Source organism: Wyeomyia smithii, chromosome 2 (assembly GCF_029784165.1).
Source record: "Wyeomyia smithii strain HCP4-BCI-WySm-NY-G18 chromosome 2, ASM2978416v1, whole genome shotgun sequence".
NCBI lineage: Eukaryota > Metazoa > Arthropoda > Insecta > Diptera > Culicidae > Wyeomyia > Wyeomyia smithii.
The window spans coordinates 98,286,789-98,408,684 of NC_073695.1; the positions used below are offsets into that span (position 1 = coordinate 98,286,789).

The 121,896-nt window shown below is 37.4% G+C and overlaps 5 protein-coding genes and 1 long non-coding RNA gene across 13 annotated transcripts in view; 3 read left to right on the top strand and 3 right to left on the bottom strand.

Moving 5' to 3' along the window:
• The window catches only part of LOC129724677 (uncharacterized), a 1,636-nt gene extending 1,600 nt beyond the window's left edge, over positions 1 to 36 (top strand). Inside the window, exon 2 of the mRNA XM_055679761.1 lies at positions 1 to 36. This exon is cut by the window's left edge and continues 819 nt beyond it. The gene's annotated coding sequence lies outside the window, so the exon portion shown is untranslated.
• Positions 37 to 44: 8 nt separating this feature from the next.
• LOC129724678 (NADH dehydrogenase [ubiquinone] iron-sulfur protein 3, mitochondrial) lies at positions 45 to 1,158 on the bottom strand. Its single transcript, XM_055679762.1, has 3 exons — positions 980 to 1,158; positions 819 to 884; positions 45 to 767 (listed from the first exon to the last, which is right to left on the bottom strand). Exons 1-3 carry the CDS (start codon positions 1,020 to 1,022, stop codon positions 109 to 111), a joined length of 768 nt encoding a protein of 255 aa, XP_055535737.1. The 5' UTR covers positions 1,023 to 1,158; the 3' UTR covers positions 45 to 108.
• Positions 1,159 to 3,693: 2,535 nt separating this feature from the next.
• Positions 3,694 to 6,141, top strand: LOC129722234 (zinc finger protein 708-like). Its single transcript, XM_055675530.1, has 2 exons — positions 3,694 to 4,051; positions 4,107 to 6,141. The coding sequence occupies exons 1-2, from the start codon at positions 3,816 to 3,818 to the stop codon at positions 5,995 to 5,997; spliced, it is 2,127 nt and encodes a 708-aa protein (XP_055531505.1). The 5' UTR covers positions 3,694 to 3,815; the 3' UTR covers positions 5,998 to 6,141.
• A 24,089-nt stretch (positions 6,142 to 30,230) lies between these two features.
• Positions 30,231 to 113,254, top strand: LOC129725810 (longitudinals lacking protein, isoforms J/P/Q/S/Z). Of its 6 annotated transcripts, XR_008728178.1 has the most exons (7): positions 30,231 to 31,189; positions 47,155 to 47,392; positions 47,547 to 48,338; positions 48,427 to 48,550; positions 105,026 to 105,924; positions 105,983 to 106,616; positions 107,715 to 113,254. XR_008728178.1 is itself a non-coding variant. In XM_055682053.1 (6 exons), exons 2-6 carry the CDS (start codon positions 47,222 to 47,224, stop codon positions 106,301 to 106,303), a joined length of 2,307 nt encoding a protein of 768 aa, XP_055538028.1. In that variant the 5' UTR covers positions 30,231 to 31,189; positions 47,155 to 47,221; the 3' UTR covers positions 106,304 to 113,254. The 6 variants fall into 6 exon arrangements, 5 of the variants coding, with proteins under 5 accessions (XP_055538028.1, XP_055538030.1, XP_055538026.1 ...); XM_055682053.1 differs by having other exon boundaries at positions 105,983 to 113,254; XM_055682055.1 differs by having other exon boundaries at positions 48,442 to 48,550; positions 105,983 to 113,254.
• LOC129725811 (uncharacterized) lies at positions 61,533 to 62,325 on the bottom strand. The gene is made up of 3 exons (XR_008728179.1): positions 62,154 to 62,325; positions 61,794 to 61,901; positions 61,533 to 61,731 (listed from the first exon to the last, which is right to left on the bottom strand). It is a non-coding gene; the product is annotated as an uncharacterized LOC129725811 (long non-coding RNA).
• A 130-nt stretch (positions 113,255 to 113,384) lies between the features above and the next one.
• Positions 113,385 to 121,348, bottom strand: LOC129725809 (protein phtf). 3 transcript variants are annotated; one of them, XM_055682048.1, is made up of 9 exons: positions 121,066 to 121,348; positions 117,530 to 117,752; positions 116,479 to 117,464; positions 115,728 to 116,422; positions 115,318 to 115,446; positions 114,631 to 115,256; positions 114,407 to 114,568; positions 114,265 to 114,342; positions 113,385 to 113,965 (listed from the first exon to the last, which is right to left on the bottom strand). In XM_055682048.1, exons 3-9 carry the CDS (start codon positions 117,438 to 117,440, stop codon positions 113,816 to 113,818), a joined length of 2,802 nt encoding a protein of 933 aa, XP_055538023.1. In that variant the 5' UTR covers positions 117,441 to 117,464; positions 117,530 to 117,752; positions 121,066 to 121,348; the 3' UTR covers positions 113,385 to 113,815. The 3 variants fall into 3 exon arrangements, with proteins under 3 accessions (XP_055538023.1, XP_055538024.1, XP_055538022.1); XM_055682049.1 differs by lacking the exon at positions 117,530 to 117,752 and having other exon boundaries at positions 115,770 to 116,422; XM_055682047.1 differs by lacking the exon at positions 117,530 to 117,752.
• Positions 121,349 to 121,896: the final 548 nt, after the last annotated feature.

The window sequence follows — 121,896 nt, forward strand, 5'->3', positions numbered from 1 at the left end:
ATAGAAAATATATCGTTAATAAGATATTGGTTAAAACGCACTGGTTTAATTACATTTTAACAACCTTTATTCGGCCTTTCAAAATTGTAGCAGATGCCGCAACTATGCCTACTTCTTTTCTCCTGTGTCTGTTGGAACGTCTTCGGTAGCCGGATTGGTATCGCGGAAATTCGGAAACTGTTCCCATGGTGCAGAAAGATCAAACTTACGGAATTCTTGGGCTAATTCCAGCGGTTCACAAACAACTCGTTTCTTCTCGTCATCGTAGCGCAGCTCGACATATCCGGTCAGCGGAAAGTCACGACGTTGAGGATGCCCTTCAAACCCATAATCGGTTAAGATTCGACGCAAATCGGGATGATTAGCAAAGAATACTCCATACATGTCCCAAACTTCGCGTTCATACCAGTTGGCTGCCTTGAATACCTCGTTGCATGAATCAATTGGAGTTAACTCATCCGTGTAGGTTTTGACGCGAACACGAGAATTATAACGTAGCGACAAAATGTTATAGATGACTTCGAAACGATATTGCCGACTCGGAACGTCCATTCCGGCGATATCGACAAGATTGGCAAATTGCGCTAGATGATTGTCTTTCAGAAACTGGAGCACCGGTACAACACCCTCCGGTGCAATCAATATCTCAAGCTCATCACCGGCCGTCAGTTGTACCTTTTGAACGTATTTCGGCAAGCATTCGGCAACGTATTTTCCGAAGTCAGTCAGTTCGGAACGTGCCACCAAATCCGGTTTGCGAACCGTCGCTGTAAATAGCTGAAATTATTCACATATACAGAGTGGAACGTCACACTTACGCCTTGTTTCGACAACTGTTTCTGATTTGTAGCGAACCGTTGGAAGTACTGTCGGACGAATGAATCCTGCAAGTAATTTTACAAAAAGCACCAGTGTGTCTAAGTTTACACTTCATCACAACGATTCTAAAGTAACTTTTCTACATCAGGAGAATACTTACCATTCCGTGCAATTGATGACAGCGACCGCAGTAACGATGCCATACTGCTACCGATAGCAACAAAATGAGAAAATCTGGATTTTACAGATATCAATTATTTTTCTAAACTATCATACATTTATGTAATCCGAAATTTGACAGCTGTACAAAAATATGATGATAGTGATGCCAGAAGTTTTGACATAGAGGTTGAGTTTTTTTAAAATTATCCAACCTACACTCAAAAAAAATATTACCTAGCGAACACGTGAAAACGACGTGAATTTATGTAAATCTGCATTGATCTGCAATTGGGTCCCAAAATTTTTAACGGTTTCCTGATTTTTATATATCAGCTGAAAGAATGAAATTTTCTGAGCGAAACGTGATTTTTAAAAAATGTTTATCGTTTTTCTTCGACTTTTAAATGAAGACTAAAAAACTGCTCGAAATGCCTTAAACGACAGTTCTCTCATATACCGTACATGGGCGAAACGTCATATAAGACCTTTCGAGCAGTTTTTTTTATTCTTCATTTAAAAATCGAAGGAAAACGATAAACATTTTTTTAGAATCACGTTTTGCTCAGAAAAAGCTGCTGTTTCAAATGATATATAATTTTAGGTAAACACTTGTTTGGAGTTCGCCCATGCACGGTATATGGGAGAACTGTCATTCAAGGCATTTCGAGCAGTATTTATTTTTCATTTAGAAATCGAAGGACAACGATGAACATTTTTTTTTAAATCACGTTTTGCTCAGCTGATAAATAATCAGAAAACCGTGTAAAACTTTAGGACCAAGTTCGTGATTTGAAAACCGCAAGACAACGATATAAAATTATTAAAAATCAAGTTTTACTTAGAAAACAGCACTTTCAAATGGTATGTAAAAACTGGTATATACTTAGAAAATGCAGATCTTTCAGATGATATAAAAACTGATATAGCTAAACAACTATGGTGAAAGTATACAAAATTAAACAAACCTAAAATTTAACACTATCGCGGTTTTGTGATGCGCTGTATTGTTCCCCAGGGCTTCCACCGTCACCGCAAGTTATATGCGAATCGAATGAAAAAGTTAGTTAACATTGAGCTTTGAGAAGAGATCTGGCAGCTCTGACATGCGAAACCTAATTGCCAAATTGGCGGTTTTTTATCGCTTCATATTGGTAACTTCGGGTGATGCAGTCTAAAGCCCTAGAGTTAAAGTTTGGACGACTGTCACTGAAAAGCTCCGATCGAACTGTCAAAACTGTTACTCGGGTTGATATCTTCAAAACGCCAAACTTACGCCACAGACAAACAGACGTACCACGAGATTTATTTCCGTCGATCACACTTAAAATTTTTGCCGGGTCTCGGTAATTTATTGCCGAGAACGGCACCACTGAGGGCTCGGTTAAGCAAAAAATGACAGGTGGTGCCGTTCTCGGCAATAAATTACCGAGACCCGGCAGAAAATTTTAAGTGTGATCAAAATAACGGTCATTTCAAATGAGTTTTAGTTATGCGGAATATTCCCGCCGCAACGGTGGTGGCGCTAATGTGCCTTTTCCTTTGAACTCAGTTGACAGTATTTGAGCACCGTGCTGCCAAAATTAGCAGAAAAGCTGAAAGTTTATCTTTTGCGGAATATGTCCAGTATGTGTCGCACAAGTTAGTCGGAACCACAATTTCCTTAGAATTTTGTATGCAGTGGTACGTCTGTTTGTCTGTGCTTACGCTGCAAAGACGTGTCGTTTCTGTTATTAAAAAAATTCTCCGGTAATTCACAAAACTCAAGCCATTTTCGGCGATGATTTTTATTAGTGTGGAATCGAAAATAGCTAATGTTTTCAAAATTTTGTGATGTTAGATTTGAACAAAATAAAAAACAGCACTTCATTTTTCCACTACTATATGTAGCAAAACAAACTGAAACAAAAAACTATGAAACTGAAAATACGAGTAGTCATGTAATGACTTTAATTTTTTGCAATGTTGCTAGTTCTTTGAAATTTTAGAATGGCTGCCAGATCGACGGAAATTCAGTTGGCCAAACTTTAACTCTAGGCCTTTAATGCAGTCTTGTTCTTAATTAAATATAATTAGAACGATTAGAAACGAAGTTGAAAGCAGGGATACCAGATGTGCAGTTTTGTCTGCAAAACGCAGATTTTTAGAATCCACGTTCAGATTTATATTTATTCGCATTTGCAGATTTTTATCAAAGTCTGCTTATATTTGTGCAGACTTTCTTGAAATGTACGCAGATATTTGCAAACTTTTGACTGCGCGAGTAAATTTTTTTCGAATCATGGATAGATATTTTTTCAGATTTAAAGCAGATTTTTTCGGTTTTTCGCACAGAGATGGCAGCGCTGTCAGCTACCACACATTTGACGCGTTACCAACATCACTGGCACTGGCACCCGAAAAATGGTCAGTTTACCCTTATCTTATGTTGCTTCGGGCAAACTGACCAAATGTTGACTATAGTTGTTGACAGCATATCGAATAATTTTGAAATATTTCGCAAGATTTTTGTATGTAATGTGATATTCTAAGTGATATTTTGCACAATAGTTGTGCCCCAAAACATATAGAAGCAAATTGTGACGGCATAAAAAGAAGGTTTGTGATGGGCGGTACAGAAATAGATGTTCGTAATGCTTGAAGGCTACCATACCAATCCCTTGGTTTTTCGAGCAGTTACAACGTTTTTTTTTACATCTGGCATCTCTGGTTGATAGTGTCTAACAAAATATAAACAAGGGAAAAGATAGAAGACTTCGTGTAATTTTTAAAGTGAATTTCGAAATTTAACTGCTATAATAAATAAATATAATTACATCCGACAGAAAGAAGAGATTATGTTGTGTGTTGTGCCTGGTTGCGGTGCATCGAATCAAGAGTATTTAGTGGAGTTTCCGCGTAACAAAAGATTATCGAAGCGATGGAAAGAGGCTATCGAACTCGGTACCGGGTGTCAGTTACCGACGAGCGATGTTTTCGTTCATCAAAATCAACAGCTTTGTTTGTCCCATTTCTCCGGGGATGACCATCCTGGCTCGATTAACTACCAGGAACCAAGCAACTTCAAAAATTCGTGAGTAATGTTTGGCATTGGGTTGTAATTCTTTTTATAGCTGCATCTATTTTAGAAATGGAGATTTGGTGCAAGTGTCGAGTTGTCGACTATGTTTAAAATTTGATTTTCGATCAAAAATGTACCCAAAGGTTGGCAAAATGGAACACGTTTCCTTGAGCAGCACGATACGGGCAGTAATGAAAATTTCCCTAGCTCCAGATGATTTTCTTACCGAAATCTGCGAATGCTGTTTGATTAAAGTAGATGTCCTGAAATCATGGGCAAAAGAAACATTACAGCAAGAGATGGATTTTCGTGAATTGATGAATCTAGCGCGCAGCGAGCTGTCACACGCTGATGTGTCAATAAAAGTTGAAACCGTTTTACTGGAAGCAAAGGAAGAACCAGTTGAAGATGAATCAATAACCGCGGAGGATCCGCCGATTTCAGTTTGTCCTCCAGATGTTCAATTTGATAAAAACCCGAAGAAGGTTGAAAGTACTGACACGATTACAGTAGATGAGATAAAAGTATCTTCCGATGAAGATGATCAACCTCTGGCAAGATTGGCTAGAAAACGAAAAGATGTTTCGACTAGAAGACGAAAACAAGTTTTTCCATCTGAACGAAAAAAACGTGGAAGGAAACCTAAATCTAAGTCAGAAACTATGACTAAAAGAAAGGAGACGCGCCCTCGTGAGGCTGCTTCTCCAAAGCCACCTCGACAGGAGTATCTTCGCCATATTCTAGCCAAGAAGTGTTATATTTGTAATGTTTCGTTGGAAGACACGGATGAGTTGATTGCTCATCTCACCGCTATGCATGCTGGAAAAATAGATTACAAGTGCGACGATTGCAATAAGACGTTCGGCAAAGTAACAATCTACAATCGTCATCTTAGCTGTCATGACATTACCATACGACCTAGAAAGTGTCAATTTTGTTCCTTGTGTTTTAGCGCTAAAGAAAGCCTAAAAATTCATGAAAATCGAGAACATGGAGCCAACCATACACTTCCGAAGCGCTACAATCGACGACACAAAATCTTTCAATGTGAATCCTGTGGAAAAATTTTTCTTACCGATTCTCTGTTAAAGCAGCATGATCTATTTGTACACAAAAAAATGCCAGCTGCCAGTTGCAAGCTGTGCGGTAAAACTTTCGTTACTAAAGCAAATCTTGAAAAGCATTACATCGTGCATTCAAATGAGCGTCCGTACAAATGCGATAAATGTGAGGCTTCTTTCAAAACTTCAACGGCTCTGACAAAACACTCTCTACTACATGAAAATGTTCTGCCTTACGAATGTCGGCACTGTGAGGAACGTTTCCTTACGCAAGCCTTGTATGCGAAACACCGTCAGTTGAATCATAAGAATCAGCCGAAAGTTCCTCGTTCTATTCCTTGTGGTATCTGTCAAGAGGTTTTTTCTCGTTCGGCTGATTTGAAAAATCACATAGCTGAAGCTCATCCGGGTCAGGAGTATCCGTACTACAGTTGCCCAGAATGCCCGCAGAGGTTTCTAGAACGCGACCAGTTGGAACTTCATGCTAACATACACACCGATCGATTCGTATGCGAAGTATGTGACAAGCCGCATTGTTCTGTAGCTCAATTAAAAGATCACATGGAATCACACAACCCGTCACAACCCTGGCAGTGCACCATATGTTTGAGGAGATTTAGTCTGCAGTCGAACTACTCGCGTCATCGGTTGATCCATCAGGATGAGAAGCGCTTCAAATGCGACTTTTGCGACAAGGGATTCTCTCAAAAGGGACAATTAATGAACCATCGAAGGACACACACCGGCGAACGCCCGTTTACATGCCCTGCATGTGGAAAAAGTTTCGGAGATCGACCGACATTTTACAAGCACCGGAAAAGATGCATGGAAAAAGAATCGCAGCCAAACAAACGTTCCATATCGGCTACCATTGATGGCGAGGACTGCGAGTTTTAAGTGATGACTGAAGTACAGATATTTAATTATTGCTAGATACCAGCAATGTTTAATAAGTATAAATGTAATATAATAATTGCAAAGCTGTCGTTTCATTTCTTTCAAGCGAGCAAAATAATAGACCCGTTTTCCTGGCGTTTAAAATTTTCATGTTTAATATGTAGGAATCAGCCTAAACAGTTCTGTTGTGAAATTATGTTTAAGTATACTTTATTGTAAGTCATATCCCTTAAGTTAATCTGTTGCCATATATCAAGTCTAGAAACGTTAGTAATACATAATGATAGTTTCAACTCGAATTTTCGTTCCACTTGAATTGTAGACCGCATTCGTTACCAATTCGTTTACTACATTTATTTGCTATTCCATGCATAATATACGAGATGTCGTAAAATGATTGTGGATAGTTCCCTTTAAAAAAAATAGTAGGAGGGTGGTATTCAAGACACGACCGCATGACGTTGACTAACGTATTCTTATATTCCATTAACACAAATAGTAGAGGGAAAGCTTCTATTACAAAACTTCGAGGCACCAAAAGGTACCAGTTGCTGGTTATTCTTGTTTACTGGTTAGTACATCCAGAAATCCAGACATTTTAGTATTTTGCAGTAGCCATGTACTACTAACAGCCACCAGCATTACGAGTGAAACCGGCACGAGATGACCGGTACTATTTTGTCTTTCCTCCTTTCAGCTGTTAACACCTAGCGTCCGTATGTAACCGGTACGGTTTAGTAATGAAACTGATGGGGTTGATCGATTGATTTCTTTTGAAGGGACTCTAACCCCAAACGGTCATTCGTCCCTCTGCTTTGCTTGAGAAGAAACAGTCGCTTGTATAGCCCAAAGACATACGCTGGATGATGGTTAGGGTGCCAATGAAAATGGTCATTTTGAGAAACCCTATACAAAATGTTCACCTACCCGAAAAAACACCCTGTGCAAAATTTAAGCTCAATCCAACTTTAAATGGGGTGGCGCAAAGCGATTGAATTTTGGTCTTTAAAAATCCAAAAATTAACCCAACGGAGTGGGGTGCATGAAATTTCGGTTTTCGAGATTTTTTCTGGTCCCAGATGGCTCCAAAATGCATGAAACGTCCAGATCTGGTATCATCTAAAGAAAAAATCTCGATTTTGGTGATTTTTAGAATTTTTCAAGGTCAAACTTCGATCGTTTTGCGCCACCCCGTGTTTAGTCCGATCGAGCTAAAATTTTGCATGGGGTGTTTTTTCGGGTGGATAAACATTTTTTGTAGGGTTTTTCTTTAAATTTTATAGTTTCTTTTTTCTTCATATAAGTGATTGGCACCCTAATGATGGTGGCTTCTCAAACCACCTGGCGGTGCCGGTGGCAGTGCCACACGCGCTATAAACATGCACACACGCGCTACAGACATGCATACACGCCATAAACATACACACACGCTATATAGCAAGCCACACACCTTATATATTAGGGACACACGCTACAGATATTCACACACGTTATGTGCACACACCCTATATATACATACGCTGGATGATGGTGGCATCTCAAATCACCTGGTGGTGCGAGTCTCTTTCAGTTTCGGATTGTATTCACCCAACGATATCTGAATCGGATTACCGCTGGTGGGGTCCAACTCAGATCGATGGGAAGCCGAACTGAAAGAGGCAGGAACTGCAGCTAACCACTACCACCGCCGCTGTTGCCCGCTGCTGATCCACTTCGCCTACTGCCATCGGTGTTGATGTCCGCTGCTGCTGCCTGCTGCTAGTAAACTGTTTTGCTTGGGGATAAACAGTCTCTTATATAGCCCAAAGACATACGCTGGATGATGGTGGCTTCTAAAACCACCTGGCGGCAGCCATAGAGCTTTCTACGCCAGATCTCACCAATACAGGCTTAGCATGTATCCAAATAAAATCGATTTGTTTTCAACCAAAAAATCAGCTGATATTCAATTTCGAAAAATATTGCACTTATGAATCCTAGTTCATTAGTGTTACCTGTTTTGACAAACTTTGTTTTAGTGGAAAACCAGATGGAATAAAACTAAAAATCGGCTTACAACTTGAATAAAAGCTCGGGGCAGGAGGAAATTTTTTGTTACTACCAGCGTGTTGATTATTTGCAACCAAAATTAAACTTGTATTAGTGACATCGACCACTAAGACTAGCGCAGATAGGAAGGTCTATGGTCGAAACACCGAACTGTGCTGCCCGGTTGCCACTTTTGCATCGAAACACGACACGGCGTGTATTGCAACTGCCACCGAGTGTTAGGCCGTTGACATACTGACCAGGGTTGCCACATTTATATCTGTATTTTTCTTTGAAAATATCTGTATATCTGTATCTCGGGCCAAAAAATCTGTATTAAAAATCTGTTTTGAGCAAACTCAGAAGGTTGGATGGAAAAAATGTTAATTGCAGATCATACCTATTTAAACAAATTCATTCTTCTCTACTTGATTTTGATACATAATTTATTTTCTAAAGTTTTCGTTAATTTAATATTAGCATCTCCTCCTTGGTATACAACGTAGCTTTCAGCTTTTAAAATTGAGATCATTAGCTTAGGGGCCATGCAATTTCTGGTTTCAACTATATACTCAAAGTATGCGTTTTCAGCAAGCAGAAGAGTGTGGATTTATTTAAAAAATTCTCACAAATGATCTGTAATGGAAACTTGACCATTCCGCCTAATTGGCGTTGACGGTGTTGCTGATATTTGTTTGGTTTCTGTGTGCGAAAAAGAAAGAAGGAAATATTTTTGCTTTTGTCATCACGCACATTTTGACAATTACATACGAGAGTTCACGTAGGTGCGAACAGCCTTCGAAATCTCTTTCAACGCGAATAAACCGAATGGTGGTCAACAGCTCACACTAAGTCGAGTCATTTGTTTCAATAAATCTTCCGGTCAAACAGTTTTTTTCAAGCGTGCGAAATTCGTTAGACAGCCCTTGTCAGTCAGTTACTGTTACGAACTTGAGGAATTGTCGCATCAAATCGTTTAAATTCTTCATTTTCACGAACGATTTAAGATTACTTAAAGCCATTTTAACAACAGGATCTGGGAAAATGCACCTCTTTGCGATTTGTTTTACGAATTTTGAATAGGAATCCTGACAAATATTTCGAAACGTTCGTTTTCGCGCTTCGTTCAAGTCACATTCCACTACCTACTTCTTCATCGATACCTACATAATCCTGATGTTGTTTACTTTACAAAACTTTGAAAATCGTATAATCGAATTCTACCTTTGAAATTGATTTCAGTTCGTCGGTATAACAAAAAAAAATCTGTAAAGTCTGTATTTTTGGCATTATTCTGTAATTCTGTAATACAGATTCTGTATTGCTTTTTCAGTTCAAAAATCTGTAAAATACAGAAAAATCTGTATATGTGGCATCCCTGATACTGACGCGTTCTGCGTTGCGGAGACGGTTCGCCTTGCCGTGGGTTAATGTACAGCTCTACTTAGCGCTGTACATTAACCCACGGCGAGGCGAACCGTCTCCGCAACGCAGAACGCGCCAGTATGTAAACGGCCTACACGGTAAGAGTCGAAAACCCATTAATGGGTATTGTTGTACCCATTTTTTTCTGTCATAGGCGGCTGTCAAAAAAATGGGTAAATTTAAAAATGTGAAATGGGTAAAATTGTACGCATTAGAAAGACATGTTCTTAGAAAAAAAATGGGTCATTTGTTTACCCATTAATGGGTGAAAAAATACTTCACGCATCGTTTTAGTTTGCTCTGTCTATTTGTTCGCACGCGTTACTTCTACGATCTGTTTTGTTTATTATTTGCCAACAATTGCCATGGAAGGACTTTAAAAGAGATTCGATACTGCGTCGTTCAAGAAGTTGCAAGGTAAACAGTATGTTATAACAAGTATTGAATTTTACAATGTGCGATTTTTTATATTACACACTTAATCCAAAAAAAGTCCTTCGGTAATTTTTTTTACAATAATCCATCGGTAAGGTGTAATAATACCGGTATTTCTGCAAAATAGCATCAAATTAACGACTGTTCTGTGAGATCTGTAAGTTTTACCAAAATTCTGTTAACTGTTACCGAAATATTTGCTTAATTTTACATTCACCGAAATTTGTATAACTTTTCACCGAACAACCTGTAAAAATGCCAAATTGTGAATGTGGTGGCCATTTTTCTCAAGACGCAATATTTTCTACTGGTGCTGCTGATTTGTTTTAATTGTTGTTGTGTGTAAATATAGGATATTTATTATTTGGAAAGTGTTAATGGATGTACGAGTCGCCAACATTTTTCGTAAGTAATCTGGTTAATTTAGTTTGATTCAGGAGCCACTTCGGGTGCTGAAAAAAAACGCCTGCAAAAGAGATTGAAACTGCTTAAAATTAAATTAAATTGGTAACTTTAACTGATTATTGTTAAAATTTGCGAACTTAGTTTTACATTCTGAAAACAAGTTCTGACAGAGAAAATGATAGAGAACAGAATGATATACTTCTGTTTGAATTTCACCCAACTCATTTCGAGTATTTTGTCTCAATACACAATCGGTTCCTAAAGCTGCTTGGAATATGTTCCCTACCCTATATTTTGATTGTTCCTGCAGCCTTGTTTCACTGCTGACTACCGACTGGCAATGAACATCCATCGCGAGAGGGATAGATCTATAAGACCTAAGAGAATTACACACGATTTCACCTTGCTGCTCAGTTTGATTCGTTTAGGGTGAAGTCCCGGTTAGTAAAAGTTGGCACTCGAGGTGCACCAACAGAACTATCTTGCGACTATTTGCATGTCGCATCACCAGCAGCGACTAAAGCCTCGTTGGTAATGGGCGCAAGCGAAATGAAGAATGCCCTATGCTTGGGATTGGAATACCATGAATAACTACTTATAGTTCTCAGTAAGGAAAAATATTATTAACTATTAGTAAAGTTTTTCTTTTGCTGATATTGCACTTTTTTTGTAGGAGAGATACTCTACAGTCATATAGGGTAACGGGGGTATTTTGGCCCACATGCATATTTTGGCCCACCCGGTAACATTTTACGCATTTTATCTGATAAATTCAATGAATATTAGGAAGCTATGCACGCAACATTAAATAACACACCTAAGAATCATACTACACTATAATTTTCGTCAAAAAACTGGCTCTAGGTAGTGTTATTTTGGAATTAGTTCATACATATTCAAAGTCATGACTGAGTCAAAGTCAAGAGGAAGTGGTAATATACAAGTCAATGTCCGGAACCTATTTTAACAAATATATATGCTAATGAAACAATTCGTTGCCGTAGTAACATCAATAAAATGTCATAGAAACAGTTTGTATACTTTAACATGTTGGAAAAAGTTGAAAAAGTGGTTAAACGCATGGCCGAAATATGTTTGCCTGTTTCTGAAGCAAACATATTTTGGCCATGTCAAGTTTTGACATCTCTTTGATTACCGTTCGGTCGTTGCACGTGAACAAAGAAGTAGCTTGTGACAATTTGCAGGTAATTACTTCCTAATTTATCACATTTAACGATATGATATTAGATGAGAATACCTGTCAAACCGCTATAAGCCAAATCATTTCATTTTTAGATGCCTAAAATTTACAAAAATTCACAGCAGAAGGATGTTCTCCTCAAACCCACTGTTTTTGGTCTAAAAATACCGATGATGATCTTAAATATAATTAGTCCGAACTATTTCCATACACGTCTGTAGATATAAAGGTGGGCCAAAGTAAAAATTTGGTGGACCAAAATATGTTTCCAGTACTTTGTAGAAAATTTGATATTTCTAGGATATTTTTCAATATATTGCATTGTTGTTGTATAATAAAATAGATACTTAGCTTTTAACAATGGTTTAATAAAGTAGGTTTTTATGTTGAAAAATTGTGTTTGTTTTTAATGAACTGTGCGAACGCTTCCCAAAGCTGGCCAAAATACCCCCGTTACCCTAATTTTCACATAGGCGCAATTAAGAAAAATCTTAGGGGGGCTGTATTCTTCTTAATTTTTTATTGGAAAAGTATCCAAAGCGATTAACGCTTATTTTTTTTTAATTTTGTATAGTATAGTATCGTAACAAAACAAAAACAAATACAACTAAAACGATCACTTCAAGCGAGATTGACTCTCCGAACTAATGAGTTGAAAATCTTAACTACAGCCTCAACGCAAACCTCTTTCAGTAAAGCCTTCCCAGAATTTTCCACAGAATGCTTGTATTCAATATACCGTACTGCATCAAGTTTTAAACAAAGAAGGGGCCGTTTAATAATTACGTAAGCATATTTTTCCCCTTTTTCAACGTAACGTAACGTTTTAACGTAAGAACATTGCAACCCCCCCTAGGCCCCTAAGCTATGATGTAACTGCTTGCACTAAACAATCAACGACAAATGAATTTTCTCATCGATGTTTATATTGTTGGTTAGTTTATTTTTGTTGCAGTAAAGTGTTATTTATATAGATTTAAACATGTTTTGTATATGAAAATAACGAGAGTTCAGAAAACGGCTTTGATTCAAATTCTGAACACTAATCACTAAGAAATAGAAAGGCAAACCGTCTCAATACTGACCGTCACATTTTTCAACGCCTGTTGATTTCCTGGAAGTGGTCCTACAGTAAAAAGCTACACACATGGGCGCCGACTTCAAAGAATTATTGAGGAAGGCGAGAGTTTCTAAAAAATCCGATTTATCTAATTTTAGAAAAAAAAATGCGTGCGATACGTCTTGACGTTCAGTGATTGGAATGGCAGTTTTGATAGTAACTATCATAGACCACAATTTTGCAAATTGGCGTGAGGGTTGTAAATCCCAAGAAACAATTTGGAAGCTGTTAGAGAGCATATGTGGAACAAAAGCAGTGTTGAAGCAATCGATGCTGAATAAACAACACGTTGAACTATTTGTTGAACAAACGTTGCAGCATTCTATGTTCATGTACTTATTCAACAGTGGAACTCTAGTTTAACAGAAGTTGTTCAAACGTTTGCAAGTGATTACCAGCAGCACTAATAAATATGTGCTGCGTTGAAGCGCTTTAAAGGTCTCCATTTATCAGTGGTGTTCTCGCCCAATAAAAGCTATTTGAACGTTTCAAACGGCAACTCCGCAACTATTATTCTGCAGGTGTTGTTCAAAAGCTGCATGCGTTTGAAGTCTTTCAAAGAGCAATTCTTTAGCTCTTATAGACGTGAACGCTAGATCACCGGTTTTATAAAACATCCTTCTGAACGCGTCGTATAGTGATTTATTGCAGTATAAATATTTTTTTTAAATCACTAAAAGATTTAGCAACTTGTGTACTTTCAAATGAACGTCAGTGATGCCCCGAAAGATTTTTTTATTCTCGGAAACTGAGAAACTCTATGGAAATTTGAACAGCATTTTACAATTATTGAATAACTTTGATTGGACAACAGTCGAACAACAACCGAAATGGAAAATGGTTGAAATTTTCCGGCACACAGTTGTCTAGAAACGGCGAAGAGGGTTTTAAACAACAACATCAGAATATTTATTTCAACACTTGTTTAACCAGCGTTGAATAGATGCACCGCAAAAAAAATATTAGGCTACTATTCTGTATGTGTTCGACCTTTCGAATAAAATATCAATGAAACATTTGCTAAGCCGTTGCTCGACTGTTGAAATGCTCTTGTTAAATGCTTGTTTAACCTTGTTTAATAATAGTGTTTACAAACCTTTATTTCGCGCATTAGAACATACTTATGCAGCTCACGCTGAATAGTAGCGTAAAAAAAGGTTTAATCGACATTAATTCAGCTCTTTTAGCACAAAAATCACAAGAAGGTTGTATGCAAAGCCACGACCGCAAGGTTGAAGTAGAATACGTTTACAAGGAAGATAACCAGGCTGCTTGCGTGTCAGTCATTTTTTCTAGTAAATAAACGTTGACCGTTCATTGGCAGTATTGTAATTTCTTTTTGTCTGATATTTTGAATGAAGTTCATTGAATATTTTTAAATTTTATGCAAATGAGAAGTTGAGGTGCTGCCGAATTGTAATATGCACATTTAATACGACATCATTTAACGGGAACGGAACAAAGGCTACGGTTATGCAGAACGCGAATGCCGGCGCGATGCGATTCGCCTTACCGTGGTGAAATGTACAGCTCTTTTTAAGGCGAAGTAGAGCTATACATTTCAACAGATTTCGTCTTGCCGAAACGCATCGCGCCGTTATTTGCGTTCTGCATGACCGTAGCCAAACACTAAGCGACGCAAACACGTAATAATAATCAGAGTATGCATGTAGATGAAGATAATTAACTTTGGATTATAGCGTAAAACGAGAAAATATTAACTCTTCAAATAATCATTTGTGTTCTTCAAATTTCAGTTGTTCAATTTAATATCCGATGAAATGTTTGTTTATTATCTGATGAAGCTCTTATATAGGCCAAATGATGCATTCCCAATTTACTAGGTCCATAACTCTGCGGACCGTGCTTTGGAAAGCGCGGTATAACGATCAATCAGAGGTCGAATTTTGTGTTTTGACAAGGCTTAAGAGTTTTCAATAGTACAATAGTTCGAATGATAAAATTGCAATTTCATGCATTTGGTAGGAATCTTAGAAGGTTTTCTAATCGATTGCTGCAAAAGCGAAGGAAATCCATCGAAAACTAACCGATTTATTAGCATTTGAAATTTTTCTCACTTTTTTCAGTTTTAGATTTTCATTTCACATCCCTATGTAGCCGAACTTCCTGAGAGAAGTATTCTAATTCAAAGTTAAATCTTCATTAATTCATTTTGTTGTCCTTATAAGGACAATTGTTCAATTTATTATAGGATGTAGTGTTTATCTTACATCTCTGTGTTACCTTAATAGTGAGGACTAAGGCGCACGGTCAACACAATGAGAAAGGTGTTTTCACATTGAAAACTAGACACGGTTTTACTGGAGGAAGTGTTGGCAAATGCATCTACCGCTGATACCACCGCTATCATACGAAAGCGCGTCGTTTCATGTGGGGAATATCAGCAACGAAAAATGATGCGCGTCTAAGCATAACCCGAACTGTTTCGCCGTGCTGCTCCCATTTACCTTTACATCGGCCTCAGGGAAGTACCGGCTGCATCTGCATCTACCGCTGAGGCTGTCACTATACTGCTATTGGTACCAAAAGCTATTAACTCTTCAAATAAGTGTTTTATTTGTTCTCAAAAGAACAATTGTTCAATTCAAAATCGGATTTACGCAATCGCATCTCTGTAATATTACCGACAATAATATTCTTCTGAACAAAATGATACAACTTTCCCATTAGGCCTCTGCCATAATAGACGCGAAAAGCGACGCGAACCGATTCGCTCGGCTGTAGGTTAATGAACAGCCATCAGTAAAGCTGTACATTAACCTACGGCCGAGCGAATCGGTTCGCGCCGCTTTTCGCGTCTACTATGGCAGAGGCCTTAGAGAAAGTTGCTGGATGATGTATTGCATGAAGCCTGCTGCTTGATGCTTCCCGCTACCACACTGAAACAGCATTTTAGTGAAGGAAGTGTCGTTGCATCAGCTGACCCTGCTACTATCGATGCTGATATACCCGCTGCAACAGCTACGCCATGCATAGCCATGCCACAGTTGTGGCCGCTATACGCTGGCCCAACTGCTGAGCAACTGCAACGCTATCCGTAGCCATGCCACAGTTGTGGCCGCCATTGGTATCCGCTGTACCTGCATCTGCTGGCCCTGCTGCTATCGATGGTGAGATCCGCTGAAACTGCTACGCTTATCCGCAGCCATGCCACAGTTTTTTTTTTTTTATTCTCGCTTATTTTCTGTCGGTCTAGTTCCGCCACTGTTGTGGCCAATCACCGACGCCCAGGGAGGTGACTCCACACCCAGGACCCTAACTCACGACCCGTTTATTAACGGACCGGCGCCAACGGCTTTTCTTCCTCATGCGATGGAAGGCGTGATCCCAGAGATTTTTCGCCTCAGAAAATCTCCCAGTGTCGGCTAGGATTGAATCTAGACCAGTTGGGTTGGTTGTGAGCGGATCACGCCACCTCACAACCATCGACACCTATGTCGGCGGTGGGATTCGAACCCAGGCGTCGAGCGTGGTTGGCGGAGACGTTACCAACCACACTAGACCCCCGCTCTAGCCATGCCACAGTTGTGGCCGCTATCCGCTATCGATGGTACCCACTGCTCGCTCCCGCTGCTGCTAACGGGGGACTGCTGTCGTCGCTGTTCAGAACTATTATGAGCGGCTTCGACTAAAACAGGCTCTTATATAGGGATGAAAATAGGAATGAATTATTTTTCGTACGTGGTGGAATGATATAACTTGAAAAATATGTGTGACTTCTTTCCGGCTCAGAGCGATCATTCGATAAGCTCCACCTCTTTTTTCAGTTTCTAAAGTTTTTCCTCAGTTTCGTAGCACGGATGCACAAAAATGATTTCTTGTCGAGCCGGACCGATAGCACTCTCATTGAAGCAACAAAATAACATGTTTTGTGTCGTGTTGTGCAGCTTGGTTGAAGAAAATGTTCCCGTCCCCGTGTCGCATGTAAGCAGATTATTGCGTTCAGTAGACAGTAGATAGTGCTCTCACACACGCAACGATTTTCACCCGTATCTTATTGCGGTTTGTAACATCAAGCGATTTCGTTTGCTCGCTGTTGCGTGTTGCATCATGTTGCAACTTGGCAGCTGGGAGACGACGAAATTCTGTTTATACTGATTGATTGAATCGACTTCATATTAGCTCTGCATAGTCGAACTAACTGCTTTTGTGAATGCGTACTAACAGGGCAGTTTATTATTCAATGTCGGTTATGCTGATCGCGCCTTTGCGCTGCCCCTACAGTGGGGGGTTCACTAATTAAAGTGAAAATTAGACAACTACAACAGAATTTGATTGCATCCCGCACAGAATGTCTGCTTGTGTTGATGCCAAAAAATTATTAACCTTCAATTATTTTTTTATTTGCCTTGAAAAAAGCATGTTGCGGTTCAAAATCGGTTGCTAATTACAACCTTTGAGCTGGCCTAACGTTGGTGGAATTAAGATACACGGACAACATGCACTGTGGAAGCTATTTCACATCAGTAAATTAGACGGGTGCGACAAATTAGAATTGCTAGGATGCAACACAGAATGCTTGCTTGCGTTGACAAAAATTATTAACTTTCAATGACTTGTTTGTATGTGAAGAAAAAAAAAATGACTTGTTTGTTTGTTTTTTTTTTTTTTTTAAATAGTTTATTTGACACGGCACGATACAATATATGTTTAACTGAGCCAAGTACATTTTTTTTTTAAATTCTAAATTAGCAGGGAAAAGAGGGAGGCCTTTTCTTTATTCTCGCGGCCGACTACGAGCTAGTGGGGATTTAAGGTGAGAGGAGGGGAGTTACAATTTTGATTTTAACTATATTGAGTTATACGATTTATTTATTTGTACATGGCTAAGCAGTGATGTTCTATTTGAGCAGTTTGGACTGAGGTGTCTGCGTGAACATAAAGATGCCGAGTCTTCGTTTGAGTGTCTCCAGCTTAGTGTATCATCTTCTTTCAGCGTGTAGCGGGAATGGTATTCTAACAAATAGATAGAAGAGTTTCATATTTTAATACCAGCGTGTTTTATGAACACGTATAGCTGTGTCATGTACTGGAGATCACCGCTTCCCAGAATGTCTCTAACGGGTACGTTCGGTTGTTTTCCTCGGGCCCGAAGGGAATCTATAAGCTCAGACCTAACACCACAGTATTCGGTACACGACCAAACAACATGCTCGATGTCATGGTAGCCATCGCCACAAACGCAGTGATTACTGTCTACAAGCCCTATACGAAAGAGATGCGTGTTTAACGTATAGTGATTGGACATAAGTCTGGACATCACGCGAATGAAGTCCCGACCTACATCCAACCCCTTGAACCATGCTTTCGTCGATACCTTAGGAAAAATGGAATGTAGCCACCGTCCCAGTTCATCTGAGTTCCATGATGATTGCCAACTGTTGAGTGTTCTTTGACACAAAATGCTATAAAATTCATCATAAGCAATTGGTCTTTCATAAATATCGCCGTCAATAGCACCCACCTTAGCTAAAGAGTCAGCCTTTTCGTTACCCGGAATCGAACAATGAGAAGGGACCCACGCTAAGGTAACCCGGTAATTTTTATCTGTTAAAGCACTTAAAAACCGCCGTATTTTCCCCAGGAAATACGGGGTGTGCTTCACAGGCTTCATTGATCGCAGAGCCTCAATGGCACTGAGACTATCTGTGAAGATGAAGTAGTGGTCTATGGGTAGGGTTTCGATGATTCCAAGAGAGTACTGAATAGCAGCAAGTTCTGCGACGTACACGGAAGCAGGAGCATCGAGTTTGTAGGAGGCGGTAAAATTTTCGTGGAAAACACCGAAGCCAGTGGACTCATCTAGATTAGATCCGTCAGTGTAAAACCTTTTATCATAACTAACATGTTTAAACTTATTGGAAAAAATCTTAGGGATCTCTTGGGGTCGCAATTGATCCGGGATACCAGAAATGTCTTGTTTCATGGTGGTGTCGAAGAATATAGCATTATTAGAAGTAGCTAAAAGTGCGACATTGGAGGAATCGTATGAAGAAGGATTAATATCTTGAGCCATATAGTCAAAATATAAAGTCATAAATCTGAATTGAGATTGAAGGTCGACCAGCATCTCGAAATTTTCAATTACTAATGGGTTCATAACTGTGCATCGAATTAGCAACCGGTAAGAGAGATTCCAAAAACGATGTTTCAACGGAAGAATACCCGCTAACACTTCAAGACTCATCGTATGGGTCGACTGCATGCAACCCAAGGCAATACGCAAACAACGATATTGTATTCTCTCTAATTTTATAATGTGCGTGTTCGCGGCGGAGCGAAAGCAGAACCAGCCGTACTCAAGAACTGACAATATCGTTGTTTGGTATAACCTTAGAAGGTCTCCTGGGTGAGCACCCCACCAAGTTCCGGTAATCGTACGAAGAAAATTAATCCTCTGTTGGCATTTTTGTGTCAGATACCTAATATGACAAGCCCAGGTGCATTTAGAGTCGAACCAGACCCCGAGATATTTAGCGACTAAAACCTGAGAGATCGTTTTACCCGTTAGTAGGAGCTGCAACTGAGCTGGGTTATGCTTCCTAGAAAAAACGACCAGCTCAGTTTTCTCCGGAGAGAATTCGATACCCAGCTTAAGAGCCCATTCAGACAAATTGTCTAAGGTATCTTGCAATGGTCCTTGCAGATCGCTAGCCTTGCCACCAGTAATGGATACAACGCTATCGTCTGCAAGTTGCCTTAGCGTGCATGAATTTGCAAGACATTCATCGATGTCATTGACGTAAAAATTATATAAGAGAGGACTCAAACATGAGCCCTGGGGGAGGCCCATGTAACTAATTCGGGAAGTTGTCGAATCGCCATGTGAGAAATACATATGCTTTTCTGACAACAAATTGAGCAAAAAGTTATTCAAATTTGGTGAAAGTCCCTGCGAATGGAGTTTCGCGCTTAAAACTTCTACAGAGACAGAGTCAAAAGCCCCCTTAATATCCATGAACGCAGAAGCCATTTGCTCTTTTCGAGCAAAGGCTAGTTGAATTTCAGTAGAAAGCAACGCTAGGCAATCGTTCGTCCCTTTGCCCCGGCGAAAGCCAAATTGAGTATCTGAAAGTAACCCGTTTGTTTCGACCCATTTGTCTAACCGTAAGAGGATCACAATATTCATTGGTTTGTGCCAACGTAAGAACCCCGATAACACTCACGGAACGCGACGAGAGACAGGACACAACACTTATTGTTCTTACAAAACATAAAAAAGGAATTTGATTTACCTTTTTAGTCGACCGGTTTCGGGCAGCGATCTTGCCCATCAGCTGGACGATGTCCGACTCTCGGAGTCGGACATCGTCCAGCTGATGGGCAAGATCGCTGCCCGAAACCGGTCGACTAAAAAGGTAAATCAAATTCCTTTTTTATGTTTTGTAAGAACAATAAGTGTTGTGTCCTGTCTCTCGTCGCGTTCCGTGAGTGTAAGAGGATCATTTTCTCCATTAATTTCCGGAGGCAAGAGAGCATCGCAATCGGCCTATATGAATTGTGATCAGAGGCAGGTTTCCCGGGTTTCCGAATAGCAATGACTTTTACCTCCCTCCAGTCATGCGGAACAATATTTAGCTCAAGAAACTTGTTGAACAAATTCAACAAGCGTCTTTTTGCAGAGTCGGGTAGATTCTTCAACAGGTTGAATTTTATTCTATCTAACCCTGGAGCCTTATTGTTGCACGACAGGAGAGCCATTGAAAATTCCAACATCGAAAATGGAGGCTCTTCCGTAGTTACTAATAACGCGTCGCGAAAGGTTTTCTGTTCCGGTACAGAGTCCGGACAGACCTTTTTGGCAAAATCGAGTATCCAGCGATCTGAATACTCCTCGCTTTCATTCGAAACGTCACGGTTCCGCATGCGCCTGGCGGTATCCCAAAGAGTGCTCATCGCTGTTTCCCTGGACAACGTGTTTACGAACCGCCGCCAGTACCCGCGTTTTTTCGCCTTTACAAAGCTCTTCATCTGCCTGCCCAGTGCCTCGTACTTTCGAAGCAGGTTGACAGTGCCGTACTCCCGGTAGTCCTTATACGCCGCGGACCTTCGCGCGTACAGCTCAGAGCACTCTTTGTCCCACCATTTGTTGGGAGGGCGCTGTCTAATCGTTACCCCGGGTATCGGTTTCGTCTGAGCTTGAGTCGCGACGTCGATTATCAAGCCAGCTAAGAACGCGTATTCTTCCTCCGGAGGAAGTTCCTCGTGAGTCTCGATAGATTGCGCTATAATAGACTCATAACACTTCCAATCAATATTACGTGTAAGGTCGTAGGAAATATTGATTGGGTTCGGGGGAGTTGAACCATTAGCAATTGATATAACGATTGGAAGATGATCACTACCGTGGGGATCGTTGATTACTTTCCACCGGCAATCTAACGCTAGTGATGTCGAGCAAAGGGATAGGTCAAGCACGCTTTCACGTGCTGGAGGATTAGGTACACGTGTCGCTTCCCCAGTATTCAAAACTGTCATATTGAAGTCGTCGATCAAGTTACAGATTAAAGAAGATCGGTTGTCGTCGTACAGCGACCCCCATAGCGAACAGTGAGAATTGAAATCTCCCAATATCAAAAAAGGCGCGGGAAGCAACTCTGCTATATCAGTGAGATGCTTCTGTTCAATCCGCGCGGATGGAGGCATATATAACGAAACAAGGCATAGGTCTTTTCCATTCATATTCGTTTGAATGGCAACGACTTCAATATTCGAGATCGAGGGGAGGTCGATTCGGAAGTAGGAATAGCACTTTTTAATCCCTAAAAGTACCCCTCCACCGTGTGAGTCTCGATCTCGACGAATAATGTTAAAATCGTGGAAATTGAGTTGATCGTTTGAATTGAGAAAGGTTTCACAGAGCGCAAATGCGTCACAATTGTATGTATTTATTAAATGAGAAAATAGATCGAATTTGGGGATGATACTTCTGCAATTCCACTGTAATACAGTGATAAAATTCCTAACCTCTTTCGCCGTATTAGTCATCGAAAGATATGATAGCTGAAATGAGGGGCCAAGTTGCTGCTAGTTGCATCAAAAAGGTTTTCACTGTAGGAAGAAGGGCAAGAAGAATATTTTGTAGGGGATCTGGTATGTTGAATGTTTTAAATATCCAGTCCACAATATCAGAAAATTTTATGAACCCTGTTTCTTTTTTATCTTCTGATCGAGAAATGGGTGCACGAGGGGTTTTTGGTGCCCCAGGAAGCGGTGGGTACTCCTGGTTTGATTTAAAATTAAAACCGGGAGGTACTTGCTTCGGTTTTTCTTCACCGCTTCCTTTTTGTGTTGGCTTATTGGTCATTCCGCTAGGGGTTATCTTGCGACCTTTGCGAGAAAGATTAGGAGAGTTGATCATTCTCCTCTTCCTAGATCCTTCTGGCATGGCATAAGAACACCCTTCGACGGGATCGTCAGATGTACCCTCATCGGTTGGCAAAAAGGTAAAGATGTTTCCTGTCGAGGGTGGCTCAGCACTCTTCAGCATTTCTGCGAAAGAGCGCTTTGATCGTTCCTTGAGGGAACGCTTTATTTTTTCCTCGCGCTGTTTGTACGCGGGACACGCCGAAAGGTCATGCCGAGTTCCCTCGCAGTAAAGACACTTTTCAGTATCCTCACTGCAAGCGGTCTCAGCATGATTGCCTCCGCACTTGCTGCAGCGTGCCTTGTTGCAGCAGTAGGTGGCTGTATGACCTAACTGCTTGCAGTTTTGGCAATGCATGACCCGTGGTACGAACAGGCGTACAGGCAGACGAACCCTGTCCAAAGAGATGTAGTTCGGCAGTGCGGATCCGGCGAATGTTACACGGAAGGAATCCGAAGGGAAGAATTTCTTCTTCCCTTCTTCGATGGATACTGAATGCAATTGCTTGACATCCAGTATCTTTACATCTTGAATCAGGGGGTTCTTGAAGCAGCCAACCCCGGGACGCAAAATGTCATCGACCGTGAGGCTTCCTTCGGTAACCACACCGTCGATCTCCACGTCCTTGGCAGGGATGTACACGCGGTACTCTCTCGTGAAGAGCTCGTAGCTAGCAATTGCGTTTGTTTGCTTCAAGCTACTCACAACAACTCGCAGTTTGTTCGGTCTAACCTTTGTAATTTCGGTTACGTCCGAAAACTGTTTTGCCAGGTCCTTGCCGATTTGAATTATATTTAAAGGCTTCTTTATGGGCCTGAAGTAAACTACGAACGGACCTTTCGAAGCATCTGGGTAAGCTTTCACCCGTGTTGCCGGTACCCTTGGTACGGGGCTAGGTAGCGGGGAAGGTAGATGGGAATTGATGGGGGAGATCTCAATCTCTTCCCCATTTGTTTCCACATCCAGGAATAGTTGCACCTGCATGTCGTCCATTTTGCGGGAGCGTTACGCTCTACCGCACACAAACGATAAATATTCGAATGTGGGGGGGGGGTCAAGTAGTTGCTATTAAATTTTAAAAACAATTTTTCAAACTACAATGGATCAAAATAAAAAAAGGCAGTAATACTAATACTAATAAAAATAGTAATAATAATAATAATAATAATAATAATAATAATAATAATAATAATAATAATAATAATAATAATAATAATAATAATAATAATAATAATAATAATAATAATAATAATAATAATAATAATAATAATAATAATAATAATAATAATAATAATAATAATAATAATAATAATAATAATAATAATAATAATAATAATAATAATAATAATAATAATAATAATAATAATAATAATAATAATAATAATAATAATAATAATAATAATAATAATAATAATAATAATAATAATAATAATAATAATAATAATAATAATAATAATAATAATAATAATAATAATAATAATAATAATAATAATAATAATAATAATAATAATAATAATAATAATAATAATAATAATAATAATAATAATAATAATAATAATAATAATAATAATAATAATAATAATAATAATAATAATAATAATAATAATAATAATAATAATAATAATAATAATAATAATAATAATAATAATAATAATAATAATAATGATAATAATAATAATAATAATAATAATAATAATAATAATAATAATAATAATAATAATAATAATAATAATAATAATAATAATAAAAATAATAATAATAATAATAATAATAATAATAATAATAATAATAATAATAATAATAGTAATAATAATAATAATAATAATAATAATAATAATAATAATAATAATAATAATAATAATAATAATAATAATAATAATAATAATAATAAAAATAATAATAATAATAATAATAATAATAATAATAATAATAATAATAATAATAATAATAATAATAATAATAATAATAATAATAATAATAATAATAATAATAATAATAATAATGATAATAATAATAATAATAATAATAATAATAATAATAATAATAATAATAATAATAATAATAATAATAATAATAATAATAATAATAATAACAATAATAATAATAGTAATAATAATTATAATAATAACAATAATAATAATACTTTTAATAATAATGATAAAAATTCTAAAGTGAATACTTCACCGAACGTCTAAGTCACGACCTCACGGCTGATAGTAGGATTAATCGAGCGTCTCCGCAGAACAAACAATGACGATCCAGCTTCGTGTTGTGACACAGTGGCCGTATCCTACACGCGACCTTGTAGTTGACTTCCACTCGCTCGATCGTATGGTGGTCCGTGCTGCTAGCGGGGTAGCAGCGGTGCGGGAGAATTATTCTTGCTGATATATCAGCTGCGTATCGGATCACTGGCGGGGTAGCCTGCCCCTACCAGTGTGCAGAAGATGTTTCTGCCGATAAACTGCCGGCTATTGTTATCGCGCAGCACAAGAACTAATCGACAAAAAAAACACCCGTACGATAACTCGTGTATTGTTATTTTGCGAACTCAAACGGAGATGAACAATTTGCGTCTAATCGAGACGAAAGCAAAACAACGAAAACGAATGAATGACTTGTTTTTTTGCCTTAAAAAAAGGCATTTTGATTTCCGAAATTGGATTTCCTGATGGCAATCATCATGCTGCCCCAACACGGGGGGAATAATGGCTGTCTGGCGACACACGCTGAGAAAAACCGCGCTGCTCCTGAGACGTGGTGACCAACCACAGGGCTAGTGCTGCTGCTAAGGAAGGACGACTGCTGTTGTCGCTGTCTAGAACTATTATGAGCGACTTCGACTGAAACAGGCTCTTATATAGGCCAAATAGCGTGTTTTCAATTGCAAGGTATATGATTCTGTCGACCGTGCTTGAGAAGCAAGCATATAACGACCAATCAGAGGTCGAATTTTTCGTTTTGACAAGGCTTGAGTATTTTCAATAGTACAATAGTGTGAATAATAAAATTACAATTATCTTATTTTGGGAAGAATCTTAGAAGATTTTCCAATCTATTGCTGCAAGAACGAAGGAAATCCAATCAGACGTCGAATTTTTCGTTTTGACAAGGCTTGAGTATTTTCAATAGTACAATAGTGTGAATAATAAAATTACAATTATCTTATTTTGGGAAGAATCTTAGAAGATTTTCCAATCTATTGCTGCAAGAACGAAGGAAATCCATCGAATACTAACCGATTTATTAGCATTTGAAATTGGACATATTTTTCACTTTTTTCGGTTTTAGATTTTCATTTCACATCCCTATGTAGCCGAACTTCCTGAGAGAATTTTCTACTTAAAAAAAAATCAAAAATGGAGCTCGATTTTTTGTTAAAATTATTTTCATTAGCTTTATTAGTTTTTTACTTGTGGAAATGATATGGGTGATTTTTTAATTTGTGTTAAAAGGCAACAAAAAATATCTTTTGCTGGGCTTCTGTTGAGATTCGAACTTGCGATCCATTGCTTGGCTGCCATCGATGAATGCATGTGAGCTAATCTGTAATATGACGTGTGCTGTGTTAAAAGTGAATATGCTTTTAAACGTTCTGATCTAATAAATGTTGAACAGCCATCATATAACTACTGGAATATAAGCTTCTTGCACGCTGCAGTTGCTGCTTGCAAACAATGGTTATGTCAAATCAACCGGAACGCTTTGTTTGGTACATGCAAGAAGCTTATATTCCAGCAGTTATACAATGCCTGTTCAACATTTATTAGATCAGAACGTTTAGAAGCATATTCACTTTTAACACAGCACACGTCATATTACAGATTAGCTCACATGCATTCATCGATGGCAGCCAAGCAATGGATCGGAAGTTCGAATCTCTCATCAGGGACCCAACAAAAAAAAGGTTTAAAAAAAAGGGTGGCGTGTGACGATGTTGCCTTCCGATATAAATTTAAATTAACCCGTAGTATGTCCAAGTAAAAGAAGCAATGAAGTTAATAATGAGAATTTTAATAAAAAATATTACCACAAAATAAATATGGTTCAACTAATTTCTTCAAACTTTATTTTTACGTTTTGTTTGTGCTAAAATAGCTGAATAAATATCGACTAAACGTTTTTTCCACGCTACTATTCAGCGTGAGCTGCATAAGTATATTCTAATACGCGAAACAAACGTTTTCAAACATTATTATTAAACAAGCATTTAACAAGAGCATTTCAACAGTCGAGCAAAGGTTTAACAAATGTTTAATGAATATTTCATTCGAACACAGGTTGAACACATACAGAACAGTAGGCTAATAAATGTTTTCTGGTGCATCTATTCAACGCTGGTTTAACAAGTGGTAAATACAATATTCTGCTGTTGTTGCTCAAACCCCTCTTCGCCGTTCCTAAACAACTGTGTGTCGGATAATTTCTCCAAATTCAACTGAACAACCATTTAACAGAAGTTTTTTATTTTCCATTTTGGTTATTGTTCAACTGTAGCCTAATAAAAGTGATCGAGTAAATGTTTAGGCAACAATAATCGTTGCTTGGGAAGCCTCAAAATAACAAATAAGGGAAACGAAAACAAAATAACAAATAAGGAAAACGTAAAGAGAGACGACAACATTCTAGAATTACTGAGAGGGCAAAATGATACGTTGCCCCTCGGAAAAAATATTGGAGGGGCAAAAACTACCTTGCCCCCCCAAAGTTGGCGCCTATGGTTACACATCATTGGGTACAGAACAGTAAAGGAACAAAATGGTATATAATAATCATACTTTTGATTACACTAACTATAATAATTCGATTTTTATTCTGAAGTGTTCGATATTTGAATCAAAACGGTATGTCCATTCCAAACTTCTTCCCAAGGTGCGGAGAGAAGCGTTTCAGCATTTTTTTTAAATTTTTTCTAATAAATTATTTAACAGAAAAAAATTATACAAGCAAACAATATTGAGGAGAGCTAGACATGAGAATTGATCCTGCGTGCTGACCTTACTGAGCTCCGTTTTCAATCGCCGTATTACTGAGAAGCCTCTCTCCGCCCCTTGAGAAGATGTTTAAAATGGATACATATTGCGGTAACCTGTAGCATCTCAGCGGAAGTCAAACCTTTTCCGGTTTGTCGTTAATACGTTCACATTCCGAAATCTCAGACCATGAGAAAAATTGCTCATAATTTAAAGTGACCAGACGTCCCTCGTTTCGCGGAACAGTCCCGCCGTTTGAACAAATTGTCCCGCTTAGAAATACGTCCCGCGAAATGTCCTACGTTCATCAAAAGTGTCCTGCACGCTTTTGAAATATCCCGCGGATTCAACAAAATAAAACTGCTACATTCTTTTCACTTGGCTAACGTTCCTCTCTGACAAGCATCATTTTACTCACCATTGTGTCTCTTTACGTATACAACCACCAAATAAAAGGTGTGTAGGTACGGTAACCAGCAGTATTCGGCAGCTCCGAATGTTTTTATTGTACAGTCAGGTTTTTACGCGGTTGCTTTCTTCAAAAACTCAAAAATGGTATAGGATATCGACTTCGTTCCATTGACGTTTTCCGTTTTCGGACAAAGATTTCAAAGATAAATCACAATTTTTGGTTTAAATACTGAAAATTTGTAACATTACATTTTGGTCTTTAGAATGACCATATTCAATCAAAGTTCGCACGTTTTGGGACGGTTTCATACGTTATTTTTTTAACACAATTTAGTATTTTTTTAACCGGGTCCATATGAATTTGGAACGTATCCCCGCGTAAGTAAACCTGACTGTGTTTACTATACTTTTAATATTAAATACAATATTGATGCGCTTGAAATGGAACAACATTATAATGTTACTATTAATTTAGATAAATGACTGTGTTTACTATACTTTTAATATCAAATACAATATTGATGCGCTTGAAATGGAACAACATTACAATGTTACTATTAATTTAGATAAATGTTACGTTACATTTTGATAACCTTGAAATGTGCATAATTATTAACAATCACAACGTAACAATTACATTACCAAAAGGATATATCATTACATTACAAGTAAAGCATTTTTGTTACATTGCACGTACGTTAAATACTGTTTCATAACAATGTTACCATTTTTTTAGTAACAGTTATGTTGTAATTAGATAACTTTGTAACGTAACAAAGTTACTTCTGTGTTACAGAACAGCAACATTGTGTTACATTCAATGTTGACCGGGTCTCGAGCTCCGTAATGCAACACTACCGATATTTCGGATATTTTGTGCTTAAGTTTCAGTTAGGTTGAACCGAGGTTTACGAAATCATGTAACGAGATTTCACAGTAAATTCTAAGTGTGTGGATTGCAAGATCGCATTCATTGTATCGTTGCAGAGTCTGTTAAAAAGTATTGTCTAATTTTTTCAACCATTTAAAAAATCTGTACTTATCTGTAATTTTTCTCGAAAATCTGTAATCTGTACGGTACAGAATCTGTACCGAGAAATCCGAGAAAATCTGTACATTTCCAGATAAATCTGTACAGTTGGCAACAGTGGTTTCAAGTTTCTCCCTTCGTACCGTCTGTCTAGCACTAACACTGAGTGGTGGTAGCAAGACACGTCGTATCGTGTTGCTATGCAAAAACCGCACCAGTGCAGCACGGTTCAGTGTTTATACCATGGCTGATTTCGGGTTTATGTTTCGGAGAACATTGGACTTTGCTCGCGTGGGTCTTATTTGACAATGTTCAATTGCTATATAAAGGCCCATATACACACACGGTGTGACAACGCCTTCCTGATGAAAATTGTCAGTACCTTCTTGAAACCCTCTAATGTGCCTTCTAGCATCTACCACCTTCCACTCGTCTACACGGAAGACGCAATCACGCCGTCTCGAACCTCGCCGTGTGCCAACCTTCTAGTCGTCATGCCATCCAATTCATGTTTGTTTATGTTTGTTAAAAGAAAAAATGAGGCAACACACTTCTAGAATTACCAGCAGGCGGAAAATGATACAACACGGCGTTGCCAGCGCCTTCGCCAAAAGAAGGCGACACAAGACCGTGTGGAAGGCACAATGCGTCTACACGGAAGGCAGTCAAGTACGCCTTGCCGGAGGCGGCGAACGACTACCTTCTTCACTAGAAGGCACAGCTAGAAGGTTCTGGATGAAAGGCGTCCCAACGGAAGACGCGATTACGCCTTTTAATTTGTATGGAGAAGGCGTCATTACGCCGTGTGTGTATTCGGGCCTTAAATAATCTAAAAATTCAACTGATAAAATACAAATTAAACTAAGAAGTCGGTACATCACAATAGCTTCAACTCTTCGTAGCTCTCAAAATCCATACTTATAATATAATCAATTATCGACCCGTAACATCTAACAGATGTATCCCAGGGTCTCCCTTTCCTACTAAAATTTCCCATCTCACGTAACATTTATGAGGGTACGTAGAGTTCTCTGCGGTTCTCTTAAGTAGTTGGACTAACATTCCTTTTCCGTTCCTCAACAGTTGCAAGGACGTGGCCAGGGCGGTAACAATTCTCTGGAGACATCTAACCTTTGTTAAGCAACATTTGATTAGATCCCAAATTTCATGTTGCTGCTCACAAACGAGGATAATTTGTTCTCGTAAACAGAGTATTGTTGCTGACACCTCCTACGAAGTTGTGCAGCTGTTTATGCTATGCTACGCTATATCAAGATTTCTCAAACGCTCGGGAACAGTTCAGATGAGTTATCAATTGTCTCCCGAACATTTGAAGTAATATGATTTTACAAAAGTGTTCAGAAAGTATCAGGTGGTGTATTTATTGCCAGTATCGGATTGAACGCAAATATGAAATGGTTATGTTGCATGACGATTATTTTAAATTTTAAATTACATCATTGCTTTTTTATTTATGTGTTATCTCAAATATTCTTTGTAAACATAAGAGAGATAAAACTCATCAAATTACTTTGCCGTGTTTTCTATCAGTGTTCATGATTTCGCAGCTGCGGTTGTCATTTTAATTTTCCGCTGTATTCTAGATTTCAACTTTACCAGCAATACAATTTTTCGCTGAAAAGACACCACTTTAATTTCGGTGTGGCTTTTTCAGAGTGTTACCAGATGAATGCCTCTACTGTGGGAATGCGAACTTGCGAACAGTATTGACAGTTGCATATTTTTTCGCCCGATTTTTAGCAGGGCGAAAAAGGAAAATTTTCGTTTCGCCATCGTCGCGGTGCGCGTTTCCAAAAATTTCTGCTGTGTCGCGGTAGATCGTCGAGGAAGTGTGAACATACATCAGTTAGTACTCGCTCGTTAAGATTGATTTTTCGTGCAAAAACATAATCCATAGCAGCCGAAAAGTATTACCCGTGATAGCCGGAAGTGCACTCGTTTTGTTTGTGGTATTTTTTCCGTACGGGTTACCAGATACAGTGAATAAAATTAAATTTTTCCCTGATCAGCCTCCATTGGCGAAGGAGTTTTCTTGCTGACATTTTTTCATTTACCCTCCCTCTTGCGTTCACATTGCTGCAAGTGGAGAGTGTGTTGGTGTGCGCAGTGTAGTGTTTGTGTGGTTTGGATTACTTTTTGCGGCATTTCGTGGTAGTTGTTGCGTCAATCCTGCACCGCATCCAGCAGCGGAACGGCCTCCGCGGCTCTCCCCAGCCTATTTCATCGCTGATTGATTTCGGTTGATGCCAGGTGTGTGTGAGTGATCCGTTCCGTTTATACTTTACCTCTAGTGTTGCGTATCGCGATCGCGCGTTTCATTCAAAACTGCATACATCGTGTTATTACTGGTGCGTTACAGTGTTGGTGTACATTGTGTTTCTCTTTCTCGCAATCCGGACTACGGAGAAAAAAAAGAACAAATCCATCGCTCATCAATCGAAAAGTGCGGTGCCCCGTTTTGCTTTCATCCTTCCGCCTGCTCACCGTTTCTTGTGCAATTATTTTTCTTGGCAAGTCATTGCAACCATTGACGTTATTCCTTGAGCCTGGAGCACCCTGTGAAACAGAGAAATTAATTGACATTTGAGAGCACCGAGCTGCAGCTAGAATTGTGGCTGGAAACACTGAGAAGGGGTAAAGTCGCATTGATAACGGCGTGGTTTTGAGCAGCAGCAAACAAAAAACCAAGAGGATTTTATTTCTTTTTTGGGCGCTGATGTCGTGCGCTACAATTGCATTTTTAAAAGCTCCGTAGGTAAGTTATGGTCATGAAATTTCAGGGGGTTGGGACGAATGACGCTGTAACTTATTGTCTATTTATATATGTTGATGCATTTGAAATGCATCCTTGTGAATATAAAACTACAGATAGAGCTTCAAGAAGTTCTCTCACAAACCACACGAATGGACACAAAATCATCTTTTAATGTACAAGACAAAGTCACGGGTACTCAATTTCTGGGATTTACTTCTGGTGATTATGTCACCAGTTGTTTTTGTTGTGGTGTTCTTGGAGAAACCTCTTATCGTTTGAAGCACACAAGAAGTTTCACAGTCTTATTGGGAAGTCAAAGATTTCTAATTCAATTTTAAATTAATAATTCAATTTCAAATAGAAAAAAAAAATCATTGTATACTCAATCCGTGAAGAATTGCTAACACACAAAAATCGCTTTTTACGCGGAGGATACCTAGCGCGTAATACAAATCGCGTAAGTTCCAAAATCCGCGTAAAAACTTAATTTGTAAACTTTTTGATCATGCCTATTAGATACTATTGAAAAAGACTTCAGAGTAGTGTTATTTAAACATGCGAATTGAGACAGAAATCAGGGAAGAAATGAAGAGGTCAGATGCAATCAGTAAATACCCGACATGCCCTTTAAACTGGGAACTAGAGGAGAACAAACTTAGTGCTTATTCGATGCTCATTGAATGTCATAGTTATGATTCCAATGCTCCGTCATTTCTGTGAAAAATGCTGTTTCACTGGTTTAACAAAAATATGTAGTATCAAAATTATATACAAACCAGAATAAAAAATTAATGCTCATTAAATGCTCTCAAAAATATAACACATGCTCTGCTAGCTTGAAAAAAAATCTAACGGACTCCAAATTTTCATAAAACAAACTATTTCTAGAGAAACATTTCAAAAGGTCCTATCTGCTTTAATCGATTTTTTGATCGATCACTTTCATTCAATCACCACAACTTATTGAACACCTTTTATGAGCACCAGTTGAGCTTGGGAGAGTTACTAAAGTTGAACCATTACCAAAATAAAAAAAAGAAAGCTCCGGAAAAACGATAAAAGCAGATAGAACCTTTTGAAATGTTTATCTAGATTTGTTCTTCCTGCTTCGGCTTTTAGTCATTGGTAGATTTAATTTTTCCGATAAGCTCAGAGGCAAAGTTGCGGTTTTTTCGATGACTCAACCATAAATGTCTGTGACAAACTCGACGGCGTGATAATGAAAAGGACAGACCCAATTTTGAACAAAATCTGGATCTTAACAGCTTGAAAACAGCAATCATTTTTCCATCAAAAAAGAAATGAAAAAAAAAAATATAAATAGCTGATAAAAAACTCGCTTAACAAAATTTTGCTCAAGTGCCAATTGTTTAGTATTGTTAGTCAAAAAAGTGCAATAGCAATCATTTACTTCACCTGCCTGATGTCTGTGTTAGGAAAATGACCAATCGCATGTAGTGAATGCAACGCAAATTAATTTTTCAGTACAAGGAAAGAAAACAAATTTTGCAATGAAGGTTCAACAAACATTTGTGTATGCGGCAGCAAAAAGACGGTATCTACCATCGACCGACGTGAAAATGTTGCTCAAATAGAATGCCATCTGGTTTGCATTGCTAGCCAATGAAGCACATTTGCAATAATATAGCCTACCTTTCTGACGTCTGCGTTAGAAAAATAACTCTTAAGTACAAAGAAAACCGAACAAAACTTGCTATGAAGGTTCCACAAACCGCGAGCTGACAAAGAATCCACATAACGAAATTTTGCCCAAATGTTATGCCATTTGGTTGGTATTGTTGGTCAAAAAAGTACAATTGCAATCATCATTTACTCTACCATTTGGATGTCTGTGTTAGGAAATAAACCTATCGCATGTCGTGAAGGCAACGCAAATTGACTTTTCAGTAAAAGGGTAAGTTAACTAAATTTGCTATGAAGGTTGAAGGTTGCACAAACAGCTGAGTACAGGCCATTAGAAAGCGGCGAGCTTATGGAAGTTCTACAGAACGGAGACGGTATAGAAAATTGACTGATGTGAAAATGTTGCTCCAATAGAATGCTATCTGGGGTGGCATCATGCAGCTCGATTTGAACGATTTTCGCTATTTTCGAGCACGTCACATATTGCCAGTTTTGCTTTAAGCTCAAAAGGAGCTGTCATTGTCATTTGTCCTTCGGCTCATCTAACCCGGAAAGTTTAAAAAAGACGAAAAACGAAACATTACCAGCGATCATTCAGTTTTGTTCAAGTTACTCGAAACGAAATGCGCAATGTCACCCCTGGTTAGCATTGCTAGTCAATGAAAGTATACTTGCAATGATTTAGTCTACCTTTTTGATGTCTGTGTTAGAGGAATAAGTTTCCAGTACAACAGAAAGCGAACGAAACTTGCTATAAAGCTTATACTAACAGTTATGTAGAGGTCAGCAGTAGAAAAAAATTCCTCGCCAAGGGCAGTGTGCAATTTGCTTTTTTATCGGGAAAACATCTCCAGTTAACTCTAGAGACCAGAGTTGCCAATGTTCCAGTTTCAACTGGATTCTTCTAGTTTTTTTAAGTGATCCAGTGAAACAGTTTAATCTTAAAATTTTCCAGTTTTTTTTGTATATTTACTAGTTTTATCCAGATTTTTTATGTATTCAAGCTCTGATTGGTTTTCGGAAATATTTTTAGAACGTAAATGTTGTAAAGTGATAAATCATTGTAACAATTCTTACCAACATTTCCAGCCAATTCTATTTTCGCACGAAACTAAATTAAAAGAAGAGGAAACCCGAAACATGTGATTGAAATGAGTGATTTTTACTGTATTTAAAACTTACATTGGGGTCAGTAACCATCACGGAGAAGCTCTCTTGCATTTATTTGCTATTTCTTAATTTTTTTTTGAAATCCAGTTTTTTCCTGTTTTTTTCTTTAGCAATTTTATTGGTAACTCAGCTTGAGACGGCAAATGAAAATAATCGTACTGCGATCGGGTCACTACAACCGAATGCAATGGTGGTCCGTAAGTTCTTCGTTACGCGACTGATATTTTCGCAAAAAGTTTTCTTTGGGGGCCGTTCCTTAACCACGTGGTCATATTTTGATTACTTTTTATGCCCCCCGAACTTCCTCGTGGTCTTTCGTGATCTTTTGATCCACCCCTCCCCCCATTCAACTTCAACCACGTGGACTTTTTATTTGTCAAGTGCCAAAAATGCACTTTTCTCCATAATGGATAAATTTTTACATTTTTGTTATTTACCTTCCAGTATATTCTATATTTCAGAGAAAAAATGCTGAAGCTTCATTCTTGACTTGATGGCAACCATAAATTATAAGTCAGCAAAAAGACCACGTGGTCATTTCGTTAATCCCCCACCCCGTGCGTGGTCTTTTGACACAACCCCCCAGACCTCCCTTTTTGATCACGTGGTTTAGGAATGGCCCTTCGAATGTGATGCCAACTTGCTGGCATGGACCCATGTTGAAACAAATGGCCTGATTTTACTTCGGTTACAATCCATGACCACTTACTTGCCAAAGCGAACTCTGTAAACCGCTAATCCAGTGCAGTCAAGAAGGTATTTGTATCGTATAGTATCTGCTGATAAAAAGTTGATGCGGTAGGACAATCCTTAGCGCAGAAAATCGTGGTTCGACATCAACGCCCAAGCATACGGTGAGATCAGCTAGGCGCGTATTCTATTATCAAAGATAACTAGAACAAGATACCTAACTTCCATATTTTTCATACATTTTGAACACGGCCGATATCCGACGGTTAGTGTTGCCATCTGATGACTTGAATTCTCATAAAATTGTCACTATTAGCAAAACCGATTTATCGTGCATAGTCCGTCATCGATCGTTGAGCTGATCAAGATTGTATATGAAAAAGGTATAACATTTTGGTCAGCTCGACGCTTAAAGATAACATGCAGATTAATGATATTGTCATTTTTTGCACTTAATTCTATTGCCATATTTTTTGCACTTCAAAGTACGAAAGAAAAGTGTGAGATTGACTGTCAGAGTGGGGGTTTATATTGAGGGGTTATATTTATTTTCAGGTCCCATGCTACCAAAACTTAATGTTTGATATGTCGCAAGCCAGGTTTCAGAACCATTTTGCATATGGTCAGGTTCACCGGGGCACCCGATTTTTGCTCTATTAACCCCGGCAAGAGTGGGAAACTTGGCTGTAGAGCGTGCTCATAGCGGTTATCAGGAAGTTCTGATGGTACGCTTTACTTCAAATGATGCGCCGATAATTCTTGATTTTTTCGGAAAGTTTCATGTTTGAGTACTAAACATTCGTACACATTATTAAATATCATTTTTCGGATGGCAGCACGGTACAGTCGTCCACATGGACACTGAAAAAATTGTTTCACCTTTCAGCAGTCGTCAGTCGTCTTGGCGTTGTCGTCAGTTGATTTTGACGTTAAGTATACATTATATTAACAGTGTAAAAATTAGTTCAACTTTTGCTCACGCGCAGCGACAATCATTTCCGATGAATTCTACAAGAGTCAGGTATCTTGTCCAGTCATCTTTGCTATTATTCACGGCTTTAACCAGATGAAACTATTACTGGAATCATATTAATATGGAGCGGATATTGGAAGGAACACGTGCATAACTTAAGTATCGCCACGCAGACTTGCCAGATCTACGAATTTATCCGCAGATCTACGGATTTGTTCATTTCTACGGATTAACATTTAAATGGGAAAACCGTAGAAAAAAGGGGAAAATCAGAGGAAATCTGTAGAATCTACGGTTTTTAACGGAATAGTTCTGGCATCTCTGGCACGATAGTGATTCTGCTCAACGATAATGTTGTAAAAGTCTTGAACACTATTTAGAAATGCTGAAATGGGATATTCTCTCCCACCCGTAGTTACTAGACATCACACCAGATGATTTTCATTTGTTCCGGATCATCAAGCATAGCTTATAAGAGCGATACTCGATCGCAACTACGAAAATAACAAAAATTTGATTGATTCACTCATCAAATCTCATAAATCAAACCATCGGAATTCGAATCGGAAAACTTGTAAAAAGTAATCGACAACGATGGACAATAGTTTGAGTAATTCCAGTGTTACAACATCTTCATAATAAATTATTGAACACCTTTGAAAAAAAGGAAACAATTCCAGTCCCAAAAATAGCAAATAAATAATAGAGCCTTTCTGGCTTTTATAATTTTTGAAAATGTGAAAGACTTTACATGAACCTTGAGCCCTATTCTCTCAGTCACCTCATTTACCAGAGCGATCCATATAATCACTTAACCCTGGAAATATGTTGGCGTTAAATTGATGCACGAATTCAAAATCATTTAAAATGCAACATTTGTTTAAAATTAAATAATACGTGATCATTACGGTGTTAACACATCGATACATAACAAGTACCAGAATTCAGATTTTTGAAAAACGTGGACGAATTTGCACTATTTGAAAAACTAATGGCTAGGAGTTTTACTGACACAGACTATCTTTCTACGGTTAACTTGCTTCTTACTAGGGGAGAAAACTGTGAGAACACGGTTCAAAATACCGAAAGGCATTAACAATCGTATCAATTGTGGCTGATTCCTAACAGCTCATCATATCCAGCATCAATAACTGAGATAGTCGCACACCATTTAAATAAGCTATACTTCTGGACATCTCCTAGGTTTGGGAATTTGGGTTATAATTTTGTGTAAAAGGTCGATTTGGACCCGCAATTTCCTATAGTGCACAACACGAAAAGTTGGAGAATATCGATATCTTCAGCTCAATTTGACCAACCATCGTCGCTCAATCAATAGTGTTGATTCTTTCATTCTACTTACTGAATTAGGAATTCATGTCCACTTCCAATACGTCTCGGTATACAAAACTAAATTTTTTATGTTTGCGATGAATATCGATCAGGCGGTAGCCGTTCTCAGACTTAGCTAAATAGAGATAAGAAGCACTAACAAACGAAATTATCGTTGGCAAAACGGAATTTGTACAGCGAAACTCGCAACCCGAAGGAAACCCAGCATGTCGAAGGGTAGCGCAGTAAAATGCAACGCACGGTGGCCAGGGATGGGATAGAAGGTAAACGTCAACACCACCGCAGCACGTCATTCCACTCCGTTTCACACTCTCTATTGAATGCTAATATAGGTACACCCTTGATGTGCAGAAGTGCGAAGTAACAAAGAAAAGCAAATGGAAAATTCACATCCTCAAAGCACAGGGGTTTTGACGAAACGAAGAAACGAGAATTGCTGGTATGAGTAAATTTCGATGCAATAATACAAGACGCGCGTTTCGGCGTGGTTTAATAAAGGAGATGGAATTCATTTCTCTACGCCAGCGCTAGATACTGGCGGAAGCAGGAAGCGGAGAGGACAACAGGAACAACGAAAAGGTGCGAAGGAAAGCTCTTTCACGTCATCGCTCTGTCCTCGTTGTCGAACTTTGTAGTTTTCTCTCTTTCTCTAGTTCGTGACTGGACTGGACGGTCAGATCCGACCCGGATTGATATGGATACAAGACGGGGTGAAAAGGGTTACGCGATAGATACTATCAAGAGAGGGTGTGGATGATTCGCAAGGGTAGAGTCATTTTTTCGCTTCTCCGTCGATGAGCTTGGAAACGAAACGGTTCTCCGTTCGCGAGAGACAGACAGGTTTTCTTTGGAAGCTGTCGTCATCACGAGCGCAGTAAGGTTACGTCGGTTGGTTGGAAATAAAAACTGCGACGAGTGACCGTCGATTGAACGACGCATTATTCGACAGAAATGACGACCAACGGCTTGAATGGTGTGCGTGTAAGAGAGAAAGAGAGACGGATTGTAACTAAAAACGCGAGTTCTGCGGTTGTTCGCGTTTGTGGTTGTTATGTTAGACCTCTGCCATCCTGAATGCCAACGCGAGCGATCGGGCGAGATTCTTACCGTAGGTAAATAAACAGCCGTAAGTAGGGCTGTTCATTAACCTACGGCAAAAATCTCGCCCGATCGCTCGCGTTGGCGTTCAGTCTGGCAGAGGCCTTAGTGATAATAATGGCTGCTTGATTGTTGTAGCGGTAGAGCTGATAGAAACAGGCTACTCATATTGGGTGTGTGAGAATTCTATCAAGAAGTACTGGATATAGGACCTTTCTTTCGACTGTAAACATTTAAAAATACAGTGCAAACGATATTTGTATAAGTAATCTAACAGAAGTTGACGGCAGTGATGAGCTTACAGCGAAACATTGAAACCCAAGAATAAAAAACGCACGTAAAGTAAAATTTGATAAAACTGAAACGATGCGTAAATGTAGAAGTTGGATATATTGTAAACACACCAGAAAAATAAAGAAATGTTATGTTTACAAACATGCAAACGGCTCTGTGAGGTCATTTATCTGATTATTATGTTTTAAAAAATAATATAGTTTATTTTTTGCAAGAGGGGGATTAATCTGGTTATGAATTCTTAACAAAGTATGTTTTATGGTAAAAATAGTCGAGTTATTTATAACGACATCGGAACTTTGTTAGAGAGAATTCATAAAATACTCATGAAGAGTGAGACATATAAAACACTACCAAATCACATTAAAAACCCGTTTGTTAATTTGAAGATTTCAACAAATTGTGCTTTTTACTGAACTCAATAAATACCGTGCTGGATCGAAACCCGTACAGTATCGAAATCCGTACACCTTGATGTTTTTCTTCAGTTTTAAGCATTACAAAAATGAAAACTCATATAAAAGTTACATGTACATGTCCGTTGAACTATTGGCCTTCTGTTAAATTGAACTATGCGCCAGTAGGCCATGAAATAAAAATAGCAAAAATAAAAGTTCAATCGTGTATCGGTTTCAGTTGTCATTTCGTCGCATCGTTAGAGATTTCACTAAGGAAACGTTTTTCAGATAAAAACGTTTTTCAAGTGGGATATAAGTGTTTTACTCTGTGAATCTTTTTGAAATCGATTGAAAAGGTTAGTCTTTGTCATTTTCGAGCTGTGTATTGTCTGGTAAATAGTGCAAATTGTATTTATTCATCAAAAACTGTGCCGTACGGATTTTGATCCTTGTTAATCGCTTGAATCTAAATCCGTACAGCGTGTGTATCATGCATATTTTGTTGAACTTTCATCCTTGTTTTCAGCATTTTATGGAAGAAAAGAAGCATAAATATACGGCAAACAACCCCGAAAGAGCTGTGACAGAAGTGCGCGAGGGAAAGTCGTACCGGGAAGCTTCGAGAGGTTCCGGCGTTCTAGTGACTACGATAAAAGAGCCGTAACTTATGGCTACGAATCTCAATCAAAAGGAGTTCCACCAACCTTCACTGCTGGAGAGGAAGATTTGGATCATGAAGTGGGGTATAGCAATCGGGGGGCCCATGGCATTTGCCCCCTCCTTAAATCTGGGCCTGGAAGAAGGCGTCTCGCAGCTGGTAGTTGAGAAAAAATTTATGTTTTTTATGTCGAATCATTCAATTGGGACCTAAAGCTATTCCAGTTCTTAAATATCATTAAAAAAAGCCGCATTTTCTGAGCAAAACTTCAAAAAAAAGTTTATCGTTTTCCTTCGATTTTAAGACGAAAAATAAAAAATTGCTCGAAATTTAGGGCATTCCGAGCAGTTTTTTATTCTTCATTCAAAATTTGAAGGACAACGATAAACATTTTTTAAAAACAAGTTTTGCACAGAGAGCTGCACTATTTCAGCTGATAAAAAAATTAGAAAATCGTGTAAAACTTTAGGAACCAATTGACCGCCACAATTTTTTTTTTGCTTAGTGTAGAATTTTATAAGAAGTAATTCTTACTCTACATGCTCAAATAAACAAATAATAAATAAATATAATATATTTATTCGTAAATTTAAAGATAAGTTGAAAAATAAAATTCATTTACGTACCTCTATATCTATACGGATTTTGATTCACTCCTGTACGGTCTTTAATCCAGTCTATATCGCGTGCGTGCGGATTTCGATTCAAAAGTGTACGGATTTCGATTCAGACGAAAAACTGCGTACGGATTTCGATTCAAAACATGCTCTATTCAAACATGATTTTTTCGAGTTTCAGAGTAGTTTAAATCATTTCGCTTGAAAATAGTGATAAAATATAAGTAGACCTATAAGTTAACATGTCAGTTTAAAGCAATATGTAATTTCTTGATTTTATATTGACCGTTGAAGATTATCATGTGCTAAAGTGTACGGATTTCGATCCAGCACGGTACTTGTCGAAAAAACTATTCGAAAACCACAAATTTAATGAAAGAAACTAAGCACGTCAAAACTGGATTGAAGTTAACAATGGTCGACAAAAGTGAAAAAAAATGCCGTGAAGCTTAGAACATTTGCTCTAAAAAGATTATGATTTTCAACCATTCCTGTAAATTTTGATGCCCCTTTTTTGAATAAAAGTGCGTCATAAGGTAACAGATTAGAGGGGAACTGTACAAAACACCAGTTGAACATTTCACGCAATTTACAGTCCTTCTAATAAGTTCTAAGCGACCAAAACGTGTAGGGTAATTGTAGGATCTACACACCTAAAACTGGATCTCGAGCTCGGCTGAAAAAAAAATACGAGTTCACTCGGCAACTTGGGTTTCAACCGATACTTCAGAAAAAAAGCCGGTTACCGAAAGTCGTCAGATTATTTTGCCGAGACTTCGCCAAAAAAACTAAGCTTGATGAATCTCGTCTGAGCTTTTTGCCGAATTTATCGTTAAACACTGTTGATACCGAGGTCAGCAAAAACATTACTGATATCTCAGCACGAATTTTTTTTTTTGTTGCCGAGTTTCGGCAACACAGCTGTCATTCTCAAGAACGAGTTGGCCGCCATTTCTCTGTGTTCAAATTAGTGCAATTGTGTTAAGTACGAGCACACAGGAAGCAGATAATAGTTTTGCTAAAATTTGTGCAAACAATAGATGTTCACAAACTGGAAGTCGAAAGAGTGTAGGACAGATTCGTGCGAACTGGCAGGAGTGTAACTGTAAAACTCGTGCAACGCTTCAGGTGCAAATGAGTACCAAGCGAAAGAAAGCACGTCATAATAGAATTAACGCAGTTCAACAGTGACTGTAAGAAGAGAACGTGAATATTCCGTAAATATTTAGTCCTCAAATTGAATAAATTTGCTCACTTACCAAAACTCATCTTATAATTTATCTTTTGAAAGAAAACTACTGAATTCTCTCGAAATTATTCTCTGCGGTTGGATTCCGCTGGAAAATCGCCTCTATACTGTGCCGAAACATTCAGCTCATATAACCGAAAGGTCGTTAGACCTTTCCCGAAATTCTCGGCAAAACTGATTCAGCCGAGATGGTTGCCGAACACTCGGCTGTCCAAATCTCGGCACAAATAATGCCGAGAATCGGCGATTTTTTTTAAGTGTGTATACAATGTACGTTTATGACGAAGTTTATTCTCAAATACTCGATTTCAATGTTTTTTTTGATAAAAATTACCAATGCTACCAAACAAACTCGTGGCCAATACGCACCACAACAAAGGCCATTATGATCCAAAGTAGAAAAAAAATTGCCATAAAGCTCAGAACATTTGCTCTAAAAAGGTTATAGCTTTTCAACCATTCCTGTAAATTTTGATGCCCCTTGTTTGGATAAAAGTGCGTCAAAAGGTCACAGAGTAGAGGGGAACTGTACAAAACTCACCAGTCGAACATTTACGCAATTTACAGTCCTTCTAATAAGTTCTAAGCGACAAAAACGTGTAGGGTGATGGTAGGATCTATATAATGTACGTTTATGACGAAGCTTATTCTCAAATACTCGATTTCAATGTTATTTTTGATAAAAATTACCAATGCTACTAAACAAACTCGTGGCCAAGACGCACCACAACAAAGGCCAATATGATCCAAAGTAATACTAATATGCCCCTAGCAAAAATCAGCACGCGGAGTGAGAAGCGCTTAAAGTCCCGGAAGTAAAATCAAATACAATGAAACATATTCTAAGTTGTCAAGCAATCTTCTGCAAGCGCTTGAGAGTGAAATTGATATATTCATAGTAGTATAAATTCCAAAAGTGTGAAAGTTAAAGGAACCACATTTTTTGTATTATTGGCAAGTCAGTTAACCATAAAAGCCTATATAAATTTCATGATTTCGCATTCGCATCCGGATCATACCATGCGGATATTGAAAAAATATTTCGCTTCATAAAATTTTGTAGAAAAATTTTGCTTGGTGTATTTACTGCTTGCTTAAATAACTTTTGCACTGGGGAGGGACATGGTCATGTGAAATAAGCAAAATAAAGCATAAGGAATGCTATGGATATCCGCATCCGCATCCGCATGAAAACTAACATCCGCATCTACATTTGCATCCGTAATCACATATCCGCATCACATCATAATCACATCCGTAACATCCCTGTTTTGCACTATATAAGCACTACTAATGTCGTTTTCGTTTTCGCGGTGCAGCTACACTTTTTCCGAACTATACTTTGCAGCTTCAAATAAAACATTTTCAGTGTCGTTGCATTGGTATGCGTCTTGGGGTAAAACACTATTGATATATCGCGAAATATTTCCTCGTTTCTTTTCATTTCATATGTCCATCCCACAAATGTGCTGAAAAAAATATCATCTGACACTTTACCACGTGGAACGAGAACCAAAACAAACCAGTTTTGACACATACGTGTGAATGTGTTGGTAACTTCCTACAGTACACTCTGCTTTTTTCGGGTGTCGTCAGGGACAGAAAAAGGGTAGTCCGAAAAGTCAAATAACACTACCTGTGTTTTATATAGTACAAAAAGTCACGTGCTATGATTATGCTCAAACTGTTAGTGATATAGAACTTGAAAATTTAAACATAATCTCGTTTTACACACTAAATCTCAAATAATGTTAATTTGTAATGTGTTTCAACTGGAGATTTATTCGCCAATCAAAACATCGAATATAAAACGAGAAATTACCAAAAATGTCCCAAACTCCGTAAGTTACACAAAAATGAAGCATATCTTCTAAGAGCTGTAATTTATACTTGGATCGGGTCCGCCTTTTGTTAACGTGAGGGAAAGTTCAACTTGGGGGTGGGAGGGATTCTGAGAATAAACTCATGCGTGAAAGTTCCTCTAACATCGGAGGTCTGACTCTATTAAGATTCGAAGTCATGACCAATCGCTTGTCATTTCTTCATTGCTTAGTAGCAAAAAATGATAAAAAGTTTCATGGTCGAATTTCCGTGAACAACGAACCAATGAGGCCGTTCAATAATTACGTAAGCATATTTTTTCATTCTTCAAAACTACTGAAATTAAGGGGTAATATCTACCAGAAAATTTTTTTTCTTTTCATTTTTTTTTTGGCTTAAATCATGCTAAAACTATCCTATAATCAAAATCTACATCGCCCAAGTACTGATTTTAACTCAAAATTCGTTCAAATCAATTTTTACCGAACAACTTTCATGCCCCAAAAAACATTTTTCGTTTATTTTAGCGATGCTCGTTTTTGTTTTTAATTTCGAGGCTTTGTAAACTAGTAGAAGTTACCTATGATCGATATCGTGTTTCAAATTTGTAGTATAGAGGTCGCTGCATCAAGTTTCGACCATTACAGCGTCTCTACAGCACGTGTTCACTCACAAATCCCATTTGTTTACTCTATCAGCCGTTCTCGTTGTGTACGTTCTTTGTTTGAGTTTTTTGATACTTTTTAACTATGAGTTATACTCAAAAGTACTTATATATGAGTGACAAGTTTGAGTTTTGCGTGGGATCGGACGCCAACCGCGTCAAAGTCACAGAGCGTCGCATGTCTGATACCGCGAAAGAGGGTAGGCGCAGCCTTAGATCAGATAAAAAAAGGAAGAAATCAAAATCGGCGAGTAGTAGAACTGAAAAAGTTTACATCCGAGTGACTTGAAATTTTAACTGTAGCTTCTTCATTAGATTATCTAGTGAAGTACACACGATTTTAGCGATTGATTAACAACAACTAAAGTTAGAATTTGTATAATTTGTATAATTTATTGAAATTTCATCTGACAAGGTATTTGTCTTAATGAATAACTTAATACTAACACTTAGTCAATAAATAATCACAAAATCAATTTACGAGCACGAAGTCTGTTTTTAAAAACTGTTCCAGTAACATTGAAGTCAAACGAATCTGCAACCGTATTGAAGCTGGCCGACATAAAGCGTATTGGGTCAAACTGACCATATTGCACATTACCAATCAAAGTCGTTTTTTTTTTTGTCGAAACAGAACTTTTTTTTCATACCGTTGCCATTTTGCGAAGAAAAATTCTAAAAATATAATCATGTGTACTTCACTAGCGACATAGATAGTGAAAAAAATTTTGTTTTTTTGTTATAGGTGGACTTGGGCACGACTTCTGCAAGAGTTGCTCAATGCAATGACTTATTATTTATATACCTTACCTTACATCTCAAATGTCCTGTAAAAAAATTCATGAAAAAAGCCTTGTTTTTTGAGCATTTGGTAGATATTATCCCTTAATCTTCTTACACTCAGATTTAATGCTCGAACACGTCAAAAGCCAAAACACGTTAAAATACCGTGGTTATCCAATAAAAATTGACATGGGTCGACATTATAGAATGATTAGGTTCGTTTATTGGTATTCATATGTAAAGAGCGTGCGATTTATTTTCAGTGTACAGTTGCATATTATCTCAAAAGTAGAAAATATGCTGCTTAGCAAAATATTTTTTCAACTATAGTGATCTCCTGCTTACTTAAGTGATTAAACAAAGCATTATCAACAGTGATTCTAGTATATTAGGGTAAGGTGGGGCAGGATGGGACAGTACCGTGTTTAAGTGTGAAATCACTTTTTTGTGATGACACTAATTTTGCATGATGCGTAACGTATTTTTGACTAAGTATCACGTGTTTATAGTTCGTATTTGCATATTGCTTGTTTTTAAAAAATGAAATATTTTTTCGCTAAGTTTCTTAAGCGATTCACACTTTTGAAAAAACGTGTAATCTCGTCGTACGCTATATAATTTGAAGTGAACCTTTATTGCAGAAGCAGTTTTGCTCATGATGTACTAAATAATATGGTTTTCAGCATAAATGCTGCAGAAAGTAATCGTCGAGAAAAATTTTACCCCTTCGGCGGTATAACATGGACAAGATGACCCTTTTTTTTGTTATCTTTGAAGAGAAGACATTTTTCTTGCCATCCGTAAAAAGTTTATTGAGATTTAATCATAATTTTGTGCTGTTTGACAGGGTGACACATTTTACCCCTTCAAATGACCCCACTTTTTCTAAAAATTCTGTAAAAGCGAACCAAGACTTGACTTTTGTTATTTTTAGCGTATTTTAATGAAATATAACTTCAATATAATCATCTGTAAAATGGACCGAAACTAACATCAGTTAGGAGATATAGAAAATTTGGCTATGTGACCCATCTTGCCTCATATCACCTCAAGTGCTCATTCATGGAGAGCTGCAATAAAATCGCGTTGGTTTAAAAAATCTGCAGGCATATACCTAGGTATTTTTAAGTCGATTAGTATATTTTTTTCGTCAGTTCCCAATTTAAAAGTTTCGAGAGCAATGGTCGCCCTCTCCTAAGTGAAGTGATTAAAACTTGTTTATCTATGAGTTGATGATCTTTACTCCTGGCAACCTAATTTTAAGTTACTTGAAATATTAATGCTGGAAAGATAGTCTGCATAAACTTTCGATAAACGTTCGATATGACTCTTTCCTCTAAAATTACGTAACGTTGAACGACCGGACCCCCCAAACTTCAAATTTTGAGCAAAATTACAGTTACGTAACTATGTATCTCAATTACCCCCTCCCTCTATGTAACAATAAGTAAAGGCCCAAACACAACGGATGCGTTTGCGTTGCGTTGACGTTGATTTGACAGGAAATGTATGGGCTAACTGTCAAATTGCCGCAAACGCAGCCGCAACATACCTATTGTGTGCCTTCACGCAGACGCGCTTGGCAATGCTCGGTAATAATTAATTGTGCGTTCAAGAATAACCAATGCCTCAACCAAGAGAGGATATGCTAGCTCAATCGTAAACTGAGATTCAGCCGACCATTGCAGAATGAAAAGATAATCTAACAAATGAAAATCTTTTCTCTGATGTGTGCAACCGTCGCTAAGCTGTTACCTAGTGCATAGAATACTGCACTACAATGCCATTGGACGCCGAGTGTGAATGCGAAAGGAAAAATCAAAACGGTCGATAACAAAAACATTGTCTCATTTACTGTCTCCTATCTGTTATTTTTTGCTGCCGCGTTTTTATATGATAGTAGACACACTTTTCTTGCTAGCATGTGTGTCTATGCTCTCTCACACGTGAAATGTGTGAAAAATAGTAGCATGTAATAACACACCAACCAAGCCGAACTGTTATTGTGTATGATAGGTATGTAATATGAAATAAGCATGAAAAAACCGACAAGCGTCTATGCGGTTGTGAAAACATCATCGAAGCAATCGCCGGTATTTAATCACGATTCAAGCATAACTAATGATGGAACCGAATGACGGTAATTGTGACCTTGCATTGAACCTCTCCTCTGGTGTCTCAGTCATCCATATATAGTTTGTTTTCAAGGGCGCCACACTGCACCGGTTTTAAATGTTGTGGTTGTGATACAAATTATGAAATTCCTCTTCCATACTCTACATTGCTGCGTTAATCCACAAACCTTATTCAAAGTTTTCTTTAATTTTGTAAATTTGCATTCTTTTCGATGTTTTTCGTATATCCTGTATACGCCACTGGACGTTTGGGTGCTCTGTATATGGCAGACACTTCAGCGCTGTTAAGTGCTGGTGATTGCACTAATAAGCGTGTCAGGAATGCCCAGCATCGCGTGTTCAACTAGTGAAAGCTTTTTTTTTTAATGTACACTCATACTATGTTTCTTGTTGTTTTCTCTACGTTTTCTTCTAGCAGTGTTGGGCGGGTGCAGTTAATATTGGCCACGGAAACGAAGTTGCGCTGGTGGAACCTGGCAGCCACGATGGCGGTGCAGCAGTACTGTCTGCGTTGGAACAATCACCAGCCGAACTTTATCTCCGTTTTCTCGACCTTGCTGCACAATGAGAGCCTGGTGGACGTCACCCTGGCCGCCGAGGGTCGACAGCTGCAGGCTCACAAGGTGGTACTCTCGGCATGCAGTTCTTATTTTCAGGTGAGTTTGAGAGTTGCGATATGAGAGGAAGGTCATTTCAAGTGTTAAGTGATTATAAACGGTGGGATCAGATCTTCTGAACATTGTTAATAATTGTATTAATTGTAAAGATACGTGTATCAATTTTATCTTTTCTAACCTCTTTTTATTCCAGTCCCTTTTCACTGCTAATCCCTGCCAACACCCGATCGTGATTCTGAAAGATGTACAGTACAACGATCTTAAAACGATGGTGGACTTTATGTATTACGGAGAAGTAAACGTGTCCACCGAACAGCTGCCACAGGTGCTAAAAACAGCTGAGATGCTGAAAATAAAAGGGCTAGCTGAAATGCCAGATGCTGCGGCGGTGTGTAAAGCCGATACTAGTAAACTAGACCATCCCGATCTGGTGGGTGCCGGCCTTGGGCCAGGTGGAACTGGCGGACCAGAGTCGTTATGGGGCAGTGCGGAATCTCAGCAGCAGCAAGCTGCTGCCCAGCAGCAGCAACAACAGCAGCAAGTGCAGCAACAGCAATACCATCAACAGCTACAGGCCCAACAAACCCAACTGCGAAGGACGCCCTCGCCCACCACTAATATGTCCCCGGCAGCGCGGCGAAAGCGGCTGAGAAAAACGTCCACTGGTTCGGGATCGCTCTCTACTGAACGGATGCAGCAGCAACAGCAGCACCACCAGCAGCAACAACAGCAGCAGGAAGAACACGGTACCAATAATGATGGAACGATAAACCTCGTACCTCATCTGCACATACAGCAACAGGTTGATAACATATCGTACAGTACTAGCCATAGTGCTTTGGCATCGTTGGCAGGAGCTGCCGGTGGATCCGGTAACAATATCCGAATAATCAAGGAAAGTCCTAGTTCCGACGTCGAACAGCAGCAGCATGAATCATCACAAGAGAGTGTGGACGATACAGGACATCATATTCCGAGCATAATTGTGAGTATAATGATACAAATTTATGTCAATGACATCTTTCGTTGGCGACTAATTGGTTGTCCTCTTTTTATGTTTTTTTCACTGTGAGGCATGCTGCGTACAGAAAACGGAAGACTTAGGAGGTGTGGCGCAAACAATACCGATGGATATTTCCGCAACGTCGGGCAATGTTGCATCGGTGAATATTCCCCAATCGCAATCTCAGCATAGTGGTGAGTGTTTAAATTTTCCTATGCTTGTTTATATAAACCTCCTTCCTCTACGGAGAACCCCTATGCAGAATTTATTGTCGAAATTAAACACAGCTCGACAATGATATTTAGTGCTTCCCGGTTTAGCTGTTAGATTAAACTCTGTATATATATCTAGCTCATTCTTTGAATATGACGCCATATGGCATCAGCTAACCTTGGTTGTACTGCGAAATTTGAATCATTTCTGAATTATAACGATTTTCAGCTAACGAATAGTACGATCTTCCCCATTAAGCTTTGACACAGAGTTCGAGTGAAGAACAATAACAGGGCAGTTATTACCATAATTTTGCAAATTGTCGTGATTTTAAATAAACATATTCATAGCACTTAAAGACGGGTCTACTACGAAAGGCTGAAACACGAAAGGCTGAAATCCGAAAGGCTGAAATCACGAAAGGCTGAAAGCTACATAAGGCTGAAAATACGAAAGGCTGAATCACGAAAAGCTGAAAAATCATAAGGCTGAAATTCACAAAGTGCATTTCTAAAAAAACACTCGCAGCCTACGGCCGATTCGATTGTCCGAGATGTATGCTGTCCTTACTCGCTATCGCTCGTTCGGACTAAACTAGGGGATCACCCCTACGAGTCAGTAGACCTAGGAAAACGAACGTACCTATACAGAGGTGATTTCTGCGGGGGGGCTGCCCCCCCCGCAGTGGCCGGCGCTTCCGACGGCGGGTCGCCGGCGCACACTCGCGGCCTTCGGCCGTCTCGCCCTGAATCATCTAGGAAACGTGTACAAGAGTCAAGTGTGTATAGATTCAAATGTTGCCGAAAATTGATTTTCCATTGCACAAACCAATTAATACTCAAACATTGAACTCTGTCACCTTATAAAGGTTTGTTATCCATGTGTCCGAATTTTTCAACGATTATGATTCAAGTTATAAAAGTTTCAGCCTTTCATGTTTCAGCCTTTCGTTCATTCAGCCTTTTGTGGTTTCAGCCTTTTGTGCATTCAGCCTTTCGTTATGAAACATACTTTTCAGCCTTTCGAGTTTCAGCCTTTCGGGTTTCAGCCTTTCGGGTTTCAGCCTTTTGAGTTTCAGCCTTTCGTTACTAACCCCTTAAAGACCTAGGCATTTTCGATTCGGAACTTGATCGGTAGCTCTCTGACATACGCTTCGCAGTCTTATTGACTCTAAAGTCTTTTCCCAGCTGAGATTCAAACATACGGTTGGTTGATTTGTTAGACCGGCAGAGCGTACCTCGAGGCTAACTAGGGAATTAACATAGAACACATATTTTACGAGATTGGCCACATTTAATATCACATAAGCAAAAAAATCACACTGTCAAAAACTTACACCTAGCTAAAATGCTGTTCAAAAAGCTGCCGCATGGAACTGGTAAAAAAATTATTCACTTAAGGGGAAAGTCCATGCTCGAATTTGTCAATTACTTGTGAGTTTGCACCGCTAGCGCATGCATAGAGCAGCAATTCGAGCACCATTCATTAGGAAGCTGAGATTTTTATGTTCAAAATCGTCAAGTGAAAAGATTCCTAACCTCAAAATTGTATGGAAAAAGCCACCGATCAGTTCCACCCTAATCTAAACCGACTTTCGAACTTCCCGCAAGTGTATCATGTGTTGCTTATGCTTTCTTTCCACGTGGTTCACCTTGACTCAACCTTATGTATTATAGCTATGACATCTAACAAAACATTATTAAAACCTTCATTAAAAAATACGTTGGTGGGTTGTTCTTGACCCGTATATATTTTGTAACCCATGGGGAAATTGATGAAATATGGAAAATACATTTTATTCGAATCGTCTTCTTCGTGAAATTAAACAGATTCTTTATTTTCTATTGCGAATTCGGAAACATATTCGTTATCACTACCAGCTCTTCATCACTCGACTTTTCTAAAAACGCATAATTTCTTCATTCGGTATTTTTTCTGATCGACTCGAAATAGAAAGAAAACTCCGTTTGAAATAGTGTTAGAAAAAGCTCTATGAGTGTAAACAACAAAATTGTAATGAACTACGGAATGCCATATTCATGAAAACCATACTACCGTTACTAACACGCAAAGATTCATGAGTAAGAATCCCCAGGATATCGATTACAACGGTGACGGAATCGTGAAAGGAATCGCAAACACGATCCGGAGGATTCCCACTCACGATTCTTATTCAAGAATCCTGGAGCCATATACAGGGCATTCCTGAGGATTCTTTTTTCAGGAATCCTTTTCGTGGACGCTCACGAATTCAATGTGAGGAATCCTAGAGAATCTACCCCGTCACATTGTCGAAACGACCCAGTCTAACGAAAAGTTCCAAAATCAAATATCACTACTGCTGTCCAGCAGAAAACATGTGAAGGTAGTTTTTTTTCGATACCTCAACTGCCAAATATCATTTACTGCCTATTTAGAAAAAAAATGTATCTGAAACGACCTCAACGTAGGTCTACGGTTAAAAAAAAAACGAATAAAATAAACTTTATAGTTTTGTGTCAGTTCAGATTTTGTAGTAGGAGTTAGGTATTACGTATCTCATATTAATTTTCTCTTGTGAGCAATACAGAGAGGCATCATCATTCGTAGTTTGTGAAAAAGAGAATAGCTTATATTTGTGCGTTTCAATGAATGAATTTGGTTGTTTTTTTCGGGCGATATTTTTCTATTATGCATCCTATTGAAAATCTTAAAAGTTCATAAAATCTCGTAACACAAATTTGGTACTTTTTACGTGTACTAACGAAGTTCACACGGGTTTCCTGGAAACGTTTGCAGGAAATTACAAATTATATACAAATTATTATATCGTACTGTATTCCAGTGGCTTGCTAAACCAGGAAAATCCAGACATGTTAGGAAATTAATTTTTCTCTTAGAGAAATCAGGGAATATTTACCCTTTAGTGCCCAGTGCGGCCTTTGGACGGTTTTCAGTTCAACCACTAAAAAGCTCCAATAAATACTTAAAAAATGTTTATTAGGATTCATAGTGATTTTTCCGAAGTCCGTTTAAAAACTAATTTGGGCACTAGAGGGTTAAGAAAAATGGATAATATAATCAGACAAAAATTGAACGAGCTGTTGCATCAATGTCTCGAGAGACAGCGTCAAATCAGTAACGAATATTAGAACTATCCTTTACAATAAATATGACCTAAATATCAGGGAATTCAATTTTTATTTCAGAAAATGTCAGGGAAAAACAAGAATTTCAATTTTGAAAAACTTTTCGCCATTCTGTAAACATTCCATATATTAGAAGTTATGTTGTTACATTGAATCATAATTTCAAATAAGTGCATCGTAACTATTTATTTTTTCTTTTCAGTCATCATTATCTTTCATTAACTTTATTATGTAACATAGTTCGGGCGTCTAATGCTGGACGCATTAACCTAATTAAAACAGATTAGGTGAACATTGAATTTCAAACTTTTGACTCGAAATGAGTAATTGAAAATAATCCTTTTTAACTCTAATTAAACTCTAATTAAACTCTAATTATCTAGCTGTCTTAAGAATATATAAAATATTGCTAACCGCAGAGAATTATCAATAAAAAAAATAAAATGAATCTGAATTGTCGCCATTCGGACGCCATTAGGGTGATAGATCCCCTGCAAAACAGATGCTAACTGCTTAAAATGACGGGTGACAACTAAAAATTTGGAATTTTTTTGAGGCTCTTTTACTCCACAACGAACACGCTCAGAGAGGAATAAAAGTATGTATATGTAAGCTCTCTCCTTTTTATCAAATATCTTAGAATAACAATATAGTTCACTCTGGAATTTCCCATATATTTCCGTGAAGACAGACAGGGAACACCCCCTCTTGTGGTGGAAAAGGTAACTAAACTCATTGCACAGTGGTACAGTAAGGCAATTTAGCGGACATAAGCTTTTCGTTGCGATTTTGGTTTGTGGTTTAAAGCCATAGTTTTTGTAAAAAGTTGTTTCTTATACATAGTCCTCTTTTTATGTGCGAATGAAAATTAGGGTGGTCCTAAAATCAACGAAATAAAAACTAACTTGTTTTTTTTCGCATAAATAGTTGTAAACATTCTTTGGCAAACTTGTAGACCAACTAATTCTAAGTAACTTTGTAAAAAAGCTTTTTTGGAGACATTAACTTTGGTTTCCAAAAACAGTCTTTTCGCTCTATTTTTTCAATTCAAATTTAAAAGCAAAGTTTTCTTCGGTAACTTTAATCAAAAATACGCCAATTTTGACGAAAAAACATTGTCGATATATTGTACAGATGAAGAGTTTTCACTTTTTCTATTTTAAAAATAGGACCTTTTGATATATTGATGTCTCCGTTTAGGGCAAACATAAATAATATTTTTTGGAATCATTTGAAAGAACAAATATTGTATAAATATTGAGAAGAAATACCACAATTTGCTTAAAATTAGTTGATCTACAAATGTGCCGATGAATGTATACATTTATTTCTGCAAATAAAATAGTTAGTTTTTTTATTTAGTCGATTTCAGGACCACCCTAATTTTCATTTGCACATAAAAAATAGACTAAATATAAGAAACAAGTTCTTAGAAAAAAAATTACTCTAAAACCACAAAATCGCATCGAAAAACTCATGTCCGCCTACATTGCCTTACTGTACCACTGTGCATTGTTGTTGAATTTCTGTGAGCGTGTGACATTCTCACACACGAAACTGAATTTACTCAATTTCAGATTTAGTTGACTCAATTTCATAATTTCACAGAAAAAAATATGTTGCAGATTTCGTGCGTATATTGTATAATAAAATAGATGTAGCTTATCGAGGCACGAAGAAGAAATATTGAAATAATCAGGCCACGACGTGTAAATGGTAAACTAATCCCAAGTTGATATATACGTGGTTCCCTCTGTAACTTCACTAGCTCAGATCCATCACGGGAAGCAACTACGAAATGTGCGGCCGTCAAGCTCATGCTCAATAATCAGGCCACGAAGTGTACAATTAAATGAATATTTCAATTGCCTCGTGGAAAAGATAGAAGGAGAAACCGCACAATGGTTGTCAATAGTCGTATATGGTTGTTGTGCAACTTTTAGCTTAGATAACACTTGAATGTTCTATTAATTTAACAGTATGGATGCAAATAATGTTGCAATTGGTTTAAAAGCTATTATATTATATATAAAAGATATTCAAAAAAACAAACAGAATTAGTGATAACAACTGTTATGAAAAAACTATTATTTAATGTTTAGTTTTCTTCGTTTTGAAAGTATTTTTTTGTTTTTTTTTATCCCTCCGAATTTTTTGCTCTCGAGTTCTAATCTTCGTATTCATCACTTGCAGCTTTGCTTTAACCAGCATATTTATGTATTTACTATCTGACCCGGCAAACTTCGTCCCGCCTATTTTTATGTTTAATTCAATAATTTTCAACATTCCAAATTCATTGATTTTTTGCGATTTGCTTATATCGTTTGAAATTATTGGTTTTATCGGAATGACAACATCCTCGACTTTTGCCTTTAGTACATAACCTCTATTCCGAAAACACTCATATTCAGTTATTTTCGTGGTTTTCCAGAAACTGAAAGTGATCATCTTCGAATTCAAGATGGTGTCCAGGGTCAATGCTTGGCTTCTATACATCATTTCGATTACGGAAATATTCATATGCAGTAGTATTCGGCTGTTTCCCAGAAGTTGCCATCTTACAATTCAAAATGGTGTCTGAGGTCAATTTTTAGCTCCATGCATAATTCTGGTTAAGGAAACACCCATATTTGGTTGTTTTTGGGTCATTTTCGGCTGTTTTCCAGTCACCAAAAGTACCCATATTGGGTGGTATTTGGTCATATCTCGCTGTTTCTCAGAAACCGGAAGTCGCCATCTTGGATTTCAAAATGGTATTCAGAGACAACTCTGGCCTCTGAGCGTCATTATAGTTCAAGAAACATCCATATTAGGTGGTATTTGGTCCTTTTTTCGTCTCTTTTCCAATCACTGGAAGTCGCCATCTTACAATTGAAATGGTGTCTGAGGTCGATTTGTGGCATTAGTGCATTATAACAATCGCGGAAATACCCATATTTGGTCATTTGCCGCTGTTTTTCAGAAACCGGAAGTCGCCATCTTGGATTTCAAACTGGCATTTGGAGACGATTTCTGGTTAAAAAAAAACACCCATATTTGGTGGTATTTGGTCATTTTCGGCGGTTTTACAGTCACCGGAAGTCGCCATTTTACAACTCAAAATATTGTCGGAGGTCGAAAAACGTACAAACCGTGGAACACCACCCATGGATTGCCTCATACATAGGCGAATAATTATAAAATATTCGGCCGAGTCCACTTCACAATAAAATGTACATATTTTTCAGTGTACCCATTAGGGTGATATTATTGTCAAAAGTTACTCTTATTCGCATGTCGTGTAGAACAAAATCAGAAGTGACGCACCTAGCGGTCGAAAAGGTGACTAACGCTTCTGTCATTTTCAATTTGTCTTCATAATTTCACGTAAGTGAACTATATTGGTATTTAAGATATTTGTTTTTATGCAAGTTTTTTATGCACGCCCAGCTCTGAGCAAAATGGTGTTGGAACAAGGAGCATTCCGCAAACACGTTGTACGGTTGCTATGAATGCACAACAATTTTGGCAAAAAGTTCATAGTAAACCATTTCGAAAGCGAAAATCTTAAGGTTTCGACTATGTATAATTTCCTGCAAAACTCAACAATAGCCCGCCAGGAAGGTAGTAGAAGACCGGCCATAGTAGGGGACAGACAAGGACCTTTTTTTCTAGATCGTGGTTCAAGCTTGGTGGCTAGGCTATCAATCAAAATGTAATACAGAAGGAATATTTGAACAAAATCATGATTCCATTTTTTCCAAAACACCATACCGATAAAAAATATGTATTTTGGCCAGATAAAGTATCATCATATTACGTCAAAAAACACAAACGATTCTGAACAACCACTGGACTCCATTTGTACCCCTAAATACGCCAAAAACCCAATGAACCAACCTTAGTGTCGTCCAATCAAAGATTTCTTCGGGAAATGGAGTCCCTTCGGTGCAAAAATAACTGGAGAACAACGAACTGCAAACAGTTGATTGGTAGAATCAAGAGATGCACATTTCGAGTATTTCGTCTCAATATACAGGAGGCTGCATAAGCTGTTCAAAATAGATTCCCTACTTACCTTACTTTTATGGCGACAGATCGTTGAGATCCTTTGCCGAATCCAGAATACGCCTCCACAAAACTCGGTCTTGGGCTGCTCCTCTTTATTCTCCCCTTACACCCGCTGCTCTGGCATCCTCGTCGACAGCACACATTCAGCGCGTGCGAGGTCTGCCTCGAAGCCGTCGGCCTGTATTCGGTTCTCTGCTTAATATTATTTTTGCCAGTCGCTCATCAGCCATCCGTGCTACGTGGCCAGCCCACTGTAACCCGCCATGTTTCATCAGCGTGACAATATCAGCGTATTTGTATACTTCATACAGCTCGTGATTCATGCGTCAGCGGCACACCCCATTTTCTAGTTTGCCTCCGAGTATTGATCGCAGGATTCTATGCTCGAAGACCCCAAGCGCTCGTCGATCGGCTTCCTTTCACGACCACGGTTCATGTCCATAGAGCACCACCGGGAGGATCAGAGTTCTAAAGACCGCAAATTTTGTATGGATCTGTGGGCTACGGGACCTAAGCTGGTTACACAACCCGGAATAAGCCCTATTCGCTGCTGCAATACGCCTCGTCACCTCGCGGCTTACCTCGTTGTTCATTTTACGAGAGTACCAAGATAAACAAAGTCGTCGACCACTTCGACAGTATCCCCATCCATCTCCACCCCAGCACCAACACCCGCAGAACTACCACGCTCTCTGCCAGCCACTATGTACTTCGTTTTGGTACCTTAACTGCTTTGGTTTCCTTAACTGCTCCATGGTTAACACCAATGATATCGATGTCGTCCGCGAAGCCCAGAAGCATGTGATACTTCGTGATGATGGTGCCGCTTTTCTGCACACCTGCCCTTCGCTTTGCATCCTTATAAAGCTATGTTGAACGAGAGCCTTGCTTCAGACCATTTAACGTCACAAACGTGCCGGCAATCCGCCCGCTGTCCTGACGCTTGATGTGAAACCGTCAAGCGTCGCACGTGACAGTTTAATTAGTTTTGTTGTAAAATCATGTTCAAGCATTTTTTCCCCCAGCTCGTTGCGTTTAACTGTATCGTACGTCGCCTTAAAGTCTATAAACAGATGGTGTGTCTGCAAGTTGTGTTCTCGAAACTGCCGAGATCTGCCTCAGGGTGAACATCTGGTTCGTTGTAGATCGTCCTGCTTGAAAACCGCATTGATATTCTCCAACAAAGGCTTCCTGCAATGGCTTCAGTCGCTGGAGCAGGATACGGGAGAGAATTTTATAAGCGGATTTAAGGAGGATTATGCCTCGATAATCACAACAGTCGAGTCTATGTCCCTTTTTGTAGATAGGGCATATGAGTCCTTTCAACTAGTCCGTAGGTGGTTGTTTCTTAAAAATTTTCAAGTACAAGTAATTTTAATATTGTAAATTGTTGGAGTTAGGATATCAACCTCATTTTAATGCTCTTACCAAATATGGGCTGGATTCATGATAAATATGACTAAAACACATTATTAAGTGGCTTTGCAATGTTGCTGCACAAAATGTTTCCTTTAACTTCTTGCTGTGTCTCAATCTCAAGTCGCAAAATTGTCCTCTCAGACACTTCTGTTGGTACTTATCATAGAAAGCTCTCCAGTACAAAAATCGACCAGACGGTAGGTGACCCGATCGAACTATGGTCTATTATTTACACACACATTTTTCAACTTTTTCATCCTTTTTGTTTCATGCGTTGTGTACTGCGGTAAGCTGTCGATTTCTCATCCCGGTATGCTGCACTCTGTTCGGATTCAGACCGCTTCCCCAGCCACACGCTTTTTTGTTGAATTCGTGGATTTTTAATAATAAATATTTTTATTTTTCGTTTGCCTTGCTCATGCATAAATAACGAGCTGATTTCGTCATATCTGACTCATCCTTTTCGTGTCTCACCCTTCGTTTCGGTTGGTCGGTCAGTCATCCGTTCTTGATGATGGTGTGTCGAAATTAAACATTTTCGCGTCTCCCCCACTCCGTATGCAAATACACTTGCTCACAAATGCGACTCAACGGACACCTGCGCCACTGGGAGCTAAAATTTGTCGACAATTGTGCCTTCCCGGGAGCTCTTACCCGTTACCAGGTATTAACTTCAGCCGATTTGGTCACGTGTCACACATGGATTCAAGTTTGCCAATTATACGTAGTTTTGTCTTTTTCGGACATAGAATGGTGCTATGATAAATTGGAAACCAAATTGTTCGCCGTGGTTCCAAGATGGCCGTGTTCACAACCGGAAAACTATTTGTCTGTTAAAAACATGATCTCCGACAAAGTTGTTGATTATTCAATGCTCTTTACAGAAAAAAAGGTTGAAGTAATGCAGCTCATAAGAAATACACAATATTTTATAACTGGGCATGTTCTATGAGGTCATATTACTTGTTATAATAAGTATATTGTAGCATAAACAGTTGCACGAATTCATAGTTGGTGCCAGCAACGTTCGTGACCAGTGATATAAAACTTGGGGTCTAGTTACATTTTACTGAACAGAAAACCAAACACTTTGATTAATTTTTGTTCATATCAACCAACACAATTAAAGTCAATTTTTACTCAGCATCTGAAATTCTCACCTCACAACAAAGTAGAGCATAAATGATAATTGAAATTGATTTTTGGATTCGTCTGAGAATACAATAGCTGTAATAAAATGATCTTCCAAGTCATCTTAGATCAAAATAAAGGAAACCGTTTTAGAAAATCTTTAACAGTACATATCGCAATGAAAAAAAATCTCAAAAGAGTAGCCACAGACAAACAGACGTGTCACTCGATGGCGATTTCATCGACCTGAAAAATAACGATAATTTTGAAATTTTGCTTAGTGGGCAATAATGCCGCTAGGGTCGCTATAAGCAAGCGTACACATTCATTATCAAATACAAAAACCATCAGTAATGCCGCTTGTGTTGATTTGAGCCAAGGGGTTTCCAACAAGCGTTTTACTGACAAGTAACTAGTGATTACTCTCAATTTATCAGATAATCAAGTAATCATAGGTAATCCAAAGTAATCTGGAGTAATCATGAATAATCAATAATAATTAACAGTAATTCGTCTCTAATTATACTCAAATTATAATCAATGATTAAAGTTCAACGTTTTTTCATTGAGAAATAATTATTTTTATTCTTCTCATTCACGTTTTCATTTCTGATACTATATTCTCCTCAATGTCACGCATCATGCAAATCGTTTCTTTATCCAGTTTCAGTTGTTTTAGTTTCGATTTTGGAGGACGATTGATGTGACCCTCGTAACATTCAATACGTAACGGTTGCATTTGATTCAGGCTTACCAAAATTGCATTCGAGTCAACTTTAAACCAACTGGAGATCACTACTAATTCTTTTTGATTTTCTGTTGCTTCGATAGGAGCTGTTTCAAATCGGAATGGTTTGTAACGCTGTCTCGAAACGTTGTACTGAAAGCACAAAACTTGACCAACGATTACTTGTGCACTCAATCTGAAAAAGCACCAATCTCCGATAGTGATTGTGTTGTAAATTCCCAATCCTCTGTGAACATCTGTTAGTTCGTTATTGGTTCTTATGTATCGTCTCAATCGATCCGGGCTTATCCTGGCTGGCTGCTTCCTAAACATCCATAACAAAGTCGATATTTTTACCACTGCAATTTGTCCATTTAACTTTTTTATTTTGACAAACTTTTCTTTGTTCTTTAAAATCTCTGGAAACCGACAAATCAATTCAATCAAAACACACAAAAATAGTAATCTTACCATATTGATCAGAATAATCTTTTAAATCTATATCGTAATCAAGATTTTTGAAAAGGTCGTTGATATCAATTATTTCCTCAAAGCGTTCTGCACAATCCCTATTAGAGTCAGCAGTGTCCTCTTCATTACATCTTTCGAGTTCCTTTTCCTGATCACCTATCTGATCAGAATTTACTTCTTCTGTTAGTATTACGGGTTGAATATTACACGTGGCGGAAAGATCACATTGATTCAGGTAACATTGAAGTAGAAAATCTACCCTTTTGATGCGCTGCAACGCCTGCATAATTGAAAAATTGACAATAGTCGAAAACGTAGCACTCATTGATCTTAGTTTTCTGAAGAATGACTCATTCCACTGGCTATTGAAAAAAGTAGGTAGAAACACATGTGGGCACTCGTTTTGACGACAGTAATTAATAATTTTTATCAACTCATGCGCGTTCAATTCAATGCAGAATAATGAATTCAGTGTCACAAAATTATCCTCAACAGATAATTTGTTTTGAATCAACCAGCTGTGCCAAAACCTTAAAAAGAATACTGCATACCATATTCGAAAAACTCTCTCCAAAACTTTAAGATTGTTATCTATGAAGGAAGAAACAACATATCTCAAAAGTTTCAAAAATAATACGGTACTGTCACTTTGCGCAACATGCATTTTAAAAGCATCGGTGACTCGTTCATCGATCATTTTTTCAACAATTTTGAAGTTCATTCGATCTGCCGTGGTAATTTCACCTATTGACAATCCATGTTCTGATATAGGACGATTTTGCACAAGAATGCACAAATGGCCAACTATGGCAATATAATTTCCTGTAAAATAAATTATGTTAAGGAACGATTTTTCACAAATACCAATTCGATGGGCTTTTCCAATATGCAGAAATCGGTTTTTCAACTTTCCCCCAATATGAACAGTATCCTGCACACAAAACGGAGGTCCTGTTTGTTTACTTTTAAAAAATGATGTGTAATCTTTAGGAATTCCACCATCCGTCGCAGATCCCAAACCGGAAAGTATTTTCATACCGCGATAATACATTGATGCACCATCAGATGAACAACCAAGGTTAATAATACCATGCTTAGCTAATTCGGCAGTAATATACCGTACGCGAGTTACATATGCTTCTGCTTTCATTGATTTTCCGACGCCGTAGGCTGTTATACAAAATGAAGCTGAGTTTAATGACAGACTCGTACACATTATGACATTAAGATCAGTAGCTGGCTGCTGTTCCAATGCCTGTTCTTTGACATCTTTTGCAGAAAAAACTTGAGATTTGGTCAATATTGGCATTCCCGTTGCTATATGTTCTTTATATATATTTCCAATGATTCTTCTCGCTTTGGAATCGTATTCTACTTTACTTGTAATAGCCTTTGCATCTTCAGAAATCCATACAAATCTGGATAGATTGAATTTTTCAATATAAGTCACTAGCTCTTTGATTCTTATATGACCCTCTGATATGTTATCCAACTGACTGGAATAAAACGAATACAACGTAGATGTTTTTTGTAATGGAAGAAGTTTCATGAATTGAATGTAGTTTGCGCGACCTCCTGTAATATATGTGCACATCGCGTATCTCTTTATATAATCTGAATATTTGTATTTCTTGCCATCCTTAATTTTTTTATGAATTTCAACTAGCTTATCGAAAAACGCGTTACCAGGACTGTCACCATGTTGCGTTATACCTTTCTGTAAAATATTGTTTGAAATTTTCATGGATGGTCTTCTTGAATGAAGATTCGAATTTTTACAATATTTTGTTATTTCGGTTTGCTTCATATCAACTAAAGAATTTAATTTGCGTAAGCGCTCTTTATATCTATTTTTTGGTTTTTTTGATTCTAATATTGATACAGTACTTGCTTTATTGCTCTCAGCAGCGTTCATCGCCGATACTTGAAGGTTTATTTGACCTACGAAACACAAGACTAAGTGAACAAAACTTTTTTTGCAAAATAAAACAGAAAATAGTTTGACAATTTGATCATATTTTATGTTTAATAGAGCTTCTATCAAATAACACAACACTGTTATTTATTATATATGTAATATTCAACGACTAATTTTACAAAATTTATGTACCTTCGGAGCCTGCATTACTTTTTTCTGGGGATATTGATGAATGCAAAACAGACTCTTCATCTGAACTATTGTCGTATTGCTCATCTAGACACTCCAAAGTACCGTCAAAATTTGCATCCAAAGAACCTGTGAATATAATATATACAAAATAATTATTGATTCAACCCTTATAATGTTAAAAAAACCACCGTTGGAATGCTCCGGAAAAGATGTTTTATATCCAAACTCTGACACTATTTCAAACTCTTCAGTAGTCAAACTGGTTGGTTCTAATCCAAGCTCTGGAGATGGGCCAACTGTTGAAACATATAGTTGAAATAAATTAGCTTTCACTTCAGCAATAAGGATGCTTGAATACAAAGTATCGGTGTTTCTATCAAATTATTGTAGTGTTCTAGGATACAACAGCAAAATTAAATTTGTACTGACTCGATCGAATTAGATTTGATCGAAAATGCGATACTCCGTTTTCAAGAAAAAAAAAAACTATAGTTGCCTAAGTAAATATAGCAACTGAAACTGCAAAGCACACGCTGCTAAAAATGTACCTTTTATTAAGGACTTTGACTTTTTTGATGTTTTACAGGCAGACTTTCCAAGCTGCCCGGAGGAGGAATGCAACAACTGTTCCAGTCGTGGTTGTTTAGTATTTTTGCTGATTGAAGCCTTGGGTAGTGGTTTGTGGACAGTGTTGTAATGTTTTATGAAATTCGCAGTTGTAACTTAAAAAGTTTCCCCAGTAGTGTAACTGTAAAATAACTTTACAACCTTTTCTGGTTGACAGAATGGACATATTGCACCAAATTTTCGCAGTCCAACTCCAGGTATATCTTTTATAATAAAATCTATTGAAGAATGCTCCTTCAATCCACTCGTTCGTACAAATTGAGTCAGCCGCTGCTTAAAACGCAAAAAAATTTTTTCCACAAGAGTATCACACATTGGATGAATATTTCCTGATTTTTTTGTATGGGTTCCGTAATTTGTATGGGGAAATGTTGGCTTTTGCAATTTTTTAATTAAAGTGCACCAGTCGTTATTTTGCACAAATACTCGATATCCATTTATGGCAGCTCGGTGCCCCGGAAGTAGGTTGAAATTTATCTCGAGATCAGCAAGATCGGTGTCCGTAATCGATCGAAGTGCTATGTAACTATCATAGCCAGTGTTAGTAAGAAACATCCGCACAGCCTCCGGTACAGGTCCTTGAATTTCTAAAACATCCCATATAGAAGTAGCGCTATTGGTTGTCATCGAACCGTGTTGTTTATCCTGGTTCATTTTACTGTGCGGAAATAAAAATTGGTCACCATACATTCAAAGTCACAAATAAATTATTAATCACCGTATATATCCAACTAGGAAGAAACTAATTAAATTTCTAGTATAACCATCAACGTTTTAAAAACAATAACAACGAATAATATTTATGAAAAAACCTATCTATGAAAAAAAAAACGGTCCACAATCCATGTTGTATGCATTTTAACGTTCTCAAACAAGCTAACACTACAAGTTACTGAAGAGCGACGAACACTTTTTTCCCTATATGACTTCATGCTGAGTGAAGAGTTGCGTCATTATAAGTATTACACACAACGTGAATGAGCATTCAAGTTCGGGCTACTCTTGCTTTTGACAATCCTTATGAGAATTTGCGTAGGTGCGAACAGTCGTGAAAATCTCTTTCACCTTCGTTTGCGTGAAGTGCATCTTTGTGAGGTCAATATTATGTATGTAATCAGGTGCGGAGATCAAATGTCCCCACAAAATTATCGAGGTACAAAAACTGGAAAATACTTTAGAACGCCAAAACAACCATATAATCAATGATAACCCTGTGTAACTGGCGGTAATCAGAGCTAACATTTTGGTAATCAGAGTAATCTTAGTAACAAGTCTCCAACAAAACTAATCAAGATAACTGTGAAATAATCATTGTAATTTTACAGTAACAAGTTTTACAGTGATCAGTAATCGATGCTATTGGAAACCCCTTGATTTGAGCAAGCATGCACACCCATTAGCAAAGACAAAAACCGTTTTACGAAAATAAGTTAGTAGGCAATATACTCACATGGTGGCGCATGAGTGTAACGTTTCGGAATAAGGACGGATATTTTTCATGATTTTTGTTTGAAGAGGCAAGTCTGTTTGTCCGTGCAGTAGCTATTAAATACGATGTTGTTATAGCACGACAATATCGTCCATAACATATTTAATTTGGTATAGTGGTAAACTCAATTTGAAAGAAGATAGAGAGTGATTATTGAAACTAAAAGTTGCGAATGCGGACATATTTTTTCAATTGTTTGTCATTATTATCAATCGATAGTAAGTTAAAATATCTTCAAAGATAATTCTGAATTTTGTATTTTGTAAAGTTAGAAATTTACGAATATTTGCAAGATTTATACGTCACAACCGTTTAAACTGGTTCAAATAAAATCACTTCGCCACTAGGGGGATACATAAACAGGATTTTTGTGTAATTTTTGAACCCAGGGTCATACTGGCTGTGTAGAGAAAAGCCGAAAATTGTTGGCCTTCGGATTCGGTGGTATAATTTTCCGAACATTGAAGAGGTCGGAAAGGGAGATATGATACAAACCCCCCATGTGGGAGCTTTATTTACAGTTTTTTTTTCAATCGAGGATTTTATCCCAGTGGGCTGCTGTAGGTGTAGTATGATCATTTTTTGCAGTTATCATCATCATCATCACCATCGACATCATTGGTTTGGGAAAGAGTAAAGATTCAATATCGCTGATAGGAGGAGAAGTGAATACGCGTTGCAATAATAAGCTACTTGAACGAATGAAAACCCAAAGCACTTTACTCAATTTATTTTTTTTAGTCGAATGTAAAAAAGCATCGAATTCGTTTATTGTAGGCTTATTATAAATTTCAAATTCAACCCATTTTCAAAATAAGCTCTATCAGTCAACATTGACTGCTGAGGACTAAAGATGTTTGCTTGTCTGCAGTAAAAGCTATCAATTCCGTTTTTTTCTTCAGCACATAACGGTACATTACTTTATCAATAAACAGTGATTCTAAATTGAAATTTATCGTTCCTGCACTAAACCCCTTTTGACATCACTGCAGCATTCCTTGATGTTCTGTGAAAACGTAGCGTCTAGCGAGAAACAAAAACAGCAGTGTGGTTGTCGCATCCTGATAGAATCGTTTCCAAAAGTGTCGTTGGATTTTAATAATATAAAAGCAAGAAAAAATTCCCCCCGAAATGGGCCAACAAGTATTCCTGTGGTGCGCGAAAAAGTATATATGTATAATAAACGGCGAATACACGACCGAAAAAAAACGAAATAAACAGGACCGCTTGGACCGCTATCGGTCGGTTTGTTACGAGCAGTAGTAAACGGATTTGGTTGAGGCGCAAGGATTTAATGAAAAATCAATAGTTACTATCTCCTTGCATGCGGTATGGACTTACAACGTTACCGGGAGTTCGAAAGTCACTGATCAGATTTATTCGGCCCATAATGTCAACGTATTTTTTATGTACCTGCCTAGACGGTCTTCAGTTATAACCCTTCGTGAAAATCCAACCCTGTTCAAATGCAGAGAATGGAAGCCAAATTTAGTGTTCCCGCGACAATCAGTAGTCGCATCTGGGAACCTAAGAATGTATGCTTTTGGTTCCATTGCCGAACGTACTGCAATTTTGAATGTTAGTGCTGACGGTGCGCAACCCACCAGGACCATTTATCGACGGCGTAAGAGGTAATTGTTTGTGTACTCCACGAGAACCACCAGTCACCGCACCCTTCGTTAACTAATGCGCAACATTCCCGCTGACCGACCGCCCGGTTGGGACAATAAACATTCAGTCCCTTGCCGTTGCTTTAGTTCGCTTTTTTATCATCACATAATGATGGTGAGGACGATGACGATGACGCTTGCTTGGTTGCACAGTTTGGAACCCTGGAGACACCGCATCATGTAGCTCGGTTCAGGCCAGAGCACGGGATTGTTTTGATGTTCTCAGCGTTGTTGCATAATGAATGAGTTGATTCTGAAATTAAATGCTTTCTGCTGTTCGGACCCTCAGAGTATGTATGTAGCATTTAGAGGCCGTACCTCAATCCTGCAGGGCACTGACCGTTAGGCCCATAACTTTCACCCCGATATTTTCCTAATGTTAGTTATTGGATACGTTGCTCACTGAGCCATATCGGTCGATCTATTGATTTTCGCTGACGGGTGTTAAAGAAAATACCGCGAGGGAAAGGCAAATTCGCGCTTACGGGTAGTAAAATCACGACAGTTTCGACTCGTTACGATGTCACGGCGAATCAATGTGGCTGATAAGAATAAAGTGGAATGAATCGAGTGATTTATTGTTTGTGGAAAGCTGGGAAGGGATTCCTTGATTTATTTTTTGTGTAATTGTTTTATTAAAGAGTTGAGTATGTGAGTACGTTGATTTTTTTTTAAATTTATTTTTCTTACTTAATTTTATCTCGATTGACCATAAACGATACATGTTATCTCAGAATTCAGGAATTTGCTGTTGTACAATTTTCAGCAACATAGCGGAACTATTTTGATCGACAATTATTTATTTGCCTTGTCCTAGGTTGATGTACAACCGTAAGCAAAGCTGTACATGTAAGCACGGCAAGGCGAATCGCTTCGCACTGCTATTCGCATTCACTTTCACGTCGGCTTCAGTCTTCAGATTACATATTCCTTGTCAGATCATCATTCATCAAAATACATCCGTTGAATTTCGTCGAAACTTGCTCGTACGAACGTTCACTTCTTGACACTTTTTGACTACCAAATTCTGCTTCGGATGTTTACTGGCACCGTAAGACCGTAAGTGGTTTGATAGTTGATAGTACCTTCTAGCTATATGGGATGGAGATGCCAGGATTGGATCTAAGGTACTGTAATATTTTCCTAGCTCCGGCAAATGGTTCTAAATCCCACCACTAGAGGCGTGCCAGTGACACACGAGAGCAAAATCATTTCAAATCGCCTGGAAATACGCGAAAATTTAATCGACCATTTTTGATTTGAATGAAACTTTGCACACGTATTTGGCTTAGCAAACTGAGCATTTTTCACAGGTGGAGAGATTTTTTACACCCATGAGTTACATTCTAAAAGGGCGTATGCCTTTTGGCATAGGTTTTATTCGAAGCATTGTAGCTCAGAAACCGTTGGTTGTATAGAAAAACTGTCTGGGAATGAGTTGTAGGGAATTAAAAATGCACCATAAAAAAATATACACCGTACAAAAAAAAATTTTTTTTTTACCCAAAAAAATTAAATATAAACATTAAATTTCAATTTAAAAAAAAAGAGTTGAATTTTTTTTTATTTTTTTTGAAGAAACTTGACGTTAATACGCAACTTTAAAAAAAAAGTCCAGGATGGAGAAATGAAAAATAATTTTTTTATAGTAGATTAATTTTTTTATAAAAATTCTAATTCAAACATTTTTCAAAATATTTGTATTCTGATGATTTTAAAAGATGCAGAGAGTCATTTTGAATCAAAAAGCTTTTGGTAGTAAACATTCTAAAGGCATTGGTTTTCGAGTTATTTCTAATTTAAGCTCTAAAAATTATAATTATTTAGGAAAATACACGTTTTTCTTAATTTGTCCATGGTTCTCCAGCGAAAACCATACGTTCATTGGAATGCTTGATCAAAGATATACAATTCATTCTTTGACAACAAAACGATTGGGCGAACGGTTCTCAAGAAAAGAGTTAAATGTTCTAAGTGATATAAATATATAAGAATCGAACATTTATTTTCGAGTTTTATTATCTTAGGATCATATTTTTTTATGACATAGATACTTCACAGAACTAGTTTCACCTTATATTTTATATACATCATAAGTAAATTATTCATCATCTTTTGAAAACAGCTTCGTTTGTATCTTATTTTCTGAAATCGGAAGAGTAATAGTTTTGTGTGGCAGCTCTTATTATAGATTTTTGAAAATATTGCTCCATTCTGTTACTCCTTGTTCATATTCTTTATATGATACCCAACTAAATGACATTTTTGATGAATTTTTATTACTTTTCTGATTAGACCAATCATACAATTCTTTTGCGCTTGTAATGGGATGTTCATGTTCTTTAGCTAAACTTGCATTTCTTGCCATTCGTTTTAATATGCCACCAATTGCATCGCATGGGCCTTTAATATGAGAAGTCGCAAAAAATGCCACTCTGCATCGACGTTATATTTTGTTTTGAACTTGCAAAGACTTGCAAAGTTTCTTCTTTTTCTATATTGTGAGGCAGCTCCATCAGACATTAATATCGCTTTTTTCAACTCTATTGTTGTTTTCAAAAAACTCATTAATTTGGCAATGAACACCTGAACCGCAACAGTATCATGATGGAGTACTTCCGATATTATGATGAAGCTGATATTCTTAAGTGTTCCAGATTCTGAATAGTAAACAACGAAGGCTTGACTATCATTCCAATAACTACACGAATTACAAATTGATAAAGACGTATTAAAATGAGCTTGACTGTTCAATATTTTTAATTTTGCAATAACGTTTTCGTTTAATTTGCGCAAGCTTGATGAGCACCGATGATCAGGAAAGGGTTTACAGCATTTGGTCTTGGTGTATCCCATTTTCACTTTATTCATCTTCACAAAATGCAAACTGTTACTAACACTTCTGGAGAAGGGCAATCGTATTTGTAGGCGAAAACAGATATTATAGGTAACCCAGTAGTTATTGGTTGCGTACTTTACAAACAGTTATAATTAGTAAACAAGTAGATAGTGTTGCACGACAAACATTTTTTAATAAAACATCCGGCAAGGGGGAACGTGTAGGTAAGATGAGGTACAGCGCTTGAGTTATTTATCCAATCGTTCTGTTGTCAAAGAATGAATTGTATATTTTTGATCAAGCATTCCAATGAACGTATGGTTTTTCCTGGAGAACGACGGACAAATTAAGAAAAACGTGTATTTTCCTAAATATTAATAATTTTTCGAGCTTAAATTAAAAATAACTCGAAAACCGATGCCTTTAGAATGTTTCCTATCAAAAGCTTTTTGATTCAAAATGACTCTGCATCTTTTAAATCATCAGAATACATATATTTTGAAAAATGTTTGAATTAGAATTTTTATAAAAAAATTAATCTACTATAAAAAAATTATTTTTCATTTCTCCATCCTGGACTTTTTTTTAAAAGTTGCGTATTAACATCAAGTTTCTTCAAAAAAAAAAAAAAAAAAATTTCAACTCTTTTTTTTTAAATTGAAATTTAATGTTTCTTTTTAATTTTTTTTGGTCAAAACAATTTTTTTTTGTACAGTGTATATTTTTTTTATGGTGCATTTTTAGTTCCCTACAACTCATTCTCAGAGAGTTTTTCTATACAACCAACGTTTTCTGGGCGACAATGCTTCGAATAAAACCTATGCCAAAAGGCATACGCCTTTTTAGAATGTAACTTATGGGTGTAAAAAATCTCTCCATCTGTGAAAAATGCTCAGTTTGCTAAGCCAAATACGTGTGCAAAGTTTTATTCAAATCAAAAATGGTCGATATTCGACCATAGGTCATTTGGCGCGATCTTGCTCACGAGGGGTGTCCAGATTTACTTTTTGTCAGACTTTACTACTAATTTGAATTAACGCGGATTATCGAGTTAAAGCTGTTTTGTCACGCGAATTTTTGAACTAACGCGGTTTTTTTACGCGTTACTGCGTTATTCCAACATCTTTACGCGAATTTTCGAATTGACGGGTTGAGAACAAAAATCGTCTAAGTGTTTATTGAATAAAAGGCATGGTCGAAAAAAAAAAACACCTTCCGGAGTCCGAAGAATCCGGAATGACTGTAAAAAGGACAATTTTAAATACTGATCGTGTAAAGCGTCTCAGGTTTTTTCTATAGTATTGGTGCTTTACTTTTAGCGGATTTTTGAATTAACGTTTTTTACGCAGTTTTTTATGCGGATTTTCGATTTTACACGTATTTTACGCGGTTATTCCTTACTAGGTATGTACCCCTGCGTAAAAAAAAACCTGGATGTATGACAAATTTAGTTGTTGCCGCTTTGTATCGATCGATACCGCGCAGGCTATGTTCATACGGTCGTTAGGAAAAGGAAGGGTTGTTAGTGTAACAGTTGTTGTCGGAGACCGAGTTTAACTCTGCATCTCTCCTAACGGAAAAAAGGCTTGTGTACAGGGTGTTACCGTGAAAGTGATACACTATATTTATACCATCGAATTAAAACAAATGAATATTTCTTCACTGGTTCATTTTTATTGTCATGGTAGAGTGGTAAAGTTACAGTTGAATCAATCCAATACAAACCTTTCGCCCCCGTATTTGATTATGACCCGCAAAAGCTTTACAAAATTATCATAAGCCGCACGCACGGCTCTTAACCCTCTAGCGCCCAATGCCGCCTTTTGGCGCGCTTCAGTCAAACCTCTAAAAAGCTTTAATAAATACTTAGAAAGTGTTTATAATGATTCATAGTGTTTTAACCGAAGCCCGTCTAGAAATTAACTTGGGCACTAGACGGTTAAAAGTGTTCAACGTCATGTGTTTTATTTCACCTAGCTTTCCTAGCATGTACCTCAAAGTTCTGAAGTCCAGTGGATTCAAATCAGAAGAGAATGCGACGCTGACACTGAATCTTGTTAAAAGCAGACACTTTCTTTTCCAAACAATTCCTTGGCAATCTAGTCCTCTTTATTAATTATCACACCCCTGTCGACGAAAAGCAGTGGCAACTTTTTGAAGTAATCTGAAATCGTTCCACTCCTCTTTTGTCAGCTGGAATGTCACGAAGACATGCTCCATACACACGAACAAGCTGTTTATTCAAAACAGCCTCCAACGTAAACAATGTTTCTTCTGAAAAAAAATATGTTGTGAGCAACGTGCGTCTTCAACAGCAATCGAGATCTGGTAATTCTATCGGCAATATTTCTGTTTGATAATTCGTGAATCCTTTGTTTCTTGAATTCGTATCTAAGGTCATTTTTGAATATTTTATGACTCATGTTCATGTCAAGAGCCATTTTTCTTGCCGGTCTGGCTGGATTTCGACGGATACGTTCTTTAACCGCTTTGAACACCGCTGCAGTTCGCACATGTTTGATGATCCTGTACACGAATAATCGGATCAATTTCAGATGTGACAGCTTCCTCCTAATCTGTATGTTGCTCTTTCCAGTAAAATTCAAGATCTTGATTTGTTTTCTACTTGATTCCATTGCAATTTTCCTCTGAAAAAGTGAAACACTGCCTTCATTACTTACAAGTGGACTATAAATATGTGTCGCAATCAAAACAAACACAGCTGATAAACAGGGTAGACCTTACGATGCGAAAAGAGCCATTCAAATGGGTGTGTCACATTCACAGTGACACTCTGTAATATTGTCATCATGGTAAGTGACGGAAAGCCTGAGAAAAAAATATCTTCAATTTGTCGACATTAAAATGGTCAGTCCATTGATTCTACCAAGATTCAAACCCCCAACCACTCGCTTTGCAAAGCGGACTCTCTAACCTTGCAGCTACAAAGCTCCCCTGCAAAATGGAAAATAAGGGTATAATGCTGAAAAATAAAAAATAATTGATTGAGACATTTAAACAACCATCTAAATTTATCTGTTAGTGCTCCAAAATAATATGTTTTTCATCACTTGAGAACCAATTTAATTTTTTAGGTATATTTTCTTGTCCTAAAAGGACAAATCGCCGATGTTTCGCATACCATATTATATTACAAAATACGTTGTTTCGCAGCCAAGAGAGGTGCTTATTTCGCCGCCCCGTGTGCTCATTATGGCCCTAAATTCCCTTTAGTTTTTGTTTGGATACTTTTAAAATGAATCCTTCTATTCGGCCATACAGGGTACGGCAATTGAAGTGCTCCATGAAACAAACAGACAAATCTATCAAAACAAAAACCATTTTATTTCAAATTCATTCAATTTCACTTGAAAGCATATCACTTTCTGGAAAGCCACTGGTTAAGTTCAACTTGCTCGCCCTTGAGTTTAACCACTCGCTGCAGACGATCGAGAAACTCATCGCACAAGGCACGCAGGTGCTCTTCTGGTATTTTACCCAGGTTACCGCCAGATGTCGCTTCAGGATTCCACACCTAGTGTTTTAGAAACGACTTCAGGCTTCCATCATACCTCAGACGGCGAAGTTCATAGGGTTCAGGTCCAGTAACGACACAATATAAGAGAAGCGACAAGAGGTCGTCTTATCCACTTTCGTGGGGAACGTAATAACGGTTGTTGAAGTAATCTAGCATTTCAATTGCCGGACCTCGTAATAAGCGCTATGAGTTTCTCTCGCTGGAATGTATGTTCATGCGTCAGTTTTACACATTACACAACAATAACATGCAAAATTTCTAAACATAAGCATATCGCCGTTAAAAATTTGGCCCAGTATAGTAAAGTTCATTCAGTAGATATCTATAGAGTATTTTTTTAATTTGGTAGTGCAAAGGCCAATGAATGATTTTCATGATAAGGTTTTTGTAACACACTTAAACATTTCCGAATTTTGAACTTTTTATAGATTTCGGCGAAATCAGAAATCTTCCATGTCGAGATTGTTGTCGAGTGTTGACGTAAAAATATAAATTGCTATCATTTAGTTTTTATAAGTTTTCAAGCTCAAACTGAACACAATGTGTATTCGTAAGCACTTGACGCAATTGAAAAAAGATTCAAATATATAAATACATATTGAGGATACGCTAACGCTTTTTGATTATAACACAACATGGTTAACAATGTGTTTTATGAAGCTGCAAATGTGACTTACGGATAAGTACTGCTAACAATATCACCCAAAATCCTGAATCCGAAGTCCAAAATTGTAACTGACCTGAGGTGGTCATCGCAAAAAAGAATACTCAATTGTTTACACTGGCATTGCGTTTCACTTGAACATAAACTGCAGCTCCAAAAATATACTTTACCCATACATAACCAACTATCCACTCACGACTTCCCCCTAAAGGACGGAGACGCATACAAATACACACTTGCGGCAAAAAGTGGACGGGTTAAAAAAAACAGTTTACGCATTACCCGGTTCGGAGGTCATTGTTGGGCGGGGGTGTCATTTTCCCCAATTACCAATGGGCAAATAATGCTGCCCAACTTGCCAGTCACCAGATTCGCCCAACCCGAACGATGATTATGGTTAGCGGGCCGAAAAAAAAGGGCAGAGGGGCCAACAGAAAAAAGTTTTCGTTTTTTCTGTACATCTTTCCGTGAGAGGGTAGGAAAACTTTTGAACCGGAGTATGAGTTGAATTACAACTAGCCAGCTGAATCGACCACCGACCCTGTCGTCATTACCGATGTGTGCATTCAACGGAATACCCACTATAAAATAATGATTATAATTTGAAATTCAGTTGCCCGGTCATACCTTTCCCTCTGATTTTTTTTTTCGTTTAAAAAGTGATAGCAATATGTGTGCTTTTCATGTTTCTTTTTTTTTTTGTCATTTCTGCTCGCGTTTCGCAGATATTATCAATTTGAAGCCTGATTTATTCGCAAACACTCGTCAGGTTTTGCTAGACGATGTACGTTTATTTTATTATATGCGGGTGATTACTTGAATATATAAATTTGGTAATATAACTTTTTTTTCGAATTTAACAAGGTAAACGTAATGTCATTCTATTTTCGATAGATATATTATGATATAAATAGATTACAGGCAAACTAATTTGCTGAAGTATGGGTGATGATTTATACCAAATGTTCCACTTTTTGAAATCGGTATTCTGATACCGATTTCAAAAAATACCAGTGAGCCATCAAAAATAATAAACACCAAAAACTGTTTCGCTTCTGTAGATATTTCATTTTTCATTATTAACAGAAAATTGCGTGCCACAAGGGTTTAACCTAGAAAACTTCTTTTGTCGCCTGTTTTTGGTTGAACATGTCAAAATCATTGCAATTTTAGGAGATGTCAAAATAAGTTACCAGAATTACATCCGGAATCGATGAATAAATGTAGTGAGATTGTAATTTACTCATATGAAGCACTTTTGATCAATATGTGTTGATAATTTGGTTAGCCTAATCTATATATCGAGACAACCTACCAATGTTTTAGAATGTGAAAAATATTATTTATTATTGATTAATTGTTTGTTCACAAAATTCCTTTTTCTATCCTTCATGTGATTTATCGTTGTATTCATTTATTCTAAACATTTCATTTGAAAAATCACCGAACAACACAGTGAACCTTCATCATCTTTTCTAAAAGTAAATCAAATTAAAGGGTGCTTTTCCACGTAAAGTCCACACATCGACCTCGAAAAATTCACTTCATTATATTATCTCCATCATTCGTGCCATCTGATCAGCTCCACTTGGGGCCAACCAAACATTGTTTTAGGTCCTTTCAGTACTACCGACTTTCAAGTCCTCACGAATGTTCGTTTGCGATACGAAATACAGGGAAGCTGCCGCATCCATCTCTGCGACCTAATTATGGCCATAGTCCGCAACCTCAAAGTTGGCCCCGGAACGGGATCGAAAGTTAGACTGAAAGAGAGCTCGGTTTTTATTTGTTTTATTTTATATTGTCTATTTTTTTAAATGAACGTTGAGATTTCCAAATTACAGATTCGCAGGGAGATGGGATGTATTTTTTTACGTTTCCATTAGTTTATTTCGGTCTGATGATCGCTTGGTAAATTATAGCGATTTTTGTAGTTGATTATGACAATCCTTCCACTTAATTAGAAAATTCAAAAATATATAATCATGTGACCGGACATATGAGAATTTTTTCTTGCATTAAAACAAAAGTGCAACTAATATGGACAATATCTTTGAAAAGCGCCTTCAAATCCTCCCCATTTCTGTTTCTTTTTTTTCAATAAGTGACAAAAATAGGGTTGAAGGTATTTCAAGCTTTGCGATCTGAGAACAAAATTTGGGAAGAGTTACCTGTTGATGAAAAGCTTTGTTTTACTTTATTTTGCCACAATTTTATAGTAGTATTCTATGAATTCTGCTACTGAGCAATGATATCAACTGGCATCTATAGAAAACTTGATACAACGATCTATTGTTCCACATTAAAAAACGAATAATAATCAAGCTCTCTTGTTCCTTCTTTCCCGTTCCCAGGTGGGCAATGGACGGTAATCGATACGAATTACTCGAGGTTTGGTATCGCGTCGTGTCAGACGAGTCTGGGTCTACAGCAACATCAGGCACAGGCTCAGGCACAACAGCATGCGGCCCAACAACATCATCATCAGCAGCAACAGCAAGCCGCTCAAGCAGCGGCGGCAGCTAGTCAACAGCAGCAACAAGCGGCAGCAGCAGCTGCGGCGGCCGCTGCTCAGCATCATCAAGCACAGCAGCAACAGCAGCAAAGTGATAGTCTGAATAACGCTGCTAGTGGCAACAACAATAGTAACAGTAGTAATCCTTTATCTAATGCGTCAACGAACAACTCGAACGCACCAACACCACAACCAACAACTCCTGTTCAAATTTACCAGCATCCATTTTCGCCCCAGATTATCTCCGTAAATCCGAATAATATGGTAAATAGCTACAGTTCGTCCAGTATGTCAACACCTACATCGCCACAGGGTGGTAATGATTCGGCAGCTGCTGCTGCAATGGTCCATAGTGTGTATAGCCAAGCGACCAATGCAAACCAATCTCCAATTGGAACAACCGGTACCAGCGGGACAACGACAATCCAGCCAGTTAAACGGAAAAGATCTGTCAATCCACAAGGCGATGAAAATTTTCTACGAGCACTAGAAGCGGTTCGATTTGGAGGAATTGGTTTTTGTAAGGCTGCTCGTTTATACGGTGTGAATAATCGAACACTGTGGTTAGAGTATAAGAAACGTGGCTATCCAATTAGTAGGCCTAGTATAAAAAGCCGGATAAAGCTAGAACCTAATATTTCACCTCCTCCTTCGACAACCCCGACTGGGGATGAGAATGCTTCTATGGAGCACTATGACACATCACTCTCGTCTCCTGCTTTGAACATGTCCCTGCAGCAGCATCAACAACAGCAACAACAAGCACAACAGCAAGCGGTCGCACAGCAGCAGCAGCAGGCCGCCCAACAGCAACAGCAAGCCCAACAACAGCAAGCCCAGCAACAGCAACAGCAGCAAACTCAACATCAAGCAACGAGTGAAAATGCGAATGCAGCGGCTGCAGCAGCCGCCGCTGCTGCTGCGGTGGCAGCATCATCCGCAACTCCACTTATGTGTCCTCCGCATGCTCATCCTATGGGGGTAATGGGATTCCTTGACACAAGACATGTAGATTTCACCACCGCAGCGGCGGCCGGGATCCACCAGATGTCCCGGCAACGATACCCTGATACAACCACCGTAAACATGAACACCGGAGCGGTTAACCTGCAGGGTTTGAACTTTAACTCGATGTAAAGCGATCTAACATCCTTACTTACATCCAGGGGCTGTAGGTAGCACATTGTTTTGCGTAATTTTTGATCTGTGATCTGTAATTCGACTGGAATTGAAAACTGAAATTCGCACTCAATCAGGTGTGGATTTGTTTCGTATTTATCGTAGGATTCTCTAGCTCGAGAGATCGGTGCATCCGTTTGTAATCTCGGTGTATTTCTATTGCATATTTATCCTGTTCAATATGGTTTGTAGTTTGTTATTTAAACTCGTAAATTTATTGTTACTTAAAGTTTATAAAATACAAACTAAGAGTATGTTTAACTTCTTGCTATGTCATGTAAATTTTTGCAATACTTTGATAGCGCTTGTTGCACATGGTCATCATTCTGTTCATTTGTTATTGTGCATTGGGTCATAATTACAAACGTAATCCTATTTTGGCACTCCAGTATTTATTCGTATTTGGGTATACGACTGGGCAAATGAACGAAGATAAGATATTGACAGAAGATTCTTCAAAGTTCTCGAGGCAACTATCTTGATAAGGTGATCTTTCATTCACCTAAAGTTTTGTCATAACTAGTAAAGTAATCCTTCTCGAGACAGCCTCTGTTGCTAGTGTACTTGCTGGTCGATGACGATACTTATGGAAATAGTTGGATACATTTGGGAATTCGCTACTTGTTCTTTGTTACCTTTGTGAGAATTCCTTCAGTTAGTGTTTTTGGTACTTAACACTTTTGACACTATTCATTTTTTGAACACGATAACTTCGGAATTATTGAGTACATGATCATCCGGCTGCGGCGTTCGTTTAAAAAAATCAGTTCAGTCCAAATTGTTTCCCTCTTAACAAAATTTTCACCAATATACTTTTTCCTTTACTGTATTTTCTAAATGTATGGATGCAATTAATTACGTATAATAACTTAAGCCATAATCATTGTCTTTCGTTTGTTCTAAAATTTATTATATTTTCTTTCGGGTGCTATTTCAACGTTCCTACAGTATATACGTTGGTTTTAAGTCATTTTCCTTTTATTTTAATGCAACAACTATCATATGTGTTACTTACAGCCGTGTCTAACTTAGAATTATCAAGTGTATAAATCAAGTGATATTGACCTGTGGAAAGGGTAGATTTTTGATCGAGAAAAAAGTATCAGCTGAAAATACACTGCACATACTATTGAATATCATTCAAAACTATAGCAGACATTGTCAAAAATCCACAAGGAACACTTGGCTGGCAAAAATTGCTTACTAACATCACAAGTGATGATTGTATGAATATTTATATGCCATATTTATTACTGTCATGTGTATAATCGGTTGCGCAACAGATAGGAGAAAATGCTGATTCTTCTCTATCCTAACCGGGTGTAACTATCTTAAGGTAGTAGTTTGTATCGCCAGCAATACATTAAATAGAAAGTAATAATCAGCCGCATACTATGTAGCGTAAAAATGTTCAGCATCGGTGGAATATTCCGCACAATAAGTTGCGTGATAAAGCCCAGTGATATTAGGTTGCGTTTGCTTTTCAGGTCCTAAACCAACAAAGCTTGAATTCGATTTCAAGAGTTTCGTTTTTTCATTTGAGTACACATTTCATGAACAAATCGTGTTATGAAAGTTGTTGATGGAACAGATAAATTGCTTTCATTTAGTCATATTTTTTTTGAAATCTTGCTCTAACTTGTGCAATAAATAAATTAACTAAAATTATTCATTACTTGGTCGTTGATTATTTGCTAATTTTATATTATGAGCAAAAAAATCGCATAAGTCTTCGATATCTAATTACAACCAACGTAACACGAATTTTCACTGAATAAACAACAAACTGCATTAAGAGTGATGAACAAATTATGTCGTTTCAAATTGATACATAACTGAACTTTTCGATGATATTTTACTTCTTCAAATCTGTCTCCTTTCAAGGAAAAAAGCACATGAAATTATTTCTGTCTTACAGGATTGTTCGAGTCACACTGATGAATTGAAATATTAATATTTCAACATAGATTTACCGAAGAACTGATTGTTTTTTCAATCAACTTTCATTGTTTGTGATTGCTTGAATTCTCTCGTTCTTCGAAGCATGGCATAATTTGTGAATGACCTCTTAGTTAACAATACTCGCATTTCTATGTCCACTTCGTTTTTCCGGCGGTGCTACACCTTTTCTGTAGGTGAACGTTGATTTCTTCAAACTATATTCCTTTACATTCATGTGCTACACTTATTTCCGCGGTGCCAACAAAGCGTAGTGCTGGTGTAGTTTGAAAAACAAACAACGAACAGTTCTAGTACATAATTGTAGTTTTGGTTTAGCTGCACCGTAGAAAGGAATTCAACATTGATTTATAGCAACATTCGATCAAGAATCGTTGCGCCAGACGTGTACACATAATCATCATCACAGTTGTCAAAACTCCTTTGAGGTACCTTCATAATCACTTGTTTTACATACCTACGACAAGATCACACATTAGAATTTACGCTGAAAAGTAGACCTAACACATTATGGATAGAGACTATCGCATTCCGCGCATCAGTTGTATGTAAAATGCGTTCCGTGTCCTCAAATACGGGTCCAGTGGTGTGAATAGGTAACATATGAAATGTTCGTGAGGTCATCTCCATTTTTTCCGCCGAAGCACTTTCCACTAACAAAACAAAGTTTCAATACGTGTACATATGCTAAACCAGTTTACGTTTCTGGGGCGATGCCGCAGCTGAATCATGTAGGTAAATGCTGAAAAAGAAAAACAAGAAACAAGCTTTGTTTCACAAACAAAAAAAAGTAGTAAAAATAGTATTTTTGTTAACTCTTTTCTAGCAATTTAAATACATGTGTATAATAAATTAAATTAATAAACTAAAACTTAATCTTTAATGTCAATGAGATGGATGGCGTAATTGAATATGTATAATGCAACCTCCTTGAAAAAGCGATGGAGCAAAGAGAAGGTTAAAAAATATAGTTTATAAGGTGGTAAATATCAATAGCTGAACAACACACACACCCAGAAAACTTTGCAAACAATAATGGGAAATTATTAAAAATGAATTGAAATTATAACTAGGTATGTATAGTAAATATTATCTTCATAAGCATAAGTTAAAAGTAAATGAAAGCGTAATGACACCGTAAACTTACTTAAAAATGTGAGCGAAAATGAAAAATGTGAAATACTTATGCACGCACGTACACGTGGAAAAAGCAAGTATTTACTAATGTGAATAATAAAAAAATAACTAAAAGAAAATAAAAATGAATCAAAATTAGTAGTTGCTGCAGTGTCTTTAAGATATTAAAAAGAAAAATTTTGTTACAAACTTGTAAAAATGTAACTAATTACGTGCTGACTTCTGGCGTACGAAAATGAGGCAATGATCACAGTTTTGTCAGTGAGCTGGCAACAAAAAAAAAAACTTTTCACAGTTGAGAAAGCTGGGTTATCATCTTGCAGAAAAGTGAGAACAAGCTTAACAAGCTTAAATAACTTTTAGATGCGTTTCTGCGATACCAACTCAACTACGACCCATGTTTCCAAATCACTCAGTACATGCGACTTTCTGGGTACATATTCCTATCGGAAAGGACTAATTTTTTCCAGTGCAAATTAAATTTACATTATGTGTGAAGTTACAATCATTCATAAACATTTGATATAATCTTAGTACTATGCTTCTTTGCGTATACGTCTTTCTCAGCCGAGGTTAGTAGAAATACAATATACCAATCATATTTGGTTATTTCGTGTAAGATAACCGAATCCAATCGTGTTGTTCACGGAGTCGAAAATTGACGAAAATTGATTCATTGAGACGGAATAGTCGAAATGTGTAAGGTGAAATACCTGCCAACATAAGTATTTCAATTTGTTCATTATCTTTTTCTCTGTCAGCACTTGTAATAAGATTATAAAACTGATTTGGCAACCTACAATAATTAATTAAAGTTACTATTAGACTATTTAAATCTCCCTGAACGTATTTTAAGCAATTTGTATCTGTTTTGCAGGGGGTTTCCTTCTGCACCCGATTGATGTATATTCAAAGATATTACATACGAGAAAAGTATTTCGTATATTCGTAGGACAGCTAGTTGATAAGAGTTTTCCTTCCTGTCATTAAAATGATCAAGATTGATCAAAATTTCGTTGTTTAAGGCCCGTTTTCTTCGACTAATGAAAATACGTAACTTTACTTGAATCGATTAGCAATGTCAAAAGTAATGCAAACTCGAAGAATACTGCACTTTTTAACAATTCCTTCAGAAATTTCTTTAATATACCTTAATGTACATCGAAAATAGGTTGCTTTCATCACTTATACGTTCTAGTTTTTTTCTATTTGAGGATAACACTGGTCGATAAAATGAAAAAAAGTGGTGGCTAGGGACACCAAAATTCATCGGAATGGTTGAATGGCTATAATCTTTCATTTTTTTCCGTTTTTGAGTGCACCTGTTGACCAGTGTAATTAATGAATGTATAGAGTGCGTGCGATATTTCTGGACTGAATTTCAAACCGCTAAATATATTAAATTCTGGCGAAGCCCAATCCTAGCATATTGGGCACCACTGTATGGTAAATGTTTACAGGAGTCTGTGTAAAATAAAAGAACTGTCAAAAATGAACTGATGGCGAAATAAAAGAATATTTTGATGAACGATTACGTCGCTGAAAGACGTCCAAGCTGAGTTCCAAACTTGTGTAAAGTTTTTAGTACTAGCAATTTGTAACCAGGGTTGTCCGACTTTTCCTAGAAAACCATTCCCTAGAAAATAGAGTGTCAAAGGATTTTCCCCAGAATGAACCATTCTCCAGAATACCATATCCCAGAATATACTAGTTACCAGAATTCTAAACCCCTGAAAGTACTAGTTACCAGAAAACCGTTTCCCATAATGCACCAATGCCCAGAAAACTATTTTCCAGCATCACCGTAACCAGAAAAAAACATTAGTATTCAGTTATTATATTGTTAACATTCTAAATTATTTGACATTTTTAATTAACACCTGACCCCTCCAGAGCGAAGATATGAAAATTATTTTACCTGCCATTCCGCAAGATTTAAACCGAATTCAACCGAACCTTTTTTAAAAGATCACAAATTTATCATAGTTTTTGGGACAGTAGGGGACATTTGTTCCGGATTTATCGAAGGGAACGGTGGGGTAAGTACCCTTCCAGAGACACAGGCTAAATTAAAAACGGTAGCGAAACCTTGCTTCAACATATCAAGCATTAGGTTTTTGCGGAAAAACACTATTAACGATCGGTATTTTGCCACTTTGTTTTAATTCGATAGTCGGATTCCCTCAGCCGTGCCAGTTCTGAATTGATTGTTTATCGATGACTGCAGCCCAAGCCGGGAAACGTATGAACTCGGGCGCGATGGGCTAGCGAGCACACCGCACGCCCGCGCGAGCGGATGAACGGGCGGCCCACACCACCACACGGCCGAACGCCCCGGAGTGCGTTGAAGCGCCAGCAGGTCCACGGCTCGAGACCCGCACGAATTGGGAGCCGCGCAGATCCGCGACCAGGTAGCCTCGTAGCCCGAGTCATCCCGCTCTTCAGAGCCAATTCTTTTCCGGAAGTTACGGATCTAATTTACCGACTTCCCTTACCTACATTGATCTATCGACTAGAGACTCTAAACCTTGGAAACCTGCTGCGGATTCGGTACAAGCTGTTGTGAGTTTGCGTGCCCCAGTCTTCGATTTTCAAGGTTTAAGAAGAGAATATCGACACAGCAGTTTAATACCATGCTCTACCAGCCTGTTCAACCATATCTCTCTATGAAAGACTTCCATGGTATGACTGTTAAACAGAAAAGAAAACTCTTCCGATATCTCTTGTTGGCGTCTCGAAGGAAAGGATTAATGTTGCCATGATTACAAAGACGCTACAGTTTCCGGTGTGCACGCCAATGCAAACGTATACTCAACAAGTTCCGGAATTGTAACCGGGTTCCTTTTCGCTCGTTTAATGTATACTAATGGATGTTGCATCAACCCAGGAAAACGAACGAACCTCTACAGAGGTAATTTCTGCGGGGGGCTGCCCCCCATGTGAACTAGATTAACCGAATTAAGATAAGAAGGGGTATTTTAGATATTTGGTCAAGGAGCCTCAGAAATCAATTCGCTACTGTGTTTTTGTGGTGGACTTGTGACGTTCCTTCGATTTTATGACTATGGCCTGGTGTCAAGCGCTTACTTATTTACTCCATGAAAGAACAAATGTATTAGTTGACAATAAGTTGATTCAAATGATAGTATCGTTATACATTTCAGATATACAAAAACTCAGTTTTAACAGATTTTCCATGTTAAAAAAATTAAAAATGCATATTTCTTCGTTTTTGGATAACAGTTTTCTGGAAAACGGTATTTTCTGGGAAATAGTTTTCTGGACATTGGTTCATTCCGGATAATAACTTTCTGGGGATTAGTACTTTTTGGGTAGCAGTTTTCTGGTGATAGGTACATTCTGGGATTTTGTTTTCTGGGGAAAAAGCTTCGGCGTTTTATTTTCTGGGGAATAGTTTTCGAGGAATTGTTATACAATCCGTAACCAGATAGCGCTACCAGTGACGCCAGCCTCGTACACCAGCGCAAAAAAAAAAATTAATCACTTGTACACTAGCGCTGTCTGGTCACCAGACAGCGCTAGTGTACAAGTGATTAATTACGAAATTCTCTTTGAAAATGTACACAGAATTTTCGAACAATGATGTTCTTACTTGAACGTCTGTTTGTCTACCGAGTCCAGCATAAACAGACTTTAATTTTATCTCTAGATATTCTGGTGACACTTCGCATAAATTAAAGAATAGGCTAGCTAGGATAAGTTTTTAATATTAAATATTAGGTCACTAAGACTATCAGTCGGAAGAATTTTGTACACAAATAAACAAATTTATAGCGACATGGGAATTAGAAAGATTTCCCAACAAACAATTTTGTTGTATAACAGCTTATTAAGGGGGGACCCTACTCTAGAAAGTCGAAGAAATCGAAATTTTTTTTTTTGCTTTTTTGGAATGCTTACACATTCAGAAATGTTGTGCCAAAAGATTTTTTTTGGTATCTGATCGCGTTTGAAAGTTACAGCTAAAAGTATGGGGTCACCTAGAGAGAATTAGCAGAGACGTTTTATGTTGCGCTGTTCGAACAATGCACGCGCATTTTCTGACCAAATATATACAATAAGTAACGTTTAGTCGGACCTAAACTCACAAATATATTTACACCGACATATTGGAACTCACACATACCTACATGTACACACACACATACATACACATAAAGTGCGTAATTGTACGAATTTTCTTGTAGCTGTTGATTGGTCACACACACACACACACACACACACACACACACACACACACACATACACACACAAAGTGTGATAAATCGAAGAGGATTAATCAGTAGTTTTATCGAATGGTGAAAGACAGCAACCCATTGTTCCTCCTGTGCATAGGGGGAATAGGGGCATAATGAGCACCCTAACTTGGTTGCTGATTTAAGCATGGAAAACGACAAAATTTTTAAAATGTCTACAGTGCAAAACTTGCATTAACTATCTATATTTAAAGGTACACTATTCACAAATTGAAAAGTTTATCGTATAATGGTGAAAAACACAAATTAGATTCATGCATCAAAAACAAGCAATCAGTCGATGTGTGGGGCACAATGAGCACCCCACTGGGGCATAATGAGCACCCACGAGGTATAATGAGCTGAGCACTCTTGTAGAATATATCTTGAAACTGTGTAGAAGTACAACTAATGGGCCACCGTTCGTCGCGGGATGCCGTGATATTTGGCGGCTTGTTTCGTGAATGTCCCGTCTCGCCTTATGGCGCCAAATTCTGCCTGCAGTCCCTTTTTCTGACCGATTTGGTCTCAAAGATTTTCTAATATATGTTCGCACCATCACTGTAAACAAACACTGACTATGGAAACAGACAAACTCACAAGTCTACTGAGATGAATTTCAGGTAAGTTTATGTGACAAGGTGTGCTCATTTCTCCCCATCTTCACCCAGGGGTGCTCATTTCACCCCTATCGAATTAGTTAACGTTAAAATAAGATTTTTATACTAAATATAGCTTATAATCAAAAATTCAATGATGGTGAAATTTGGGGTACGACCCATACGTTATATTGATGTGTCTACATACTTGACTGAGCCATTCCAACGACCGTAATAGCTTTTTTTTGTAGTGCGCAATAATTATAATTTTTCCAACATCCGGGAACCAAGTTGATTTTTTCAATATATTTCCATATTTTAAACAGACAAATCACTTTTGTTCTACATAAAGATTTTACATTTGATACAAATACATTATTTTTTTAATCAAATACCTTTTTTAAATTTTTGTTCCACCATATTGCATCCGCCATTTTGTTTTTTTTTAAATATTGTACCGGATACATCTGCGTCCAAGGAAATAGTAAGTAACACATTTCTAAACAATTTACTTCATTGATTACAGTATCATCGTTGTTTAAAACTTTAAACGCGTTTTTCTCGAAACCATGTTTTTTCAACTGGAGGCTAATCGCTAATTCGCTGAATTTTGTAGAGAAGCGACAATAGAAATATTTAGAAAAACTGTGAATTGCTGATGGCGTACGTAAATTGCTTCGAAAGATGAACATACTTTACTGCGAAAGCTACTTTTGTCAGTTTTTTACCCTAGGATGGAATTTCAGTTATCGTACAAGCCACAGGAGCATTTTGAAGAACAAGCACAAGGTCTAGATTGAATTTTCGGCACACCAAGAACTTTGGTAAATTGCAATGCGCTTGAAATTATGACAACTTTGGTTCTACTTTTTCGATTCAGATAATAATTGAATTTTTATGAAAACTTTTTTTGAGAGTATCTATTTTCAATGCAAGCTAAATAACTTTTATTATTCTTGTTTATACAAAATCAAATAAGAATACCGTTTCGTAAACCTCTTACTGTAAATAGCTTTAAAAAGTAATTGTTTTCGTTTGTTTAACCAAAACAGATCAAAGTGGTCCAATACTTACAAAACACGAGCAATAAATATAGCGATATGATTATTTACATATTAGAAAGTTAGCGATTAGCGAAAGTTCCGCCAATGTGGGTTTAGCGTTAAGCGATTATCGAGCTAAATTTTCCGGTTAGCGACTTAGCGATTAACGTCGCTAAATTTTCGGTTAGCGGTGCCCACCACTGAACAAGATAGGTAATATGTTTCTATATACTGAAAAAAAATTTCAGCCCGATCGGTCTACTAGAAGCTGAGAAAAACTTACCACCAGTTAGGTGCTGATTTAGAGAGAGCATCAACGTTCCCAGCTGCCAACAGTGTAATACTCGCTATATTTACATTCACGACATGGAAAATACATCTTCAAATATACCTTAATCAATAGCCTAAATAGCCAAACACTTCACTTTACTCTAGACAGCCAAAAAAAAAATATGAAAATTCATGATTTTTCGACCTTCTAGAGTAGAGTCCCCCCTTAAGCCTCAGTCCAGCCGAAATCCGCCTGATAGTAGCTTGACAAGCTAAAACCCAACAAAATTGTTTGTTGGGTTACTACTTTTTAGTCTTAACAAATTATTATTGATCATTGTTTTACCCGTTTGAAGGCGAAACAAAATCCCAACAAAACATTTTCGGATCCCAGCAAGTTTCAAATGCATCTAAACTTTTTTAAAACTTCAACAAACAATTCGTACGTCTTAACTCTTAGTTAAGGATGTTATGGATATCCACATCCGTAAATGCGGAACATCCGCATGAAAATTGACATCCGGGTCAGGACATACATATCCGCATCTGCAGATATTCAAAAATCACATCCGAAACATCCCTAGCCTCGATTGGGCGACACTGAGGCAGATTCATTGGGTTGTATATTTTGCGTACAAATGAGGTGGAGTAGTTGTTGAAAAACGTTTGAGTTTTTTGGCGTAATGAGATGATGCTTTTTCTGGCACATTCCATAGGCATGGTGTTTTTTTAAAGATTTAACCATGACTTTTAAACAAGAGAAACGAAGTCCTTTTTTATCCATCACTCTGACCGGTCTTTCACGGCCTTTTTTGTGAATTATTGTTCAAGTTTGCAGGATATTGTACACAGTCGAAATTACATTTTCGCTTTTAAAATGGTTCACCGTGAACTTTTTATCGAGATTTTTGTGTAGTTCTTGTTTCAACGCCTTTTTAAACAGAATTGAGCATGTATCATACTGAGCCTCAAAAAATCCAAAATTTACTCACTACCAGTTATGTAGTTCAGCAATATCACATGCACCCTGTACTTTCACGAGCATTCCAGAAAACCGATGACTGTTCACCAGGGTGCCAGTCACTTGCATAAGAGAAAAGTGATCACAAAAATTCGAAAAAAAACCTATACAAACAGTTCATCTGCTTGAGAAAAAAAGTGTTAAATTTCAGCTCAATCGGACTTAAAAATGGGATGGTACAAGGCGATTGAAGTTTGGCCTTAAGAAATCTGAAAAATCACCGGAATCATGATTTTTTTTCAGATGATAATAGATCTGCGACCAAATTCCGAGCACAAATTTCTTCGAAAAAAGGAAAATTTGTTTATATACTTTTAATGAAGACATTTTCTTTTCTTCAAAGAAACTTGTTCTCGGAATTCGGTCGCTGGACGTTTTATGCATTTTGAAAAATTTCATGTAGCTTACCCTCCTTGGGTGAATTTGTAATGTTATTCTCGCTCCAAGAATTTCGTCGGGAGATTGTCGAACGTGGATTTCTCTCAAAATTCATGGGGGAGAAACGAATTTAGCTCGAACTACACGATGGTGTGTGTGTTGAACGCTCGTTATTCTCATTGATAGCAAACTTAGCGCAAACATGCCAAGATCGAATCGAAAACCCAAACATAATGAGTACAGATTTCAATAGTTGCGTAAATTTGACAGCGAAACTATGGAAAAACTGTCAAACTTCCGCAACACATTGAAATCTGTATTATTTATGTTTGAGCTTAAAGAATTCAACATTCGGTTTGCGAGAATGCAAAACGAACGTAAAGTGCGAGCAGCTTTAGTACTCCGGTTCAATATGTGTTCGATGCTGTTAAATTTTTAATCGTTTGGCTAGAGTTGAGATGAAAATTTGGATTATTGCGTGTTGCGTTAAAAATTTGTTTTCGCGTGGTTTAAAACAGAAGATTTTGTTGCGGCGGTTTCCAAAGTGTCGAAAGTGGTTATCCGGTAATTGGCTTATAGTGCGTATTTTTTAGGTGCTTTGTTGGAATGCAGCAGTGTGAAAATTTGTTTATTTTATGTCTATTAGGTAATATTGTGAATAAAATTGTAAAACTCATAAAGGTGAAGTGCGGTGGGTACCATTCGTGAGTGTAGTGGAAAATCTTTATCGAGAACAGATTTCTTCGATTTCTTCATAGTTCACCAATCTGTATCAATAATAAGTGCGATAGCACTCACCAGGTTAGTGTATCAGCCAATCATTGGTTAAAATACTAAAATACTTGAAGATCCAAATCTTTGTGTTGTTCACGGAAGCTGAATTTTCTAGTACTTTGATCATTATTTTACGGAATAATGCTCACAACAGAGAACTATTCGATCATCTTCTGATTTTTTGAAATTATCGAATGATTCAAACCATTGCTGGAACAAAGTAGATGAAGATGCTGAAGATAAAGTAGATGAAGATGCTGAAGATAAAGTAGATGAAGATGAAGCATCAGTGAACACGAGATTGTGAATATTTAAAAAAAATTGATTACTATTGTAAAACCAAATAAGGCAGAGAAAAAAAACTGAACTCTATCATTTTTGTTTGGAAAATCGTTTGTAATACTTCAAAAATTAGGGTGACCACCCGATCAGAATTATCTAATTGCGGTTATAACTGGGAAAAGCGAACAAGCGGCGAATTCCACATGCGATCGAATGTTTACCTTCGATATTTTCCCCAATAGTTTGCAGTAGCAATATTCAGAGCGAGAGATATGCGGAGAGAATGTTGTGAGCCAAACAAACATGTCAAAACCCTAGCCAAACGAACAAGAAAAGTAAAACATTGAGAGGTACTGCAATCAGGTACAATTAAGTATATATTTATTTTCACACGTTTTTCATGTTATATTGCTAAACAATGAATTGAGAATGCTCCAAAATTATTTTATCACAATGATTTTTAACTGGTGGTTCACAAAAATTTTGTATGGTCAACAAAATAATGATCAATTGTGGTGAAAGTGTATAAAATTAAATATAAACATAAAATTCAATAGCTTAACGGTTTATGTGATGCACTTTATTATTCCCCAGAACTTGTCACCCATTGTCACCACTGACTGGTTATATGAGCTTAATTAAAAAGTTAGTCAACATCGCGCTATGAGAAGAGATCTGGCATCTCTGACATGTGAAACCTAGTTGCCAAATTGGCAACTAGGTTTCACATGTCTCTTTCTCTCTGAGTATCTCTAGTTTGCAGATAACTATTTTTAAACTTGAAAAAATTCGCTATCAATTTTGTTTTCGGCACAATTTGCGTCGTTTTGGTCGAGACCATTTTCAGGCTCGTATGTCTTGGTACAGCAGTGTCAATTCGTGTTTTTATAATTAACACGTCGACAAAATGAACATGCTCAATCAACATTATATTAAAAAAAAAACATTTCCTCTAGGCAGTATTTTTACCCCACTCTAATCAGGAAGTAATCAATTGTGCGAAAAATTATAAATCATGTAGGATGTTGTTTTTCTTGTTGGGTTATGAGATCGATCTGACTTTAGGGACTCTTGAGCACAACTTTTGACAACACTGAACTGTGCTGCCTGGGTATGGATTTTGCATAGCACCACTGCACCACTTAGTGTTAGTGTTAGACAGACGGCACGAAGGGCGAAACTTGAAACACCGGAGCCAGTGTCAGTGTAATGTTTTCGGCCCCGGTGCCTCACACTTCGGCAAACACTGGAGCCGAGAGCGTTAGCTTCGGAATCCCTGGTCTCAAGTAAGGAATAATATTAACAATGTGAGTATACTGACACTGGCTCCGGTGTTTCAAGTTACGTGCTTCGTGCCGTCTGTTTAACACCAACACTGAGCGACAATCGCAAAACACGTGTCGTGTTTCAAATATATCCCTCAGTGCAGAGCTTGGTTTGGACATTGCCCAGTGCAAAGCGTGGTGTGGACCTTTTCCATACAATTGTGAGGTTAGTTTTATTACCGTTTCAAGCACACATCTCAGCTTTTACATAGCATACAGTGCTCAAATTGTAACTTCAGGTTTACTGCAAGCAGTCAGTTTTTTTTGAAAAATTAGAACTGTGCCTTTCAAATGTCGAATTGAAGATACTTTAGGGACTAGCGCCTTAACGCCTGTCAGAAAGTTAGCAACGAATAATCGTTCTCGTACTTTGACTCATTCAGCAAAATTTTTGTAACAAAACATTCAGATTTGACGTTCTTTAGTACTATTCAATTCTATATTCAGCATGACTTGGAAAAAGTTGCGTACATTATGAGCTAGAGCCAGTTGAAGTAAAACAGATTTTTGGACCTAAATGGTTTGAAAGCTTTGTCATATTGGATTTTCGACCAAGTGCGCAAAATGATTATAATCTCGCATGCGCTTGCTTCCTTATGCTTATTTATTGGTCAAAAATGTCTCCGTGCTCGTCACTGATTCAGAAGCAGCAAGTCTGGGAAAAGTAGCTAGCAAAATGATCTGTACGAACGATAGATGAATCACTTGCGAGTGAATAATTGGGAAAGCCGGAATTAAATCTTCTGCTTTACACTCGCTGAACTGTCTGTTTGCGAAGTTTGGGGAAAATTTACAAAAAAAAAACGGTTGATGTCACACGAAGAAATTTCTATTGTCTGCACATGAACCTGGCAGCACCTTAACTTTGTCAGAGCCAACAGTAAAAAGAATAAACACAGATGATGTATAACATTTCAATCAATTTTCGTAAACTTCTGTTTCCTTGCAGATAAAAAAATTGATTTGCTTAGCGAGAAGGTCGACGCGTTGCACAAGAAACTAGTTTCGGTGACCTGCTGTTGTGCAGGCATGAAACAGGTATTGCGAGAGTTGCACTCGTCTGTAAATGGAGGTAAAACCATACTACCAGTAAAGAAGTCGAATGGAAGCTACAACTTTTTCCCTGTAAAAAGTGACGCACATTTGGAAGCACTGGAGATGTTCGTCAAAACGGAGGAAGGAGCCAAATGGATGCGAAAAACTTTCATCGATCTTTCAAGTAAATCACCATACGAACTTCTTCGGAATGCATCGGAGCTACTGTTTGGCAAAACAAGCCGGTACACGTATAGCGGAAGGACCGCATTCAATGTAAAATACTTATCAGCGCCGATGGCTGCTAGTGAGCTAGAGTGTGTTTCTGTATTGTTGGGTATGATTTTTTTCTTCTTTCATTTGAGAAACCTTAATCACGCCTTGTTTATTCAAGACGCACACAAGCATACCTCACACACAGATACCAACATAGACACAATCACAGATAAAAAAACACACACGACACAAACATAGACACAATTACAGATAAAAAAAAACACACTCACACACACACACCCACTCACATTTACACCCACACTAGGGTGGGGAAAAATGATCGATTTACCAGAACCAAGTTTTCTTGGTTTCTTTTGGGGCCCCAAACAACCCTGAACTTATCGGAAGTCGATTGGTTTTGTCTCCGCTTGGCGCATTGCATTTCAAATTTGTATGAAAATTTATATGGGAAAACCTACTTTTTTGCATTTACATTAAGAGAGCTCAATAATGATCTAATAATGCACTACATTATGTAAAAGTATAGTATCTAAGATGCCTAACAACTTTGCAGAAGGCACTGAAGAGCTAGGATGTCCCCAAGAAGAGCTATAGCTGTTCAAAATTGGGTATGTCGATTTAAATGCAGAAAATCTTGTTTTCTGCCAACATTATCAATGTACCGGCGCCAGTAGCATTCCCATCAGAAATAACCTGTCGTAACGAATTTATACACTAAGCAGGATCAAACAAACAAATTCAGGTCAATATTCTACTCCTAGGTAGAATCTACAACGTGTTTCAGAGGTTACTTCTGATGGAAATCTGACTAATACCCCGTTCACACTACACCGCATATCACCTGATATCAGGCGATTCGTGCTATCGAGGCCATATCACCATCCATATTACCTGATATCCCATACAATCGAGCTGTCAACGGATATCACCTCAGCTACATGCTATCGCGGATATCATGTTCGAAAAACAATATTAACCACATTTCAAGCAGTTGGCCAACAGACATTTGACGCAACCCTACAAATTTCGTAATTCGCGTTGCATGCGAGAAAAAAGGAAGGAAATATTTTCACTATTTTCATCCCGCACATGTTGACAATTGCATATGAGAGTTCGCGTTGGTGCGAGCCAACTCGCTAACATCTCTATCCTATCATCCCATTGCTCTTGTTGTCTTGTTTTAGCTTTGACCTGTTTTTGTTTTCTTCTCTTTTCAATTACCGAAGCAAATGTCAAATCATATCAGCTCACTCTAATGTGAACGCTCGAGGTGATATCCGATATCATCTGGCGATATCGGGTGATCCGGCGTAGTCTGAACAAGGCATAACGCCGGTACACTGGCAGTGTTGGCAGAAAAAATGATATGCAAATAAATTTCGACATACTCAACTTCGAACAGCTCCAGTATTTTTTTTAGACACCCTAGCTCTTTGATGTCTTCGGCCAAGTTGTTAGGCATCAAAAAAACTACCATTTGAAGTCATGGAACCTACAGTTTGAGCCATCTTGAGCTGTTAAGAATGGAAAATGCAAAAAGTTGGGTTTTTTATACAAATCTCCATATAAATTTGAAATGCAATGCGCCAAGCGGAGACAAAACCAATCGACCTCCGATAAATTTAGGATTGTTTGGGGCTCCAAATAGAACAAAAAAAAACTTTGTTCTGATTTTCTGCTATCAAGTTTCGTTTTTTCCATATAACGATTCCCCACCCTAACCCACACACCCACTTGTACACCGCGTTTGGACGTTATATATAAATAATTTTTAAATAAAATAACCCAATATCATTATTTAATGTTTATATTCAATACTTTCAGATGTTGTAATGGCCAAATTTTCCATTGACAGCAAGATCGCACAAAAAGAAATGATGAAAGCCCTTAATAACTTTAATGAGGCATTAGCCTCGAAGAAAAAGAGAAGAGGTAGTAAATAAACCGAAGACCATTTTTTCCATGAGTATAATTGTTGACTTTTATTTAATTGACAATACCTGATATTTACTAGATAAAATGATGTAATAAAATAGAGTAGTTTTACTACTCAAAACATTTGCGTTACATTCCGTTCTCGAAACTTCGATCTCATAAAGACAGACAGCGCTTCAATCCTACTAATATAAAGCATCGATTCCGGTTTAATTTCGCACATACGATGACAGGTTTGACATCTTGAGCTCATCTGTGCACATACGATGACACCTTGAGCTCATCTGTGAACGCTGGTAGTACACATTTGCTAGACGGCATGGCTTTTAGTTGCATGCTTCAGATTAATTCTGTTCGCACCCTGAATGGCCGGTTTCTGGATTCAATTTTTGTAAACTTGCACGCTCTGCCATCATGTTCAGTTACCATTGCACCCGATCCTCTCTGTAACATTGATGTTCACCATCCACCTTCAATGGTTACCTTCAACAGACCGGTTAAGGCTCAGTCTATAGAAGAGTTCGATCCTTCAATTTTGACTTTCGGCGAAGAAACTATAATGATATCAGTTTCGCACAGAGTAGTATCGATTGGAGCTTTGTCGATCATCAGTGTAGAAATTTGGATGAGGCCATGTCAGGATTCACTGGATTGATTCAGGAACTTATACCTTTAAGCCTATTCGGGGAAAAAGAAATCTTTCTAGGCTCAATCGTGTTCGTAAATCAACTGTGTGTGCTTATCAAAGAAATAGCTCTATCAATAGGATCCAATTCACATTTGCCAATCTAACATTCAAAGCCCTGAACAGAAGTCTATATACGGCATTCGTGCGCAAAGCTGAACATCACCTACGTTCGAACCCGAGAAGCTTCTGGAGGTTTCTTAATTCGAAGCGTAATGTCTCCTGTCCCTAGTGACACATTCAGCGCTAATCGTACTCGCCTGGACCCGATGGTATTCCTGCCGTGATCTGAAAAAATGCACTGCAGTTTTAAAGTCTCCGCTAGCCGCTTTTTTCAATCTCTCCCTTCAATATCATCAATTTCTTCGCAGCTGGAGAGAATCTTCAATGTTCCCGATATTCAAAAAAAGTGATAAACGAAACTTTGAGTATTATCGTGTGATCTCTTGTTTGTGTGCTTGCTCAAAAATTTTTAAATCGATTGTCCATAATCATCTCATGTTCAAAAAGCTTTTTTTTTTTTTTTTTTTTTTTAAGGGGGGATTTGTTAGTAGCTTAAGTGTTTATGATAAATATTAGTAAATAATGAGTGTGTGTGTCCAATCACAAATGGTGACTTCTCAACACTGTTAGAAATTTGTAATTTTAATTGTTAGGATTTGTTTGCTTTCGCAATTAGGACTTATCATTCGTAGGGATTTAAACCTACTTGTCAGAAAAGGGGAAGTAAACTTACAACTAACTTAATTGCTAACTTATTGGCTATAAAGAGAGCTTATCGTAGCAATTGAGGATTGCAACGTTTTTTGTCGAAAATTGTTAATAATTTTATTTGACATAGCTTCTAATGGTTCAACACCAGTAAGTCTATGTAATTCGAGTGTACTAAACCAAGGAGGACGCTTCAAAATCATTTTCAGAATTTTATTCTGAATCCTTTGGAGCGTTTTCTTCCTTGTTGAACAGCAACTTGACCAGATCGGTACAGCATAAAGCATTGCTGGTCTAAAAATTTGTTTGTAAATCAAAAGTTTGTTCTTTAAACAAAGTTTAGAATTCCTGTTAATGAGAGGATATAAACATCTCGTATATTTGATGCACTTGGCTTGTATACTCTCAATGTGCTCTTTGAAAATAAGTTTTTTATCATAAATTAGTCCCAAGTACTTAACCTTGTCGGACCAACTTAAAATAACCCCATTCATCTTGACAACGTGATTATTGTTTGGCTTGAGGAAAGAAGCCCTAGGCTTATGCGGAAAAATTATCATTTGAGTTTTAGAAGCATTGGGAGAGATTTTCCACTTTTGCAAGTAGGAAGAAAAAATATCTAAACTTTTCTGCAATCGACTGCATATGACACGAAGACTTTTTCCTTTTACGGAAATGCTTGTGTCATCGCAGAACAATGACTTTGTGCATCCTGAAGGCAAATCAGGAAGATCTGAAGTGAATATGTTGTACAGGACTGGACCCAAGACTGAACCTTGAGGTACACCTGCTCTGACAGGAAATCTATCAGATTTTGAATTCTGATAGACAACCTGCAGAGTTCGATCAGTGAGATAATTTTTTAAAATTTTGATTAGGAAAATTGGAAAATTAAAAGTTTGCAATTTCGCAATCAAACCTTTATGCCAAACACTGTCGAATGCTTTTTCTATGTCTAAAAGAGCAGCTCCAGTGGAATAACCTTCAGATTTGTTAGCTCGTATCATATTAGTAACTCTGAGCAATTGATGAGTTGTGGAATGCCCATGGCGAAATCCAAACTGTTCATTTGCAAAAATTGAATTTTCGTTGATGTGTGACATCATTCTGTTAAGAATAATTCTCTCAAACAGTTTACTTATTGAAGAAAGCAAACTGATTGGTCGATAACTTGAAACTTCAGCTGGGTTCTTATCCGGTTTTAAAATGGGAGTATTTTTTGCATTTTTCCATAATTTGGGAAAATATGCAATTTTGAAGCAGCAATTGAAAATTTTCACTAAAAATTCCATTGTGCTCTCAGGGAGATGTTTGATTAGTATATTAAAGATTCCAGCGTCACCAGGTGCTTTCATATTTTTGAAATTTTTAATAATTGATTTAATCTCATTCAAGTTAGTTTCAATTATTTCTGCAGGTAAAAAATTCTGGGAAGAAATTAAATCAAATTGACGTGTGACTTCATTTTCAATTGGACTCACAAAATTCAAATTTGAGTTATGAACACTCTCAAACTGCTGAGCAAGTCTTTGAGCCTTTTGTTCATTGGATACAAGAAAACGTTCACCATCTTTTAAAACTGGAATAGGCTTTGAAGGTTTCTTAAGAATCTTCGACAGCTTCCAAAATGGTTTTGAATATGGTTTCAATTTTTCAACTTTAGTCTCAAAATTTTGATTTCTCAGAAGAGTAAATCTATGTTTAATCTCTTTCTGTAAATCTTTATAAATAGTTTTAAAAACAGGGTCACGAGAACGTTGATATTGACGTCTGCGGACATTTTTCAAACGAATTAGAAGTTGAAGATTTTCGTCAATTATTGGTGAATCAAATTTCATTTGAGCCTTTGGAACAGAATAATTCCTGGCATCAACAATTGCACATTTTAATGCTTCCAAAGCAGAATCAATATTCACTTCGTTTTGCAAATCAAGCTCATTATTGAAATTTCTCTCAATATGAGTTTTGTATCTTTCCCAATTAGCCTTGTTATAATTAAAAACAGAGCTCATAGGGTTTAAAACTGATTCATGTGATAAAGAAAAAGTTATTGGAAGATGGTCAGAATCAAAGTCAGCATGTGTGATCAAATCACTACATACATGACTTTGATCTGTTAGCACCAAATCAATTGTTGAAGGGTTTCTTACAGAAGAAAAGCATGTAGGACTATTCGGAGACAAAATAGAATAGTATCCTGAAGAACAATCATTGAATAAAATTTTGCCATTGGAATTACTTTGAGAATTATTCCATGAACGATGTTTAGCGTTAAAATCGCCGATTATGAAAAATTTCGAACGATTTCTGGTGAGTTTTTGTAAATCACCTTTAAAATAATTTTTGAGCTCGCGTGTGCATTGAAATGGTAAATATGCTGCGGCAATAAATAAAATCCCAAGTTCAGTTTGAACTTCAATTCCCAAAGTTTCAATAACTTTCGTTTCAAGATGGGGAAGAGCACGATGTTTGATTCGGCGATGAATAACAATTGCAACTCCACCGCCGGAACCCTGAATCCTATCATATCAATGAACCACGTAATTGGGATCATATTTTAATTTTATGTTAGGTTTCAAAAATGTTTCAGTAATAATTGCAATATGCACATTATTTACTGTTAAAAAATTAAAAAGCTCATTCTCATTGGCCTTCAATGAGCGAGCATTCCAATTTAATATTTTAATTGTCTTATTCAAAATCATTGCTAAATTTTAAATTAGAAACAATTTTAATAGTAAAATTTGTGCCTATTTGAATGGCTTCAAACATTGATTTTGCCTGCAACATGGCGTTCATAAGATCGAACATTGCCTGTTGCAAAAAAGAAAGTTTACCTGCCGTAATAGGCCCCAGGCAGTTGACATTAGAAAAAATATTTTCGGCAGCAATATTAGCTGGAGTAATAGGTGTACAATTATTTTCTAGCGTGTTTTGCTTACCCATATTAACGGTCATTTTCGAACTACCAACACTAGGCGGTATAATGTTCGAACTACCTGTAACCTGTGCATAAGTTAAAACGGGTATGCAAAGGAGTAGGTAAACTATGCGTTACTGGTACGCTTGGAGAATTTTGTTTTGAAGTTGGTTTTAATTGAGAAATTGAATTTTGTTTACCTTGCCTTGCCTTAACAATTGCTAAACGGACTGGGCATTGATAAAAATTTGACATATGGTTGCCGTTACAATTCGCACAGCGAAAATTTTTACTCTCTTTCACAGGACATGTGTCCTTTTTGTGAGAAGAGTCTCCACAATTAAGACATTTTTGGTCCATGTTACAGAATTTGGAACCATGGCCATAACGTTGGCAAGTACGGCATTGGGTGATATGCTTTTCACCTCCGCCATACTTCCTATAAATTTCCCACTTTACACGCACATTATACAAAGCATGTGCTTTTTCAAAAAATTTTAAGTTGTTAACCTCATTGCGGTTAAAATGAATTAAATAATTAACAAGGGAAATTCCAGTTCTCTGACTGTTTTCGCCTCGTGATTTTTGTTTCATTAGAATTACTTGGGTAGGGGCTATGCCAAGTAATTCTGTTAAAGTAAGTTTGATCTCATCAACGGTTTGATCGTTGGTGAGACCTTTCAAGACAACCTTGAACGGCTTGGCGTTCTTGGTGTCATATGTAAAAAATTTGTACATCTTGTCAATTAAATACTGAACAAGACGATCACGACCCTTTACTGAGTCGGCTAATAAGCGGCATTCACCTCTACGGCCAATTTGATAGGTAACTTTAACGTCAGAAACAAACGTTGAAAGTTCCTTTTTGAATATATTAAATTCAGAAGAAATAGTTACCACAATAGGTGGAACTTTCTCCTTTTTTAAAGATTTTATATTTTGTATAGTTTCATTATTGGTAACTTCCATTTCACCAGCTTCATCCTCAAGCAAAATATCAAAAGGATTGTCACTACAGACACTCGAAGTGTCAGAAAGAGATGCCTCTCTTTTCCTCCCCGCAGCGATGCGAGGTTTCTTTTTCCGTCCAGCCATTTCAGGTGATACGAAAAAAGTTAAAACAAATGTTAAATTCAAAAGTAAGTAGTCTTGAGAAAGACTGATGGGAAATAACTTTCAGGTAGTCTTTAAAAGACACACTGACAAAACACAAACTTTGAAGCTATAGGCAGTCAAAGACCAGTCTACAAGCAACCGAAAAAACGTCTGATCTGTAGGACAGTTCAAGACGCACTGATGTTCAAAAAGCTATATTTCTACTGCTCAGCATGGGTTTTTCCCTGGTCGATCCGTTTCCACTAACTTGCTGGAATTCACATCACTCTGCTTGCGCGGTATGGATTGTGGTCCTAAGATTGAAGCTGTCTACATGGATCTGAAACCTGCTTTCGATCGCGTTGATCATGGATTATTTTGTGCTTAATACTGCAGGCTCGGAATTTCAACTGGATTGCTAAATGGCTCAGTTCTTATCTACGCAAACGACAGATCGCTGTAATGTTGGGAACTTTGCAATCCGCCCGATTTTGCACCAATTCTGGTGTTCCTCAAGGCAGTATTCTTGGGCCGGTGCTCTTTTCTTTGTACATCAATGATGTTACGAAAGTCCCACCACCTGGCACACGATTATTGTACGCAAATAGTCGAGAACTATGATGATTGTTGTAGACTTCGAACGTTACTCGATTCTTTCAACAACTGGTGGCTACGTAAATACATGATGTTGAGAATTTTCAAATGAACCGTGATCAGCTTGCAACGCAAAAAACAGCCGTTGTTGTTTGACTATCGTATTGCTGGCACTTCCTTACATCGTAGCGACGTTGTCACTGATTTAGGTTTTTTGTTGGACACTAGAATGTCATTCAGGTAGCATTATTCTGCGACTATCAACAAAGCTAATCGGCAACTTGGTTTGATATTTAGGATTGGAAAGGAGTTTTATGATCCACTTTGCGCATACTATTACTCTCTGGTACGCTCAGTTGTAGAAACTGTCTGCGTTGTTTGGGATCCGTACTTAGATTTTTGGATACAGTGAATCGAACGCATTTAAAAGCTTTTTATCCGAAAGATTTGTCGTAGATTACCATGGATGAACCCTGATGACTTCTCGAGTGATTTTTATGGAATATTGTAAATGAGTGAAGATAAAAATGCCGCACAAACGGAAAGTTCAGCATGTGTTATTCTTCCACATTTTTGCATTTGTGTCTATGTGTGTATGTGTTTGTGTGTGTATGTGTTTGTGTGTGTATGTGTTTGTGTATGTGTATGTGTTTGTGTAAGTGTGTGTGTATGTGCAGATTTTTATTCTCACTCACTTTTCTCAGAGATGGCTGGACCGATTTTCATGCAATTAATTGCAAGTGAATAGTCTTGTTGTCCCATAAGACCCTATTCAATTTTATTGTAATCGGATTTTTAGTTTAGAGGTTATGTAAATGTAAAAATCATGAAACATCATTATCTCAGAAACTACACAACCGTTTTGAACAAAACTGGTTTCAAATGAACGGGCTACCTGAAATACCCTTAACTTTTGAATTTTATGAAGATTGAACTTGTGGTTCAAAAGTTATGGAAAGAAACGTGTTTTGGAGACTGTTTAATCTCACTCATGGTTCTCAGAGATGGCTCAACCGATTTTCATAAAATCAGTGTCAAATGGAAGGGCTAGTTGCCTCATAAGACCCTATTGATTTGTTTTGCAATCGGGCTATTACTTTGGCTGTTATGTCCAAAAATATGAAATCCAGCAATGAAAAGGAACATATTCCGAAGACTACTTGAACTCTCTCACTTTTTTCAGAGATGGCTGACCCGATTTCCACAAAATTAGTGTAAAATGAAAGGTCTAGCTGTCTCATAACACCCCATTTAATTTTACTGTAATCGGACTGTAACTTCGTCTGTAATGTATCGAAATGTGAAAATCACAAAGCTTCATTATCTCAGAAACTACAGAACCGATTTGAACAATATTGATAATATATTAACGGGCTAGTTAAGCGGTAACTGATGAATTATGATTGAACACGTGGTTTCAAAACTTGGCTGCCCTATACGTTCTCATTTCATCTCAAAGATTACATGACTTATTTGAACATAACTAGTGTCGTACGAACGAGTCATCTCTCAAACCTACAAATAACAAACTTCATAACCATTTGATATGTGGCTCAGAAGTTATGGAAAGAAAAGAAATTCAAAGACTATTTAAAACTCTACTTGCTTTGATCAATATATGTGGCCTCAACATAGTTTAAATGTGGTATCGTACTGTTTGAACGTTCCCGGTATCGCTCGTGATTGAATTGTTCGAAATTAAGAGTCATTCCTTTAATTTAGCTATATCTTAAGCACTAACATTACACCAAATTTCATATTTAATACTTCAATTACAACATCAATTGCATGGAAGCGTTCATGTAAATTTTTTTTTCACAAATAATAAGTTTGAATGAGAAAGGCTGGGTCTGACCGCTAGGTGGATTAATTTAGGTTTGAATGCTGCGTAGAACGTTCTGCCAAGACGTCGCGAATAGCTACAAATATTTTTTAGATAACAACACTTTTCTCACCAGGCTTGCTTCGCCAAATGTAATCAACTGGAGGAGAATGATTCGCTCAATGACATCCAATGACTCTTCTGCAATAAGACTACAAGAAGAAGGAAATATAGCAATGATCCTTCATTGCAACGGTTATAGGTTATAAGTAGATGTTCACTGAAGAATCGTGACCGGCATAATATCGAAAGAGTAAATTCCTAAAATTACAAATTTAGGAGAGTAAGGCCGACTAATGCTTGTGAATTGTCTGTCCGTTTACTAAGATTTATTCAGAATCTTTTTTGCATTTGAACATTGTTAGATAATAGATGATGATCAGGGTGGCAGCGAAAAGGGTCATGTCAAATTTCGAAAACCAACCATGTAAATTTTGATTATTGGCACAAAAAATCATCTGCGTAAAATTTCAACTCAATGTGACATGATTTAGGGGTGTCTCAATGCGCTCAAAGTTGTGATTTTTCGACCCTCGAAAATCTACGTAAAAAAATTAATGAACCACCCTAATGAAAATCAAGTTTGAGATACCTAATGAACTTTAAAATTACATCTGGTTTGGAACGAGTTTTTAGTCATTTTAAGACTTTGGTTGCCCAGAAAACAGTAAGTCCCAGAAAGTCGATTTTCGGTCATACATTTTTTTGGAGATAACACCAGATCTAGACGTTTTATGCAGGAAAGACATTTGGCATCGAAAAAAAAAATAATTTCGATTTCCCCAATTTCATGTACGAGGGTCGAAAAATCACAGCTTTGAGCGCTTTGAGACACCCCTAAATCATGTCCGATTGAGCTGAAATTTTGCACAGATTATTTTCTTAGGCCAATTAACAAAATGTACATTAGAGGGCCAATGGGATGTATGAAAAAAATTGACCTTCGAATATCGTTTAGCGGTAGGGCTCAAAAGTTTCGTCTTCTCGAAAAAAGTCCCCATGCAAAATTTCAGCTCGATCGAGCATTGGGAACACGTGCCTCAAAGCGGTCGAAGTTTCACGAAAAATATCGATGGAAAAAAGCACAGGTAGTGAGTGATTCATGAAATTGTCGATATCGAATTTTTTTAAGTAGAATGCTTCTCTCAGGAAGTTCAGCTACATAGGGATGTGAAATGAAAATCTAAAACCGAAGAAAGTGAAAAATATGTCCAATTTCAAATGCTAATAAATCGATGGATTTCCTTCGTTCTTGCAGCAAAAGACTGGAAAATCTTCTAAGATTCTTCTTAAAAGAAGATAATTGTAATTTTACTATCACACTATTGTACTATTGAAAATAGTCAAGCCTTGTCAAAACGAAAAATTTGACCTCTGATTGGTCGTTATATGATTGCTTCCCAAGCACGGTCGACAGAATCATATACCTTGCAATTGAAAACATGCTATTTGGCCTATATAAAAGCCTGTTTCAGCCGAAGCCGCTCGTAATAGTTCTAGACAGCGACAACAGCAATCGTCCTTTCTTAGCAGCAACACTAGCAGTGCAGTGGATACCAGCGATGGCAGAAAGCAGTCTCTGTGCGATAGTGGGCACTAGTAAATGCATTCAATGAAAAGTTGACTCATTTTGACAACACGTGAGACAACAAATTGTCCTTTTCAGGATGAAATAAAAACTTGATTGAAGAGTTAATATTTTCTAATGAGGTAATTCACATTTTTAAATTTGTAAAAGTTATAAATTTTACTTCATCTCCGTGTCTAAAAACGTAGTGAATTATCTTTTCCTTCAGTCATTAGCACGACATCCGAAAAAATTTCATCTCAAAATTTAAAAATTGTCAAGCCCCTACTATGACAAGCAACTTACTATATTATTGAAAATGGTCAATCCTTGTTGAAGCGCAAAATTCGATTGATCTGATTAGTCAACGTTTATTTACTAGAAAAAAATGAGCAAGCAAGCAGCCGGGTTATCTTTCTTGTAAGAGTATTCTACTTCAACCTTGCGGTCGTGGCTTTGCACACAACCCTCCTGTTATTTTGATGCCTAAGAAATGCATGAAACTTCAAGATCTGGCGTTAACTCGAAAAAAAAAGTTCTATAAAAAGTCGAGTCTCTGCGACTTGGAAAATTTTGAAGCTGAGAGACTTGAAACTTTGACCGCTTAGAGGCTCGTGCGTGTTCCCGATGTTCGATCGAGCTGAAATTTGGCACGTGGACTATTCGAGAAGGTGAAACTTTTGAGCCCTACCGCTCAACGAAATTCGAAAGTTGATTTATATATATATATATATATATATATATATATATATATATATATAAATATATATATATATATATATATATATATATATATATATATATATATATATATATATATATATATATATATATATATATATATATATATATATATATATATATATATATATATATATATATATATATATATATATATATATATATATATATATATATATATATATATATATATATATATATATATATATATTATGGCATCTAGAAAGAAATTCGGCAATTTCATGTACACTATCTGTACTTTTTTCATCGATATTTTTCGTGAAACTTTGACCGCTTCCCGATGTCCGATCGAGCTGAAATTTGGCATGGGGACTCTATTCGAGAAGACGAAACTTTTAACCCCTACCGCTAAACGATATTCGAAGAATCTATTCTTACTGGCACTCTAATGTACATGGTCAGTTTTTGAAGTTCAATGATGATTTTTTTCCATACAGTTAGTGCCAGTGACATCATTAGGATGATAGTTGATGAGATGATAGATGATAGAGATTAACCTAACATATAATATAAGTATGTTATTTAGCTGTCTTCGTAATACAGTGAATGTAATTATCTAAGTTGTTCGAGATAATTATTAACGACACTTTAATCGCTAGCTGTAAACATTATATCGATACCGAGCAGCACGGGTATTTTTCTAAACGGTCAGTAACTACAAATTTAATGCAGTTCGTGTCTCGCCAAACCATGGATTGTGGTTTTCAAACTGAGGCAAATTTACCTGGACTTGAAGGCTGCGGTCGATAAAGTGGACCACGGGATACTGTTTGATAAAATGCTTAAGTGAAAGTAGGATCTATTGTTTCTGACCGCTTTTCCAATATGTTAGGAGTTCCTCAAGGTAGTAACCTGAGTCCGCTACTCTTCTCTATCTCCATCAACGATGCTGCTCTTCTGTTACCACCAGGCTGCCGACTGTTCATGCTGACGACACGAGACTGTCTAAACAAATTAAGTATTTGTGTATTTGCATGGAGCTACAGATCTACCTGGACACGTTTGTGACTTGGTGTGGAACGAACTGCTTAACGCTAAGCATAGATAAATGTAGCACAATTTCTTTTAATAGAAAGCGTACGCAAATTGAATTTACCTATTCTATAGAAAATCAGCATCTTCTTGGATCAGCAACTCTACACGGAGTGCGTAAAAAAACTTGGAATAATTTTGGACCGCGAACTGACATTTAAAACCGATTATGACAGCATTATCGCGAGGGCAAACCGACATCTTGGATTTATATTTAAGATTGCTGATGAATTTCGTGATCCGTTATGCTTCAAATTATTGTATTGTTCCCTCGTGAGATCAATTTTAGAGACCAGTTCTGTAGTATAGAGTCCTTTCCATGCAAATTGGTCACACAGAATGGAAATGCTCTTCGCTTTCTCCCTTGGCGGGATCCACAGAACTTACCACCATACGAAAAACGCTGCCGACTTCTTGGTATTCAACCTTAAGAACATCGACGACTAATCGCACAGGCCGTGTTTGCTGCAAAACTGGCCACATCGACTGCCCAAGTATTTTTCCCAACTCAATTTATACGCTCCTGAAAGTCCATTGCGTCACAGAAACTTTCTTTATTTGGAACCGCGCAGTCGACTTTATGATTCCCACGATCCGATTTGCGCCATTCAATATGCCGATCAACGCGTTTCGTCAGCGAATTATTGATGTTTTACGAACAACCTGACTTTATTTTCAATTTAATAATTCATTAATACTCATTAATGTCAGATGAATATAGATTGTGAAATAAATAAATAAATAGATAAATAAATAATTAAAAACATTTCAAGCAAAAAACATAAATTAATCCTTTTTAAACGTTAACTTCGATTAGGTACCAACGTTGTAATTATTGATTGCTACGATTTTCGTTGGAACTTTTTGATAATTTTGTTTGATATATCTTCTAATGTTTCGCTGTTAGTAAGCCTATGTAACGGCTTCCAAATTATTTTCAGAGTCAGATTCTATAATAAACTAGATTTAATTAGAGTTCAAGAAGACAAAACCATTTATTATGATAACGTAAGTATTGTTGAACTTGAGAGATTTAGTTGTATTTTGTTTTCGAGGAAATAGAATTAATTCTGATTTGAACGCATTAGCATAAATTCTTGGTGTCGTGTCAAATAGATGTTGTTTGAACAAAAAAAAAAAACGCGGACACAATATCATCAAGTGTAAACGAACTTCTTTCAAGTGTTGTTAAATATAATTCTAAAAAATTTTTTTTTGGGCAGGCTGAGAATAAAAATTCTAAACAAACGAATTTATTAAGTCTGCGAACTCTGTAACCTTTGTAACTAAAAATCTCTGTAATGAAAGCGTAGCGTCACAATTTTTCTTGCAACCCCTAGGGTTGTATACCTTGTAGTCTTTTGTTACGTTCATTAACTTTGATTTTTTTTTGCTATTAGTTGCAGAAATGGCTAAGATTGCCCTTGGTCTTACGTCTGGCAAATCTAGTAGTACAAGCGGTACATCGACGCTGTCAGCTAGTATAGAATCATCATCGTCCGGAAGCACGCTAACGGCCATCAAACGTGGCCGTCTGCTGATTCGCCAACAGAGGATCAAGAAAGAAAGTGACTCATCTTCGTCCGGGCAGCATTACGGATCCGATCTGGATACACCGGACGCTGGACCCTTGTACACACCAAATTTGCTATCAGTTCCGGGACATCATCGATTCGAGCGGCAAGTTTCCGAACCGATCATTTCATCCGCACCCGCTGTTTCTTCTCCGGAAGTACGTTCCGTGGGTGTTGATAGGCCTCACGGTGGACATTTACTAAGCGTTCCTCAGCAAGCTTATCTTGTTAAACAACATTCCCATCCACTTCTGCCCAGTCAAACTGGCGGTTCACTGGGAACGCATCAAACGTTCCAGGCGATCTCGTCATACTCGCTACAACGTCAGCTCTCTCACCCAATGACCACCGTGCAAAGCTCAACCCCACTTACTCTTCTTACAAGTAGTAGTGGCTCTGCACATTATGTAACACCGTCCTCTTCACTCAAAACCGACTCAGACGATGAAGCAACTCCGGTGCCCAGCATCCCGCAGATACATCTTCAGTCTGACCGGACGATGAGCCCAACAGTGGTGATTGTCCCGGAAGGCGAATCGCAGCACCATACGGCATCGAGCAATAGTAGTAGTACCTCTGTGTGTATCACCACTGCGACAGCAATAACAAACCCAACCACAACCACCACCAGCAGCTCAGTAGCTCTACTAGCCGACTTGGCCACAGCTCACAGTACTATCCGTGTCAAAGGGGAAGAGTTATCCCGTTCTGCTTCGTCCCCATTGGTAAGCTCTATATCGCTATAAACATTCTTTAATACATTCGTTTATACCATGTTTCTAGACAAGTTCCCGTTCGGCGGATATACCCGGCCTAGACAGTCAACGGTCGAGCCATTGTCCAGTCGTTCGGGAAGGGCCCGCATTGGGTTGCAACTTCTGCTGGAACACGATTGATGCTCACGGACGCATTTTGCGACGAAAAACCAAGTATCACTGCCCCGAATGTCAGACTAATTTGTGCATTGTGCCGTGTTTCCAAGAATACCACGAGCGTCAATCCGCAGAAAACCCTGCCCCTACCAGTAACGACAGCCCCGGTCAAGGGGTCAGCGGTACCAGTAAGTCGGGCCTGAGAAACTATCCCAAGTCTGGATCGATGTAAAATTTGTTGTATTTTTACTGAAAAGTGACCATTGGTGATTATTGTACGTAGGATAATCTCTTAGGATCAATTTGCGCGTCGAGCGCCAAAACGAACCGGATCGCTCCCCCGATCACGGGCTCGGACTTAAGTTCGTAGCATGTGATCGCACTTTGTTTTGTCGGTGGAGTGAACGGAATATCAATTTGACTTTTTGGTAAAAGACCTCCCAATCATTTGCGTAGGAGGCAACCGAGATAGTAAGGAGAACTTTGATGGAGGTAGTGATGAAGCCTTGATTTACTGCTTTTTGGTGGCAATTTTGGAACAAAAGGTAAGAGTTACTTGCGACAGTTACGTTTAAAATGAGTGTAGGTAAAATTAACAAACCGGTGTTAATGTATGTAGTAGAAATTTAGGAATGTGACATTTAAATTTCATTGTACAGTTTAATTATTTAACTGGAACCATTGCAAACAAATGTGCTATACTGATTAGATAGAGTATTGCTTTAGTTGAAAGATCTACTTAATATTTGAATGTTTTACAAAAACAAAAAGTAAGTTAGGTCCGCTGTAACGTCTTTGGGTCAAAAAGTTTTTGGTCGATAAATCGGTAGATTAAATCCGAAATGAGAAACCACTCCTTAAAAAAAGTTTGTTGAATTGAATGCTTTACTGCAGCCAGTTAATTTAGTTCCCAATCTTAGTAAAACAAACAAAGGTTTAACTTGTTTGGCTCTAATTCTTTGTTGTGTAGCAGTTGCGGGTATCTTCTATCAATATATTTTGTTCGTGTTTTATAATTGTAAAGAACAAGAGATGCCAGGTGTTTTTGAAAAATGTCTGCACCTGCTCGAAAAACCGGAAAAATCCGCTTGAAATCTGAAAAATGGATAGATTATCCATGATTCGCTGAAATTTCGCTCGCGCAGGCAGAAGTCTGCAAAAATCTGCACACAATTTGAGAAAATCTGCGTAAATATAAGAAGACTTCGACAAAAAGCTGCAGAAACTATTAAAAATCTGCAAATATCTGCGAATCAATACAAAATCTGCGTTCTGCAGACAAATCTGCACATCTGGTATCCCTGTAAAGAACCACCAGGAAAATCAGCGTCTTTTACAGCATGAATCTATATACTGCGGCAACTTAGCTGATTTTGCAATTCATAAAAGGTTCTAATTTTATGAATCACTTTCTTTAGTATACAAATTACCATGGTTTTCAATAATATTATGGATCGATTTTAATCTCGAAAATCCCTTTTTGACGTGTTTTTTACTCTTATTTACCAAAAGAGTCGTTTTTATGCGGTATGTTTTATACGTTACATATGTCTTTGTCTTATGTATGTGGCATGACTGTATCCCAAATATTTACTGGTTTGACCTCATTCGTTTTCTTTCCTGATTTTCATCTTTATTCGCAGGTGAAAATATCGCTACAATAGAGTATGTTTTCTAAAATATCCAGCAGATATGATTAAAAACTTTTACGCGGATTTCGTAATTTTCGCGATTTAATGTAGTGTAAATTTTAATTTGATCTGTCAAAAGCAGTTATTGTGTCAACAGGTAGCTTTAAAACAAAAACTGTCTGTTCCTGTTTGAGCTTTGTAATATATTGAGTTAGGCGATGTCGGAAGATCATTGTATGACATTTTTACGACTTGCACATGGGAAAAAATGTAGTAAAAATATACATGTTTGCCAGAAGTATTGTGAAATATTTTCAATGTTTCGACTTGTTTTATACTTCGACAGTAATGAGCAGCATACAGTACACTTAAGTCGCTTTTTACGCGAGGGATACGTGCCGCGTAAAAAAAACGCGTAAATTCCGGAAACCGTGTAAAAAAACCGCGTGAATTCCGGAATCCGCGTAAAAAAACCTGCGTTAATTCTGCAATCCGAGTGAAGAGAAACCGAAATCCGCGCAAAAAAAAAACCGGAATCCGCGTAAAAAAACCCGCGTAAATTCCGGAATCTGCGTAAAAATACCGCGTAAAAAACGCGTAAAAAGCGACCTTAGTGTACTTACTCAATATACTTTTGTCCGCAGAACGAATTTCTATATCAATGACCTATTTCTTGCGAATGAGTAAAAAAATAAACGCTCATAACTTATATAACGCTTTTTCTGTAGAACTAAACTATTGGATTTCAGGGAACATAAAAGCACAGACAAACAGACGCGCCTCTTCGAAGTAAAAATCCTGAAAAATCTTCGTCCTCTTTCGAAACGTTACACTCATGCGCCACCATGTGAGCTTATTTCCTACTAACTTATTTTTGTAAAACGGTTTTTGTCTTTACTAATGGGTATGCACGCTTACCTATATCAACACCAGCGGCATTACTAACGGTTTTTGTCTTTGGTAATGAATGTGCCAATGGCGACACTAGCGGCATTATTGCCCACTAAGCAAAATTTCAAAATAATCGTTATTTTTCTGGTCGATGAAATCGTCATCGAGTAGCACGTCTGTTTATCTGTGATGAAAGTATATGAAATGTAATTTTCCGTTTACATTCATGAATGTTTTCAAGCTCAACTAGAAATTCATTTTGGTTGTATTGATTTAATTTTGTTAATAAATCTCGAAAACTTGATCAATTAGAAATCGAGAAATAATCATCACTTTAACGTTTCTAATTTAATAAAAAACTGTTTTGAAAACGCATTACAGAATGTGGATAAAACTCTTTTCCGAATAAAAAATAAAAAATATGGGCAAAAACAAGCAGTTGCAGCTGCAGCCATGCTTGGTTTCGTTCTTTTGCTCTTTGAATGCTCATTAGGCTGTATTTTGTCAAGGAGGCAGAATTCGAACGAGTTATATATGAAGCACTTGTAGAGATACTCTATGTCTACAATTTGTCCAAACATTGTATTGTTAAAATTGCCTTAGGTACAGCGTAAAAAACAGACGTAAAACCGGAACAGCTGCTCTTTTGGTACCTACGAAAATAAAACAATTCTGGCTATGGAGCTGTAGCAATATCAACATTACAATGTTCAGACAAATTGGGTTGTTTAGCTATATCAGTTATTTATATCATCTGAAAGAGCTGCATTTTCTACGTAAAATGTGATTTTCAAAAATTTTCTAACGTTGTCCTTCAATTTTCGAATCACGAATTAAAATTGCTTGAAATCGCTACAATGACAGTTCGCCTGTATACCAACTGTCATTGTACTGCTGTTCCAAGCATAACTGTCCCAGCATACATAAGGTTTGTGTAGAACATGGGACAACTATGCTTAGAACGGCAGTGTAGCTATTTAGAGCAATTTTTATTCTTCATTCAAAAATCGAAGGACAATGATATAAGATTTAAAAAAATCACATTTTGCTCAGAGAATTAAACTCTTTTAGCTGATGTATAAAAATCTGAAATCCGTGAATAGCTTAACCCTCTAGTGCCCAAATTAATTTCTAAACGGACTCCGATAAAATCACTATAAACCATTATAAACATTTTTTAAGTACACACAGGGCCGGATTTACGATTGTGGGGGCCCGGGGTCCAGTTATAGTGCGGGGCCCCAAAATAAAACGAAACCATTTTTTTATCGTACGAGGTTAAAACATTTATTTGCTATTGAAAAATTACCAAAATTTTGTTAGAATTTTCTCTTAAGCCCTATTTAGAGTTCCAAGCGAGGTGAAAATCTCATGCAAAACGTTCATTTTTTCACGCTCGTGAAAAATGCAACCTGCAAAAATTTCACTTCGCATGGAACTGTAAACAAATTCGATCCAGCGAAATCAAAGGTTGTGGATCTCATCTTTTTCACTTGGGTTTATTTTTTTCCCGGATGCAAACGCTAGTGAAAAAAGCAGCAGCAAGCGAAAACTTGCGTGCGTTTCTATTCTGTCAGTTGCAGCCAATTTTCACTTCGCTCGGAGTGTAAACTCGTGAGTTTCGCTTCACTTAAACTGTAAACTGCAGACTGGTGAAATACCTGCGTGTTCCACAAACGGGTTTTCACGACAGATTTCGCAAGCGAAAATTTACGCTTTTTCACTTGTCAAATGTTTCACTTCGCTTGGAACTGTAAACTATGCTTTACGAGTTTTTTTGCAGAAAACTTATTGATTAAATAATCAACATTCAACTCCTTCAGTATACTCGTACTCGAAACTTAATAATGCTAAGTTTGACTGTCTTTCATTATTCACAGTGGTACGCACTGTGCGGTATTTTTAATAAGTTTCATCTTCGATTTTTTTTCTTGATACCTAAAAAAAAACTACCGCAATTTGAAAAAACAGCGATCCACAGGCAAAAATTTGCACACAATTTGAGAAAGACTGCGCAAATATAAGACGACTCTGACAATAATAGAAACTAGGAAAAAACTACGCACATCTGCAGGTCAATAAAATCTGCACACGAACTCAGAAAATCTGCATTTTTCAAAGCACATTTGGTATCCCTGATTCGGACAAGTTAGCAAAAGCAATGCATTAAAAAACTCGTGGGTTATTTTCTTTCTCTGCTTTACTTCCAATGTGCGTTGGTTCGATTCAAAAGGTGTGTTAATGTGTGTCATTCCAAGAGAATCCAAGGTGAACTCTAATGGATGTAGTTGTGATATTGGCGCTCGCGAAAAAATAAAACTGAAGGAAAGTGTCAGATTGAAATGTTCTGTACAAATTTTCTTACTGTAAATCAAACTTTTGATTGAATCTCATTTTTTAAAAAAGAAAAAATCTTTTTCTTGATTTGTGGGGGCCCCAAAAATGTGGAGGCCCGGGGCCCGGGCCCCCCCATAAATCCGGCTCTGAGTACACACTTAAAACTGGATCTCGAGCTCGGCAAAAAAACATCCGAGTTCACTCGGCAACTTTGGATTCAACCGGGATTTCAGCAAAAAAATGCCGGTTGCCGACAGTTGTCAGATCATTTTGCCGAGACTTCGTCCAAAAAACTAAGCTTGACGAATCTCGACTCTAATTTTTGCCGAATTTATCGTTAAACACTGTTGATGCCGAGGTCAGCAAAAACATTACTGGTATCTCGGCACAAATTTTAATCGTTGCCGTGTTTCGGCAATACAGCTGTCATTCTCATGAACGAGTTGCGGCCATTTTTCTTAGTGCAAATTTATGCGTGTTACGGGTGAGCAAACAGGAATCGGATACAAGTTTGGCTGAAATTTGTGCAAATTACAAGTGTTTACAATCCGGTAGCCGAAAAAAATGTAGTACAGTTTGGGGGGAAGTGGCTGGAACTCAAAAAGTGTAGTTTCAAATCGTGTGAATACAATATTTTATTTGTTTTAGGGATAGGCATTAGACGTAATTTCAGATTAGATGTTTAGCTCAAGGCCCTACTGGCGAGCAAGATAAAGATAAGTATTCAAGATTTAGTATGAATAAATTTCTTTACTTACTAAAACTCATCGAGCTTATAATTTATCTTTTGAAAGAAAACTACCTGATTCACAGCAAAACTATTTTCTGCGATCGGGTTCCACTGAAAAAACGGCTCTTTACTGTGCCGAACATTCAGCTTATATAACCGAAAGGTCGTTGGACTGGTTTGCCGCTTCTCGGCTGGATTTGCCGAGAGCACAGTCAACTGTGTACCGCGATTCTCGGCATAAAATGACATCTGTCATATATTGGTTTTCCGAGATTCTCGGCAAAAGAGATTCAGCCGAGATGGTTGCCGAGCACTCGGCTGTCCAAATCTCGGCACAAACAATGCCGAGATTCGGCGAAATTTTTTAAGTGTGTATTTATTGAAGCTTTTCGGAACTTCAACTGAAGCCCGCCAAATGGCGGCATTAGGCACTAGAGGGTTAACAACCCAATTGTAAAGATAGAGTGTCTCTACAAATGCTTCATACATGACTTGTTCGAAGACGAGACACAATAAACAATAAACAATTCTGCCTTCTTGACAAGACATAGCCTTCAAAGAGCAAAAGAGCGAAACCAAGTCTGGATGCAGCCGATACTTTTAGGTTTGTTCTTGAGTAATTTGTTTAATTGACCCATTGTAATTATATGCAAACCTAATCGTTAGCTTATCAGGATATTGGAAAGTTTGGATTTCGCGATGAAGATACATTTTGTGGTACAAACTAATTGAGTATAACAGCGTGAACAAACGGGTAAATAATTAAATCGGATTTAAATTGATCGAAAATACAACATGGAATAAAATTTTGACTAAGGCGGACGAAAGGCGTTTCAACAGGAAATTTCTTTTCATTTAACTTTCTGCGATGTATGGAAGTAACACATTTCCTATTAATGTTAACAGTTTTTCTACAAACTAAGCAACAAAATTTAAATTGCGTGTATTTTTTGAATGTATAAACGAATAAAATATTGCTAACAGATGAGAACACATATAACGCGAAGCACTTGTTGTAGCCAAACGAAAAATATACTTACTAATAATAATAATCTATATTAAATTAATGGAAAGTACCTGACATTTAGGAAAAAACAAAGCAGGAGTTTGAGAAATAATTTATCACATGGGTGACCAAAAGGTAAAACCTAACATAAGTATCAATATATATTTGGATTTATTAATGCATTGAACCTATAATTAAAAAGGACAAACATTGGACAACCGAGAAAAGTAAACTTTTTCAATCGTTCTCAACTGTAAAGTTTAACTTAAAAAAAATACACAACAAAAAACTGCTAGGCGTGTAAGCAATTTGGTTTCACTGTTGATCACTGAAGCAAACTCAATCAAAATAGTAGAAAAAAAAGAGACAAAACGTTGTTGTGTACTGCGGTATTGTCAATCTCAAAAAGAGAACATTTTGCCGGTCAGTCCAGTACACTGGTTCAATCACATTATTGTTATATGTACATGGAGTCGGTTGGAAAGCAGTTTTGAAACCGCATTGTGTATAGAGTTTAAAAAACATGTAATTTTCTGTATCAAAAATGTATATTGATAAATGAAAAGATGACAATTGATGCAACAATGACTATTAATGGTTTAAACATCGAAAAAGTTGATGAATGATGCCGAAATTCCTTTAGGAGTACATAATTGAGAAAACATAAATTATCGGCTTTGTGAGATTATCATCACAAGTGCACTGAACGACAATAAACTTAGATCTTTTAAACAATGAATAGTTTAATCTCAGCACAGCTTTAGTCTTACATCGTAAAACACTGACATATACATCTAATATAACTTTCTCACTTAACGTTTCGACAAAATAGTTCATCAAAAAATACAACTTTTCACGGGTTGCTAAAAATCTATCGACAGTCGTCGCTGTCAGGGGTCAGGTTACAACATTGACGAATACCGTCGACAATAGGAGCTACAAGCCTACTCTATTCATCATAACTGATGATGACTTTGAATTGGGAGTAGATTAGGCTAAATAATTTCATCTATTTGCTTATCATTTACTAACTCTCTATTGATCACCAGGAAAGTACTTTTGCTATTCTTCAATAGGCCTCTCTACAAGACAGAAATCTACGCTACTTTTTTGCCTAATAGTGTAATAATTCGAAATTATTATCTGTTTTTACTTAATTTTAATCTTATGAAGTTTGAGTTTGAAGCCAAGCATCTCACTGAGAACCCCCGAAAGTGCCGACAGGATCACCACCTTTACCGTGGTGTAGAGGTAAGGATTTGCGCTCAGGCCGGATATTTTGAACGGCGATTCCAGCTCCTGTAAGAAATGGGAAAGCATCTATCAATAATTGTTTTTTTCCTTCATCATCCATATAATTTTTAATCGACAGCGATTTAATCTAGTACGATTTTACCATTATATATAATTTACCCCAAGTATTTTTGGTACATTTACATAAAATGTGAAGCACTTTTTCAGCAATTTATGCATGCATAGAGAATTTGTTCAATTTTGAAAGAATCTCGTTTATACATATAAGAAAACTGTAAAATTACACTTGGATTTGACCCTTGTAGATTCTAGAAAAAAATTCTATTATTTACTGCCAAGCATACCTTGAGGAGATCAGCTGCGAGTTTTAAAACATTATTAGATATCATAAGCTCCTCTTTTTTATTTGGTTTTTGTTCGATCTGAAATAGGCAAAGATTATTCTGTGAAACCGAGGAAAATAAAAACAATCCCAGTAAAACTTACTTGTACGTATAGGTTAATTTGCTCTGTAATTAGCACTGACACGCTTTTGTATTTTTTGTTGATCTTAGTACCCAGTGTCATAAAGCGTAACAGGAAAGTTCCGAAGGCACAGGACCATACTAGTGCTTCCAGATTAAATTGCGAGTGCAAGTGCACTGAGTCCTGTATCGATTGTAAAATAGAGATATGTTAAACTGCTGAAGATTAGAGACCAACCAACAAACCTTCAACCATTCCACGCTCAGGAACGCCAGCAGAAGCAACGTGGTAATGAATGCAGCCGACACGATCACATCAACCGAGTTTTGCGGTCCTCGTCGTTTCAGATAGGACCGCACGCACAACCAAGTCTTAATATTGCGCACCTTGTTCAATCGAAAGTGGGGAATACCGGACTTCTGAGCTCTACGCGAGGATGTAAGATGTGAAAATAGTTTAGCGTATAGAAAACGTTGCTTGAAAGTACGTTCCGCTACGGCCAGCAAGAAAAACATCAGGTAGGTCAGACACAGTCGCAGCATGAAGCCTATGATCAGGACAGTCTTTTCCCAGGTGGATTCACCGAAAGCAAACCGCAGAATCGTAATGCAGGAAAAAGAAGCTTTTTCGAGCAAGAGTACCGGCATTTCTAGAAAGTTTATCTCAGTGACATTCTCTGAGTCAACAATTGCTTCGCAAAGTCGACAGAAGGCAGGTATGAGCGACAGGATGACGCTAAGTGCAACGCCAATGTAGACGTAATCACAGGTCTCAGGCATGGCTTCGACGCGTTCTATAATTGCAGACGAGATGTCCAGGACGGACATTTCCGCCTTCTTTGCTTCTCGAGCATCCCAGATAGTGCAACTAACTATAGGAATAGAATATCGTTGATAATTTGTAATATACTTAGGTATTTGATGCGAAATTACCTCTATCGTTAGCTCCACATGGAGGATTCAAAATTATGGTTGGTGCATCTTCGAGGTCATAATCGTCATCGGAGTGTTCGTTTTGGCCGTCTGTATGGTTGAGATCTGAGCTATAACCGCATTCTTCACCTGTGACCCAAATAAAGAACAAAATTATCCGATTAGTTTTGCGGTTTCAATCGTATAGTTATAACAAGCAATTATCCGCCGAGCTACTAGCTCAAATCACTATGAAACCGTGTTACCCATTGACTATGGTGAAGCTTGAAGAAAAATGTACGTAAATTGGTACCTAAACAAACGAAAATGTGAGCAAGTGACGAAAGGATATATATATATACAGGCAGTGTGTGCGTTTGTCCAAGAATGGGTGTTGTTGAAGTTTGTTAAAATCAAAAACAGTTACTCACTATCTGTGTTGGCTAAATTCCTACAACGGTTCTCGAGCGTACCTTCTGACAAATGTTGATGGTGGTGGAAATGGTTGTGATGCATATGATGATGGAGATGGTGCTGACTAGATTCGCTATTGTGCAGATCGAAATCGTTCTCTTCATCGGTGTCACCGCTGGATTCTAGTTTTTCGTCGAAAACACTATCCACTTTTGCATCACTCGGTCCCATTTGATTCAACAGCGACTTATTTGATTCATTTCGTTGCACCTCTATACCAGATTCGGATGACAACTGTTGGCGGGGTTTGCTTGAATGTGCCGATGCGGCAGCTGTTTTCGACGATAGTTCTTGACCGTTACAATTGTTTCGAAGAGTATCGGTATCACTGTCGGAACGAGTTTCTTTGTCGACTTGTGGTGGTACGCCGTCGATCCAAGTATTTGTGTATGGTAGCTTTTTGAAATAAGCTTCTTCCGTTATGCCTGCATTAGAACTGTCTTCCCCTCCGGAACTTTTCCCATTCAGGCTTTCGAAGCCGTCGTCATCAACGGGGATTTCATTACCATTGCTGGTTCGAGAATTTACGCGCATTTGAGGATCCCAGTTAACATTACGTCGTCGCAGCGAACAATCTGGTGCCGGTTGAGCAGGGCTTTCGCTTTTGTTGAAACTTTTGACAATGTTTGGTTCGAACGTACCATTCGTTTGACTGAAAAAACACCATTAGGTAACCAATAATGTTCTAATTAAACCAAATATGCTAACCTGCTTCGAGTTAAAAAAGCATCTTCACTTGTGTAAGCATTTTGTTCCAACTGATACGTTCCGTTTTGCACTTTCTTATATTCTATCTTCTCCTGAGTAAAATCTTTAGTAGTGTTCTGTTTCGCAGACGCATTCTCTGACTTGTGTTTTTCCATAACTTGATCCGCACTGATATGTCCTACAGATTGTTTGATAATATCAGTTTTTTGATAGTTTGAGGCTTCACTACTAGTACTGCTACTGGTACTACATGCACCCTGTTTTTGAACGGCTCGCCGGGGTGATCCAGCAGGGGACTTTGGGGCTGTGGGGCAAATATTCTTGGCTTTTTGTAAATTTCTTTCATCGTGGGGTGCTTTCACCGTAGTGCTATCATTCACACCTCCAAAAGTTGCTCGAGTCCGGCGCCTTTTGCGTATACGCTCTCTTTTTTTCATTGCCGAATGCAAATAGCAATTTTTTAGTTCATGACATAGATTGCCACTATTTGAGGCAGTGGCCACGATTTGTGAGTGTATGACACTCAATAATAAACTGAGAGCCAATGGAATTAGGAAATCGGTTATGGAAACGATGTGCTCTTCCTGGTTCATACCCGGCTTATTCACATTATAGCTGTAGATTCCAAGGTTAACCATTTGCAGGAGGTACAACGTGAGCAGTAGGATAAAAACCTTTGGTGAGGTCTGTTGAACCCACCATTTGGCATACACCGGCAGAAACAGCAATCTTAAGGCTGCCAAATAGACGACAGTTAGAATCGATAGTTTCGATTTTGCTTTGGGAAATGTTGATCCGCGAACTAGGTCAACATCTATAAGCTCTGTTTTTAGCTTTGTGTTTTTCAGCGGCAGATGCGTAATGCCAGCCAGGATTTTCTGTTCTATTGTCTTCTCCCATTGCTGCTTGTCGTATGTGCCTATTTTCTTCTGGTACCAAGCTACCAGTTCATCTAAGCGCATAGTTTGCGGCGTCTGCCTTCAAATCTACAAAATAAAAAAATACAAACAGTATACCTACTAATTTGGTGTGTACCTGGTTGGTTTATTACTAATTGGTTGGCGTGCGATCAACAAAAAAGTTTCGGTCGAAGTGAATGCTATTTTTAGTGGATATCGCACAGCACTTCATTAACAAGACTGATGGTAAACGTCGAGAGTTGACGTAATTACTATTACCAAACAGAATGTTTGTGGATAATTTATTAATCTTAGCCTCTGATTGGGATCACAGTTATTATGCAGGACTTATGTAAAATCACCGCGTTAAAATTCCTTAAATAAAACAAAACACTTGTTAATTAGCTAAGTCGCACAGTTACACAACACAATTTTTTTATATTTGTTTTTCAATCACTCCTGAATGTTTGCGGATAATTGATAATCTTAGCATCTGATTACAGAACAGCGCACAATCACTGCAGCGATGTGTCGGTTGACGTACAAACTTGCACTAATTGAAAATAAACAATTCTGTTAATTTGCTAAGTCGCACAGTCACACAACACCGCGAAAAAATCCATAGGGCATTTGAATCGCAAAATGGCATTCAATATCATTTGAAAAGTATTTAGAGTGAAAAACAAGCCAAGACTTCCAACACTAAATGATCGAAAATTGAAGCAGCAACAGAACCTTTTTTTATTACCTCTGGCACGATGCTCCCACAGACCGTTATTATAAAAAAATGTACCAAAGAATCTGAGAACACCATTCGATTCGTTATGACGTCCAGGAAATCTGTCGGTACATTTCGTACGGTACATTTTTGAGTAATGCCCTTTTGCAGGTCGTAAAGTACAAAAAAAAAAAAAAGATATAAAACGACGACCTTATTGTGAAGCACGTATTTCAACTACCATTTTATGAACTAACCAAATAGTTTCTACCAGGGGCGACTCGTCCATAAGTGCAACCTGTGCATTGTACACGGGAACGTCAGACGAAACATAAATAATGTAGTGTAATGGCTGATTGAAAGCTGTTTTTTTATTTTTTTTTGAATTGTAATAAACAGAATAGCTTCCATTTTTCGCGGACATGATTGATTACTTTTCCAAACGGTGATTTTCAGAATTTGTAGTTGAACATGTCGGTTAAAAAGCCACGAGTCGCCCCTGGTTTCTACACATTCCAAGGGTTATATTTCGAGACATTAACAATTGGAGAAAAGATTTATTTGAAAATCCCACAGTGCACAGTGATCTAAACTCGAAAAATCGTGATCGTTCTAGATTTTACTGTGAAAAGTTGATTTTATGTACTCAATGTCTTCAGCAAAATTGTTTCATAGAACAAGGCCTTACTTCTGGCGTTTTTAGTTTTTCGATCAATCTACCTAACAGTTAGATAAAAAAACATTTGTTCTTACTTTCAATATACCAGATTGCTTCTTTCAGCAATGTTGTGGAAAATTTTGAACGATAAACAATTGCTGAATACTGCGATGTCATATCTGTACGTTGGACACGACAAAATATAGTTTTTTTGTGGAACACCACTTCTTGAAATCAGTTTTTTGTATGTAATTTTGTCTGTAGAGGGGTAGGCTCTACACGCATTTAACTAAGAGCTTTTGAAATTGCGATATCTTTTCAATTGTCCAAAACATTGTACACCAAAATATTTCTTTAGCATGCTAGAAAAGTATTACGTTTTGTAACGTTTTGTAAATCGCGTACTAATTCAATTTAAAAAAAAATGCAAGTATTAAATTGCGCATTCCATTAAGAATTCGGTAAAATTGTATGGATATATAACACTTCACTAAATAAGCAAGTTTTCCTCGAAACTCCATCATTGATGTTGATAATGGCTCATAGCAATGAAAATTGCTTCTATAGTCTAACATGTAGTTTTGTAAACATACATATTGATTAGAAGCTGTTATCTTTTTTTTTCTCTCGGTTTCGTTTGGCTCAGACCGTCAGATCCATAAAGCCAAGTGTAAGCTGTTATCTTTAAAATATGTCCAACAGTACATGAGTTACCCTTCCGTCGTAATAGCGAACCTATACATTAGAGAAATGACAAGACACTCACCGTTAAGGCAACTGTCAACATCAAAACGGGCGAGTTGTATCATTTTGCATTGCCGTTATCCGTTTTGATGTTGACAGTTGCCTTAACGGTGAGTGTCTTGTCATTTCTCTAATGTATAGGTTCGCTAGTCCGTAATAGCGAACCTATACATTAGAGAAATGACAAGACACTCACCGTTAAGGCAACTGTCAACATCAAACGGATAACGGCAATGCAAAATGATACAAATCGCCCGTTTTGATGTTGACAGTTGCCTTAACGGTGAGTGTCTTGTCATTTCTCTAATGTGTAGGTTCGCTAGTCCGTAATCAGATGTTTTTGACAACAGAATGAACACATCCAATCCATCACACACCACAAAGAAAGAAACGCACCACCATTCAGGTCACTGGCAGAGCGAGAGTGAAGGAAGAATGTAAACAACTTTACCAAGAACCAGGGTTGCCAATGTTCCAGTTTAAACTGGATTCATTCAGTTTTTATCAAGTGATCCCGTCAAACAGTTTATTTCCAAAATCTTCCAGTTTTTTTCAGATATTTGCCAGTTTTATCCAGTTTTTTATTCACTCAAGCTCCGATTGGTTTTCGGAAATATTTTTAAAACAGAAATTTTACTCAACAGCATTTTCAGTATACTATCAGCATTTTAAGTATACTATCTTCTCGCACGAAACACGATCAAATACAAGACGGCATGACATATAACCAAACAAATAGATTTTTTATAGATAGAAAACCTTCTATTTATTTTCTGTTGCAGTTGAAAAATTGTTAGAGGAATTAAATACCAAAAGATAGCGAAGTCAGAAATAATTGAAAATTAAACTTCACTGATGTAACGGAAGCAAATGTTGCGTTAATACTTTTGTTAAATATAAAAGTAAATGAAAAAGCTTTATTTTCTTAATTTTGAGATAGATTGAATGCGTAATTCTAAATTTTGCTGCTGTTAGAGGAAATTTTTCAGTCCATACTTTTAACGAAATGTAAGCCCAAAATAAAACAGTTCTGACTAAAATGATTAATTTTTTGCGAAGAGTTATCTCTTTAGTTGCTGTATCCATAACTGACACTCGATTTAATCCCCATAACAGAAAAGCTCTCTCACAATATTTTTTTTGCTTTTTTTAAATTTATTTGGGATCCAGTTTTTTCCAGTTAATTCGAAAATTTTATTGGCAACTCTGCCAAGAACAACGGCGAAACCGGCCAAACAGGCTTTCTGCCTTGTGGTAGTTCATCGCCTTGCACCGAGCTCTTTTTGTTCTTCTTCCGTGTTCATTTGATTTTGTTTTCGTTGACTTTTGGTAATCACAAATTTTGACACACTTTCACTACGGTATGTTTCAAAATGTACTTAAACATAGCCTGAAATTACGAATTGTGGTTTGACCTTTAAAAAGTTCCATCGGCGTAAGTTTTCTTAGCGATGAAATAATGCTGGAATTTTTTTCCATACCTTTTTTTAGAACTCTATTCGGATATGTAGTGCAATTTTAAGTAGTTTGGTTTTAAATCTAATTACAGAATACGAAAAATCTCTCACCTGACGTATACCCGAGGAAATTCCTCTGAAAAGTGAAGTAGTTACAACTAATCGATAATTTCATAAATTTTTACAGCGTGTTGTGTTTGTACATAAATAGTTTAGTTCTTAACCAGAGTTCAACACATCTTCTATCAGCATTCAAACAACGAATAATTATCGCACTATTTTGGATTTCAAAACAGCGATCAAATCTGCGAAAACTTTATTGTAATAAACAACCCTCCACTAAAATTTCAATCACATTGGACTGGTTGGCAACTGAAGCTGAACTGCAATTGCGATGGTGAATGTGGTGAATATCGAACAGAGAGGCAGGGATACCAGATGTTCAGTTTTGTTTGCAAAGTGGAGACTTTTGAAATTTGCATTTCCATTTGAAAATTTTGATCGCCTAACCGTTAAATATGCAAAGTTGTTTGAAACAACATTGCAAGTAACCTTTCAAAATAAATATATTTTAGTTTTTTAGAAATATAACTTGTTGGAACAATATTTATTTATTTAAGCCTAGATAACTGCTCTAATAAATTATATTTTTTAAAAAAGCAAAAAAAAAACATTTGATATGAAATGATGTTTGCAATGCTGTTTAAAAATAACATTGCGCATTTAAGGGTCAAGGACCAAGGAAAGCGAGCAACTCGAATTTTGAATTGGGTTTTTTTTTATCCTACTTCAATGTTTTATGTAATGTTCATAGAAAATGTCTAAATAGAAGGTGTGATGAACAACATGTTGTACGTGTACGTGTACAACATGTTGTACGTGTGATGAACAACATGAACGTGTACAACACAACACATATTTGTTTATTTGTTGGTTCTTTAC

Excerpts from the sequence above, each read along its gene's own strand:
- LOC129724678 (XM_055679762.1), bottom strand. The coding sequence starts at position 1,022 with ATGGCATCGTTACTGCGGTCGCTGTCATCAATTGCACGGAATG. Across the intron at positions 885-979 it reads GTCATCAATTGCACGGAATG|GATTCATTCGTCCGACAGTA; the intron begins GTAAGTATTCTC and ends AATTACTTGCAG. Across the intron at positions 768-818 it reads AACAGTTGTCGAAACAAGGC|CGACGGTTCGCAAACCGGAT; the intron begins GTAAGTGTGACG and ends AGCTATTTACAG.
- LOC129722234 (XM_055675530.1), top strand. The coding sequence starts at position 3,816 with ATGTTGTGTGTTGTGCCTGGTTGCGGTGCATCGAATCAAGAGTATTTA. Across the intron at positions 4,052-4,106 it reads CCAAGCAACTTCAAAAATTC|AAATGGAGATTTGGTGCAAG; the intron begins GTGAGTAATGTT and ends CATCTATTTTAG.
- LOC129725810 (XM_055682051.1), top strand. The coding sequence starts at position 47,222 with ATGGCGGTGCAGCAGTACTGTCTGCGTTGGAACAATCACCAGCCGAAC. Across the intron at positions 47,393-47,546 it reads CATGCAGTTCTTATTTTCAG|TCCCTTTTCACTGCTAATCC; the intron begins GTGAGTTTGAGA and ends TTTTTATTCCAG. Across the intron at positions 48,339-48,426 it reads ATCATATTCCGAGCATAATT|GCATGCTGCGTACAGAAAAC; the intron begins GTGAGTATAATG and ends TTTCACTGTGAG.
- LOC129725809 (XM_055682047.1), bottom strand. The coding sequence starts at position 117,440 with ATGCGCTTAGATGAACTGGTAGCTTGGTACCAGAAGAAAATAGGCACA. Across the intron at positions 114,569-114,630 it reads TGAGCGTGGAATGGTTGAAG|GACTCAGTGCACTTGCACTC; the intron begins GTTTGTTGGTTG and ends CAATCGATACAG. Across the intron at positions 113,966-114,264 it reads TCGCAGCTGATCTCCTCAAG|GAGCTGGAATCGCCGTTCAA; the intron begins GTATGCTTGGCA and ends CATTTCTTACAG.